The sequence below is a fragment of the Uloborus diversus genome, chromosome 7 (assembly GCF_026930045.1).
Source record: "Uloborus diversus isolate 005 chromosome 7, Udiv.v.3.1, whole genome shotgun sequence".
NCBI classification, from domain to species: domain Eukaryota; kingdom Metazoa; phylum Arthropoda; class Arachnida; order Araneae; family Uloboridae; genus Uloborus; species Uloborus diversus.
Window position 1 is genome coordinate 93,726,849 of NC_072737.1, and position 110,645 is coordinate 93,837,493.

At 33.9% G+C, this 110,645-nt stretch overlaps 2 protein-coding genes across 2 annotated transcripts; one reads left to right on the forward strand and one right to left on the reverse strand.

The window, feature by feature from the left end:
- Positions 1-7,002: 7,002 nt before the first annotated feature.
- Positions 7,003-88,786, forward strand: LOC129226794 (ATPase family AAA domain-containing protein 2-like). Its single transcript, XM_054861423.1, is given in 28 exon segments — positions 7,003-7,137; positions 14,771-14,873; positions 24,379-24,473; positions 24,475-24,531; positions 24,533-24,562; positions 24,564-24,731; positions 26,568-26,757; positions 26,829-26,960; positions 28,883-28,991; positions 30,307-30,408; positions 32,764-32,875; positions 34,615-34,756; positions 45,289-45,437; positions 45,839-46,087; positions 47,899-48,111; positions 49,279-49,456; positions 52,035-52,164; positions 55,113-55,287; positions 56,068-56,253; positions 62,014-62,146; positions 67,386-67,585; positions 69,225-69,384; positions 72,961-73,083; positions 76,460-76,645; positions 79,113-79,501; positions 79,687-79,735; positions 81,279-81,445; positions 88,739-88,786. Coding segments are annotated over 28 exon segments (4,062 nt in total). The 5' UTR covers positions 7,003-7,050.
- Positions 88,787-99,001: 10,215 nt separating this feature from the next.
- Positions 99,002-108,209, reverse strand: LOC129226795 (innexin shaking-B-like). The gene is made up of 2 exons (XM_054861424.1): positions 107,952-108,209; positions 99,002-99,823 (listed from the first exon to the last, which is right to left on the reverse strand). Exons 1-2 carry the CDS (start codon positions 108,207-108,209, stop codon positions 99,002-99,004), a joined length of 1,080 nt encoding a protein of 359 aa, XP_054717399.1.
- Between the last annotated feature and the right edge of the window lie 2,436 nt (positions 108,210-110,645).

The following is a 110,645-nucleotide window of genomic DNA, read 5'->3' on the forward strand; positions in this document are numbered from 1 at the left end:
GAAAAATATTTCTTTCGCATAAGTTTGGTATTACACAGAACCCCGTCTACCAAACATAATTAGAAGATTGAAATTTAGAAAAATGCCTCCTTTAGGCCAGTCTTACAGAATACTTCAAGGGGGGGGGGGGGACTATCATAGAGAATAACAGCAAAATTCATACACAAATGCATAATTAAATTGTTTCCAATTTCTGGGAAAGAGGGACAATCAAAATGCCCCCTGATTGCGTAAATGAAAGACATGACCCCCTTCCATATGTTACCCTGGGATAGCCTTGGTCAAAGGTGTCAATTTTGAGAACTAGGAGGTGTAGAAAAAATATTTCAAAACATAACTCCCTTTATTAGGTTAACCTTAGTCACTTAAAGGAGAATGCATCTCCCCCCCCCCCCGGATTCGCAACTGACGTGAAATGAAATTGAATCAAAACTAGAGGATTGGAAACTAGAAATATGAATTTTATTTTCGCAGCCAGATTATTATTTTTCAAACAATTTTAAAACTGCAGAAAGCTATACTGAAAAACAGGAGGAGGGGGGGGGGAGCTCGATCCTAATTATTCAATAAGTATAAATTATGCATTTACTTTGTTAGATTTTATCATGGTTTTTATGTGTGATATTAATATCACAGCCTTTATTTCATTAAAATGAAACAAAAAAAAAAAAAAGACTGAACGGAAAATAAATAGAGTTAAAATATAAATTAATAGATTAAAATCTCGGCGACGTGTCATTCATAAATGAAAGGGGGGTAAAACATATCAGCGAGTTTTGCTTAGTTTTGCGAGGAATCAACTGTCCACTTTAATCGCTGCTCATTGCTTATTTTTCTCGGTTTTCCTCTTAAAATTCATAACAGCCCCAGAAGACGATTATGTTTTAATTCCTGCAAATAAATAAGCAGTAGTTTTTTTTTTTTTTCTAGTGTCTCAACAAAAAAAAAAGAAATCACGCGAAAGGTTCTTTTAAAGGTGCTCTGACGAAGCCGTACGATATGCAAAAGCGTAGCAGACGACACAGGTCCGTTGATGCATTAAAGAAACATTTCTCTCTAAATATATAAGCTTTTAACGGCTTTCTCAGGCATGATATATTAATCTTCAGTATGCATAGTTATCATATGCCAAAGCTTAATTTTTATTTTCACCGTTTTCAATTTTTCCTGGCGGAAATTAAATTTTCAAATTTACACTAAAATCACCTACGTTCTCTTGGAAATAGTCTAAAATGTGGCAGCAGCGCCCTCTAGAAAAGTGAAATTTTGTTGCCACAATTCGGAAGCGGAGATTTATCTCCTTAGCGTATAGTCTCCATGGCTATGCCACTGTGCTTGTCCCGTCACTTTGGTTGCCAGACACTCCTTAAACCCTAAAACTTGTCAAATTGACAATACTACGATTCCGAGCCGGGCTGCCTCAAGGAACGGGCACCTAATTTCCATCTAGGCTAACATATCCTCTCGTCGGCCTTGTGTGTGTGCGAAGTGTGTGTGTACAGCATAGACGCTACCACCCACTTTTGGTCCCGTTCGCGTCGGAGTTCACAGCGCAAACGTTTGCAAGCATGACGACAAAAATGAGTCCTCTTAACAAGGTGCAAAATAAAAAAAGGAGGCGCACAGATTTGAACATAGATTTAGTATTAGGGTCATTCCATGCGAAATGAGCAAATCAGCTGTGGCTGACATGTCACAGATTTCAATGAAAATTTTTATTTAGGTAAACCATGCATATCTATGAGGAAATGCAAAGTATGGAAGTTTAAAAACTGTTTGTTGCTTTGTTATTCAAATTAGAAGCTGATGCTTACACTAAGCCGAAATTTTCAGAGTTCATTGCTGCCAGTTTGTGACTCAATAACTGCATAAGTTATAAACGTACACTTAAAAAATAAATATTTCCGCTTTCTATAAACAAAGCTCTATTGAGAAAGAGCAAAGTAAAATTTACTCGGATCTTTTTTTGAATCTGAGATATTAACAAAGATTGAAATTTTGCCAATTTACTTCAGATTTCAAATCACTCTTCTAGCACTTTTAATGAAAAAATAACAGTAAAAATGATTCAGATTGAAAAACTATCTAAAGTAACTATCTGCTCTAATTTAGTAACTGTTTATGAATTTCTTGATGACGAAATTGTACTTAAAAAAATCGAAAATTTCCAAAAATTTCATTTTTTCCTCTATTTCAGTTTTTTTTTTTTTTTTGAAGATGAGGGAATGCTCTAAATTTACTCAATTTTTTTACATTATATATTGTAGTGTCTTTTAGATGCCACTAAATTTTAATCATTGGTATCAGCGTATTTTTGTTACTAGAGTAACTTGAACTAATGTAAAATTTCATTAGTTACTTCTTTTTATTTTGTAAGTTTAGCAAAACAAACCATTTCTTTCGTGTTTTCAAAAGCATGTTTATGAAGTACATGCTGAAATGTACATTTTTTTTAATTGAAATAAATGTCAATTTTACTTGCTTTTGTATCATTTAGTCGTTTATCTAGTTCTTTGAATTCTCGTAATTTCACATAAGGGTCAATCCATACAGGTTCCATACAGTATAAACTACTCATTCATGTCCAAATATTTCTAAGTTATCAAATTAAAATAATTATTTTGAAAATTACAATATGTTTTTTCAATATAATGTGTTATATAGGGCACAATATATACGTAATTTAATAAAGTGTCATGAAGTTTTCACACTTTTTATTTCTGTTTTAGTGTGTGAATTGACTAGCAAAATTGCTTAATTTCAAAGACCTGTATCCTTTTTACAAACCAAATACAAAAAACAATATGTATAACGTGTATAGTACTTAAATGGAATATTCAATTGGCCAGGAAATTTTATTTTTAATTCAATCCCCTTTTGGTTTACAGGGGGTCTAAAAATGTCATTTTTGTTATTTTTCCGATTTTTGAGGGGCTGTAATCTATAAAGGGTACACAAACACACAGCAACAGTTACATATTCTTTTTTAGCATGGTTCCAGTGATTAGTTTTTGCCGTTTTCATTTTGCTGTATTTCATTCCCCTACATGAGTTATCCTCCTTTGAAATGAGTAAAATTTTTTACATTTGGCCTTGAACTTTAACCTGTTGCCATTATTTTAATTATTAAGTACAGCTACGTAACTCAGCATGTAATAAGTTTAAAACTAATTTTGATGACAAAGGAGTTAAAATACAACTTCAAAAGTAAGGTATTTCTTTTATGATACTTAGCACATTATTGGGTATTAATTTCATCAAAGCTAATGCATTGCTTAAAGATTGAGAATAAAAAATAAAATGCTTAATTATGAGAAAATTAAAATATTTTCAGTTTTTGAAACTCGGTTAAAAGTTAACTATATTAAATTTGAAAATTTCACTGATATCAGATTGATCACCCTACTCCATAGATTGCAAAAACATATAACTTGTTTGTTTTCATTAAATAGTTAATAAGATACCAGCCTTCAAAGTGCAGCATTTAGCATTTATGAGAATGCTGTTCAATTTGACCAATTTTTCAATCGCATGTAGCTATTTAAATAAAAAAAAATTAAGCAAAAATATTTTAGATATTTTTATATAGGCATAAAAGGAACCTGTATACCAAATTTCATAGAAACCTGTTACCATGCGGCCACCACTTTTTTGCGAATTTTGCTCATTTCGCAAGGAATGACCAATTATCTAAATAAACAAAGAGATACCGATTATTTGGACAACGAGCTCTCTCTCTCTCTCTTTTTTTTTGAATATTCTAGCTGGGCAAATGTCCGAATGGCGCATGCGCGCGACTTATTGCAAACACGCAAATTACTTTTGCCGTAGCCTGGATGGGATGCAAACATCGTTGCATCCACGTAGGTTACGTTTTTGCCCATCTATTTACAATTTTGCTCGTTTAAACTTGGGAGGAGGGAGGAATTTGCGCCATCACCCTTGGGAAACATCCATAGATTAACTGTCTGCATATTATAGTTTCTGTAATGTAGAAAAGCAGTCGTCCATCTCGATAAGTGAATGTCTCAGCAATTTAATTCTAACTAGAGGACCCAACAGACGTTGTTCTGTTGAAACTTTGTAAATTAAAAAGCTAAAAAATGTTAATAAACTATCAAGTGTTTGAACCGTTTTGTTGAAAAAAATAAGTAAAAAGAAAATGTTTTAAGCTGCTTGGTGTCAGAATGCGTATATTTATGAAAACTTAATTTATCTAATGCCCACTGAGCAGTTATTTTATTAACTATTTTTTCTCCTGTACTTAATATGGTTTGTTCCTTCAGCCATACTCAAAGGATAAAAAGCGTAGTCAGATATTAGGTGTAAAAAACTACCCATCTCTAGAACAAACGGGAAATCCCGCTGCAACATCCCCTTATGTAAAAAAAAATAATAAAACAATCGAAAGGATATGGTTTTAAAAAATAATAAATGTAAAAACAGTTCTCTGAATAAGCGAAAATCACTTATCCCTCCCCCCTCCTGATGCAAAATAAACATTCTTCAACTAAATTGACACAAAGAATATAATAAATTGCATTAACAGCAGCTTTGAAATGTAAACAAATGATCACGCAACTCTATTTATAGCCAAAGTCGCCAACTTCTTCAACTAAAATGACTAAAAATGCTTATAAACGAAAAACATTTTTTTTTGCAATTTGAAATATTTCGCCAAATAAACAAAAATACAATAAATTACATTAACAGTAGCTTTAAAATGTAAACAAATGATCACGCAACTCTATTGTTTACAGCCAAAGTCGCCAAGCCACCACGTTACTGTAATACAGCCGATCAGTGAACGAAGCCATATCCGACCGATTAGCGGTTCGATCTTTTGAACGAAAACTTTTAAAACTTCATATATTGCCTAATTTGTTCTTTCCACCAAAGATAAAGATCTTCCACTGCACTTATCTTTTGTGTACAGAACTACCCTGTTGTAATTTATCTGGACAAAAATAAAATTTGTTTCGTCTTTAAGTTCCACCATCTTTTCCTTTAATAATGTACTTATTAGTTTGATAATTCTTAAAATATTCTTGACATTGGTGTCAAAATTCAGATGGATTTGAGCCGAGGGGGATATTTCGATAATTGGGCGATCTTTCTTTATTGTCGTCAATTTTTGGCTTCAGCGCCTGCGCGAGAGGTATTTTTCGTTGCAAATATGAACAAAGAGAACAGAAACATCTATTCACATAGGGTTACTATAATTCAGCAGGGTTACCAAAATAAAATTATTTACGCCAAAAATGCGGTGAACGCGCCAGATTCCCAATTATCGAAATATCCCCGAGTCGAGAAAAATGTTTCTAGGTACGGTACTTTTTGATCTGAATGAAGGCTCCACTCTCTTTCTCTCTACGATTTATCTATTCTCAACTGACATATCACAGTAGGAAATTTCATTACAAAAAACAGAGCTGGCTGTCATTTGGCAACGGGTTAAATATTTATTTCAGTTCTCGCTCAACAATAGGTTAAAATAAATATTAATCATTTGGGAGATATATAACCATCCAATGTTTAAATTAATTAATTAATTAAGAAAAACGTTTCCGATTCGATCCATCGCGTTTCGAAACCATGCTTGCCACAACTTCATTACACACAAAAAATTTGATCAAAATCGGTCCAGCCGTTTGAAAGCCTTATGGTGACAAAGGTCCGCACAAAAGATTTTTATATATTAAGATTATTATTACTAAAGCGGAAAGGTCGGGGGGTCTATTTATGCCATTCAAATTTTTAAACTGTGCTTTAAAAGATAAAAGTTTCATTTTAGGTGGGATAGCATTTCTGGGGGCTGGGGGTACTTCTTAAAATTTGGGAATAGGAATGCGTTGCGCTTGAGGGGAGGGGGAGCAGCCATAGCTAAACCATCTGCGTAAGCATCTGCAATTTTCAAAATCTATCGGCCATCTTTGAAAGTAAATATTCCAGCAGTTAATTTTTATAACTACAGCTAAAGATAAAGCAGGGATGTTGAGCGTCGGTGAGGGGTGGGGGGCGTGGTCAGGGTGCAGACTAAACTACCAATTTTTTATTAGAGGTGTTTAAAAATTATTTCAGTCTCATTTCGAAATTTTTTGGGTGCGGTGGGGCTTCGTAAAAATGGGGAGGGGGGGAGTGGTCTGCTTTCACTCTTGGTAGGACGGGGTAAGCCGCTCATAACTAAATCTGCATTTTAAGATCTGCAATAAAAAAAGCTATCGATCATCTCGAAAAATATTCGAGCGATTTAGTCTAAGCTGCGCAAGGGCGCCTAGGAGGGGGGGGGGGGGGTTATGGCGTAGACTACACCATTGATATTTTTTAGAGGGAATCAAAAAGTTTCATTTCTTAAGTTTTTCCTCATATTCGGGAATTTTGAAAAGCAAAACGTAATCTTTGCCTGTTCCGTAACCCCTTTTGCACATTGGTTTTTAATAAAATGTAGTTTTTTTCTCTTTTAATGTTCGACTTTGTCTTCAAGAATCGTGGCGAGGGGGCGGGGAGGGGAATCGGCGGTCGGCGTACTACTCTTTCTAAGCACAATATGTATGTCCATGTTTTCAAATGAGGTAATAAAAGGCGCTTAAGCTTTCAGTCTGCAGACATTTGTGAAGCTGGTTAGCTTTAGAGTCCCTGTATGAAAACAGGGACTCTAGTTAACTTCCAGCTCAGTGTATAGTATGCTGTAGGATTTATACTTTTATAGCTCCGAGTTCAACTTCTTTCGCTTCTTTCTTATTTATTCTTATTTATTTTTTACATTGACTCAAAATAATTTTCATACGATTTAAATAAAAAAAATTCCTGCTGCAATTTTCCTCCCAATAAAATCTTTAAACGAAATGTTGCCAAACTAGACGATTTTGCATGCACAAAGGCAACCCGTTTGTTTTCCTCTTGAGAGTAATCAGAGTAGAGCAAACCTATGTGGAAGCAGTAAGCAGTTGTGTCCTGTGTGTCTCACGCCAGTGTTCTGGTGCGATATGTTTATATTTGTTGGTTTTGATGTGAAATGGAGGACAATATCGATATTAATTCGGCAGATTAATGTCAAAATATGAACCTTTTCCGCTCTTGATCTCTTTCAAAATGAAGACTAGATCGAGGTGTGCAAATCTCATGGATGATGACAGGGTGAGTCAGGTTTGGTGTACCTAAACAATGATGACCCCTGCAATGATTGTCTTTTTTTCTTTATTCCGATCCACTTTCGCAATTACAAGAAGTCTGTCATTCCGATTTCTTCAGCTGTGATGATTTCCGATTGTAAATGACGCTCAGGGTTCAAATATGAAGTTAGTTTTAATCTTAATTCGTTTGTAAGGCTTAGTCTTTGTTATGATTTTTTTAAAAAAAATCTGCATTTATCTTTTACATTCGATTCATGTTTAAAATGCTGTTGTAGCATTGAATTCTGCAAAGAAATGTTTGTTATGGAAGATTTTTCGATAATATTTCTGTTATAAGTGCAAGGAATTAGATACACAACCGTAAAAAATAACCAAATTTATTTTTTTTTTCTGTGTTATCAAATCGTTTTATTCCGAATTTCTTGATATTGTTTTAATTTTTCGAAGTTTTTATCTTAAGTGAAAGTAGACTAACATGTTTTTGTTCATCTCTATGTTCTATTAACGCTTCTGTCAACCATTCAATCTAGATTGTTTACATTATGGAATTGAGAAATGAGTGAAGATAACCCAAAGGAGGGAATGACTGAGCTGGTGGTGTATTTTATGTACAACTGTAATAGTTTTCTTTTAAAAGAAGTTAGTTGCATCTGGAGAATTTGTTACTAAGCAAATTGTAGAATATCTAAGCATCTTTTATTTTTGGTTATTGTTAAAAAGTGATATCTCCCGATGACTCTCTATTTAGATACACCTATTCACTTTTCAAACCAAAATCCATTGATTTGATTAGTTAGAGAGACATTAGATTGAGAACATGAAAATGGGAATGCTTTTCGATATGTGCTATTAGGAATATTACTATGACTTTTTTTTAATTTCAAATTTTATATTAAATCTTATCTGCATGGTATTCTTTTTACAAATTTCTTCTGTAGTTTTTTCCCCCCTCAAAAAGATGTCATTATTTTCGACTCTAATGTTGAAAGTACTATTTTAATTATCCTTCTTATGAAAGGCGCTAAGACATTTAATTACGGAATATTCCCGATGTAGTGTTTTGCTGTTTCTGTCTGTCAGACAATTTTATCAAAATACCATGAGAAAATGGTTAAAGTGGCTAGTTTAGAGTAGAATTCAGTCAAATGTTGGTGGCCAAACAACTGGCTTTGCTTAGAATAATTGTACAGATAAATGACTGAAGAACTTGGTTGGATCTGGAATCAGAGATATTTTTAACACCTATATCCAAGCATTTTTCATGTGTTACAAGTTAGAAATGTACCTAAAAAATTCTAATATGAAAAATTGTCTGCAGGCAATTTAGAATTTTTACCTAATACAGTCAACAGCTTATAACGAGCCCTGAGTTAACAAGAACCTGAATTTAGCGAGAACATCAGAAGGGTTTGGTTGGTACAATGTTAAGTCTTTGGGAGCATAACTCGCTTTTAATGAACAAACCCCGCTTAAAGCGAGTAATATTTTGAGATTCAAAATTTTCCCTCGACTTTCAGCTGAGCTTAAACTTGTATTTTCTTGGAAAAATTCCTGTAACATTCTGAAGTAAACCAAAAGTTAGTGATGAGTTATAGCTCCTTAGAACAAGTGATGGCTGCCCGTTGTTTTTATTTAAGGAGTAGAGAAACATTTGAAAATTATCTGTATGTTGACTTTGATGTTATCAGTTCCAAGATATACTATTGGGGATATTGTAGCTCAATTTCAAGTTAATGAAGTGCCAAATAATAATCAAAGCGACAACAATAACGACATATATGAAAAATTTGAAGTGGGACAACCCTCAACAAACTGAATGGCTTTTGATATGGTGAAAAACTTTTTCCAAGCCGGAGGTGCAAATGAGAATGTTTTTTGAGCCTTGAGTATTTCTCGAATAAAGTAACACAAGAAGCAGGGTTGGCAAAAACCCGGGTTTTTTAAAAAAAGCCCATGGACCCAGGGTTTTTTGGGTTTTTTAAATAAAACCCAAAAAAAAAAAAAAAACCAACTAAAGCTGGGTTTTTTAAAAGAATTGAGGTTTTTTTTGTCTTTTTAGGGAAAATGTGGAGTACTTGTAACATATTGTAGCATAAGTATATGGGTAAAGTGCAAAAATTGTCTTGGGGTAAAAAAGCTGGAAATCTAGTTAAAATTCAGAGTTTTTTGAAGAAAAGTAAAAGACTACAAAACCCAAAAATGGTGAAGTTTCAGATTTTTTAGTTTCCATGATTACCAACAGTTAAGTCAAAGTTACTTCTCGCGTGATAAAATCTATTGTTCGTTTTTAATTACTATGATTTTTTTTCTTGCATTTTACTTTATTTTTTTTCATTTTGTTATGCAAAACTACTGTAGAACCTCAAGTAGTTTAAAAATCCCTTTTTAGTGAATTCCAGCTTAATCAAGACATTTTTTTGAACTTTATGTTGCCTATTTTCCTATTCCTGTGTACAGAGTAAGAAATATTAAACTTTTTCGTAAGATAATGAAAATACTGTACATCCTATTCTGTTTTCTGTCTGACCATTTGAGAAACCTGTTGATTTCTAAAAAATATACCTTGTTTATTCGAGATTTGTGACGTGTTGGTTTGCAGAAAATAATTCACATGAAAGAAATTTTAGCTAGAGTAGTTTCCTCTGTACAATCTACAAATATTGAGAAAATCAGACAGGACAGGACTAAGTCAAGATAATTTGAGTTATTTATTGACCAGTTAAAGAAAAAAGTTTAATATATTTATTTAAAATCTTTGAAGTATTTTTTTAATGCCGTCAAGAGTTATAAGAAATACTATTAAAGTTCAAAATTCATTTTTTATGTACATTGCCTGTGGTAAAGAATAACTAAAAAATAAGTTTAAATTGTGAAAGTATTTAAATTAATCAATTTTTTAAAAAATTTTTCAGAAAATTTAAAAAACCCAAAAGTGGGTAAAATAATGGGTTTTTTTAAATGGGTTTTTTCAAAAAAACCCATTGGGTCCGATCCGGCCAACCCTGACAAGAGGGGATGACAACGAAGCAAAACAACCAACTTCTTTGCTGCTGTTCAAAAATACAGTCGACTCCCGCTACAACGCGATCCGACTTATGCGAAATGGCTATAACGTGAGTTTTTCAGGATCAACGAATTTTAGAGCTAAAGCAAATTTCTCGCTCTCAACACGAAAATATTTGTAAAGGAATCGTGAGCTAAGTTTCGGCTTTGTTATTTATATTACTAAGTTATTATTACTATACTAAGCATTAATTCGTGAATGTACTTTCATCCTTTCAGCTTCTCTGACTGCGCAAATTCCCATATACCGAACTATAAACATAGCTGACATAGCATTGTTAGTGTGTATGTATCACCACTCCTCATTTTTTATTTATTTATTCTAAATATGAAAGGTGATGAAATATTGCGGCACCCAGGCACGCTTTTTCATCTAAAGTTTGAAGATGTAAACAAAAAGCGAAAGTTTGCGACAATTTAAGAAAAGGTAATGATTCTTGATAAGCTTGAACAACTAGAAAGTGGGACAAAGGTAGCACGACAATTAGGTGTGAGTGAATCTTTCATACGAGTAGTTAAAAGTCAAGAAAAGGCAATCCGTATAAGTCCAGGGGGTCCCAGAACCATAAATGTAAATGTTATAAAAGTAAATGTGAAGCTACTGTATTTAAAAATATATTAGAATGAGGATCATTTTGCGCAGGATAAATCATCATCTTCAATTTTTAAGTTATAATTGTAACTTTTTATAGCTACTGTATAGTACTCTTACAGTGCAGTGCTTTATTATCATAACACACTGTACGTACCATACTGTTTTATTTTTATGTCTCTTCTTCCCATTGATCATTGATTTTGTGCATTGTAACAGTATTTAATATTGAATAATACAACTTTTTTAAAAATATGGTAAAAATTCAGCTGTTTATGTAGGAAACGGTAATATATAGTTAACAAATGGTCAAAAACAGTATAAAAGGTCTTGAATGTCTAAAATGATTGGGTATGTTAATAAAAAAAAGTCATATACGCGACACTTTTCCACAACGCAAAATTTCGACTTACGCGAGGAGTCTTGGAACACATCCCTCGCGTAAGTCGGGATCCGCGACTGTAATAAATTTTTAAAAAGCAAACCAAATATGCATGCGTTTCTATGATTTTTTGGCACAAATTTGTTTTTTACAAGCATTGGGTCATAACGAGCAAGTAGCCTGGTCCCAATAAGCACAAGGTTGAAACACTGAAAGCTTTTACTGCTATAAGCTCTTAGAAATGTATTTGATAGATGGTAAGACAACTAAATGCTATATCTAGAAACAATGACTACAACTTGTTAGCTATCGGAAACTGAGTGAGGCAACAATTAGGGGGAGGGAATAGGAGGAAAAAAGCCTTTACAAGTTAAGCTCATTCCCCCTTTTATTTTTATTCATTTATTGTTTTGTTTTTGAGGATCTGATATTTTTTACTGTTAATTAAAATCCAAATCGTTTTCAAGCCTAAAAAAAGAATACTGCACATAAAGTGAAAAATAAAATTGTTGACTAATGCTTGGATTAATTAATTTCTATAGCGGCTTGTAGAATTTGCATCAAAGATAAACTTTTCAATGTTTAATTATTTTATTCTTAAAATTTACTTTTTTATTCTTGTAATAATTTGTTCACAACTAGGGTCTCCAACCTTTTTTCCCCTAAGAGCTCATTCAAGAATTTACGAGATGACAGCGGGCTCCGTTACTTTTTAAAGGTGAATTAATAATTGGACCAATAAAAATTATTGCTTAATATTCTTACTCGAATTTAGTAATTCCTCAACAATATATACAAAATAAAAAATTTGTAATGAAAATATCAATCTTGAAATCAATACAATTTTCGTCATACCTTTTTTTGACTATTAATTCGCAATTGGGAGGATGTCTGCACTTGAGGGTGTCCATCCAAGAAAGGTTCCTAATGTTCCTTACTGTCTTGGAACTAAAAACTCCTCATAAAAGAGGCATCTGTTATGGCAATTTTATTGTATTTTGTTGATGGTATAATATCGAAAATTGATCACTATGTATAACATATTAGTGTATAATTCTGAATAATAATAGTTGATTATTAAAGTTTCATAAATATTTACGTAACATATCAAGAATTTATAGAAATGACTGTCCTATATCTATGCAAACTGAAGCACTATCTGGCAAACTGCAACTCTTTAGATTGATCTTTATAATTTGCACTTCTTTCATATTTTCTGATCTATTTTCTCATCTCTTAAGCAGTCATTTTCTTCAAATCACGAATGCTCTTGTTTCACTTTCTTTTCCCTTGTTGTTATTTGTGACATCTCTTTGCACCTTTCATTTTCCAGCAATCTTCTTTTTCTGTTCATTGAACTGTTGTGTTTAAATGAACAAGCAAGCATCTGCTTCTGTCACTTGGTGCTGATCTTCTGGCTGTTCACATTGCAATGTGTATGAGCCTTCTTGAACCAGCATAAATCGCTTTTCTCAAATGCTTTTTTTTTCTAGCTTGGGAAGATCTTCATTGTGCTTTGCTTCTTTATTACAGGCATACCCCATAGAATTGTAACTTCTCGAGAGCATGCGGAATCGTAGAGTGAGTTTACCTGCTGTTTCATATGCATGTTTGGTGCATTGGAAAGCTGTTTTAGCTGCTTCCATTTTGCATTATATATTCATTTATTCTGAACTATATTGATATATTTTGTGAAGAAGAATTGTAAGGAAAATCGTTTTATACCCACATTAAATTTACTTTGAAGCATGCATTTGTGTTAAAACTGGTCTACTTAAACTATTATTAAAAAATAGCTACTACCATGAAATTAAAATACTAAAAAATTGCTTTTTTTCATCTATAATATGAAATATATTATGTTAATAAATGTAAAGAAACTAATAGTGACAAATTTCAGAAGATTTTTAAAAAATTTAAATAATCTGATTTAAATTTAAAAAATCCGACTTTTTGTTTTTTTTTCAGAAAATAAAAAAAATTACGAACCCTGGTAAAAACACTACAAAACTCATGAAATTTGAAAAAAAAAAGGCACTATGCACCACACAAAGTTTAAAACCCTTTTTAGCTACTGTGTTTTCTGCTAGAAGGTGTTATTGAATGAAAGTGTCAAGTAATGTAAGTCACAAAACATTGTGTTTCATATCTCGGTGAATATTTGTCGTACAAACTTTTTGTGTTAGAATTATTTTTCAATGGAGATAATTTCCATGACTATGAGTAACGGAACCTTGCGTTCATTTAAAGTTATATTTCGTATTTTATCACTAATTTTCAGTTTTGCTTCAAACTTTGTCTATCTTGACTCTGCATCTTATTTTGATCATTTTTGCAGTTAAAAGTATGCATTTATTACTAACGTTTATGAAAATAAGCACTTGTTAGCCTTGCAGGTTAACAGTGACATGTATATGCAGTGGAACATCTGATTTTAGGTTTCTAATCGAACCTGTAATAAAAACATACCAAGAGAGAAAGCGTAAAATCAGGGCTGGAGTTAAAATCTAAGCACATTGATTAAAAATTGACTAATGAGTTATCAGGGAAAATATGTTATTGTTACTTTTTTTTTGTTTTTAAGTAGAATTTTATTTATTGCACATTCTATTCAACGATGTTTTGCAAATTTGTTTCTTAATTTAAATGCAAATTTGCTTCTGGGCAAATTTGCCCTTTCACAAATAAAAATTATTTTATGGTTTTAATGCTTTGAATCACTTGATGAGTGAGCTTAGGAACATCCTTCATTATTTCTTCCTTGGCTTCATCACTACCATCAGAAATGGGTATGAAATCTGGTATTGAAGGAATTCATGATGTGATTAAACAATACAACCATCAGCGACGTCTTCAAGATTACCAAGAAGAGTCAACAACTGTGGTCCTCAGTTGTGAAAAAAGAATAGACGATCAGAGGAAACTTCTTGTAACAATAATGCCAGAATGGCGTCAAACAGCTGTTAAACAATTTTATCTGGGGGGGGGGGAATAAAAGAAAAAAAAAAGTTTGCTTGAATCTTGTAGATGAAAAACTATTTTGATTTGTTTGCTAAAAAAATGTTAAGCATATTTTCTGAAAATGGGTTAGTTAACATCAGGAATGATTATCTATCATTATCAGTCTAGCCCCTGAAAAAGGAATGAGCAGAAAATAATGTTAGAAGTGGGATAACGTATGAAACGCACAACATAAAATCGGTGTTCCACTGTATTATATATTCATGCATAGAGGAGAGCCAGTAGAAACATGACAGCTGTATTTATATTAAAATGAAAATATTCTAGCTTGTCCAGTAGATGTAGCTGCATGAATCTAAAACTACTACATCAAGCTAGAAAATTTTGGCATTTATTTTATTTGGGCACATAAATGCCACAGTTTAATCCTTCATGGTTAATTTTAAATCCTATTGTTTAAAAATACTTTCTATTTGTACAATTTTAAACATTTCGCTGTATTTAATTAGATTAAACAGATTGGTAACTGCTTGAATACTTATCTCTATGTTGCTAATGCTTTTTGTTTTCAGTACAGTTCAGATTGGTGAAACCATTTTGTCTCATGCATCTATTTTTTCCCTTCTTTCTTTACTGCAGGAGACTGAAACTGACGAAAGCTCCCTGACTATTTCATCCTCCAAGAGAAGAAAGTGCATCTCCAATAAGATGGTTGATCATATACAAAAGTATACCAGAAATGGTGAGTGGGGGTTTCCTCACAATTTGATGAGTACATAGAAATTCCTAAAAGAGAAAAATTGCTAAGTTTTTTTTTTTTTTTTTAACTTGACTTTTTAAACTTGACCTTTGTTACTAAATTATTGGTTGTTGCTGAGGTATAATTAAACTTGTTTTATATATATGGATTTTTGTTTTTCTGAATTTTAGTTACAGTGAATTTCTGATTATCCGCGAGCAGATTATCACTGACTCACACTTGAAATTTTTTTATTGCACACATTTTAACTTAACAAGTGCAAAATCTATTTTTAGACATTCCTATTTCTTTCTTCCCCTTCCCTTGCAATGTCATCAAACCTTTCGAGGTCACCAAAACCTGACTAGTTGAAACCTGATTTTTAGATTTACACTACTCAATCAGGGTTTCCACTACGGTGGCATTTTTCGCAAAATGCGAAAACCCTATCTCAATTGCAAAAATAAAGCAAGACATTTTCGCTTTTTTGCTCAAATAAAAAACAAATTAGTTTTAAAAAAAAAGAAACAGTAACATCCAAGAGAGCAATCAAACATGGTGATAGTTAACTTAATCTTTATTAAATCCTAACTAAGATGTTTAAATTACTGGTAAGGTTCGCAGCACTTAGCCAATCCGACATTATGTCTCCCTAATAACTGCATCATTAGCAGGAGAGATCGAACTACAACGTTCTAAAAACCAAACAGTTGTTTTCTTAACGGTGAGCATAATCCAAGATGTTTAGTTTTACTTATGAAAAACATAACTGCTGTACTTTTGAAGATATCATAGATGAAATTTGAATTCAATTATCAACTTGAGATAAAATACACTGAGGCATTTAGAAAGACATGAGAATGTGATATCTTGGCATTTTGCTAAAATTTTTGCCTCAATTTTGGCTATTGTGCCAAAGAGCTTTTGAACCCAGCATAAACCCTGTTCTCACTGCTTTAGATCTACAGTACTTATTGATTTTTAAATCTGCTCTAATTACTGATTTTAGATCAACACTAAACAGCATGTCTTGAAAAATGCTTCTGCCCTACGCATTTTTGGTGTAACCTAGCTTTATCTGCTGCAGTTAATCTGCTTGCAAAATTTGCTTGCATATACATTTTTGGTGTAACCTAGCTTTATCTGCTACAGTTAATCTGCTTGCACGATTTGCTTGCCTTTGTGTAATCCATTTGCAATAATGAATGATCTTTTTTTTAGCTTTTACATGCTTTTTTTACATACCCTGTTACCATTTTAGCTATAGTTGACATGTATGCGAGTGTAATTGCATACACTAGCATCACTTTTACCTAGTTTGCAAATTATCCGCGAATTTGCTTTTTCACGATTAGGGTGCCACCCTATTCTGCTGATAATCAGTAGTCTACTTTACTCGCATCCCTGCAGCTCCTATAAAACTTTCGCAGTGAAATCATGCCCCTTTGAAAAAAATTTCTGCCCATGCTTATTCATATTCAGTTGATTAATTCTGCTATCAACGTTGAAATCAGAGATTCCAATAACTATACCACTTGTTAAACTTTTTTAACTCTTTCTATATCAGATACAAGTACCAAAACGGAGTCCAAACCATGAGTGCAAGACCTTTTATCTCTGGACGTATTTCCGTCTTGGACAAAATTTCCAAGACGGAGGTCGGGATGGAAAGAAATTCGATGACTTTCCTTCAGTTTTTACTTTTAAAAAAAAGAAAAATTGAGTGTTTGAAAAATCTGCTTTAATTATACTGGACCGTTCCATAACCTCGAATTTACATCGATTTTCCGCCATGGGCTTGTTTTTGCAATGTGCTTTTGGAAGAGTGGCTTTTAGACTCGCGCCAATTGACTTTTTTTTAGGTTGCTCTGTTATTTCCAACTCACTGCATTGCATGCCGCGAAGTTGCTCACTATTCTCCCTGATTTATTGAATTAATCGTCCCTATTTGAAAATTTAACCTTTTCTCTTTCTATTTTCAATCACTTTTTTTTTCCATTTGCGTATAGTGATTGCTGACAGAATGAAAGGTTTACACCAGCAAAGGGCGTCCACATACCAGACAAAATGGGAACTATCAGGGACTTTGAAGATTTTAATGAAAATGGGAATTTTAGAAAGAATCGGGGGGGGGGGGGGGATTTCAATCTGGTTTGAAACACACATGGGCAACTATTCCTGCATTTTTTACATGTTTCTGGTAAAATATTCTAAGACTCGAGGAATCACTAAATTCCAGTGTTTTTTCAATCTAACATTCGCTAGAATGGAAATATGGAGTGGGGGGGAGAGAGAGGGAAAAAGAAATGAGAAAAATAATGGCAGCACGAATTTGCGAAAAAACGCTGCTCTTGCAAAGAGGGTAAATCTGCAAATTAACTCACGGTACTGAGGTCTTAAAACGTTTGTATATTGGACAATCTAAGAGGGGGGGGGGAGCTACTCAAGGGCTGTAGAATAAAATATCGAAAAACTGAATTGAAAGTCATTTTTGAAGCTAGGAGTGGTTCTAGATTTTTTCCCTCAACAAACTTTTAAAAGTTAAAAGTCAAAAATGTTTAGGCTGTCTTTAATGATGTAAAAGTGGGGAGAGAGAGGTTTTAAAAAAAATTGCGGAAACTGGAGTCTTAAAAACACTAATGCTAATTTAGGCAATCTTTGGTAAATTGATGAGAGATGATTTTGGTGCTCTAACCTGAAAATGTTTTGTATCGAATGTATTAAAAACTATTTGAGGTACTTAAATATCTTAAGAGAAAGGGAATTTGGGACCCTCTCCCGAAAAGTGTTTATAATTGATGTCTTAAAACTTTTAGGCTGTCTTTGGCAATGTCAGTTGGCGGGAAGGTGGGGGGGGGGGCTCTCTCCCCTTTCACTATGCTGAAGTATTAAAATGGTATTTTGGCTATTTTTGAGTGAGTTAAGAGTTAGTGAATTCATGGGTCTTTCTCAGAACATTTTCGAAATTGAAGTCTTAAAACTTTGGGGTTTGTCTTTGGCGATGTGGGGAGGAGAGTTGCTCTTACAATAGAAAAATAAATCTTGGAACACACACTTACACTGCTTTTAATAAACACAAAGAGGGGGGGGGGGTATTCCGCAGCCCAGCCCGAAATATTTCTGTTTCTGAAATTTTAAGAGCTCTGTTTTGGGCTATCTTTGGACAGTGGCGGATGGGGCAACATGAACCGGCCCTGGCATTTACAGGCCAGCCGGCCCCCTTAAGATTTGCTCCTTGAAGAGGAGACGCTCCCACTTTCCTTTACGTTTTTTTTTTTCAGATATAAAAGATAAAGCGGATACATCTTCTAGTTTTAGTAGGGAGTCACCATTAGAATTTGAGTATTCAAATTAGGAGAACTGCGTTTACGAATGTGGAAAAAAAGAATCAAAAATACGAACACCTGCATAGTAAAAATTGATATTCTTGCTGATGATGGGGAGGGGGGGGGGGGTTCGGGGGCACTCCCCTGGAAAATTTTCAAAATTATAGCTTCAAAAACGCATTGTTAGATTTTTTAAATGATCTTGTGCGACGTTTGCGGGGGGGTATTTGGAGAATTCCCCCAAAACTTTTTCAAAATCAGAGCTCTAAAACGTATGCGTAAGCATTGCTTTGAAACACTAGGGGGAAGAAGGGCGTTGAGAAATTCTTTCTGGGCAAAATTTCTCAATTGAAGTTCCCAAAGCGCCAATTTAGGTGACAATTGACGATCTTTGGGGGGAGGGCTGTGTTTTTTGGAATTGCCACCTCTGCAACCATCTACAAATTGCTTTAAAAGAAATAGGGACTTAGAAAATATACACACTTAGAAAATAGGTAGCAAGAGAGTAACATACTGCCCATTTGAACAATTCATAATTTATACTCTTAGTAAGAAATAAAATTGAAGCATACTTTGACGAACATACATTGAAGCACACACTGAATTTAACATATTTTGGCACTCCTCCCCCTTATCAACTCCAATTTGTTAGAAATTTTAAAATTCAAGGCTTGTAGCCACATTTTTGCAAAATTTCAAGCATTTGAAAATAAAATTGATTTTTTTCAAGTATTTCCATTTTTTTTAGGAACGACAACTCACACAACTTTTCGTTATAAGCAATAGCTTTCAACTAAAATGTAAATCCGGCCCTAGAGATAATAGTATAAATAACAAAAATCTCCAAAATATTTTTACGAATTAAAAGCGGTAATGGATAACTAAAGTAAAAGTTTTAGAAATAAGTAAATTTTTTTACGAACCAAACTTGCTCTTCAAAATCCTTTGTTTGAATCATCAAAATGAATTTCAATTCCATTATAACTTTGAAAGGATTTTTAATTACAGCTAAAACGTGTTACAAATGACTCCATCATTTGACTCCAGTCCTGTTGCCTCGAAACTGGAGAAAAAATAAATAGATTGCCAGTGCCTACAAGTTTCAACGAGCGAATCCCTTTTATTCACAAAGCTATAAAAAAGGAAGTGGTAGGTGTGGTTTAATCCCCAGTTACCCTAAAGCAAAAATTACTGAAAAGAGTTCCAGGAAACAATCCCGACCCTTCAGCCTTCAACTTCACTCTCGGAAAAATGCCTCTCTCTTTGCATCTTCGAATGAAAAACAGCTGTTTCCGTTCCGCAAACTGCTTTTGCCGTCCCGTCCCAAGTAGTGTTCCTGTGCTGGTCCCTGTCTCTGTACCCTTTACACAGATGACCGTGAAATGGTTATCGGCTATCATCAATGAAAGGGCTAATGAGGTGGGGTGCTAATCGATTGCTTAATCTGGCGCCGAGTGCATGGTGGGCCGGTCCACAAGGGATGAAAAAGAAGGCTTTCGTCATGTACGAGTCGTTTTTTTTTTTAAAGAAGGCAAGGGTCTTCCTAAGATTTTTACAAAGATTTGAAATCCGTTTACAAAAATGAGTGAACCAATTTTAGATTTTCCAATGTCGCAAAGTGGTTTGATTTCGCATCTTCTAGACGACAGATTTTTTTCACTGGCTTTTTAAGGAAGAAAAAATGAAAAAAAAAAGTTTTTTTTTGTACTATTCAATTGAAAGATTTATTGCGGCCCAAACCGAGGCGGCCCACCGGGCATTTGCCCGGCTGCCCGCCGGCCCCATCCGCCACTGTCTTTGGATGACTTAGGGGGGAAGGGAGTAGAAAGCTTCTTTCAAAAAGTTTCCGGAATTAGTATTTAAACTTTTAGCTTATCAAAAGTCATGTATATGGGTAAGGGGGGTACTATTCCTAGAACAAAAATTTAGAAACTGAAGCCTTAAAACTGAAATTTAGGATATTTGTGGTCAGGGCCCAATATAGGCTGATTTTGCTACCGTTTTTCGGTACCTTCTCAAAAATCTTGTTTTGAAATAGGTATTTTCTCAAAAATCAAGTAATAAAATCAGGTAGCTTCACAAAAAACATCGAAAATTTCAAAAAAATTTGCATTTTAAAATATCAAATTTTGTTTCTCCCATTTAAAACAAAATTTACTCATAAAATAACATTCTAAACAGGTTTTATATGAATAATCGCTTAAATAGCAACCTTTTTGTGGTATTTTAACTCATTTTTAGCTGTTTCTTGCCAAAGTGTGTTTATGCAATATTATCGCAATCTTTTAACATGTTTTTGGGGAACCGTTTTTCTCATAATTTATAACATTGTACACAGTACATAGCCCTATTAAGCTGAAATTACGATGGTATTTTTGGTACTTCTAAGGTTTTTTAGCTCCCCCCCCCCCTCTCCAAAAAACAAAACCTGTTAAAAATAATACTAGATGACATTTACACTTTTCAAATTAAAATTTCAGTTGTTCTACTTCTCTTTTACAAAAGTGAGGATGCCTCTAAAAGTTCACAAAACACAATGCTGATAAAAAAAAAACTTTCACAAAAATAGAATGATGCAATACTTTCACAAAAATAGGTAGCCGAGAAAAATATCCTGGATTGGCCCCTGGTGGTGAATGCACAAGAAGGAGTTCGGGAGTTCCCCTTAGGGGAGTTAGGTTGAGGGGTTCCAAAAATATTTCAATGCTAAAATATTTAAAACGCCACTTTAGGCTATATTTTAGTGCTTTAAGAGGGATGTGATTCGGGGGCCCTCCCTAGGGAAGGATTCAGTTCCCCTATTACTTTTTTTTAATTAATGAATATTGGAAAGCGTATCTCTTTTTAAAAAAACGTATCTACTTCACTGAAGTGGTTTTTTTTATGGCTGATTTCACCACCTGCTATCTTATAAAAGAAATCTTTTTCAAATTAAGACTGCGGGGGGAATGGTGCCAGTTTATTATCATTAGTCGCCCAATACCCTTCCCCCCACCTTTCCTTCTTTTCTGGTTTGTTGGCACTACCTTGAGTAGACTTTCCAATCAGAACTGATTTATGTTGCAAAAGTGAAAATCTTATGTCCCAAGCAATTTTATTACTGCAATAAAAATGTTTACGATCGGCAAAAAAACTAATTGCGGAGAGCCGCGAGTGCTTTTACCCCTAACATTATCCAACATCGTCTAAAATTGTGTTTTTGGAACTTCAATTTCGAAATATTGCCGAGGGAGAGTTCCTGAAATCCATCCCTTCGATAATGTATTAAAAAAGCGTATAAATGTTATGAAAGATGGAGTACAATTTCGTTTTTAAAGCTTCAATTTCAGGAAGAGTCCAGAGCGGCCCCCCCCCCCTTCTCTAATACTTTTGAAGGTTGCCCAATATTGTGATTTTGGGACTTATCAGTTTGAAAAAATTGATTTTATAGGGTCCCTGAACCCCTCCTTTCTCTGAATTTTACCAAAATGGCTAACCATTGCATTTTTTGAACTCTATTTTAAAGAAAATTTCTGGGGGAAAAACCCCCCAGACCCCCGTTATTGGCGGTTTTTAAGTTTTTGGAAGTAAGCTATCAAAACACTTAAATATTACAAGTTCATATAGTTAGAAAAAGTCAAAAGTTTAAATTTCAAATCAAACAGATTGCAAAACTGGCATAGTTAAAATCTACAACATTTACAGATTATTATTTTTCCTTAAGCATGTATGCTTAATGCAGGGGCTGAAAATATTTTCCATCTTGAACACATCACCAAACTTGCACCCATGGTCCAAAACTGAATGTTTACAAAGCGATGTCAAACACATGCTTCGAGTTACTCGAATTATCTTATTGACGCAATGAAGTACTTTCTTTGCCCTTTTTTAACTTATCATCCTATATTGTTCACAGTCTTATCTTGTCAAATATATATTCATATTTTTAATTGTTGACCTTTGTTATTAATCTATGTTGACTCGAAATAATTAAATATGTTACATCAGCAGTTGTTTGTCCCTGTGCCCCTCTTTGGGAGCACTCATGCCCCCCCCCCCCAATACCACCTCCATCCATGGTCAATACATCACAAGTAGTAAAATCAGAATTCGAAGCTGAGAACTGGTTAGGATAACTGAAGCAAATAATTAAAGGAAAACATAGATAAGTTTGTATATTTTTTAAATGTAACTATTTTGAACATATTATTATTAGAACACTTAAAATCAAAGAATCTTAAGCACTGAATATAGATTAATATGAACTGAATAGAAGTAATTTAGGATCTAGGTGAAATTGACTGGTAACAGGGCCGGAATTGGAAGTGTGGAGGCCCTGGGGCAACGAAAGAGTGGAGGCCCCTAATCAGGGTTCGAAAAAGATCATCATAATTTCGAAAATATTGGGTACTTTGATCCGAATATTTTGATGTATATGTATATATCTGATATTTTCGATCAGCACTTAAGTAGTAAATACATCACTTGACCCGTGAAAGTTAGGATATTTTGTAAAAACTTTATTGTGAGGACCCCCATTGTTGTGGATGCCCCAAGGCAGTAGCCTCGCCTGCCCTCCCCTAAATCCGGCCCTGGCTGGTAATACCAATTGCTGTCGCAAACTAAATGGGAGGGCTGTTATTGTTTGTCCTTTATAATTTATAGTAGATTGTAACTCTGACAAAGCACTCCTTAGTTTTCTTTTAGTGCTTGCTGTATATTTTGACTTTATGTATGCTCATGCAAAAAATTCATATTCACCGAGATTTGTAGATGAAAACTGAACTAAAAACCTCAAAAAAAAAAAAAAAAACCTGGCTGTTTCAAAATTTTCACATATGACCTCAAAATTGGGCAAATTATGCTTACCGTAAAATCCTAAAAGTAACCCCCCTATCGATTATAGCCCCCCCCCTCTTTGAAAAGTGAAATCATTTTAAAATCCTGAATATACACCCCCCCCCCCCTTCTTTCCACCTGAAATACTTTCCGATCATCTTCATTTGCCACTCCCCCCTCCTCCCCAAAAAGGTAATATTTTCTGCTTTACTTGGAAAGCATTTACAGAGGTTTAGTTTCCCCCCTCCACGTGCAGATTTACTTTTCTAAAAAAAAAAAAAAAGAAAGAAAAGAAAACACAAAGATTTGAACAAAAAAGAAAAAAAAAAGGTCTCCCCTGTTTATTCCTTCCAAAATGTTTAGACTCCTTTTGATGCAAGGGCGCCTTTTTTTTTTTTGTTCATATGTATTGCAAAATAAAAGGAGCATTTTTGTTCGGACTTGTGAAAATGAACAATCTTCAACAAGGCGCCAATTTGAAAATGTGACCCCATTTTGGAAATGCTTTGCTTAAAAAGTAGCGCAAAACTTAAAAATAACCTTTTTTAAAGGAGAAATAAAATAATTGAACGAGTTTACGATCATCAGAAATGTATAATTATACTAAATCAAATAAGAGATATGTCTGTGTTTATGTTTGCGAACTTTGTAAAGCTCAGTTTTCGAAATTACGATTTTCGTAATGAATTTGCGATTTTTGCTTCTATTCTGAAACAAGAACATTAAGATTTTGCTTCTTTTACTGCAACCTTATTACATTCAGTACGTGATGAATTTTCAAGTGATAAATTATAGGGGTTTTGCCAACTTAAGGTGCAAAATCCTTTCTTTTCGAAAAAAATGGCGCCCACATGCAATTTATTACTACTAGAAAATTATGACAGGTTTTTATTAATTAGTTTCTCACTCTTCATTAATATTAACTCTTGTTTACTTTTCTATGCTTTAAAATTAATACTACCAAAAACAATTATTTTGGCTAATTTTTCGGAAAAAACTCGATTATACCCCCCCCCCCTCTTCCCCCCATCTGAAATTAACAAGTTTTTGTTTTGAAAATAGGGTAGGGGCGTTACTTTCGGGATGGGATTTTATGGTAGTTTTCCTTTTTCGTTTTACTGTTTTAAACATTCATGCTTCTCTTAAAATTCTTCTACCCCCCCTCCTACCTGGGGAGTTGTCCCTTTGGTTGAGAATTTCTGATGCTTGAAAATTTATAAATTTTCCTATATTGTTTTTATTCTAAGTGTATTTAATATAATTTTACCATGTAAATTTCAAAAGAAAATATAAATGCATAGGACACACACAACTATTTTATTTGATGCATTCAAATATTTTTGAAATTGTTTTCCTTTTTTTAGGTTTGCCCAAGATTGCAGACTTGCCGCATTCCATAAAGCGAGAATTAGAGACAAGCAGAGACACAGATCAAAAGTCTGGCATTTCTCCGCACTCTCAATTCGAATGACACGTTTGCCAATGAAGACGAGAAACAAAATGTTCGCCGTAGTACCCCGCCAGCGCAAGTTCATGTATGACAACCTCTAACCAGACATGGCTCTTGGCACCTAGTATCCCTGAGTTCTCCTCCAAGTTTGAGTCCCTCTTTGCAAGGGACCCACAGAATTCTTCGAGAGAGGACGGGCCTGTTCGCAGATCAGTTAGAAATCGTAGTTATGAGCTCAGAAGGCTCGGCCTCACTGCAGAGGGTTTAGTAAGTGTTCATCCTTTTTTTTAAATGAGAGATTTTTTTCCAAATGCAGTAGAACGTCAAAAAATCTAAACTGAATGGAACTAGAAGAACCATAAGTAATTTCGGATTTTTGAAAATTACCCAAGAAAATACCAATTAGGAAAATACTATGCCATTTAATCAGATGAAGTAGTTGTGCAATATGTATATATAAAACTTTTAATACAGTACATAATGCTAGAATATTTTATTACATTTATTAACAAAAATAAACTCATCGTTTTCTGAACATAAAGGAAAGCATGTTAAAACTTCATATGAAAGCATTCAGATTTTCGACGTTCCACTGTATTTAAAATGTGAAAATGAGTTAGATATTCGCTCTTTCGTGCTTGACTTTCCCTCATTCTTAATGTTTCACAAAAATAATCTGTTTCAAATCCACAATTCTCCTCTTTTATTTTAATAATTAAGAAAAAAGAAAAAAAAAGTGGTTCTGCTTTGAAGTATACTAATGCATGTAGAAAAAAGGAAAAAACAAATTTATAGACTAAGCTAGTTTTTGGTATAAAGTATGTTGGAAAAAGAAAGTTAATAAGAATAATAGTTGTTCTATTGTGTGGGCATTGCCTGTTTCCTAGAGCGCTTCATAAACTAGGATGTATATATCAGCCGGATATGAGTGCTTGCCAAATCCCATTTGGTGAACTAATCAAGAAATAACGAATTCCAAAGAAAAATAATTTTAAAAAAAATCATTTTTGTAAAATCGGGCTAATTTTACCAGACCAGAGAAAATGTTTAAGGGCACCCCAAATTAAAATTTTTGGGAGGGAGGAAGGTCTTAGTTTGAGGAATGAAATTTTACTTGTAACCAAATGATAAAATACAAACATGCACACATATACATAATGCATAGCTGCCAACTTGTACGATTTAGCCGTACATTATAAGGTTTTTGGAAGTTTTGTACGGTCTTATGGCAGATTTGTATGATTTTTAGGTTTTTGGTTTTAATTTTACAATAAATTGCGAACGGTTGAAGTTTTCTTTTACTGCCAACACTTTTGAGAGCAGAAAAAACTATTGTTTTGGACAAGTTTTTGATAGATAATTTTTGAAAGCTGCGAAGTCAGCAACTTTTCAAAGTTCAAAGAAATAAAATTTTGTTTATTTACTTATGTTTATTTTTTATTTTTTATTTATTTATTTATTTATTTTTTTGCTTATAAAAGCACAGATCAAGTCAAGGTGATGATTTGAAAATATTATCATACTTTAAATTTTAATACTTTGCTTTATGATGGTCAAAAAAGGGTAGGAATATAGCCACCTCGTACATTGTAAGATTTTTTAAGCTGGCATGTTGGCAGCTATGATAATGTCTAATGAGAAGGAACATTAGGATCCATAAAAAAATATTTTTAAAAATTCAAAAAGGGAAGAAATATCAATGCTGCGATATTGTATAATAATTTGCTGAATAAGAAAATGTTTGCAAGGTTACATCAAGTGTTGTATCATAGCACTCAACTTGGATGTTTTTCTGCATTGCATAAAAATTTAATATGTTTATCGGGCCCATGTTATCATGGCGTTAATCTTATGTAGCATATGCATTAAATTAAAGAACCATCCTTATAGTAATTTTAAACATAGAAAGTGCATGATGCTTAGCCATCTAAACTTGTTTTTAGCTTACTTAATCATTATTGATATCTGAAGCCAGCGCTTTTAAAGTTTATTTGGTGGTGGTTACATTTGATTTCAACTCTTATAATGAATAGCACTTAATTAAAATCTCAAAAAGTTGTTTTTCTGTACTCCTCCTGTAATAAATCCATTTGTTTTCTTAAGGAATTTGAAGACATGTACAGTAGAGTAAAGCGCAAGAGAAGAAAAACTGTTCACAGTTTTTACACCAGGCGCATCTCACAGGATGCCGGGAGCATGGCTGACACAGAAGATACTGATCGAAGAGGGCTGTCAGATTCAGATACCATCGATGACCAAAGTGACCTTGAAGGAGGTAATTTATCATTTTTTAGTTTTATTTTTCATGTCTATTGTTGCTACGACGGATTTTTATGATCCTGTTTCTTCCAGCTGTTGCTACAGAATTTCCTGCTGGGATAGCTGTGGGAGAATCCCAAGAAGATACAGTTGTCCATGGACCTAGTGCTGTGAACGGCCCTAAATACTCTTTGAGACCTAAGAAACCTATTACAAAAAGATTCCAATTTCCTATACGTAGGTTTTATTTCTTCAGTCAATGATATAAATTTTTATTATTTTTTCTTCCTTCTTCCAAGAATTTGCTGCTAGTAATATATTCAAATCAATAATGTTACTTTTGATAAGTTTTTCTCCACAAATTGTCACCTCAGTGCAACAGTAAGACATCTAAAGAAGCAAAAATAGGTTTTCTGTCTTGCTACCGATGTCAAATGTGCCTTTGTTTAGTTGATCACTGCGACAGTTTACGTGTTCACATCTTTTGCATACAAAACATAACTTAGCGTTGCCGAAGTTCAGAAATTTATCTTGGTTTAATGATCCTAGTCTCTTTTTGCTCATATCCCACTGTTTCCCTGTAGCAGCGACATTTTATTCTGTGTTTGAATTTCTTTCTGCTTAAGTTATCTAAATTAAATTCTTTAATTAATGAGTTTTTCAATTTACCATTGGATCATGAAAAATAGTTTTTTATTTCACCTTTGAAATACTATAAATACATTCAAACCTTAGTTATCAGAATTGGTTAGGACAGACTCCTCTTGCGTTTATCAAAATCTTTAGATAAAAGAAGGGATTCAACAAAAGACCATCAGGAGATCCCACTAACATTAACTCTGCATTTTGACATGCACATTGCATATTTGTGCGAAAGAATTATTAAATGTTAATTAAGTTAAATGTGGTATTTTTATTAGATATCACTTTAAGTTTAAACAATAAACATCCTCAATAAATGTTACACAAATCAGAAAATGCAATATATAAATTTAATAACACACACATATTATACATACTTCATGTACTTAAAACTCCATTCAAATTAGAAGAGATATTTAGTTGTAATCCATATAGCAATAATCCATTTGGTAAAAACGTATTTAATTTTGTTGTTAATTTTGAAAGTGTTTTAGTAGTTAGAAATTAACTTAATGAAACAAAACTTTGTTTTCTGATTCAGTCCCTTTTGTATTGAATAGCATTTCAAAAGCATTTATTAACATTTTTCCAAAAATGTACTGGTGAATGCAAGGGAGAATAAGAATGGATGAAATATATAAAGATAACTCGGATTCTGCAGCAGAACTTACTGCTCCTGGTAACGTTAAAAGTTTATCTTTTATTTCCTGAAAAAAAAAAATCAATGAAACGAACTTTGGATAAAGGAGGTTCAACTGTAGTAGCAAATAATATGTACATTTTTAGTGATTATTTTGTTAAATTTTTTTTATTTTTACATGAAATATTTGTGCTGTCTGGAGTTTGTTTGAACTGTGATAAATTCAAACTTATCTTTAGCTCAATGACAGTTAAATTTCAAAAGAGTACCTGCAGCTGACTAAATTAAATTACTTTCTGACATTGAGAACTTAATTTTGAATTGATCTTGAATTGGACTTGCATGCCGATGTTTGAGTTTATGTTAGGAACAAAAATTTCAATTTGTTTTAGTTTATCCAGTTGAGTCAGTGAAAGTGATTGCTGTTAACGTTTTGGATTTTTGTAAAAATTCGTATGTAATTTTTCTTCCATGCTGCTTAGTTGGTCATGGCATGAGATAATATTGTATCCAATTGTAATTAAGTTTATCTTTCATGCAAGGCCCAATTTATTTTTTGTGTTCCTGCATAGATTGGTCATCTGAAAATGAGTTTGGGAAAAGAATAGACTTTTCAAAGGAAAATATTAAAGAATTGAAATCATTAAAACTATTATATCTTTCAACACCAACACTTCCATTGAATGAAGTTTTAACAGCTGGTGATAGTGATACAAATCACAATAAAAAAAAAAATGATAAAAGGCTCCGAGAATCGTGCCTATCAAGGAATTTGTAAATATGTTCCAGCTAGGCATCTTGTTTGTATGATTGATGGTAAAAACATTTTTCAAAATTGTTTTGTTTTAATGCTGTCTGATAGTTGCTTTGCTTTCAGAGCCAGTTAGGCCGAGAAGATCTGCGGGTGCGAGTATCTTCGAAGCAACCCACTCCAGACCCAGGGAAAGTTTCAAAAGTACGGCACATCGAACTCACATATTCAGGAGGTATGTATCATATTTGATTAATGGGGGAGGAAGGAGAGATTTCTCCCACCATAACCAACATATGTCAATTGTGTAATGAAGCAAAATGAAACAGGAAAGCTCTGAAATTTGGTGTTAATCCAGCCATCTCTTCATAACTAGTGACAACAGCATATTTAAAAAGTAGTCGAAAACTCTGTACTGCATAGTGAATAAAATATGACAACGTATATAAAGTACAAATTGAGTACTCAATTTGTACTTTATATACGTTGTCATATTTTATTCAACAGCATATTTATTGCATTTGCTGTCAGGTAAAGCCTGCATTATAGTAGCAAACGCCCTCCTAGACTGATTGTGTGTCAAGAAAAAAGTTTCAAAGCCTCTTATTTACTACTACTAATAATAATAATAATAAAAAACTCTGGTATTCTCGGACTCTAAGATGATAAATGAAATTTTTATGATTGAATCTCTTCAGAAGAAAAATTCGCATAGTTTGAAATTTTTATCAACAATACCGTTTTAATGCCTTTTTTAGAAACTAATCAGTGGATTATAGACGAGAAATTACCATGGTCTGAAATCCATTCAAGCAGCAAGTATCAGGCAGAGGCATTTTTTTTTCTGTAAATCATAGTTTATTTTTTTAGATTATGAGTGAAAATTTCTATAAAGAGAGATCTTTGGATTTGACTTTTTTTTTTTTTTTTTTGCAAGTAATCCAGCTGTATATGATTTGAAACATTTATCACTTTGTATAGCAAAGAAAAAATAATAAATGTACTTGCATTAACCCTTTCTTAGTGTTAAGATGTTACTGAAGGTTGTTGTTATTGTTTTTTTTTTTTTTTTTTTTGCTTAGTTTTTAAGTATAAAATTTAGTTAAACTTGAAGTATTACTATGAAACAAAATAAAGAGATCAATGTTCCATGATTGATACTCAATCTGAAGAACATATTGTGCTATACTTTCGCTATCTCAAAGTGGCTGTAGCACAAAACCTGGCAACCACTCACTGCATATGAGTGACCTGGCAGCAAAAAGGCTAATGTAATAGCCCTTTAGAAAATTGTCTTTCTTTGTAATTTCTAAATTATACTTGAGAATAATCCGGGCTGCAGATTTAATTATTTTATGTTTGACAATGGTGTCATTTTGACTTATACTGTTTCTTCTGCTACAAGTTTCTAACAAATCAGCAAAGTTTGAAATAATCACTTTTGTAGGAAGTTGTTGTATTATCACTAAAGAATTTTTAATTCTGCTCTTTAGTACTTTTTTTTTTAATTTTATTTATTATTTTTTTATGTTACTTATTTAAATTTTCAGAAAAAGACATGCTATCCATAACAGTTCTTCCAGCAGTTCCAGTGATGATGAGAGGCGCTTTGAGAAAAGGAAAGCATTTAGCATGGCCAGAGCCAGAAACAGGTAATGGCTCAATAACGACTTTCTGAGCAACATTTAAAGTATTTTTAAATCAGAAATCTGGCATTTTCGTATTAAGTAGATCAGTACTATGAGTAGACATCTAAAATATTACTATTCATTGTAAAAGTTCATTGTGGTAGTGAAATTTTACATTCTGTTATACTGTAATCCATTCTGATTTAATTACAAATCTCTCAGACTTTTGTCATGTCTTTTAGTTACAACTGTGTTGTAATTTTTCTTTAATTTAATATTTGTAATTGTTCAGAATTTTCAAAATGCCCGAATATTCTGCAGTGGGCAGAATATTCGGGCAGTACAGTTGAAATCCGACTTACCCGAGGGATGCTTTCCAAGACCCCTTGCATAAGTTGAGAAAAAACGTTTTATTCCACAGAAAATACTACTTTGATGCGCAATATCATGAGAAAGAAAGACATAAAATAAACCGTACGTACAGTATGTAGTAAGAAAAGCAAATGCACTTTAGTTGTAATGTACCGTAGATCCAGTAATGGTATTGTTAACTTTAAAAAGTGAAGATGATGATTTATACTGCATGATCAAACCGTTATTCTTATATAATCGTTAAACACACAATACGGTTACTTCACTAGTTCTTTTATAATGTTTCCAGCTATGGCAGCACTCCTCTTCCTGGTTTCTTAAATTCACAATACAAGAGCAACATCCATTTCATAATTTATGCATTTTACTTAGATACTACTCGGGGAACTTTTTACGGATTTCCTTTTTTTTTTTACTTTTAATTTTACATATGGAAGATTAACTCATATCTAATTGTCGTGCTATCTTCAATGCATTTTATAGTTGTTCAAGCTCATAATCTTTAGCTTTTCTTTAATTATCGGATTTTTTTCTCTTTTTCTTTCTACCTTCACAAGATGAAAGAGTGCTCCTAGGTGTCATTATATTTCATAAACTTTCATATTTAGAATGAAAAAAAAATAAGCAGAAAATGAGCAGTAGTTATTTATATAAGCAATGTTCAGCCTATAATGGTTTGGGAACTTTTGCTCGCAGTGATGTTAAAGAGATGAAGGTTCATGCACGGAAAAAAAAAGTAGCTAATAACAAAGCCGATATTTATGCACCAGGATTCCCGTTTGAAAATTTTTGTGTTGTGGGCGAGGAATTTGCGTTAGGTCTAAAATTCTTTACTGCTGAAAAAAACCACGTTATAGCCATTTTGCGTAAGTCGGATCTCGTAGCGGGAGTCGACTGGTATCTGCAAAATGAGTTTTTGAGATTTTTTTTTTTGAAACTAACCCATATTGTGGATTTTCCCCCTATAACAATGAAATTTTGCATTCATTGAACTGTAATTTAAAAATTTTAAAATAATGGGGCAGTTCTTGAGGTGTTCAACACCTATATCAATTGTGTGACACATTTGATATTTGACACCCTCAGCGACCCTCGGACCTACCAATTGCTTGGTTTATCAGTTTAAAATGCTCAGATAAATCTGAGCAAGTGGATCCCTGAGTGACACAGAGGACAATCAGATGAATCCTTCACTCTAATTGAATATAAGTTTTTGTAAGTAGTCATGTCCAATAAGTAAATGAAAGGGGCTTAAGGGATCTAGGGATTTTAGAAGACATATTGTCGCTCAGCATGAAGTTGATATTAAATTATGTAAACAAAATCAGACATTTATTGGCACTCAGATTGTACGGAAAGGCAAACATCCGGTTTACAGGCAGAAATGGGCGCATCTCTTAGTTTTTAGGGATAGCTTTTGCAGATGTATATTAGTTTCTAAATTAAGCAGAGTCTCATTTAAATGAGTGGAACATGCATATAAAATTTTTAATTTTCCCTCTCATTCAGATAGACTTGTCTTAACTGGATATTTGATAATTCCATATGATCCATGGTACGACAGTATTATTGAAGCTTAAAAGCTTATCTAAGCTTAAAAAATATATATATAAAATTAATTTTGAGTATTTTGTTTTTAAGCTGTTGTTTAATGGTTTATTTACAGCTATTTTGAATCTAGATTTTAATGTTTTTACTTTTTTCAGTTCCGGTATTAGATGGAGTTTTATTTTATTTCGTTCTTTTAGGTGTCAGTGGTAATTTCTTTTATTTGCAGTCAGATAATCTCATCTTTGTTGTGTAGCAAAACAAATAATATTTATTCTGTAAACAAAATGAGGAAAATAAAAAGTAAAAAGACTAAATAAATATAAAAATCAGTAATTTTAAATAAATATAAAAAGATTGAATGAAAGTTGAAGAATTGTGTAACAATATTAAGTTTTAATTTTCTAATACAGATTAAAAAGCTAAATGAATTACTAATTGCCTTTAATTCTTTTCCAGGTGCCTTCCACTAAACTTCGTTGAAGAAGACCTCACAAAGGGAGCATTGCGTGACCGCATAAAAATTGGGAGTAGTTTGGCAGACATAGACCCAATGGCCATTGATAAGACAGTGAGTAATTTCTAAATTAATTCTGTACTTTAAAAAAAAAATGTTTTCAGAATGTTTTACAAATTTTAAACTTTTTTTGATAGTTCACATTTATGGATACTTATAATTAAAATATGTGATCCATTGTGTTGTGTGTACACGTATTTATGCTTATACTGTAAGTAAGTAAAAATGTTAGTTTAAGATACACTACAGAAGCTTCCATATTCACTTAAATAAAGCTTTTTATTTCCTAATGCAACAATTTGGTCTAGTTCTTTTCCTCCTATTACCATCTTACAAATTTTACTTGTTATGACTAATTATTAATTTTAAATGGTCTCAAGAAGTGTACACATTCCAGTGATGAATAATTCAAAGTGATATTTCTTTTTCTTTTTTTTTTTCTTATATTGTGTTAAGACCAAAGTTTAAATTATCCCCATGCTTCAGTCTCATTTTCTTTCTTTTTTTAATGGTGTGAAATTTTTCAAATTTTTGAGGCCTGATATTTCATGAAGTCATTTGAAAAAAAAAAAAAAATTGATAACAAATAATAATACTTTTTGTTATTACAAAAGTTATCACAAAAATTTTTTAAGTTATTACAAAAGGACATTAGGGTCGATTCAATGCCATGAAGCAGTGGTTCCCAACCCATGAGCCTTGACCCTCAAGTGGGTCGTGTACACTGGTCGAGAATCTGAACCAAGATATATTTTGGGGTCTTAATTTTTTACAAAAATACTCTTCTTAGTTTTACTGTCACTCAAAAGCTCACCTTGGCCCATAGCCAGTAAGGCACTTTAAGATTAAGATTTTTCATATTTCTTTCCCCTCTCATTGAAAATGAAAATTAATGAATCAGTAACTCTTTTAAAGAAAATTGTGAAAGGAACTAGTAACTGCTTCAAGTTAAAAATACTCATCCTTTTTTGCTGAACTGGGATGACTATAACCAGTGAATTGAGACACTTGAGGGACTTTTCGGCAAACTACCTATTTAAATGAGACTTTTCATTGCAGTTTTTTTTAAAAAAGATAATACAGAAATGCAATGAATGTTGTGTGCAAGTTATTTCAGAATAATACAACTATCCAGTTTCAATCCAGATGTAAACTCCCTCATAGAGTAAAAATAGCATTAAAAATCCATGGAGTTTCTTTGATGACTTGTTTTTGAGTTTTTTTTACATCTCTACCAGCTAAGTAAATGCAATAAAATTATTTTCTTTCTAAAAATTATTTTGAAAATTTTTCTGGTACAGTATATTTATATCAGTGCTGCAGCATGACGGGAGAAGGGAATAATCTCCAGAACTCTTATTTTTACCACACTTTCAATCCTAGTACAGTATATTTTCACTTAAGGACAGTTATGAGCAGATTATGCCCAGAAAGTAAATTTAGGCTGTGCAAGTAATGTATAGTAGTTAGTGAGCCTCAATGGCATTTTCTCCAAAACTGGTGGGCCACACAGCTAAGAAGGTTGGGAACCGCTGCCCTAAAGTGTTGGTCCCACAATAGGAAACTGACAAAAGCTTTCAATGGCGTCACAGCATTTATTCATTTTTGCACAACACTATTTAACTTCATGGCGCATCAATGTTCTATGAAATACTATCAAGAGCAGTGAACAAATGCCTTTGTGCAAAAAGTAACAGTTAAAGAAATGTTTTAAATGTATAGAATATCACTGTTATCAAGGACCTTTCCAATTTTTGTGTTGTTGTACTTCATGCTCTTTAAACACTTTTCAGGTGACTTTTGAACACATTGGAGGCCTAGACAAGCACATCCAGTCCCTAAAAGAAATGGTGTTGTTTCCTTTAATGTATCCTGAAGTGTTTCAGAGGTTCAACATTACTCCGCCACGAGGGGTATTATTTTATGGACCTCCAGGTTAGTAATTTTACTATTACAGTAAAACCTGTCTACAACGAAACTGTTGGGACCTAAAAAAAATGTTGTAATAGACAGGTTATCGTTATAGACAGTTTGAGTATTCATGCTGACATTTTGCTGGGGCCAAAAAAAAATATATATATATTGTTATAGATAGGTTATTGTTATAGACAGTATCGTTATACACAGGTTTCACTGTATTAATAGCAGTACCTGCACAGTGATGCCCGTGCTAAAAATTTAATGGAAGTCTGTTGAAGAAAAAAAAATGACGTCCCCTCCCCTCTCTCTGATGTGAAATAATAATTTTTCTTTGTTCATACACACCTTTTCAAGGAAAAAAAACCTATTAAAGTCTTTGGAATTTAAAACTTTTCGTCAAATTATTCAATTAGATTTACAATTGCTTTAAAACTTAATTAGCGAGTGAAGCGGTTTTTACTGCAATTGAAAATATTTCGCCAAATAAACAAAAAAGAGACATCGAATAACATCTTCCAAATGTAAGAATAGTTTCCCAACTCTATTTTTTATCGCCAAACTCGCCCAGCAACATCATGATCCATATGTCTAACGAAAGAAAAAAAAACATCCAGGGGAACATTCAAAAATCATCTCCAGAAAAAAAGAAAATGTTGTACATTTCACTAGGATAAAAACATATTAAAAGTTCCTTTTCTTTCAAAACAAATTGCCAAAACAATGAATTACATTTACGGTTGCTTTAAAACAATATTCCTAGACTGAACTGCTTAGCGCCTCAAAGTCCCAACCTCCACCCCTCTTGCTTTCTCCCCCACTCCCCTCCGAAACATTGCAAGAGCAGTATTATGATTATACGTTTTTGGTGTCGCAACTAATTAGGGGAAAGCTCAATTTTGGCAGGATGTTTGTACATAAGGTACACACTAAAAAGCCACAAAGTCCCGACCCCCACTCTTGCTTTCTCCCCCACCCCCCTCCGAAACATTGCAAGAGCAGTACTATGATTATACTTTTTCGTGTCGCAACTAATTAGGGGAAAGCTGATTTTTGGCAGGATGTTAGTATATAAAGTATACACTAAAAAGCCACAAAGTCCCGACCCCCACCCGTCTTGCTTTCCCCCACCTCCTCCAAAACATTGCAATAGCAGTACTATGATTATACGCTTTTTGTGTCGCAACTAATTAGAGGAAAGCTGAATTTTGTCAGGATGTTAGTAAATAAAGAAAACACTAAAATAAAAACAAAGTCCCGACCCCTACCCTTCGTGCTTCCCCCCCCCCACACTCTTTGAAACACTTAGACCATCAAGAGCAGTACTATGATTATTTGCTTTTCTTTTCGCAGCCAATTAAGAGAAAGCTGAATTTTTGCACGATGTTAGTACATAAAGTGTACACTAAAACCTAGACAGTCCCGACCCCAACCCCTCTTGCTGCTCCCGCCCCCCTCCTTTCAAAACATTGCACAGAGATCAGTTCAGTACTATGATTATACGCGTACAGCTTGCGAACTTATGATGTTACTGGGGTGTTAATTTTTTTTATTTCACTCCTAACAATATTATAAACCAGTGGTGCCCAACCTAAGGCCCAGGTGCCGTAGCCGGCCCGCGAATCTGCTCCGTGTTGCCCGTTGTTTTGTGAAATGTTACAACTCGAAGAGCACGATTAATGACAATGTTACAAATTGTTAACCAAACGTTTAGAAATTGGTTTCTGAAAACATTGTTGGGGACCACTGTTGTACACAAATTATGAAACATACACTGTTTATTTAGATAGATCAATTTCACCATTTTACCAACTTAATCATATGCAGAAATCTCACAACAAAAACCAAAAAGTAACTTCAACTAATTAATAGCCTTTTATCATTACTCTTGGAAAGAAATGTTTGAACAAAATTTATAGATAATAATATGATAATAGTCATTTTCTTGAAATGGATCAACAATGTAATAAGGGGCCATCTTCTAATATTTCGTTGGTTTGGTCCGAAATATTGTTACTGTGCATTCCACTACAGTGTCCACACGTAGATGTGCAATCGAACCTAGCTTTACGACAGATGCAGATTGAAACACATAATCTTTTCAATTGCAAGATACTAATTGGAGAAGATCACTTGAAGCAGAGGTAATCTTCATGAACTTAGGAATCAGTCTGTTTCATGAAGTATAATGCCAACCCCACTCTTCTGGCGGAAGTTTAAAACCTAATCCAGATTGAATCTGGTGTTGACCCTAAAACTCTGGTGGAAACCTTAAAAAGATGTTGATGAGTGACGTCTGAAGTTGGTGGAAGTTTTGATAAATCAAAAGTGTACTTTAGGGACATTTTTGTGATTACTTGCTTTTCACAAACTTTTATTCAAACTTGGTTAGGTTTTAAACTTCCAGCAGAAGAATGGGTTTGGAAATATATTTTAAGCAACAGACTGATTCCTAAGATCATGACAATTACCTCTCTGCTCCAAGTGAAATTCTCCTACTAATATCTTGCAACTGTAAAACATTGTGTTACAAACTGTAGCTGTCGTAAAATTGGTTCGATTGTACGTCTATGTGTGGACACTGTAGTAGAATACATTGTAACAATATTTCAGACCAAGCCAACAAACTGTTAAATGACACCTTATAAAAGAAAAATTGTAGTTATAATAACTTGATGCATTTTTTTTTAATGCAACCTGTTTTTCAGAAACCAGTTGCTACATAGTCCTCGAGTTGTAACATTTCGCAAAACAACGGTTCACACTGATCAGTTTCATGGACCGGATGTGACCCCTGGGACGTAGGTTGGACACCACTGGTTTATAAGGTGTTTCAGACGGTGTGGGGGGGGGGGGGGGAGCAATAAGGGTAAGGACTTTGTATTTTTTTAGTGTATACTTAGTATACCAACATCTTGAAAAAAAATCAGCTTTCCCTTGTTTAGTTGGGACATGAAAAGCGTATAATCATAATACTGCTCTTGCAATGTTTCGGAGGGGGGGGGAGAAAGAGGGGTGCAGGTCGGGACTTTGTACTTTTTTAAAGAATACATTGCATACTAACATCCTGCCAAAATTCAGCTTTCTCTTAATTAGTTGCGACTCGAAAAGTGAACAATCATAATACTGTTCTTGCAATGTTTCGGAGGGGTGGGGGGAAAGCAAGAGGGGTGGGGGTCGGGACTTTGTGGCTTTTTAGTGTATACTTTATGTACTAACATCCTGCCAAAATTCAGCTTTCCCCTAATTAGTTGCGACACAAAAAAGTAATATCATAGTACTGCTCTTGCAATGTTTCGGAGGGGGGTGGGAGAGAAAGCAAGAAGAGTGGGGGTCGGGACTTTGTACTTTTTAAAAAAAGATATTATGTACTAACATCGTGCCGAAATTCAGCTTTCCCCTAATTAGTTGCGACACAAAAAGCATATAATCATAGTACCGCTATTGAAATGTTTCGGAAGGGGTGGGGGGGGGGAAAGCAAGAAGGGTGGGGTCGGGACTTTGTGGCTTTTTAGTGTGTACTTTGTGTACTAACATCCTGCCAAAATTCAGCTTTTCATTAATTAGTTGCGACACGAAAAGCGTATAATCATAGTACTGCTCTTTAAATGTTTCGGAGGGAGTGGGAGAGAAAGCAAGAGGGGTGGGGGTCGAGACTTTGTATTTTTTTAGTGTATTCTTTATGTATTAACAACCTGCAAAAATTTAGCTTTCCCTAAATTAGTTGCGACACGAAACCTTTATTGACTGGGCTACAAGCTTCCGTAACCCAGCCCTTTTGCGAGTGAAGCAGATGTTTTTTCTTTGGCAATAATAAATGTTTTGCCAAACAAAGAAAAAAGTTTAAAATCACATTTATAGTAGCTTTCAAATCTTTATATATTAGGAGCCGCGTTGCCCGCCTTTGCCCGGTCTACCTTGAGAATAAAAATTGTGTCAACTGACATATATTCAACAATCAGACTTAATTAAAAGAAGAAAAAAAACACCATGCCAAATTACCCTTCCAAACAATGACCATAGATTTTAAAATGCTTCGAAGAAATTTAAATGTGAAAGATGGATTTTAAAAGTGTAACTATGGAAACACAAAATGAAATAGTTTAAGAAATTAAATCAAAATAACGAAATAAACAATGGATTCAGAAAACATAACCATGGAAACTTAAAAATAAAATGGTTCACAACCCGAATCAAAATGGCATTTTTCGAATTTTATTTAAAAACGCTTGTAACTTTTTTCCTTTGAAGCTAAGTTTTTCGACCATTGGTCGAGAGAAATCTGGATTAAAAAATGTCGCTTTTTCTATTGGCGTCAAAAAGAAAACTCTGGGACAATTCCTTCACTTTTTACTGACAGATTCAATGAAGAAAGTAGTGCCTAAATTTCAGCTAAGCCTAAAAAAGTTCGAGTTAAAAACGCAAATTACTCTCGCCGTAATTAAGTTAGAGCGTCGAAACAAATTGTTTAGAAAGCGGGAAATTCTGCTTTTTTCAACGATATATGATATTATTATGTGCAAGTAATTTTTCACTCCCATATTTGGATATTTATGTGAAACTTGGGCCGTAATTGGAACAAAAAAAGAACTAATTATCGGATTTCGAATAATAGCCTATGTCACTCAGTAAGAAAGCACCTTTCACATAGTGAAAGAATTCTTCATATAGGTGCAGTGGTTCCAGAGATTACTTTGAACATATAAACACACAAAAATCCGCCCTCTTCTCTTTATAAAGTAGTATAGATTTTTAGCAGAATTTGGTATCGTTTCTGAGAAATTCATTTGTAACAATCCTCCACTTAAAAAAACAGGTTGCGTCTGTTAAGGTTGAAAGATTAGCTGTATGTTTTTGCACTTTCCTTAAATAAGAATCCAATTGACTCCTGCTGGACATAATATTTGAAATCATATGATATGCTTCAAGCAAGGTTCTGCTGCTGTTCGAGTCTCTTGGAAAATTTCTTTGCATTTGATTGTGACTTGACTTATTGTATTTATATACTACTAGTGATACCCGCACGGCTTTGCCCGTAATAGAAAAATCAAAAGGTCTTTTGGTTTGCCTGTATATTTACAAATAATGTATGGTGAATTTTCTCGCCAGTTGGCTTGTACCCATCTTACGGTTCCACGTTATGATAATTTCGTATCTCGCCAATTGGCTTGTGCCCATGTTACGGTTCCACGTTATGATAATTTCGTAATTTACTCGTCAATCTTATGATATTTTTTTTCTTAAAATTGGAATAGAAAAAGAACCACATCGAATTTTTGAAAAATCGCTTCGAGGTACACACTCCCATGCTACAAACTAACTTTGTGCCAAATTTCATGAAAATCGGCTGAACGGTCTAGGCGCTATACGCATCACAGACATCCAGACATCCTCCAGACAGAGAGACTTTCAGCTTTATTATTAGTAAAGATAATCCTCCTTTAATAGTTCAAAAAATCTAAAATTGTTGGTATAACGTATCACTGCAGTTAATACCTTAGTGATAACTATTTAAACATTTTCAGTTGGAATGATAACTCAACTACTGCTATTCAAGGTTTTAGAAAAGTAAACTACAATTCCATTATTTGATTCCATTTGATCGTTCCTAAAATTTTCTAGAGCAAAATGTTTTAATTGAACATTCATAATCATACAATTTTAATCTTTATGTATGGAAACATTCTCAGCTTTTTCTCTCTTGCACATGGAAAATAGGAATAATTTTAGCTCATTACTTTTCAAATGCAGTAACTTTTTATTATTTTCTTTTAGCTTATTGTTTTCAAACATTGGAGAAAACAAAGTTTCTTAATTATGAACTAATCGACCCGTGCGGAACTCCGCACTGTGCTTCAAATCGTTTCATAAGGTATTTCGCTCTTTAAGAATTTCAAAGGAAGAACATTATGAAGAAGAACCGAAAAAAAAGGAAGCGCAGAAGAGAAGGCATGTAATTTAAAGACATCAGTAACAAAACCTCGTTAAATACAACGTTGTGATAATTTGATCATCGCTCACCTTTTGGTCATACGTATTTTCAATTCAAACATAAATATCATTAAAAGTGTGGCTGAGTAGTGACTCGTGAAAAAGCAATAATTGTGCATGTAAAAAAACAGGTTGTGGCAAATACAGTCCTGCCTATGTGAGCATCTGACGGGAAAAAAAGAAATATTAAAGAGATATCTATTGGCACGGATTCGAATTGGCGCCATTCTGATTAACAGCCCGACACCCCAACAAACCTAGCAATTGCGCCTTCCTTTTCGAAAGCTATTCATTGAAGGAATGCGTAATAAAACACAGTAAAAAAGTTTTTCGCCGAAAAAAATATAATAAGATCATGCGTCTATGTTTTGTCATTAGCCAGCATGATACGATTTAAAATTATTCGAAAAGCATTTAATTTGATTAAAGAATGACGAATATCTCACGTAGCGATTGAAACGAACATTCTAGAGAAGTAATAAATTAGATTGAAAATAAGTGTTTTTATCTTTGAATATTGAACTATTTCACACAGAAGATTGCTTTATGAATTACGGCTTAAATGCCCGCACATGTTTCTCTTTTAATCTAACACTTAAAATTCAAAACCAAAACCAGTTGAACTGAGTCCGTTTTTTAAGTATAATTTTTCGATCGTAGACAAAATATATTTTTTTTCCAGCAGAAAGCAGAGGAGTAGAAAATGATTTCTTGCTAATGGAGTTGATAATAATTTTAATGCTTTATATCGTATTTGTGCGAATAAAAAATGAAAGGTTTACTGGGTGAAACTCGTAGTTTTAATTTGTCATAGTATTTTTTCATTTGTATAAAAGGTCGAACACTGCTATTAGAAACATCTACATTTCAGCATACAATGAAAATGTTTTTCTGCACAAAAAGGATTTCCTTTAGGTAAATCTAATATTTTTTTATGCTTACATTATGCTGAGTGTTCTGGATGTAGTCAAAGCTTAAAAAAAAGAAAGAACACTCTTCGATTAACAGTCAACTTATCCGAATGATAACTGTAGCCTGCATAAAGGAGTCGGAACACCAAGTAGCATTCCCACTGCATTTATTTTATTACGTTTGTATGTTATGAGTACATGTAATGCGAAATACTAATATAAATTTGATATTCTTTCGGACAGCCCAAACTTGCCCGAAGTTCAGATAGTTTATAGCCGAACGCTCTACCGAAAAAACTTATCAATTTAACCAAACAACTAAGTCCAGTGCTTTTAAGCTTTATTAAAACATGAACACACACAGGCTTTTTTTTTTTTTTTTTTGCCGAAAGCGACGTAAAAAATGGAAAACTGCATTAGAACTTTGCTTTTAAAATATGCATAAGAACTACAGGCAGCATCAAGGTTTTGAAACAACAAGGGGCACTTTCGAAAACTTTTTTTCGACCGTAAGTCTATTTTTCTTCATTAGCCAGCCTGATAAGTTTTAAAATGAGAAGGAAATAATATATAAGATAAGATATTGAAGAAACATTTTTTTATTCTTGAAAATTTTACAATTTGTTACCGCAGGCTGCTTGAACCGTTATGACTTAGGTGGCAGCACGTGTTCATCATTTAACAGCAGGGTTGAAATACAAAATAAATTGAACTGTGCTCTTTTTTAAACGTAGCTTTTCGAATGTAGTAAAAATGTGATAAGCAATTTGTTTTTTTGCAAAAAGAAGAAAAAATATATATTTTACTCTTCAAATTGAGGTAGTAATTTTTTTATTTGTACAAAGAGTCAAAAACTCATTAGAAGAATATATATTTCAATATACGATTTATTATTTTTTTCTGAACAAAAAACAATTCTATTGTAGTCTGAAATCTTAAACCTGTTACTTATATTTTCGCTTACATTATGTTTTAATTTTCTTACCAGAGCCAAAGCTTAAAAAGAAAAAAAAAACGTACAATTCCGAAGTAATTTAGCACAAAGTCACTTCAAGTTTTCATATCAGCAAGGAGCGTTTCCTTCTCATTTATTCTATTCCTTCATAGTTGTTATTCACTTAATTAAGTGATCACGTAATGCGCGATATTTCTTTAATTTTTTGTTGCAGATTGTCCGGACGTGGGCCCGAACACGCATTCTCCTGGTTACGAAGAGAACGCTCTGCCGATCAAGCTATTCAGCTCTGTCGGTCATAGCGCAAATTAAAGTTATAAGTTTAACCAAAAACCTCATTCTGGTTCGTTTAAAACAGGTTTTTTCGGCTGAAAAAACTTTTTTTAGACCGTGGGTCTGTTTTTCGTCAGTAGCCAGCACCATAAACTTTAAAATAAGGCGTAAATCAAAGAAATCGATCAAGAATTGAGGAAAATCTGGCGTAGAAACCAAAAACAGGCTACAGCAATAATATATAAAGATGACATTTTTTCTCCTAAAAAAGCATTGGCTTTAATTATTGACTTATTGCCCTACTTAAAATAAAATTTGTAAAGTGTAATAGTTTGTTTTGATAATAATAGCCTTGTTTCTTTTAGATTTTTATTTATTTAAAAAATATTTAAAAGTTTATTAATTACTTATATTTAAATTGATAATGATAGTTGAGAGTAATATCTCTGTATTTCTGGAGAGTCATCATTCTTTGGCTTTTCTAGCTGAATATATAACAACTTTTCATTGTTCGGTAATGTAGTTCAGGGTTCGTACGGGTCATGGAAATCCTGGAAAGTCATGGAAAGAAAATAAGCAAATTTCAGACCTGAAAAAGTCATGGAAAATTGAAATTTTCAGTCTAAGTCATGAAAATTTATTTTCAGTCATGGAAAAATGTTCTGGGGAAAAGTAACAGTAGCTAAAAAGAGTGTTAGAAATCTTGAATGATTTAGTATTGCACCATGAAAGCTATTTAAACTGGAAAATTGAACGATCTCAAAAAACATTGCATCCAAGTTCGTTTCCGTCACTCCTAAACCTTTATTTTAAAATTTATCGGAGTTTATCTCAATTTGTTGAAGGTTTTGGACAATCTTTAGTCATGCGATAGAATACAGAAATAGGGGAATTCTAATGCTCAAAAACAGTAGTGCTCAATATACGGCCCGCAAAACTAATCCATGTGACACACTGGTACGCTCAGTGTCATTATTTAAACATGTTCTGGAATTTCTGAACCTATTAATTTATATGCATTTGAAAATGTACAAATAAGTAAACAAGTACATTCAAATCAAACAATTTATTTACAATGAAATATTTTTATTTTTATTTTTTTAAATAAATATCTGGTTTAGAAACATGAATGTGGCTTTATTTTAAAGAACCAAAAAATTGTCAAGTTGACACTAAAAGGCAACTTTTGAAGCAAATTTATTGAAACTTAGTAATGATTCATTCAACCTTTCCCCCAATCATTATCATTCTGCCTGTTTATATATAAAAAAAAAAAGTCGACATTTAATCATCATTTACTGTAGTTTTACTTAACTTAAACTTATATGATGAAAACAGGTAAGAATTATTCAGTTTTTTAGGTGTACACTGACATTTTTTCAATCAGGTAGTGGCATTCACATAAAAGTTTTCCTAATGCTTATTTCCAAAAAAAAGGCAAGTTTTATATTAATTAGTACTATTATCTTCGTGTAACAAGGTCATGAAAATTTTCATGAAGTCATGAAAAAGTCCTGGAAAAGTCATGGAATTTTTTCATCCAAATAGAGTATGAACCCTGGTAGTTAGACCATGGAACATCATGAAATACCTTGCAAGATTCTATTGCATCTGCAAATGCCCTCCGCTTTTGGAATTAAATGTTAGCATGCAAATTGTTGCTACTATATATAGAGAGCATTATGCTGAGCACAACTTGGTATATTTAGTTGTGATTCAAAGATCTTCGGAATATTTCTTAGGTTGTATTGCTGTTGTAGAGTTTAGTAAGTGTTAGATTTGTTGTACTTTTATTAATGTTGAAGCTCTACTTAGTTTAATGTTTTTTAATGTTTCAAGGGATTAAAAATATGCATTAGATATTTACTATTTTTATCTGTGTTTGTCTTCATAGCATCTGCTTTTATACAAGCGTGAACTTTAGTTAATCACTATATTTTGTATGTAGTATCAAAGGGTAATCTAAAGAAAAGGGTCTGTAATATCAAACGTAAATTTACAAATGGTATTTTATCTATAGATTATGCAGGTAGTTTAATTTTGAAAAGGCCATCAGAGTTGAATGTAAACAGTGCGGGAACATGTTCTTTTATCCTTCCCCTGATTGTTCTAAAATGGGGAACTCAGCTCTCCTTCCAGTGGCTGGTTTTTATATCTGAGCGTATGATTCTTACAGATTATTTATCAGAAAATTGTTTTGTTTTTGCCATACTTTGCATGTATGGAAGAAAAAATCCTAATTGCTGCAATATTTTCTTTTATTTACCATCCTGAAGCGGAAATTTCATCAAAAATGTTTATCATGCAATAAAATGGATTTTTCATTTTCCAGCAGCTATGATGATATTTTTAATGATTAATATTTTTGCTGAATTTGATTACTCTCGCCAAGACTTACTTGATTGACAACTTTTCAATAGGTACTGGCAAAACCCTGGTGGCTCGAGCTCTGGCCAATGAGTGCTGCAGTGGTGATAAACGTGTTGCCTTCTTCATGCGTAAGGGAGCTGATTGCCTCAGCAAATGGGTTGGTGAGTCCGAGAGACAACTGAGACTCCTTTTTGATCAAGTAAGTGTATGTGCCCCTTGTAGCGTGGTATGTCATCAATGTAAGCAAGTCTGTCTAGGTTAAGAACATAGACATTCTAAACTTTACTGAATCAGAAAAGGACAATAAAATCCTTCTTGCATCATCAGCTCTAGGACCAGACAGTGGAATTTTTTATTGCCTGTTTTCTTTTTGTCTTAGTTTAGAAAGCTCACTGTTATAAGTAAGAGGGTCCTTTTCTCAGCATTTTTTTTTCCTGTGATGAGATAGATCCCTTGAAGGGCTTTTCGTTTTTTATTTTACTTTGTATTATTTTACTGGGCAGTGATGCTGATGATTTATAGGTTTGGAATTGTGCATAGAGTGTCTTGTGTCAGAGGCACTGTTTAATATGTTTCAATACATTGTTTGCATATTTATAGGCATACACCATGCGACCTGCTATCATCTTCTTTGATGAGATCGATGGTCTGGCTCCTGTGCGTTCAACTCGTCAAGACCAGATTCACAGTTCCATTGTCTCTACACTATTGGCTTTGATGGATGGCCTGGACAATCGAGGAGAGATAGTCATCATTGGTGCCACCAACCGACCTGATGCCATTGACCCTGCTCTCAGGAGGCCTGGTCGCTTTGACAGGGAGCTGTCTTTTTCCTTGCCCTCATATCAAGTAAGTTGCTTGTTGATGCCACTGCTTGAAGCATTTAAGGATTGTCTTAAAATTAAATCTGTGCTGTTCTAGAAATTAAAGTGCACCTTAATGATGAGGTTATATCAGTACGAAGAATATTTTTTCATGTAAACAATGCAAGTTTTTTTTTTTTTTTTTTGCTTTTAATTTCTATTTATTCAAATAAATGCTTTGAATTTTTATGAATTTAACATAATTTAACTTTTTTTCTTAAAATAACTAATTATGTGTTCTCAAAATAGTATGCTAATGTCGCAGCTTATTACTGTTTCTAAAAAAGTAAGACAGACAGAGAAAGAAAAAACTAGCTGGCATTGATATTGATAGTAAAATAAGTGTGTATCGAAAGTGGTTGTCCCTGTCTTGATCGATTCCATTAATCTTTCAATGTACTAGAAAATAAAAATTATATCACTCTTATTTAATTAGCAACATTCTAATAAATATTTTCCTATTTTGTCCTTTGATTTCTTTAGTATATAAATGGCCATGGAAATTTAATGAAAGTTCAAGCTGAAACTTCTATCAAGAGAAGAAAAACTTTATACAGTCGAACCTTGTTAAACCGCCACCCTCTTAGTTTGCCAAGAATGTGGTGGAGAAAATGTTCAGTATAGGAATGCAATACAAATTCCCTCCTTAAACGGCCACCCCACCGTCCGCCAACGGCCAATGATTTTCAAAAGAAAAAGCATACTTGGTATGATAATATTGCTTTTTAAACCGCCATCTTGAAAGACCATGTCAAGTAATTCGAACTTGGCATTAAGCCATTTAGGAGAGTGAATGTCCATGAGGAGCCGCAGGGGGAAATCATTGAATGTCACACATACCTGCCCACTAATGCCCCATACAAATGCTCCTATACATTAGCCACTACATCCAGCTTTCTTATCTCTTTTTCTGTTTAATCCTGCTACACTCAGTCGCAAGGAGCTTGATACCAACATCTCCACAAATTTTAACCGGATCTCTTATCTGCTCCACCACTTTTTCAACCTTTTCATTTTGACATTTCACTACTCGGCTACAAAAGCATTCATTCCTTACCCCTTTTCTATTCCGGTCAGCAGGGGAGGGTGCTGAGACTTAACCTGTTATTGACACTGCACAGACTTCAGCAAGCAAGTTTATATCAACATTCTATAATTTCGTGTTTTTTTGCTTCCTTCTCCTAAGAGACCAAAAACAATCTTTAACATACACGAAAAAATTCTAATTTGTGAGTTTAAAAATAAATACTGATTCACAAGCCATCAATTTATTGTCAGGGCCTGATTAATGCACGGTCCTGTGGGTCTATGAACCTGGGCACTATAATTTTAAGGACACCAAAAGAGGGTAAATTTATTTATTTCTACCAGTTTTTTTGAAACTTGTACTTCAATAACATGCAGATTTATTGTGATTGAGGCACCAAATTAAACTAGGACTTGGGCACCATTTTGGCTTATAGATAAACACTGTTCAAGTTCTGGAAAAAAGGAAAAAAAAAGGAGACAAAGAATCGTCCCTGAGCCGTGACACACTGCTGGAAATTCAATGGCTGTTATGTTTCAAACTTCATTTGAAAAGGAAAATGCATTCCTTCAAATGTATTTTCATGAAAACCTGCATTTATGCATGTTTGGGGAAAACTCGTTAAAACCGCCACCCTCAACTTTCGCCAACTTTCGGCCTGTCTCTAAGATTGGCAGCTTTACGAGGTTCGACTGTACTATGTAAACTAACATTATTCCTCTCAGTGAACTAAACAGCGATCCTAAGCTCAATTTTTCTTGCCCTTGCAGTCTCGAGAAAAAATCCTGAACATCCTGACGGGAGCTTGGGTTCCCTCTCTGCCACGGCAACTGATCTCGGAGTTGGCAGCACGAACGGCCGGCTATTGTGGGGCTGACCTGAAGGCACTCTGTTCAGAGGCAGGCCTAGTGGCCTTACGCAGGCGATACCCACAGATCTACCACTCAAAGCAAAAATTGATGTTAGATGTAGAAACAATTCAGGTATGTTCAATTTGTGCTTTGCTAATTTTCAAATGTTTCCATCTTGAGGAATATTTTCCTATTGATGTGTCACCTTTTTTGAGTTTGTGTAAGAGCTGATGTTTTTTTTTTTTTTTTTTAATTATTATTGTTTACTAGAAAGTCACCCTCAAGGTATGATGGGTGAAAATTGCTTCTACTCTTTTACATTTGAACAAAGCAATTGTTTGTTTAGTGATAGTTTGTAATTTTAATTGTAACACCAGTGGATTAACCATAAACTCCAGTAGATAGCGTTAATTGCTTTTGTTTCTTCATTCCCCTGAAATGAGTTTTACCAGTAAAACTCATACCAGTAAGTTACCGGATCAAGTTCATCCTTGTCACAATAAAGCCTTTCCCTGCATGTTAAACATTCCCAAAACATAATATCAAATTATCATGCCGTGGCATGAGTTTCAGTGTTGAAACACTCGGGTTACTCAATCATCCGTTATTATTTAGTTTATATGAGTATTTTACATGTTAGCTTTTTTTTAAGATACAAGCCGGATCAGATCATCCTTTTTTTCTTAGAGGTTAGTTATGCTTCAGATAATGAATTTGACGAATTAAAACTTGGATACTTCTTTCTTACTAAAGAGTGACTTTGTCTTGTAAAAATTCCAAGTGTTATTGATGTGTGTCTGTTTTAATATTTTATCTTTGTAAAATAAAATATTTGTAGTACTTATTAAGATTTTAAAAAGTGCTTTTCGGTTTTTAAGAAACTGAGCAATCATTTAAAGCATGAAAATATTTTGCTATAGTAAACAATTAATATAAGGTAAAAAAATCTTTTAATTATGTGTATGTAGGTAATATCTGTTTTAATAAGGCAATGCATGATTTTTATCTGCTATTCTATTATACAATCAATATGCTCAATAAATGGCTTGATAATGCTTAATACAAATATTTAATTTAGTAGTGCCAGTTTTTTTTTTACTGTTTGAAAAGTTTGTTATTTGATTTTGCCATTTTAATTGACCTTCAGTAATGTTTTTGTCGGGATTTCTTAATTTCTCTTCAATATTTCTGAATATTTTTCCTCTATAGTGCTTGAATATACTTATTTTTGTGTGAGCATATTAGCTATAGTTATATCCAATGAAAACTTGCAATAAATTTTACTGTTTGTCTGCTCAGGTACAACCAGTGGATTTCTTAAGTGCTCTCAAGAAGATGAAACCTTCCATGCATCGGACTTCAGTAGTCTCTGCTAGGCCCCTGCCCATCCTCTTGAAGCCCTTGCTTGAAGCCATGCTACAAAATGTCCTCTTCAAGATTTCTAAAATATTTCCTGTTTTTTCCCTGGTTGAAAATGGTGAGCTTATTTCCTTCATTTTTTGTGACTGTGCTACATCCGGTCAGATCAGGGTTAGCATAGGGTGTTGACTAGGTGCCAGCTAAGATAATTCTATCTATATAAGTCTAGGAGGGGAGAAGGAAAAATAGGGAGATAATTTTAAGTGTATGTTTTTTCAAGCTTTGAATTTGGCAACCCTGCAAAGCAGGGCTGCTGATTTGGAAGAAAAATTATTGACTCCGACTCTTGGATTTTGAAACGTCCAACTCCGACTCCGGCTTTTTTATTTGATTTCTGCAGTGAGAATATTAAAAATCCCATTAAAAAAAAAATTGAATAGGATTGATTTGCTTTCCTTTAATGTTTAACAAATAGATGTTGATCAAAGCCTCTATTTTCAATTTTTGAAAGCTGTAACTTGAGAGGTTTTTTTTTTTTTTTTTTTTGCTGTGTGAGTCAAAAAAATTTTTGAGAGAAGGCGGTCCTTCCCCCCCCCCCTCCCAAGTGACACCCATCTGGTGGGTAACACCTCAACTTAATTTCAGAGTTTATAAAAATTGAAATACTTAAATTTTGAAAAATTTCCCCAATTATAAATATTAAATTTCATCTTGAAATTTTCAACAAAAATATTGCACTATATTGTGGGGAGAGGTCGGTTACATGTACGTCTGGAGCAAATTAAACCCAAAATGCTGTGGTATACAGCTTTGTATGAATAGCTTTTACTATACCTACATTCCTTGGCTCAATTTTTAATTGTATTAACAGCTCCAGAATTAACCTTAATAAGAATATTTTAGGATTAACTACAATTACTCGAGTGTTGTAACCAATAAATTATGTACTGATTTTATTTTGAACTTTTTAGTGATAACTAAGTTTTCTTAGACCTTAGATTAAAAAAATATATTTTTTTATCGGATCTTTTGGATTTGCGCACAACACTTACTTGAATTTACCAAGCACCCTCAGAAGTTTCCCAACTTGCTCTAGCAATTCATTTATTCCTTTTACTATTTTATAACTGGGATCAAGGTAAGAAATATATTATTTTTATTTGAAAGTGATTACTTTGAAAATGTTAGGTAACAAAACTGTTTGCTGACAGTTGCTATCAGTTAAATAAAGTTAAAAAATAAGCAAACTATGAGTCGGTGTAGGTAGCTGCTGCAGAAAGCTCGATAAACAATCAAGCCAGCTGGTTGCCACAACGACAATTATTTTTTTATTAGTAGGCCTTTATACATGTAACCTAATTGGTTGTCAGTTTTTGAAAAAAAATGCAAGCAGAATCAGTGCATATTAAAGAAAAAAAGAAACCCGGAATCGGCATGTTTTCGAACAACTCCGACTCTTAACCCCCAAAATCTGTCCAACTCCCACTCCGACTCCACAGTCGTGCTGCAAAGTAATATAACTGTTGGTTACCGCTTATAAAATGAATATTCGGCTTTTTAGCTGATCGATAGTCGAGCAGTGCAATGACAGTGTTTGCCTTTGAGTTTAAATTTCCTAATTCTTAAACTTCATACCAGTAGGAGATCTGGGTAGAAGGGTAAGATGCTTAGATTTGGTTTTGTTGCATGCCTTGAGTCATCTATTCAAAAGCAAAAATATATATATTTTACAGGAAAATGATGAAAATGTAGTTAGTTCTCAAAGAATATTTTTTCTACTTAACAGAAAGATGTTTTCAAAGCCATTTTCATGCCCGTTAGAAAATTTGTGATATTCAAAAAAATTCCTGACATTTTGATGGTTATTTATAAATGTAAGCAGCTACTTTCATAAGCATTAATCGATAATTTTTTCTTTAAAAAGTTTTCAGTTTACACATTGTTAAAACAATATGGTTCAATAGACTTTTTTTGTTTGCTAGTTATGGCAAAAAAATCTACATGTGTGATGTATATCACAATCTTGGTTAGTTGGTTCTTTTGGTTGGTGCAAGAGCCTTAATAGACTACTGTGCCAAATGATAGTTTCAAATTGGTATAAGAATGATAAGGTGCCAAAAATTTAAAATTACTTAAAGTATAAAAAACGTAAAACTTCTAGAATTTTGAGAAATTTTACCGAAGCACCCATACGAAGTTTTAAATTTCAGAAAGTAATCCAAAGAAAAATCTCATTTTTGATACATATCCATTATGTATCATAAATGGGCGATCTTTTGATACTTTATATAGATCTATATTTTCCAATACTGTTTTTATCATCTATGCATAGGAGCCTCATATGATAAAAACTGAAATATTAATATTTGTCTACGAGTTTTTGCTTTACTATTGAATTGGAGGCGTCCTGAACTAAAGTTTTTGGACGTTGACAAATTCTGAATGAAATTCTTTATTTTATCCAATGATAAAAGTACGAGAATGCCCAATAAACCATGTCTTATCAGAAATACGTCAATTTTGAAAATCAATCGAAGTTCTGCTTTTATGTTGAAATTTGCCAAATCGTCGGGGAAAATTTACTGAATAAGGTAATTTTTTTGGGAGGTCACTGTGACCTCCCATCGAGGCACCCCGGTATTGAATAAAATTCATGTTTAAAAGAATGAAAGCACAAAGTTTGACTTTAATTGCAGGAAATTCTTGGCCTGCATCTGTCATAGACACCAACATTGAAGACAATTGCGTCTACCATGAAGCACTTCCAAGGCTGAACCATGTTTCAAAAACCAAGTTGCCATCAGAAGCTGCATCACGTCTTTCAGGGCAAGTATTTTTATTTTTCTTTCTTTGTTGTAAAACATTTTAAGCTGTTGTCAGGTGTTAATTTTCTCCCAATTATAACAAATATCTCCTCAGATTTATATATGCACATAGGGCTACAGTAAAGGCTTGGAAAATAATTTATCGTACTAATTTAACTGCGATCAATAGACATATGCTTGTTTTAATGTATTGTAAAGTCATTCATCTTTTAAATAAAACTAATGTTGTGAATAAATTTAATGTGAACTTGAGTGCTTCTAAACTGTCAAGCCTTTATTCCTGCTCTTGACACGTAGATGCCTTACTTCTAAATTGATCAACTCCATAAAACAAAAGTCGAGAAAAGTTATGAAGAAGATAGTGTTATCCATAGGAATGAATAGGCCCTCGTGTTCAGTGGCGCACACAAGGGAGGGGTTCAAGGGGTCCGGACCCCTCCCATAGCTCTTGCCTTTTTTTTTTCTCAATTGATTATGATTCTATGTATTTTATACGAAAAATAATTCAAAACAAGGATAACAATAATTTCAGTTTTTATAAGTGAAAAGTAAAATCTCTTGTTAAAAGAATTTTTTAAAAATGCAGTTCTCCTATAACGAATTGCACAAGCAAGAGATCTATCTCGACTTTGAGAAAGCTAAAAACATACTTAAGGATAACTAAGTATACTCAGTAACGGATTTAAGGGGGGCAGGGGCACATGCCCCCCCCCCCAAGGATGAATTTATTTAACTATTTTATTCACTATTTTTTTAATTGACTTCTCCATAGCATTTTAAAAAATGTAAAATGAAAGAAATCACATCGTAGTTTCTTGGGAAAACCATAATATTAATGGAGACGGCATGTAATCTCACTATGTTATCTCAACTGTATCATGGCTTCAAAAAGAAATCAGCAACTGCTTTGAAATTCACACAGAAATTGTCCTGAATTTTTCAATAAAACTTATATGTTTAACAGCCATGATTTATTTAATTGAATAATATTTTGTAGTTAAAATATTATAAAATAATTTATAAAAACTCAAATGAGGTATGGGTACATAAGTTTATTGAATAACCTTGCCTTCGTGTTATAAGCATTATGACATTGTTCCTAATTAAAACCACTCATACTATAGCATTTTGACGACATATTTGGTTTAGTATTTGATTGCTCTGAAACATTAAAGATGTTTTACTTTCACATTCAAAGTATATTAGTGCATAATATTTATCTAATTAGAAGTAGTTCATTAGGCTGAAGGGATCCTAAAAAATATATAATTTTTTTAAAAAAATAAACTAATGAAAACTTTGTTATGATACATCATATGTGGAGGGGGGAGGTGCTATTCAGTTTCCCGTGCCCCCTCCAAAATATTTTTCTGTATCAGCCCTTGAGTATAATGAAGGTTTAATAGGGGTTCTTGCACTACTGAATTCAAGCAATGTCACCGTCACACACTCAGGAAGTTATAAATAAAATCGAAAAACGAACTAGAAAGCTAGAATTTATTCTACGATATTTTGTAAGCCTATAGAGACAGACTGATGTCTGTAAATGTAATAATTAGGTTTTTAGTTTTGTAATTACAGATTAAAATGAGATTTTTCTTGGTCTTCAGACTCGGTGCTTCTAATAATTGATTTGATTCGCTATTTTCATTTTTGAATAATGAGAAAAGTAAATGCATAAATTCTTGTGCTTTCTGGTGACTTAATTTAGTGTCTGTTATTAATATATTTTTATTAATTAGAGTGCTAATTATTTATTCAATAGTTTATTTTTCAGTTTTTTGTTGTCGAGAATCAATAAAATCAAGTGAATATGATTGATGCATATTGGGGGGGGGGGGGGGTAAAAATGGGACTTTAAACTCTGGACCCTCCCCTTACAAAATTCCTGTGTGCGCCACTGCTCGTGTTACATTTTCTACTATCACAGGGTCAGAAATGTACTGAACCAAAGTTTTAATATAAAGTCACATTCTAAGCATTGATAAAGCACTATTAAAACAGAAATGGGGATTTTTTTTCAAAGTGGAAGCATTCAATTTGGCAATTGAGGCATCCACATATTACTCAACATTTGGAATGTCACACTGTATGCAGCAAGTGATTCTTACTTTGATATTTCAAATCTTCAACTAATGTTTTAGCTACTGTGTTGTTTCTCTACACTTAATAGAAAAACTTAGAGTTGTAAAAACAAGGGAACAACGTTCAAAATGTTAAATAATATATGTCATAAATTGCCATGTATTATTTAACACAAACTATTGAATATATATTTTTTAATGCCCTGACTGAAAAAAGTGCCACAAATACCTCCATTTTCTATGCAGGATGCTTTGTATTTTCAAATTCTTTAGGAAATAATAAGTGTTATAGAAAACCAATAGCAGATGTTTTCAGATTTCTTTTCTATTTCAGAAATGCTGTAAAATAATCCAAGTTTAGTTTTCCATGTGTAAACAAATCAATGCATATGTTGTTTTCAGTGCACAACCTTTTTGTCTGTTCCTGCACAAAAATCAGATTTGTTTTCCCTTTCAATTTTTTTTTTATAAAGTTTTAAGACGAAGTAAATAAAGTAAATTTCAGTTTATTTTCACAAAATTTTGGTTAGAAATTTTTTTTTGCTCAATATGTCCCATAAAAGGCTAGTTAATATGTTTGATTCTATCCACTCTTGAACCAAGCAAAGCAGTTCGTAATAAGTTATCTGATGATAAAAACTGATATTGTTTTAATGTTTATTATCTTACGAGTAGAAGCATTAAAAAAGTAAAAGCATTTTCTGCTAATTAGCAGAATTCTGAGATTTTCATTCAGATTAGCAGGCTTCGGCCAAAAAAAAAATCTTTTTTTGTTTGTGAGCTATGGTATGCCTGAAATCTTGTGTTCTTGATCTTTTCTTCACCCTGTATTTTGAAATTAATCTGCTTATATGTATCCTTTCAGGTTTTCCCCATTGGTTCATAGGCCATACTTTCTGTTGTCTGGAAGGGAGGGTCAAGGACAGGGGGTCCTAGCTCCAGCTGTCCTTTACCTCTTAGAAAATGTCTCCATTCATCGACTAGACATTCCAACCCTGTATGCAGTCACTTGTAGGTCAGCTGAGGAGTCCTGTGCTCAGGTGAGATGTAAAACCATTATTCTTACCTCTGGAAAATTTCATTGCAGAGTCGGCAATCATGTGAAACATGAACTGAAATTCTACTTGAATAATCACAAAAACTTCTCAACTTTGGTAAAAATGTATTCAACTAAAATCATAACACACTATTGCAACTCAGAAAAACTTAAAAACATGCTATCCTGGCATTTCCATACAAATTGCACTTACATTCACCTCTGGGCCTTATAACCAGAAAATAATTTTGGGGAGGGTTTAAAAACTTTAATGGTTTTAGGAACAATATTTTTTGGAAATTTTTAAATATGAACGAACATTTAAATGTAAAAACAAACTTTTCGGGGGGGGGGGGGGGAGTGAACCTTAAGACCCCCCCCCCCTTGTATACGGACCTGATGCACCTACCCGCGAGTACCATGAAAAGAAAAGATTGAAGGGAAGAATGATCATCTCATCAAAGTTTTAGGCCTTGAACTGCTTCTGCGGTTGTTCAGTTGCATGCAAATCAAAAAGTTTTTCTATTTTTTGATTTAGAAGTGAACAAAACAGTTTTAGCATATTAATGTAGATGCCAGACCAAATTCAGTTCAGAAAAATATTTACATGGAGGATAGGATTCACATAACCAGGAATGCTTCCTTATTTCAACACTTACTGTGCCACTTTTATAGTGCTGCTTAAAATTACTTTTTGGGGGGGGGGGGGGATTTGAAAAGTTTAACGTTCTCAAAAATCTTTTGCTTTACATTGATTGCTCACTTATGCAATTCTCCTTTTCAGATATTCCATGAGGCTCAGCGAGATCTGCCGAGCGTGATCTTCTTGCCTCATATTGGGTACTGGTGGGAGACTTTGTCAGAGACTGTGAAGGCCACTTTCCTGTCCCTGCTTCAGGATCTCGATCCATCGACTCCCCTCTTGCTCTTTGCCACCAGCGATGTATCATTTGGGGAACTTCCGCCGAGGGTGAGTCTTTCTCTTTCTTAATACAAAGCTTAAAAATTGTGCTTCAAAAATCAAAACTCAAAAAAGCTTTGATATGCAATAATCCCTAAATAATATATGGATTTAAAAGTACTGTACTTACTAGAATATTTGTTTTGCTTAGAAGTTTCTTGAACTTGTGATCATGCACTTGTTTCCACTTGCTTTATGCCACATGTTCAGTCAACAAGTAGTAAAATTTTTATGTTTTTATTTTTTAATTAGAAATGTTAGCTATATGAGAGAACCCAATCCTTGAAAAAAGAAAAAAAAACCTGTTATAAAGTAAAGTTGTCATGCAGTATGAATAAATTGTTAATCATGAGAACCCTAACCAGTTCTCCAGAAGTTATAAGCAATATTGAAAGTACAAAAAATACAATACTTCAATCATTTTATTTAAAAAAACTAATTTTTTTTTGTTGTAGCCAAGTATTTTAGACTTTTATGAATTCTTTATGCTTTCATTCTTTGACCTTAATTTGTATGTTTATGGCAATCCAAAAGTTATTAGCTTTTTTAACATTAAGAAATTAATGACTTTATTTGTTATTTTTATTTTTTTTTAATTTAATTTTTTTAATTTTTTGAAGATAGGCTAAAATAACAAAATTTCTGAAGGCTAAAATAACAAAATTTCTGAATGTTTTCAGTTTGAAGTGAAAATTAAAGCTAGATTAATTTAAATTTCTGCCTAATTCTGAAGCGGAAGTTATTTAAAATCAGACCTTACAATTTTTATATGACTATTTTGCAACCTCAGCTCAGAGACAAAACGTATCCTCTTTAACTTATAAGGTACATTCAAATAAAACCAGGTCAGTGCGCCTAACTTCACATTAGATGTTAGACGATGCCACGTAACTGCATGTATGGAGACACCATATATTGGTAGAGATACTGATGCATGCACAACGTTTCATGTTGCACAGTGACAGTGTGGTTTAACACAGAAGAAAAGGTGGTCACACAAGTTATCGTCCACTACGATACAGGTCCTTTTCTGACCACAAAGACCCACTCCCTGGGCCCACTGCTTATTGCGTTCCTGAAATGGGGAACCACCATCAATGCCCAGCTTTATCAAGCCACTTTACAGAGCCTTAGATGAACCATTAAGTCGAAACAGCCAGGCATGTTGTCCAAAGGCGTCCGCATACGGCCAATGCGGTGAAGACAACATTGCAGTAATTTCAATGGGAAAAGCTAAAGCTGGAGCATCCACTGTGCACACTTTCACCGTGCAGACCTTCCACTGTGTGACTTTCATGTTTTTGGGCCTCTAGAACAATCAATTCGCAGATGATACTCTGGGTATCGCGGATATCACAATGGACGACGAAGTGTGTGACTGGGTTCATACACAGTAGGGTGGAACGAAAAAAAAAGTTTTTGATTTTCAATTTGCCGTAGTGCGGAAAAGTTGCCTTTTCATGCAAACAAGATGTAAAAAAAATATGAAAAATATTGAAGCACGTCTTGAGGTGCCACAAAGAGCATAAAGTTTTGCAAAATTGCAATTTTTGCTATATTTTATTTATTTATTTTTTTTTAAATTTCAAATTTATCTTTATGCTTCAAATGCTGTCAAAAAGCAATTTTTATGCTCAACAGGTCGCAAAATAACTTTTTTTTGTTGTTCGGATTATGTCTTGAGGTGCCGCAAGAGCGAAGTAAGTTTCGCAAAAACGCACTTTTTGCGGAATGCACTGGCATATGGGAGCTTGAGTCATTGCAGCAGCGGATGTGTAAATAGGGTGGACTGGTCAGCAGTGATTTGTGTGAGTGGGGCCAAGCTCAGATCAGGTGTCAAGTTCTTTGTCCAGTTGAGTTAGTGAGTAACATAAAATTTCGTTAGTTGGTAAGATACTTCATTGTCGTGAGTTGCAATGGCTCAGTCTAAACAAGCGCAGACGAGACAAATGTCAGAATGTCCTATTTTTGGAATCTTTAGCGATTTCAATGAAATTTTCCCACCTACTTACGAAGATGTAATGAAATGCTACTGTTTTATTAGACACGGCCTAAAAAGTGCGGCTGGAAAAGATCTTTCTGTAAGTGAAATATATATGACTTTTTAGTTTCCAGAATAGATTACATTTGGTCAAGAGCTTCTTTGAGACAACAGAAGTATAAGCTTAATGGATCCTTAGATGGTAAAACAAAAGAATCGAACGAATTTAAAGAAAAAATAGGTCAACAGCTAGAAACTTGTTTTAATCTTCCTGTGGTTACTTCCTTAACTATTGAAAATAACGTTTTTTTTTTGAGAACATACAGGACTTAAGTACCGATCACAACTATGTATTGGATATGTGTGTCACTATATCAAAAGGGACTTGCTTACTAGATTTATCTTCAAGGAACCTGGGAAAACTTCCCCACTCCAGATGACTTACATTTGCAAACCGTATATTTCGATTGTACGTGGCAACTAAAAATCCGACTGAAAATCTCAAGACTCTGACTCAGTACATTGTTAAAGTGTAGTAAAGTATAGTTTCCTTTGGGCATGGCATTTCGCTAAAATTGTTTGAAACGAATAATAACACTGAAATATATTAATAGTAATCATTATTCATTCATACATTTTCAAGAAAGGATCCATTTCTTGTACAGATCAAGTGGGCAAAGCTTATGCTCCTGTGTGGTTTAAGATCAAGTTAAAACCTTCTCGTACTTACTTCTCTAAACATTTATTTGAACGTATCTTACATTTACGATATCTCTCTCATGATTTTAAGAACATTATAGACCGGGTTATATAAAGAAATGGGTATTTTGATGCAACAGAAAATCTCCATTTGGCTATGTTATGCAAAGAGCGCAGAAATGTAGGAGAACTTGGATTACGACGTGTGTTGAATGCAAGAACACAAAGTAGAAGCGGGGTTAAGAAGTTTAAAGTTCAACAAATAATTTTTGCTGCCAAAGATTACATCGATTTGATCTCGTGGGGTGAAAATGAAATAACCGAACCCCCCTTGGTAAAACATTTGTCTAGTGAATCTTTCAAAGTGAAACTTGTAACCAATAAGCAGCTCTTAAAAAGTATGTTTCAGTCGCAGGAGACGAAAAATTGACTCAAGAGTTATTTGGAAAAAAGAGTTATTTGGTACAAAAAAAAATTTATTTGAATTTTTGGCATCTTGAATTCAAATTATGTTTTTCGCAATCACGAGCGTGTGTGTTTGTGTAGGCGCATGTGTGTGGGTGCGTGGGTGCCTAAGTGTATGTATGCATGTGTGTGAGTGAGTGTTGTGTACGTGCGTGTGCGTGTAGGTGTTCGTGTGTGTGTGTAGGCGTTTGTGTGTGTGTGTGTGTTTAGGCGTTTGTGTGTGTGTGCAGGCCTTCGTGTGTGTGTGTGTGCAGGCCTTCGTGTGTGTGTGTGTGTGTGCAGGCCTTCGTGTGTGTGTATGTAGGCATGTGTTTGTGTCTGTGTGCAGGCATGTGTGTGTAGGACATGGAGGCCACCGTCCAGCAAAAGTGGATTCCGGGGGACAGTGCTCAGGTCCCAAGCTGAAAAAGGAACCGGAACATCAAGGACGGTCAAGTGAGAACAATAAGCAATCGTGATTGCTCAAAAAAAAAAAAAACACTTTAATGTGTTAAAGAAGTAGACACAAACATCATACAGGTTTAACCATTTATTTACAATCATTAAGAATACTTTAAATGGTAGAAATGGAATTGTTAATGTCTTTTATAGTATACTAGTGATACCCGCACGGCTTCGCCCGTTGTAGAAAAATTAAAAGATCATTTGGTTTGCTTGTATATTTACAAATAATGTAAGAAAAATTTCTCGCCAATTGGCTTACCCATGTTACGGTTCCACGTTATGACAACTTGGTAATTTACTCGCCCATCTTATAATTTTGCTCGGGTAAATGTGATTAAAATTGGAATAGAAAAAGAACAAAATCGAATTTTTGAAAAATCGCTTCGAGGTGCACACCAACATGCTACGAACTAACTTTGTGCCAAATTTCATGAAAATCAGCCGAAAAGTCTAGGCGCTATGCGCGTCACATAGATCCAGACAGAGATCTAGATCTCCAGACAGACTTTCAGCTTTATTATTAGTAAAGACTGATTTTTTTTAACTGTATTTTGTAATTAGTATTTTGTTTAATAATATAATGCTTAAAAAATGTATTTACTGCCATATTTTGTGCCGTTATATACAGTAGGAAAGCATAAAAAGGAATTTCATTGTTAAATGGAAATTTCGGTTATTATCAAACTTTAAGGTCGTTGCGGCACCTAAAGATGTTGTAGTAAAGCAACGAAATTTTTTTCTGCTTTTTTTTGAACTTAAATAACAACTTTTCCCCCCTACGGCACACCAAAAAAATTGAAAAAAAAAATTAAGGTCATTTTCGTTCCACCCTAATACACAGTCCTGGATCCGATAGCAACCTACTAGCTTCTTCAAAGATGGAATTGACTGCCTAGTGTTGCTCTGGGATAAATGTGCCAACAGTTTTGGCAACTTTTTGAGTTAATAAAATCGTAACCGTTACTTTAGTCTAGTGACCACGTTTCATTTGAATTCCCCTTTATACTATTAATGACATAGACAACACAAGAATTACTTTATGAAAAGTGATTGTGGTGTAATCCACATTAGAATCCTTTCTTTTTATACTTTTTCTAAATTTGCGCTTTGGTTTTGTCTTTTTTCCTTAGGAGCGATTTATTACCACCGCATCGGTCTGAGACAATATAAAAGTGATGACATCAGAACATCACATCACACCCGAGGGTCCCCTGTTCCTATCACAGTAGTGACTTGCCCAGATTAGGGATGACGTCAGAACAGATGGTTATGACGTATGTGGGGGCCATGTTTTTTTTTCTCTTGTATCATAGGCTGCCGAATATGGTGTTATCTTGTCTAAGAGCTCTGATTTGTGCATTTCAGTTGACGGTATTGTTATCAAGAATAATGAACTTTTTGTATGCCACATATTCTGCTCCACTTTTGAGAGGATTCGATAATTTTTCCTCGTGCTAAAAAGATATGAGCTGAGCTTGCAAATATTTCTTTAGCGGAGGTTCTTTTCCCGCTACCGGCATGCAAAGTCTGGCCGAGCATCCCGAATTCGACGGGGGATCCTCAATGCCACTGTTATGCCTACGAAAAAGTGAAATTGCTTGATGGCTGCGTGTTCTGTTTTTGTTATTCGATGGCATATTTTTAGAAAGTGGAATTGTGTATTTATACTGTACCAGCGATGTTTCGCCACTGTGAATGCCCACCGGGCCATGCATTGCAAATGAGCCAAAATTGTGACATTTGTGAACTTGGCGGGAATAAACTTTTTTTTCCTCATCTAAACTCTTGTGCAGTTTCTTATGCGAGTTTTTCCTTGCCTGAGCCACACGAAATCAAGAATGGGTGAGATTGTTCTTTTGGTTTCAATTTCATGAATTATTTAATTCGTGCCAACTTATTTTAGTTATTTTTAAAGTAAATAGTTTGTCAATTGTTTTTCTTTAGGTCTGATTTTCCCAGCCACTTCACTTTTGCACCTAGAGTTTTTTTTCAATCATTAAATAAGAGATCTTGTGATTGTCGTGGTCACAAGACTCTCACTTGGGTTTTCTCACAACGATGAACCCACTATACATACGGTTGCCCATCCACTAATTTCTCTCCCACTTCTGGGGAGTCTACACAACAGTGATGATGTATTTTTAATGTTAAAAGATTCACAGAATGCCTCATGTTTTCAGATCCAAGAGATATTTGGAGCCTCGGCAGACCAGGTGTTTTGTATGCGTAACCCAACACATGATGAGAGACGGAGCTTCTTCTCCAACTTAGTTCATGAGATCTACAAACTGCCTCAGAAAGCTCCTGTGGAGAGTGAGTGATCTTTTGTTACAAAGTCATTATTCCTGTAGCTTCCAATTTGTGGGGTGCACCGCCCTAGGGGGCATAGAATTATTGTAAATGGGGGAGCATACAACTGTTACCAAAATTTTTGAAAAGCAAGACAGGGGAAAAGAAATAAGTTGGTGTAGGAAAATAAGAATTGGGAAAGTATCATCACTATGGCATTTAGGTTTGAAAACCTGCTGAGTGATATAAGAATTAGTGATGTTCCGGATATCCGTATCCGTATCCGCAGATATCCGAGGGAAAATAAAGATCTGTATCCGTATCCGTTACTTTTTTGACGGATCTTAAACGGATCATTTCTATTCTAAAAAATTTTTAATATTTGAATAAAAGACTCTGAAATACCGTTTAAGAGCTGAAAAAAAAAAATGCATATCCTGATGTTTTTGGAGAGGTGAAAGTTTTTGTTTGTTTTGTTATTTCCACCAGGGCTTGTTTGAAAAGTTTCCTACAACTAATTCTTCTCACCTTTGTTGTTGTTAAGCCAGATTGGCTTGATACACTACTAATTTAACATTGGTGTGAAAAAGTTAGAGATTAAAACGGCAAGGATAGTGGACCCAGGGTGGCGACAGATCAGGGAGATCAGGGAAAAGTCAGGGAACTTTATTAATCAGGGAAATATCAGGGAATTTTGAAAAAATAACAAAAAAATCAGGGAAAATTGATTTTTTGAAGAAAAAAATTTTTTTTTTTCGCTTTACAAAATTAAGTTCTCTAATTCACTACACATTTTCCACCAATTATTTGTTCAAAAAAAAGTAAAATTAATGAGGTACGATTATACACTGCCGCATATTTGTTCATCTTTTTTCCTCAACGTCAAAGTATTGAATTTTACTTATTAACCACAGGATGAACTTCCTAAGATTGCTTCTGTGTCTGTTAGGTTGTTTATTTTACCTATCTTGAAATTTCCTTTTACACTTTCAATGCTACGTAAAATAAACAACCATACAGGCAAAGAGGAAGCCTTCATTAATGCCTTAGTTCCGTTGCCTTTATTCCATTGTCTCGAAGTAAATAGTGTACTTACTGTAATCACGATTTCAAGAAGAAATCTTTGGTTTTTGAATTAATACTATAAAAGCTTAAAAGTTATTACTTCTTCGCGTTTTTAATTTAATTGCTAAAATTGAGCTTTCAATAAAAAAAACTTTGTTTTTTGCCGTTATACTATTTGTTGTCACCACCGATTATAAAGGTTTTCTTTTCTTCAGACTTAAGTGATTCTTTAATTTTATAACCAAGTTGTATTCTTCTTTTATACATTTTGAAATCAAGTAATTGCTTTTTTTTTCTTTTCTTTTTTTCTTTCTTGCTTTTGAAACTTGTTTGTTACAAAAACAATCTAAGATTTTTTTTTGTTACATACTGAAATCATTTGAAATAGAGTTAACTTGTGTACTTAAGTAAACATCTTTTTTTTTAATTGATACAGGGTTCGTACAGGTCATGGAAATCCTGGAAAGTCATGGGCAAAAAATAACAGAATTTCAGACCTGGAAAAGTCATGGAAAATTGAAATTTTCATTGAAAGTCATGGAAATTTATTCCAAGTCATGAAAAAATGTCCTGGACAAAGAGAATAAGGAACAGTAGCTAAAGGAGCATTAGAAATCTTGAGTGATTCAACAGTATAGCACATAAAAGCTATTAAAAGTGGAAAATTGAACGATCCAAAAATCAAATCTGAATTTTGAAATCTCATTGCATCCACTTCTGTCGCAGCCGCTTGCCATTTTTTGCGATGTGATTTTACTGCCTGGACATCACTTATTTTGAATTTTCTGTTATTTTCAATTTTTCTTATGTTTCATATTCTGTAGTAGCGAAATTTCACGTTCTTAGTTTTGCCACGCCCACTCAAAAAAAAAAAGAAACAATTCAATTGCATGTGAGTTCGATTCCATCACTCGTAAGGACTTTATTATTAAATTTATCAGTTTATCTTAATTTGCTGAATGTTTTAGGAAATAAAGATCTTAAGTCAGGCAATAGAATACAGAAAAAGAGGAATTCTAATGCTCTAAAACAGTAGTGCCCAACATACGGCACGCAAAACTAATCCATGCGACCCACTGCTACGTTCAATGTCGGGAATTAAACGTGTTCTGGAATTTCTGAACCTATTAATTTATATGCATTTGAAAATATGCAAATTTGTAAACAAAACAAATATACTTTTGAATCAGAAGATTGATTCATTACTGAATGGTTTTTTCAAAAAAGATCTGGTTTAGAAACATAAAGAACTAAACTATGTAACTTTACTTTAAAGAACCAAAATACTGTCAAGTTACGTGGATGATTAAAGGCACTGTTGGGACACTAAAAGGTAACTTTTGAAGCAAATTTATTGAAACTTAGTGATAACTCATTTAACCTTTGTCCCATTCAATATCATTCTGCCTGTTTTTAAAAAAAATATCAGACATTTAAGCATCATCATATTTGCTTCACTGCATTTTTGCTTTACTTAAATTTATATGATGAAGACAAATAAGAATTGTGTTTAGTTTTTTAAGTGTGCACTTACATTTTTTCAATTACGAGTAAGTGCTTCAATGAGGCTGTGGCATTCATATAGACGTTTTGCTAATGCTCTTTTCCAAATACTACCAAGTTGAGATTAAACAGTGCTATTCTCTTCGTGTAACGTGGTCATGAAATATTTCATTGAAGTCATGAAAAAGTCTTGGAAAAGTCATGGAATTTTTTCATCCAAATAGAGTATGAACCCTGTTGATAAAATGCTGTATTCATTCATTAAAACCTATGTTCTTGATTAGAGAAAAGCTCCCTATGAATGAATGTCAAATGGTTTCATCTGCTTTGCATAAATATGTCAATTACTTATATAACAATAACTACATTACTTCTATTCTTTCACTATTACCGGTTATTCTTGCAACGATTATTATACTGTTTGAAAACTTAGTTCAAAATAATTTCAAATACCTTTTTAGTTCTATCAAAAATACACATATGTTTTTAAGAGTAATTTTAATAGTTTCTTAAAATTCCTATGCTAAGTGATTTCTGGAAGTAAAATATTTTTTTTAATTTTCTATAATTTTTCCAAGTAGAAAAATTTAATATACTGTTTTGTAGCCCCCCCCCCCCCCAAAAAAAAATGACTTGATATGTTTTTTTTTTAAACCATTTTATTAAAAAAGTAGCATCTTTTTAAAATATATCTTTAGTTCAACAACTTTACACAACTTAAAAAGTTTAAAGTACTGCATTTTATACAAACATACAATGGATTTCAAGTAGATCAAAGAAAGAAAACCATTATCATTGGTAACGTAAATCAGGGAAATTTGGTGAACTTAATCAGGGAAAAGTCAGGGAACTTCTTTTCACAGTTCCTGTTGCCACCCTGTGGACCGGTGTCTGTACATAGGTGCTTAAATTTGTAGTCAGTGCAGTAATGACAAATCAGTTTAGAGAAAGTTCTAAATTGGCTTTTTGATATTGGGTGAGATCGTTTTTTTTTTTTTTATGTATCTCCAGCCCTACTTAAATATTATCGTGTGAGAGTATCTCGAGTACTCTTGCTACAACTCGTTTGCTTTTTTTGCATAATATGCCTACTCTTTTCGTCATTATTATATTATATTATTCCTGTCTTATATACTTAATTTCCAAAATGAAAGCCGATTTTTTGGCCCTTCTTCTCATCCTCTTCTCTAAACATTGGTGGAAGAAACAGATACGCATATGAAGATTCAGTAAGCCATTTCTTCCTCTTTTTTGAAAAATATTGTTATTGGGGATGTTTACAGTGGGCCATTACCAGGCATTTCAACTTGGATGTATGCAACCTTTTAACCAAGAGTCTTTTCACTATAAATATTTTTGTATATTTACTTTTCTGTTAATATTTTTATTTTAAACAAGGATATATATGTAACAGCATTCTCACTCATTGATTCCTAATAACTCAGCCCGAATGTAGCACTTCGAGCCTACTAACTTTTTCAAGCCTTTTCCCCCTTATATATATATATATATATATATATAAAGGGTGTCCCAAAAATTAACGCCAAGATTTGAATTTGCCACCATTTTTTCCATAAATTGTTGGCAGCCATGAAAAAAGAACAATTTGACAGTTGAGAGTTTAGGGTTAGTAAAAATGGGGTGTTATTGTACCATACAGCTAGAGAGAGTGAAACATTTCAATTACTGCATGAGACATTTCCTGGTCGCGTACTCTCTCATTTCGGTGATCAGAATTGGCACCCCTAGAAGGTGTGATTTAACATTTTTAAATTTCTTCTTATGGGGTTATTTGAATTCAAAAGTCTATGTCAACAAGCCCACAACCACCCGTGCATTACCGTGTTGCGATAACGAGCGCCAATAACAGTAACTGCTTGACCAGCCTCAACTTTGATTATTTTTGAAACAATTGTTCAATAATGAAAGTGCGTTATTGTATCGTATAACGCTCCATTTTTGATTACCCTAAACTCTCAGCTGTCAAATTGTTCTTTTTTTCAGGGTTGCCAACCATTTATTGCAAAAATGGCGGCAAATTCAAATCTTGCGTTAGTTTTGGGACACCCTTTATTATATGTGTGTGTGTGTGTATCTTTATCTATGTGTATGTGTATATACATATGTGAGTCTATACATAGGTATGTGCGTATGTACGATATGTATATGTATTTCAAGAGTTTTCCCTCCAGTTTCTTTCCCTCCCCCTCAACCACCATGGTACCCTTCACCGGTTAAGCTGGAAATGGCAGGTACAAAGGTGTCATTGGTTAAAATAAATAAATAAAATAATAGGTATTATTTGAATTTAAATTGACTACATGTTAGTTTTTGTTTTCTGTATCAGTGGCTATGTGATATAACTAGATGTATAACATTGCGTGTTGAAAGTTGAAAAAAAAAAGTAATTTGTAAACAAACTTGAAATTTTTAAAATGTGCCAAAATTAAAATTTGTATGTGTATTTTTTATAATTGTTTTATTTTTAAAATTAAGGTTTGTAGATATGCTTGAACTCTATTGTAGGTCATCTTAACAGCTACAAATATGTTTTATGAAACTATTATATCTTTCCCATTTCTCTTGCATGATCTATTCAAAATAAGTTTTTTATATCTACAAGCATTTTTAAACTTGATTAATCATTAGTCTTTTCATTCAGTCTTGAATAGCAATTCTTTTTCTGTACTTCCAGAACCTGCTGAAGAAGAAATTCTACCTGTCGCTCCTCCTCTTCCTGTTTCACGCAAGTTGACTGCCGAAGAGTTAGAGCGTCTTCGACAAAGAGAAGAAGCCACTCTGAGGGAACTGCGTGTGTTCCTAAGGGACATTCTCACCAAACTAGCTAGGGATCGCAGGTTCTCAGTGTTCTCGAGGCCTGTGGATCCTGAAGAAGTAAGTTTTTTTTCTTGTATTTTCTCAATAGCTGTTGTAATAGGGTTGTGGATTTGGAGTCTTTGAAACTCCAGGAATCGCAGTCAGTCATTTTCCTACCGGCATTTAATTCCAGATATGCCAATTTTCTGGCTAATCAAATAATTCAAATTCAAGATCATTTTTAATGTGAAATTCTTGCAAAAAATTATAAACAAAATTTTTATGTCATTTTTCCAGAACAAAATCAAGAAATAACAAATATTGTCTACGCAAAAATAGACCAATCTCATATAAAGTTGCTTAGAAAATTTTTATTACTTGAATCAATTTTTAATTTTATTTGCTTCTTTAGGAATGAACCTAAATATAAGTGTAAGATCAACTGCAACTTTTGAGTGGTTTAATCAAGAAATCATATACTTGTTTTATTTCATACTTTTTAGAGGAAAACAAGCTTGTACAAATAGTCTTTAGATTAAAAAAATATTTTTTATATTATATTTTCTTTTCTTTAACCCGTTTGGGACGAATGACGGTTCTTTGCGTCAGCTCTAGGTGGTTCTTCAGAGACGAAAAACGCATCCGTGTCTTACGGTAAGTAGTACGTAGTCGGCCTAACGACACTATATTGCGTTTTGGATTTCGAGCAAAATGTTTGCTATTAGATGGCGTTACTTATCCATCTTATCCATGTTTCGTTCAGATGACTGCTCTCCTGCATTAGTATTTGTCTGACGTCAGAATGGGGTCTGTCAAGTGTCTGTGATGTATTGGATTTCGTGGAAGAAAATATAAACATGTGCTCGCAAGTGAGAAGGGAAATGTATACTCATTTTGAAGTGGCTCTTTCTAGTTTTGGTTCCATTTATAATGGGATTGGAGGGGAGATATTCTAGCAAGGGGTTTTACTTTTATGTTCATTTGGTAGCCATAGAGAACACGTTATCTTTCCGAGGAAGAAATATCTCAATTTATGACTGATCCATCTATGGATCTTTTGGGTCACATTGAAACAACTATAAAATTTTTTTGTTGGAATTCTTCATACAGTAGTTACTTTCGAAAATCATACGCAGAAAAAGAAGGCAAAGAACTTAGACGGAGATGTGTAATTTGCTCAAAGCAGAATAAAAGACGTAACACTACGTATGAGTGTAAAATGCTCAATGCGCATTTTTCTGTGCTTTAAAATTTGTCTTGCGGCTTTAACATATTAATTGTTACTATATTCTTCAAGTATTTCATAATATTAAGCGCAAATATTTTTCTTGTTTTTTTGAAAATGTGTTGTTTAATTTTGGCACTTTTAGTTTTTGTAAAAAACAATATATTTTACACTTTTATTGTTAAATGTCAATTATTTTCATCCAATTTTTCGTTATGATTGAAATTTTGATGTATTTTATCATATATTAAAAAATGGTTTCATTTCTGCTTAAAGTATACATTTTATCCATTATTATTATGTATGCGTACTTTCCGAAATTGCGTATTAGGATTAGCGGGAGAAATTGTTATCTTCTGCGAACTGCCGTCCCGAACGGGTTAACCAATGGTTTGGTATCTATCCCTTTACGGTATTTGTTTGTATACCTATTTACTTTTTATTCCAAAATCGTGCCTTATTTAACATGTTTTCCATTTATTTCAAAATCAGGTTCCAGACTATCAAGAAGTAATCAAGAACCCAATGGACTTGGAGACTATGATGACAAAGATTGACCGTCATCGCTATGAAACAGTTGCACAATTTTTGAGTGACATAGACTTGGTTTGTCAGAATGCTCTCGAGTACAACCCGGATAGAGATCCTTCAGGTAAATAAATGCTACTGTTTCACAGGTTATATATATACTAGCTGCGTGCCCGGTGTTGCACGGGCTGCTTAAAAAAAAGAAGGAGATGTCCAATTGATGTTTTTGTATTACTCTGACATCAGTTTCTAAAGCGCAAAGGAATAAATAAATATGCGTAATGCAAGGTTTGCAAAACACCAGTAGAACATATTTTTGGCAAAAATCTCTTTAACGTTAATCATAGTTATCAATAGTACAAGTTATGAGTATTTTCAATTAGCAGAAAAGCTGAAAATGTATGCATTATTAACTATAATCTCTGCTCATGTTAAAATGAATTACATCTGATAGACTGTGTCTGAAATATTTATGTACAATTACAATCAGCTTTTTACATAAAATGACACACACTTTTTGGTTGATTATGTGAAACTAAAGCACCAGAACTAAATAAGTACCAATAAGCATGAATTGAATACCTAGTCATCGGATTCCAATTTAGCTTTAGTTAAAATCCTTAAAAACAATCTTTTTTGTTCAACTCTGTTTCACTTAAAGAAATCCAAACAATCTTAATTTAACATGTTCTTTTAACGATACAAACTGTATTTCAAAAATAGAAACAGGAAGGAAAAAGAGAGTTATTACATCTCGAAAACTCACCCATGTGACGGGAAAAAGTCCAGCAAAATAAACATAATTAATCGCACATCCTTGATGTACCAAAATATATGGCCGGTGAATGATAAACTTACACTACAATCAATAAACATAGCTAAAGAAACAACTTTCATATGTTCAGTAAGTTACCGCCCTATAGCCAGGGCTAAGGCAGAAATACGTGAAATACACCGCCAGCTGAGTCATTTCCAGCCGAGGACTGCAAATGACTGAGCTGGCGGTGTATTTCACGAACTTTCATATGCTTAAAGGAGTTAAGAAGGTTGAATGTGAAAAATGAAAAAAGGACAGACGATAAAATAAAGGCTATGTCCGAATAAAGCAACCACTTTTAAACTAAAATTTGAAATGAAATTCTAGATGGAAACGTTGTTTTAAGATTTGGTCAGCAGCCAAAAAAATCTCTTTTAAAACAATTGTTAGAATTATACTTACTCACGCATATGCAAAATGGCAACCGGAAAGAAATAAAAATTCCTGAATAATGTTATGTTAATTAATGTTTTAATTAATATCTCCGCTAATTAAAGTCGCATAATTACGAGATTGGTCCTATTGTTTTCTTTGGAAAATTTCGCATTGATCGGTATCTCGTTTGACTCTCGATTCACAGCGGTTCTCGAGAATATCCATCTTCAGACAGACGGACGCGAACAGATTTTAATATTATAGTGGATATATATATGTATAAAACATGTGAGTGTATATATATATATATATATATATATATATATATATATATATATTGCTTAGGAAGATTTTTTTTTTTTTTGTGAGTTCAAACTTTCTTTTATAAAAGTAATAAAAGTTTCAACTGCTTCTTCAATTAAACCTTTCACATTACTTATCTTCAGTAAATTTTTTAACTTGCATGGGTTTAAAATTTACAGTAGTAGCAAAAAAAATGTTAATTTAGCTGTTTATAAATTTATTTGAAGTACTCAGAAAAATGGAAATGACATGAAGCTTACAAAAACAAAATTGAAGAGAAAGAAATTTAACTAGCAATGGATGTTATGGTTTTTTTTAATAAAATTTAAGTCCTTTTTCAATTTTACATTTTTGTCGTTTATTTTTGATAAATCATCTATTTCAAAATAATTATTTTTAATGGATTTTAAGAGTTGGTTATAAAAAAAATGAAACCTTCAGTTTAACACTAGAACCGTGGAAATTTCCATATACCTAAAACCGCGTGCAGGGGTCCATTTGATCCAAAGCTTAAAATGGGTTATTTGATGTTTAGAAATAGGTAAAAAAAAATATTTTTGATGAACAAGAGTAATACTAAGATTATACAATATAATAGTATGGTATAAAATTCTCTCCTATTAACTTTAATCATTTATTCATTTCACTTTGTAGTGTAAATTTCCTCCCAGAAGTCGTTTTTCTACTATTACATTGTCCAAAAAAATTAGATACAGTATCTTCATTCGAGGAAATATTTTCTTCATCTGGGGGCACATATTCATCATCACTGAAAACAACTTCTTCATCATTATCGTTTTCGGATTCATTTTCCGATAATTGTTGCATATATTCAAGGGCCTCGCCATTTGTAACAAAAGATCCAGATTTTATTTCATCTGGATTTGAATTTGACAACTTTTTTCGTTTATATACATATTGTCTTTTCCTCTCAGAAGTAGTTTTTCTGCTAGTACATTGTCCAGAAAAATTAGATATGGTATCTTCATCCGAGGAAATATTTTCCTCATCTGGGGCACATATTCATCATCGCTGAAAACAATTTCTTCATCATTATCGTTTTCGAATTCATTTTCAGATAATTGTCGCATATATTCGAGGGCCTCGCTAACTGTTAATTTACGCCTATTTCTTCCATCCATTTTGACATCAGATCAATTTTATCTCCGTGTAAACAAGGATCCAAAAAATCGAAGAGACTGGTACAATCAAACTATCCAAGGCAATACCAACAACCAGTTGTGAATCATAAAGAACCAGATGTGCGCCAGTTCACCACTTTCCCTTCTAGGCCAAAACAAAAAACATCAGAAAGAAAACATTCCTTGAATACACTAACCAGGCGCATTTTTCCCACAAGGAACGATAATGTTAGGGGAGGGGGGGGGGGGCATCTGCTACACTTGTTACAACTACTGCACCCCCTTCCCCACCTGCACTTCTGCTATCAGTAACAATTTACTGACCTTGAAGTATTGTTCTGCCTTCATCTGGGAAATGGAGAGAGGACAGAAAAAGCTTTTCCTTTTCTAGGAAATGTTGAACAGCAACTTTAGTGCTTGTGATTATAATGGGGTCAAAATGACCCATTCCGTGGTTTTAGGTATAAGTAATAAAAACAAAATAGTGATAAGTATTTAACGTATCATAATTTCACAAATTATTATTGGTATAAAAATAGGAAAAGTCATGAATTTTTTTTCAATTTCGTTCGTAACTTTTTGAGGAAATGGAAACAAAATTGCTTTTGGGTCAAAATGACACCATCCGCGGTTCTAGTGTTAAATATAACAGTCAATCTACTTTAATGACAGGTTAAGAAAATATTTTTGCATTTTACCTGGACATTTCTTTTTGAAAATTATTTATTTCTGCTATGTGAAACTTTTTTAAGCCTAATCTTTTTCGTGATTCATTTAAATTCACTTATTTACTGCAACCCTGCAGCACGCTTATATATTGTAACACAACTTAGCTTCAACTCATTAATCTTGTTTTAACTTTCGATTTCATGTGATGCTGTTATGAGTTGGTGAAAACAAATGTCTCTGGAGTTTATTTCAGCATTTTTTATCAACTGTTTCGAAACACTACTTCTTAAAAAAAAAATTCTTAGTTTCTTCTATGTGCTTCGTAATTATATTTATCATTCGTACAAATTTCATTATCATTTTATTACATTTTTTTCCCATGTTTTCCTTGCAGATAAGCTAATCCGTCACCGAGCTTGTGCTTTGAAGGATGCAGCTCATGCAATTGTGCTGACAGAATTGGATGATGAGTTTGAGAAGATTTGCCAGGGTATCCAGGCTGCTCGTAAAGAAAGAGGTGAGGGAGCCTATGCTTAGGATTTTGTTAAGAGAAGCGTTTAGGCAACATGTCATTCTTCTGAAAGGGTGATGTGTTCCAGTAAAATCTTCTGCACTGTCCTTACTAGTTTTAAATTCTAATATCTTTTTGAATTTTGGTGGTAAATGTTCCAAATTTTTTGTGTTAGTATTATTTTTCAGTGTAGTTTATTTCTTTAACTGCAGTATAAGAAATTTGAGGACCATATAAAACTTTATATTTCTTTTTTTTCCCCCTATTTTTTCCACTTTAAACTTCTAATATCTTAATTGTGCTTCTTATTTTGAAAATTTTGCTGTTGGAAGTATGCATCTAAGACTTAACAGTTGCCAAAATAGATGCAAGTCAAACTGGGACATGCTGTATGAAGATTGTTCTGCTATGATCAAACCCCCTTCCCAGAAGGTTAATTCCGACTGCACTGATGGCTGCAACGTACAGCTACTTCTTTGAATTATATCTTAATTATCTGATCAATATGTGATACCTTGCAAAAAGCACTAAAATTTGCTCATAAATGTTTCCATAATATATCTGTTTTTACGATATTAAATAATACTTAATAAACTTAACAAGGAGGAGTTAAGTAAAGATGCCAATTGTATTACCAAGTGCAAGTACTATATGCATGTATCGTCATAGCAGCAATTCTTCTGATTTATGAAATGCATTATATATTCATCATATTCCAAACAAGTAATTTGTATCAAACTATTCAATGCTCATTCAGTCGCTGATTTTCTAAAACTTGAATTCAGTCAGTGAAGAAGGGACAGTCGTAAATTGTAGCAACACTTCGAAGAAGAATTTTTTTAAAGAAGTACTGTACACTTTTTTATTTTTTCCCCTCAATAGGAGGGGGTTTACCTCTAAAACCCTCCCCTTGGGCACAGCCTTGTGTGAGACAGTTCTAGCAAGTTCATTCAAATCATATTCATGTTGAACTTGAAATTAAAGCTACTATACTTAAATAACAGTCAAATGAATAATGTCAAGACTATGTCTTCTCATTGTTGTGGAATATGTACTGAAGGATATCCCTGTTTATATGCAATTTTAATCATGAATAAAAAGCTGCATAATATTTTTGCATGCTTTTAATTATCAGGGTTCGTACAAGTCATTGAAATCCTGGAAAGTCATGGGGAAAAATAAGCGAATTTCAGACCTGGAAAAGTCATGGAAAATTGAAATTTTCATTGAAAGTCATGGAAATTTATTTAAAGTTATGGAAAAATGTCCTGGACAAAGAGAAAGTAACGGTAACTGAAAGAGCATTAGAAATCTTGAATGATTTAACACTATAGCGCATAAAAGCTATTAAAAGTGGAAGAAATGAACAATCCCAAAATCATATTTGAATTTTGAAATCTCATTGCATCCACTTCTGTCGCAGCTGCTTGCCTTTTTTTTGCGATGTGATTTTTCTGTTTGGACATCACTGATTTTGAATAAAGTGTTATTTTCAACACTTCTTATGTTTCATATTCTGTAGTAGCGAACTTGCTCGTTCTTGGTTTTGCCACGCCCACTCAAAAAAGGCAATTCAATTGCATCCAAGTTCAATCCCATCACTCGTAAGACTTTATTATTAAATTTATCAGAGTTTATCTTAATTTATTGAAGATTTTAGAAAATAAAGATCTTTAGTCAGGCGATAGAATACAGAAAAAGAGGAATTCTAATACTCTAAAAGAGTAGTGCCCAACATACGGCCCGCAAAACTAATCCATGCGACCCACTGCTACGCTCAACGTCAGGAATCTAACATGTTCTAGAATTTCTGAACCTATTAATTTATATGCACTTGAAAATGTGCAAATAAGTAAACAAAACAAGTATACTTTTAAATCAGAAGATTGAAAAAAACCATTCAGTAATGAATCAAAAAAGATCTGGTTTAGAAACTTAAAGAACTAAACTATGCGGCTTTACTTTAAAGAACCAAAATACTGTCAAGTTACATGGATGATTAAATGCTCTGTTGACACTAAAAGGCAACTTTTGAAGCAAATTTATTGAAACTTAGTGATGACTCACTCATTCAACCTTTATCCCATTCAATATCATTTTGCCTATTTATATGAAAAAAAAGTTACATATTTAAGTATCATCATATTCGTTTCACTGCATTTTCACGTTACTTAAAGTTATATAATGAAGACAAATAAGAATGGTTTAGTTTTTTAAGTGTACACTTGTATTTTTTCCATTACGAGTAAGTGCTTCAATGAGGCTGTGGCATTCATGTAGACGTTTTGTTAATGCTCATTTCCAAAAACTAGTAAGTTTGAGATTAAACAGTGCTATTCTCTTCATGTAACAAGGTCATGAAATTTTTCATTGAAGTCATGAACAAGTCTTGGAAAAGTCATGGAATTTTTTCATCCAAATAGAGTATGAACCCTGAATTATGTTTTTAGAACTAAAGCACCTGGAAGGAATGAGGTATAAGTGCCAAAATTAAAAATTTTGCTACAACTAGTACAAATGGTAGACGAACTCGATAGAGCAAAAAATGGTACTAGTAGTTCTTCTAAGTACTGCAATACAGCATGAATTAGGAAAAACTTTTCAATGGAAGCCTTCCTAGGTTTTGAACTTTGCTAGGGCATTATTTATGTTTTGCTTTATCATATTGTAAGATTTTTCATGCATTTTAAGCTTTTATGGCATTGTTATTAAGGCTTTCATTTTGGCTCTTTCTGAAAAATTACTGACACAATTTCTGTTAAGATATTTTAATCTATTTTGAAATCCATGTCAAACTAATCTTGTTTTTTTTAAGATTCAGTTAGGTATACTACTAACATGAATACAAGCATGTTTGTAGATCAACGTAAACTTCATGACGCAATATGAAGTGCAATTTTGTTGCTCATGGCTTAATTTCCAAAGTATTTTTTTCTATAGTGCGCTTGTGGGCCGTTACACGCTCTTGTTTCGCTTTTATTTTACATTAGCTGCAGGACTGCTCTGACATAATAATTTAGCTAACATATACAGTGAAATCCCTTTACAAGAAACTTCAGGGGACCTCAAATTTTGTTCGTTGTAACGGAATTCAAGGAATTTATTGAAAATTAAATTGGGACTGAACATTTATTTTGCTGAAATTTAAATTTTGTTGTTTTGGTATTCGTTGTAACAGAATTTCACTGTACTTGTTTTCTTAGAGAATCCTACAACAAGCATTGAAGTGAGAGGTAGAAACCTTAGAATGTGGTCAATATTTCCAGAGTTAAAATATGTTTTTTTTTTCAAATCTAGTCAGTTTTCATTCTGTAATTTTATAAGGATCATATTTTCAAATTGATATACTGTTGTGATCTTTTCATGGTATCTTTTCTTCTAGGGGAAGTTTCGTCAATTGCTCTGCCGGAGCGTGCTGTGCCAGTAGAACGTACGTGTGCTGTCCCAGAGGAGAAACGAAATGAAGGGAAGGAAAATGGACTCCCTTCCCCCACCCGCTTTAGCAAACGCATCAGGAGTATGGGTGGCTTAGATGGACAGTCACCTGCCAAAAGCTTCACGTCACCCAGTGAGTATACAATCTCTCAAAAAAGTTGTACAATGTTTCACTGACATATGAAACAGAAATGAGAACCTCTGTTTTTTTTCTGTTAATTTTTTCTGGGATTCCCTTACTCAAATTTTACTTTTAAGTATATTTTATATATATATATATATATATATATATATATATATATATATATATATATATTTATTATTATTATTATTATTTACCTATTTTTTAATCATAAAACTGGCCACCAGAGTCGTTAGATTAGCTGCCATCAGCAATGTAGTAGGCGGCTTTTCATGTAGTACATTCTTATGCACTCATAATTTTGTGTTTAAAAGAAAATAGATGTGTCATGGGAAAAAAAACCTCATTTTTTTCAAATTGTCAGGGCACCAAGATTAGATTTTTTAATTAAAATTTACGATCAAAGCTTACACTAGCAACCAAAAAATAGGACAAAAATGTTAGGTTCAAAGCCTTTTTTTTAATGTAGCAATTTTTTAAGCATAATTTTTTACTATTTCTGCTCATTTCTTACTGCATAGATAATTTATTTTTTGATTGCTTCATGTATCATGGTAAATATTAGGATTCATTAATGTTCTTTGAGCTTGATAATTAGGATGAATAAAAAATCTGAAATTTTGAAACTCATAGCCTAAAAATTCCAAAAGAAAAATAAGTAATATTTTCTTTAAAGTTTAGAAAAATGTTTCAAAACCTCTCTGCCGTCCTTAATTGGAAAAATGTTTTAATTTCACAAACTAAGTGATTTCGGTTATAAGTTGCTGTGGATGGGCTCATGTAAAAGCTTTACTTCAACTGATGAGCCTTTTGCCATTATCTGCATTGCATATTATTATTATTATTATTACTAAGAAGTCCCCCGTCGTGGTTTGACGGGTGAAAATTTGCTTCTATGTACATTTGAACGCAGCGATTACCTATTTTGGTAGTTTAAGTTAAATTAGGTAGTTTAACCCTAACTCCTGTGGATTAAACATTAACTCCAGTAAATAGTGGTAATTGTTGACCATTTATTTCCTAAAATGAGTCTTACCAGTAAAACCAGGGTTGGCCGGATTGGACCCAATTGGGGTGGACCCAATGGGTTTTTTTGAAAAAACCCATTTAAAAAAACCCATTATTAGCCCGCTTTTGGGTTTTTTAAAATTTTCTGAGAACTTTTTAAAAAAAAATAATTAATTTAAATACTTTTACAATTTAAACTTCTTTTTTATTTCTTCTTCACAATAGGCAATGGACATAAAAAATGAATTTTGAACTTTAATAGTATTTCTTAACTTAAGGGCATTAAAAAATGCTTCAAAGATTTTAAATAAATATATTTTACTTTTTTCCTTCAACTGGTCAATAAGGAACTCAAATTATCTTGACTAAGTCCTGTCACGTCAGATTTTCTCAATATTTGCAGATTGTACAAAGGATACTACTTTAGCTAAAAGGCTCTCGTGTGAATTATTTTCTGCAAACCAACACGTCACAAAACTCATATAAACTAGGTATATTTTTTAGAAATTAACAGGTTTTACAAATGGTCGGACAGAAAACGGAATAGGATGTACAGTATTTTCATTATCTTACGAAAAAGTTTAATATTTCTTACTCTGTACACAGAAATAGAAAAACAGGCAACATAAAATTCAAAGAAATGTCTTGATTAAGCTGGAATTCAATAAAAAGGGATTTAAACTACTTGAGGTTTTACAGTAGTTTTGCTTATCAAAATGAAATACAATAAAGTAAAATACAAAAAAAAAAAAATGTCGAAATTAAAAACAAATAAACAATAGATTTTATCACTCAAGAAGTAACTTTGCCTTAACTGTTGGTAATCATGGAAACAAAAAAAATCTGAAACTTCACCATTCTTGGGTTTCGTCGTCTTTTATACCTTTCTTCAGAAAACGCTGAATTTTCCAGCTTTTTTTATCAAGACAATTTTTGTGCTTTGTCCATATACTTATGCTACAATATGCTACGAGTACCCCACCTTTCCCCTAAAAAAAGACAAAAAAACCCACATTTCTTTTTAAAAACCCAGCTTTAGTTGGGTTTTTTTGGGTTTTATTTAAAAAAACCCAAAAAACCCTGGGTCCATGGACTTTTTAAAAAAAAAAAACGGGTTTTTGCCAACCCTGAGTAAAACAGTTAAGTCACTGGATCGAGTTCAGCCTTGTCACAATAAAGCATTTCCCTGCATGTTAAATATTACCAAAACATATCAAATTATCATACCGTGGCACAAGTTTCATTGTTGAAACACGTGGGTTACTTCCTCATCTGCTATTATTTATATGAAGATTACTGTTCTTCAATACATTTTGTCTAAAACTTTCTTAGATACTTTAAGAAACATATTTTGAATACGTGTTTTTCACGTTGTATATGTAACAAAATCAAGGAGGAAATCTTTAGGAAATTTCAAAATTGACAAATAATTCTATTCCGTTCTTCTCAGAGAGGACCTCAAGATACATGATCTGGCGTCGGAGGAAGTCTCCCTGGTTCGGAAGTTGTAGACGAAAACTGATCCGGCGCAAAATCAAGTGTGCAGGGTGTCCCAAGAAAATGAAACTCCAGTCTGGAGGAGCCAAGTTTGTAAAAACGTCAGATCCAGTGCAGCAGGAGAGCAAGGTACCAGAGCCCTCAGGTGTAGAGGATCGAAAGGATGCCTCTGGAACAGATTCCTCTGCTACTACAGTGGTCTCTCCGGCTCTCCATTCTCCAGAGCCCCATCGTGGCCCAGGGGAACACCCCACTTCCCCCAAAAAGTGTCAATCTTCCTGTGATATATCCAAAGAGTCGAATTGCTCGAGGAACTGGAATGGTGGTTTCTCGACCAGACAGGTAGGTTCAATCCAGTCTAGACCATGGCACAGAAATCAAAACTGAGCTTTCATATTTGTATTATTATTATTCAATATTTTTATTTGTATGATGATTTTTAATTGTATATATCTTTCCCACGTGTCAGTGTGTATGATTTTTGTTAAAAATATTGTTTTCATTTGTATTTTTTTTCTCCTTTATAGATGGATTCTGCCTCAGCAGACGATCAATCATGTGCCGACCTCACCTCAGGTACTTTCCCCCCTTGAAATTCCCTTTGTTAACCCTAGCATCAGTGACCAAGTACCCGGGTGCTTTTTTGCAACTGTTATAAAAAATTTTATCATTTCACCACTGATATAAATATATAAAATGATTACAAATTCATTATGAACTTCCAAAGTGTACAATCAAATGTAATGCAAAAAAATGGAGGAAAAAAACATTCATTTCTTACAACAATTATTTTAACATGAAACGTTTATTAGAATAACAACAAGACATTTCCTTTTTCGATAAGCACAGGATATACACATTTCCCAAGACGAGAGCGTAAAAAACAGTTTCATTTAAGTAGAACTAGTGGCAGGAAAAAAAGAGCTGTTTCCTGTTCTATGCTTTAAAAATTTGAAATGGCTACATAGTTATTGTACGGGCAGTGTTTGGCCATTGATGCTAGGGTGTGTGGTACCTTAAACCAGGGTTTGGAAAAGTTTTAGCTAGTATTCTTTCCAAAATGTAAGTGGTTCAAATCACTTAGAGAAAATTTTTTAGCAGAAAAAAAAATTAAGCGAGAAATATTTTCACACAGACTCAAATACAAGTTGCACTTTATATGTTATTTTGCAAAAATTTCCTTTTTTAGTTGTCTTATGTGTTGCTTAAGGAATTTGCTGTTCAAGCCGTTTTTTTTTCCTCATCAACAAACAAGAAGTTTTGTATGTAGTTTGAGACATATTATTAAAATACAATGTGTATGCAAATGTATTGTATGTGTGTGTGTATCTACAGTTAAATTAAACGGTAATAATTTATTTAAATAGCTATGAAAAAGAATTAGAAGTACGAAAAAGAATAAAATATTTAAGTAAGGTTGGACTCATCAGCAGTGGAAATTTCCTCTAAACAGTGCAAATAACTGCAAAACAAATCTCCTTGCTACTTTTCAAGTGACATATTAATAAGGCAATTCACTGAATTCAGCAAAAGCAAGAAGACAATCATAAATATAAAAAAACGTATGATAAATAAAAATGTATTGCAATAAAAAAAATTAAGCAAATGGAAGTTATCTCAAATTCTCTGATGCTTTTTCCCCCCACTGCCTCACAAAATCTATTTAAATTTTGATATCAAAAGTTTTCCAGATTAAAATCTTGTCATTGCTTTCCTGTGAGTCAGAGTAAATTTCGAAATGTTGATTAACTTTTAAATTTTGTTAGACAGTCGAAGATTGTCATAGAATTTCCCATAATCTGTTACTTTGATATCCTCCCTCACAGTTTCCCCATAATCAAGTTAGAATTTCCATGTGCAATCATGATGACAAAAAAATAAATTGCTGATAATTGCATGCTAGAAATTTGTTAGGCTTACAACTGATTATCTGGTAGCATTGTATTTATAATCTACATTTAGGCAAATGTTTCCCATGATTACTGCTTTTACGTGAAATTAATATTCGCATTTTTAAAAAAATTCAGAAGGTTCTCATCTGTATTTGCTTAGCATTAAAATTTTCAACTTGTTATGGTTAAATCCTGGTGAATAAATAATTGAATCTCTTTTATTCTAGATGTTTGTAGTATCAACATTGACCCTATGTCTCTAGACTGTTTGGTGTCGCAAATTGTGCGTTTCACCGAGAACTATCCAGTGGAAAAGCTACAACAGCTCTATTCTATGCTCCAGCAATGTGTCTACAGGCACCGACGGCGCCATGACAAGAAAGATCTCTTAAAGGTAAATGCTGAATTTTGCGCGCCACCCAGTATATATTTATGCAATAAATATGTATTGTTTCTTTTTAAATATTGTTATTGATTTTGCATGTTTTCAGCTAAAACTTTTGCCTTACAGTTCTAAAACCCTACGTAAGGTGAACAAATAGGCAGAGTAAAAAATGAATGCGATATGCATGCTTCCCATTTGCACCTGAAATTCAAGCCCTATAAATCGTCCCCTCAGAGCAACTGTGGTCGAATATTTTACTCTTATTTCTGGGATTAGATGTCTTACCATTGCTCTGAGGGGATGATATATTTATGTGTGTATATTTATATATGGCTCTGGTAAAGTAAACAGCAGTTTTTTTTTTTTTTTTGTACTTTTCGTCATCTGTTGAATTGAAAACATGTTTCTTCAAATACTAGTTTTTGTAGATACTGTGTTTACCTGCTCAGAGTAGTATGGATCTATATATTGTTTGAAACTCATGTAATTCACATACAGTAACCCCCTCATTGCGTAAACTCCTTGTTGTGTCACACTTGCTTTGCTCCTAGGGCAACAAAAGGGGAAAAAATAGCTAAAAATTCTCATGTTTTTAATTCTTCTGACTTCATGGCAAAGTAAAGTCTCCCAAAATTCCAAGCAAGTGAAACAGTTTTAATAGTTGGACTTCAAGTAGGGGACAAGTTCAAACCTGTACCTCGTGATTGTTTGTTACTCTATGCTAATTATTTACTTGAACTCCTTTGAACCTTCGATTCATTATATTCGGGGATGAAAATCTTCCGGGGATCCGCAATTTTCCGCTTTTTGCACTTTTTTTCATTTCCCGGCCGCCGAGCATTTTCAAGCGATCGATCGCGACCCCCCCCCCCCCAATCAGGATTTTTGCTGACTCGCGTGTTCTTTCTAATTTAGAAAGAAGAAAGGAACTTAATTTCGTGGTTGGAGATGGGAAAAGGTTCGAGAATGACGTAGAAAGCGCCAGCATAACACTCGCGCATTTTTGTCTACTATGCCATCCTATCACTTAAAACTTGATAACTTTTTGTAGACTGTTATTTTCAACCCTTCTTGTATGTATTTTATTTTTTGCTGAAGACTTGTACGCTCATTGTTTTGCCACGCCTATTTCACAGCCACTTTCTAGCGATGGCGCAAATACCCCTCTCCTCCTTTCTGCCCCTTGGTGCAATCGTTAGATGTAGCTTTTGAAATTTGATTGTATCCGCTTCTGTAACACTCTCTCATTTTTATCTGCTATGCCATTCTACTGCTTAGACATTAATACCTTTTTGTAGACTAATATTTTCAACCCTTTTTATACTTTATTTACTTATTGTTTTTATGAAGCCCATTCAAAAATGTTTATCCTATTCCATCCGAGTTAATTTAAGCCAACATCATTCTTCAAATCTAGTTTTAATGCTTATCAGGCTTACCAAAGATATAGCTCTTGAAGATCTTAATAAATTCAAATTTATTTTAACTATACTGTGCTGTTTTTTATGACAGACATGTAAATGTAGGAAATTAAAGATGCATATATTCTCAAATCATGACATAGTGTTTAAACTTGATCAATTTAAAAACAATCATTTTAATTCTAGTGGTTAAAATGCCCATCAAAACTCAAAAAGTTTTAGACTGCGTTTAGTTTTTTAATGATTTTTATAGATTATACCCAGCTAGCTGCTCCACAAAATTTCAAGATGCTCCTCAAATTGTTTATCCAAGGTTAGCCACACTGATAATGTCATTTTGTAATTATGGTGTCCAATGATTCAGCTTGTATTAAATGTTTAATTATATGGAAGTTTTATAGCATTAGATGTCATATTATAAAATTTTAATTTCACCTGATTTGTGGGGTATGGGGCATTGAAAGTGGTAAATGGAATTGATATATCTGTTAAAATCTTAAATAAATGCAAGCTTATTTTATTTATTCATTTGTTAGCATTTCTATTAGTAAAAAAAAAAAAAAACATTTATCTATTAACATTTAAAAGACAGTATAGCATCAATATAATTTCGCATAATGTAAAAAATATATGTATATTCAAATTTTAAGTCTCACAATTTTTCCTCTGTTTTAACTTCGGGCTGTTTTCATCTCTGTATACTGCTTGCTGACAGAAGTCTTATAAGAAGAATAAAACCTACAGCTTTTAAAAGCATAAGTGTATTATCTACATTGTGTGAGATATTTTTATTAGAAAGTAATTCTTTGCTAACCTTTTGGAAACAAACAGAGTTAACTTGTTCTTTTTTTTTTTTTTGTCTTGTATGGTTTAGGGACGTGAGTTCAGAGGTATGGTGCGTTTTTCTTGTCTTTCAACAGATGAGATATAATGAAGAGCAGTCTTGCATAATATAGACCAGCGTTTCTTAAATTGTGTTCCCCGGAACCCCAGGGTTCCACGAAGTTCTCTCAGGCGTTCCATGAGACTTATATGTTTTCATTCCACATCTTTCAAATTTGTCTCTTAAAAAATCAATAAAAATGCTTTCCCAAAATTAAAAGCAAATTTACTTTTACTTTCCTATACTAATCTGTGCTTTTTTACCCATCAGGGTTAGCCACTATAGGAATAATTTATTTGTCGCCTGAAATAGTGCCTTTAAGATTCAACTTCGAAATTTTTCCAAGATCAGTCATTAAAGCACCTCTTTCTGACTTTTAAACAGTGATGTTCCCATCAATTTTTCTGAGGGTATACTCCCAGTAATCAGTTATGCATAATATGTGCATGCGATCAAATACTACATAATATGTCATTGTATGAAAAATTTTGAGGCTTGAGACATTTTTTATACACTATGTGTCTAAAAAATGTTTGAGAGTATACGGCGTGTATGGAGTATACCCAATGGGAATGACACTGCTTTTAAACACTTCAATTTGGAAAAAATTCTGGAAGAAGCAACTGACCCCTATCGCCAAAGATAGTTTAAAAGTGACTTTAGTGTTGAAAAACTTATGGAAGGACACCCCAAATTCCCTTTCCTGCATCATTACCAAATATTGCCTAAAATTACGATTTTTGAAGTAAATTTCAAATATTCTACTATTAATACTAGCCACTCTCCCAGTATCTATGGCAGTTGAAAGCACATTTTTAATATTAACAAGGACCAATTTAAGTCAACATAACATACAGTGACATCAAAGTCTCTGATTTAAAAATAACTTTAAAAATTGTTGTAAAAATAAAAGACATTTTAGTTTTTAAGTTTTAAAAACTTTTTCTTTGTAAATTTTAGTGAATCATTAACACTATTGTAGGTAAAACACATCAATATTTCTTTTCCTAACTAAGAAAATATTTGAATTGTAAAACTCTTGCATAAATTCTAAGGTTATTTATCTCTTTTAAAAATACTCAGAATTTACAAATAGGCTTAGGCAGCTTGTACGAGGAGACAAGGGATTGCCCTCTCACTTTGAACAGTAAAGAGACTTTGCCCCTCTACTTTTCTAAGTTCAAAACTATGGGTCAAATGGAAAATGATAGTGATGATCTATTCATGTGTTTAAAGAAAGAACCGACTTAATAAGTGCTTGTGTTAAGCTTTTTTCATATTATTATTTCGTATATAAATGAAAATGGAACTTTGATTTTGGGGGTAGGAGAGAATCTTCTGTGGCCATCTGGTTCCACATTTTGAATCTGTTTCTTGAATTTTCGGAAGAAGGTCAATTCATTAATAATTATGTAAAAATTCAATTGCGAAATATTTGAAGAAAAAATTTAGCTTTAAGAGTGTTGCTCATTAAACTTGCCCCCCTCCCCGCACCTCCTTTGACCCCCCACTTTTTTGATGCACCAGCCGCCAATGAAAATAAGAGTGTTTTTGTGTTTTATAATAATAAATGAAAATTAGCAGCTAACAATAATTACCATGGTCCATAATGAAGTCTATTTAATTATCAATTTAATGACAAATAGTTAACATTACAGTCTCTTTTAGATAAGAACCTGGGCTCTGTCTCAAACAGAACCTTGGCTACGCTACTGCAAACTATTAAAAAAAACTAAGGGTTCCGTGAAAAAATTAGCATTTAAAAGGTTCCATTGATCAAAGAAATTAAGAAACGCTGATATAGACGAACGCGAGAAGGGCATTTGCAGAAATGTTTTTTATAACTACTAACATTAATTTTTTTTTTAAAAAAGGGAAAAAAACCCAGAAGAATTTTTTTTTTTAATTCCACATTTTTTTTTATGTTTCTTCCGAGTCTTATGCAAAATTAATCTAAAGAATAATGATTTCTTCTTCAAATCGTGATCATAATACAGTAGAACCTCGATAAACGACCCCACGATACAACGACCCCTTCGTTAAGACGCCCATTTTAAAAAGTCCCAATTATTTTACCATAGGAATAATGTTAATTTTGAATCATTACAATGACCCCCAAGCATATCATTTTTCGTTAGAGCGACCTCCAAAAAGTCCGCAGAATTCATGAGCAAGTGGGCTATTGCTGTTGTACATTGTTACTGTGGTGCAACTTCAAGAAACCTGAACTTCTCTCTTTGTGTTTGCTTAAAGGAAGGAAGGGGGAATGACGAAAAGGGGAGAACTAAAGGCCAGAGGGAAGGGAGGAGGAGCAGTCGCAGGTATTTCCGAGAAACGAGTTGTAAGAACGGACATTCTTCTCGTTCCCAATCGGTCGGAGACTGCATGCCCGGGAACATGACGTGTGGCGGGGTTGCAGAGGGGACGTACGTCACTCTTCTCTCTTTTCCAAGTTTGAGAAATTCCTACTGCACAATTCACTCGTTAAAATGGCTAAGCGAAATCAAATTTCTATAGATGTTAAGTGCAAGATTTTGGCCGCGGTCGATGTGAATAAATGTCCAAAAGCTGAAATTGCGAGACAGTTTGGTATCCAAAAAAGCACGTTTTTGACGATCCTCAAAAACAGATAAAATTTTAGCAGCGAATGATGCAGGTGTCTCAAAATCCAGAATGCGTGCATGAGAGGGAAAATTCCCGCTTTTAGAGAAAGCTTTAGTGGAATGGCTCAAAATGATGTGGTCATGCAATACTCCAATAAATGGAAATGTCTTAAAAGAAAAAGCTAGGGTTTTTTCCTGAAAAAATGGATGTTGAAATAGATTTCAAAGCTTCAAATGGATGGTTTGAAAAGTTCAAGGAAGGGCACGGACTCTCTTTTAAAAAGCTATGCGATGAGAGTGCGGAAATCGATACTGCAACAGTCAACGGATGGAGGAAAGAACAATTGAAAACTTTACTAGAAAAATATGAGCCGGACGACGTATTTAATGCAGATAAAATGGCTCTCTACTACAAGCTGTTGCCTGATAAAAGTCTGGTACTAAAAAGTAAAGAAAATGCGCACGGAGGAAAACGTTCAAAGCAGCGTTTAACAATTCTTCTTGCGGCAAACATGACGCGAACCGAGAAGTTGCCTCTTTTATTAATCGGAAAGTCGGCAAAGCCAAGGTGCTTTAAGGGTGTGAAAACTTTACCTATTGAGTACAAAAACAACAAAAAAGCGTGGATGACTAGTGCTTTATTCGAAGAATGAATTCAAAAACTTGACCGGAAGATGGCTGCAAGTAAAAAAAAGATTTTGCTGACTGTTGACAACTGCACTGCTCATCCCGCAATCGGCAATTTAAAAGCCATAAAATTGGAATTTCTCCCTTCTAATGTCACCGCAATACTTCAACTCTTAGATCAGGGAGTTATACATTGCTTCAAATCCAACTCTCGAAAAATGTTAGTCAGAAGAATAATTGCTGCTATGGATAACAAGAAGACGTACAACATTCATATCCTAGGTGCTATTCATCTGGCTAAATCAGCATGGAATGATGTTCCACAAAACACAATAGCACATTGCTTTCGTCATGCCGGCTTTAAGACGAAAGAAGAATTTCAGAAAGAGGTGGAAAATCAGTTAGCTGAATTCCGACCGTTGCCGGAACCCTTATCGCCCGGTGCTCTTGTAAATGAAACTCCAGACACTAATGAAATGACCCAGCTCCTCAGTGTCAAATTTCCGGATCATCAATTATCTTTTGATGAGTATGTTGTGGTAGACGAAAATTTACAGTGCTACGAGGAAAATTTGAATGAGGACGATTTTATTGCCCGTATTACCGGAAACGAAGAAATCTGCGATTCCGATGACGGAGAAGAAATCATCAAAGTTTTTGAAGAAGTGAATGAAAAAGAAGCCTTCAATGCAATCAATGCCTTGCATCAATATTTTGAAAGACAATTTAATTCTGAAGATTTCCTTCGAAATCTAACGGATATGGACTCAGTCATAATGAAAAATTCCCAAATGAACTTGAAACAAGCGTCAATCAAAGACTTTTTTTTCAAAAATACCATAATGGAACAAATAAATACTAGAAAAGTTCTCTAGGTATACACTGTCAGATCATTTCTTTGTTCATTTTTTAAATTATTTTTTCAATTCGTTATAACGACCTTATGATGTTGGTCCCGTGGGGGGTTGTTATACCGAGGTTCTTCTGTATGCTAATTACTCAAAGACAAAGGAGTAAATGTTGGTCGCAAAAGGGAACTTCTTCTACTATGACTGTATGGTTTTTTATTTTACACAGCCTGAATCGCGTTAGAGGAAAATTCAAGCTACGTAAAATAAACAACTTTACAGACTACAGAACGGTCTCTATTGGTGAATCCTGCTGTAAATTGAGTTTCAGTGCGTTGACCTTGAGAGAGAGAGAGAAAAAAAAACACTGATCAGTCCGCCACAGCGTATAATCCACACCTCATTAAACTTTTTTAACAGATAATATGCAGGAAAATACAGTATTTATTTTTTGCAGAAATACTTAATTTAAAACAAATAGTAGTTTTTGTTAATTTGTTTCCAAAATCAAATATCTTCATAAAATTTTTAAGTAAAAACCAGGTAGCTCATTTTTTAACAGCTCTACGTGAACTTTTTCACTATAAAATGAAAATAATAATAATGATCATGTGGTTGATTTTGTGCAAAAAATAATGGTTAAGGCGGTTTTCTTCAGTTGATGAAAAGTAAGCGTGAACTATGTTACTGCAAAAAAATATTTTTTTTTTCGCCTTTTTTATAGTTTAATATAAATTAAGGTTGACTTAGGCAAAATTATTATTTGCAGAAAATTTTCCAGTTAGGATTTGTGTTCGCTGAAAGCCTTTCATTTTATCTAAGTCTGATTAAGAGTTACTACAATGAAATACAAAATGTACATGCATAAACTTTCTTTTTTAATACAACAGAGCTGTTCTGATTTGATTTTTGCTTTGCAGGAGATGGAACAGAGCTTAGACAGCTTCCTTCACTACAAACCATCCTAGTCTGACATATACACTGCCACGCGTCCACTGCCATGTACCTCTGCCTTCTATGATTCGAGTTGCTCAATTCATGTGTTATTTATTTATTTTAAATCAGATTTTGTGTTTTGTCTTGTTTTCTGTGATGGAAGGGACTGCCAGAGGATACCAACTGAGTTTGGTGTCACATCTTGAAAGCCAGCTCTTCGTCAATCTATTTGCATGAACATGTGCTTGTACATAGAAAAATTTTACATTGTTTTTGCTCTGCGAACAGGACTTTATGTAGCATTCTAAAACATGAAACACCTCTTAATCTATTCATATAATTTTGTGATTTTTAACTTTACAAGTTTATGTGTTCTATATACACCAAAATGGGAATCTGTTTTGATTTTACATTAAAAAAATTAATTATTTAATTTATTTATTTTTGTACTTGATTTTGCACTTGGCTAAAAACAGAGAGATGTCATCTGATGTGATATACTGTACTGATGCTTTCAAAAATGCATAAGTATGCATTATGCCAAGCAGATCATTAAAGAAACTACACAATATATACAATCCTAGTTGGGCTGGGCTGCTCCTATTTAAATATTAATACCGGACACATATTTGTTGACCAGTTTTGATAGCTGAGTTGGAATATTTAGCGTGTGTGTATTACATCCGTTCAAGCCAAATTATTGTGTACAAAAAGAGAAAAAAAAACCTAAGCTTTGCTGGAACAGTTTGAATTTATGAAGCCTTATTTTATGGGATTGCCCTCTCAGTTCAAAGTAAACTGATGTAGTGTAGAAAATAGTATACTTCTTGATCTTATATATTAAAAAACGAGTGTATGAATCATTGTATGTTTCTATCTATGTCACTCTAACTTCTTCCAAACACCAGAATCGACGATCAAGCCAGGTATTGATAGATTTGCAATTTTTTCAGACATCATGTTTAGGCAGTTTTCGTACCGATTAAAAACAATGAATGATTTTTAGTAACTGTCTTATGTTGCTTTATATCAGAAAATGGTACTTTAAACTGATTCAATTAATTTCAGTAAGTTACTGAAATTACCATGCCTTGCCTTCAATCTTCGAGTTGAACCGAACCATGCTTCGGTCACTCGTCTGTTCAGTGCTAATTTTATATTAGCTACCAGTTTGTTTGGCACTCTTGGCTTCTTTTAGAGGTTTTCCACCGCCAGCTCATTCACTTCCTATGCCGGGCTGATGAGTGCTAATAAGCTCGAAACTGCAGTCCTCGGCTGAAATTGACTGAGCTGGCAGTGTATTTCATGAGTCAATTAGTTGCTTAGAATTTAATTGTCAAACCTTGTTGAATCATCACATTATAGTGCAATCAGCGAGAAGTGATAGTGGAAGTAAACAAAGCAACGTGACACTTGTCGTGGGAGGATTGAAAACAGTGGCAATCAGATAAGCAAAATGTTTATAAGCAGAACTGCCAATCCAACAAGTAATTCATGAAAGTGGCAAATTTTGGCGCCAAACAGCAACTCTCTTAGTTTACTTCTGCAACCACTTCTCATTAAAAGTGCTACAGATGCATCTCTGTGTTTTTTTGTGTATATCAGCACTGTCAATGTTTTTGTTACTTTTTGTCAGAAAAGGATTTATGTACATATTAACTCTTAGTTTATATTTATAATTCATGCATGTGATATATCCCGCAAGTGTTCCATGTTTACTTTTCTTGATAAATGCTATTTCTTTTTATTTGAAGTATGCTTGTAATTTTATTTATTCTTTTTTTTAAGCTATGATATCATTTTAAAAAGCTTTTGTGTGAATAAAATAGGGAATTCTAAATAAAGTCTATTATAATAATAAAAAAACATTCCTAACAAAAATGAGAAGTCTAAAACTAATGCAAGATTCCATTGGGGGAGAAAAAAGCTGAACTGCTTGCCTTTTTCCCAAGGCATAAAAAACTTAGATGACATATGTTTTCAAATGGAGAAATGAAAGACAGTGTTATTGTAAAAAATGTAACTTGATTAAAAAATTGTATTTTCAACACGAAGATGAAATTGCTTCTATTTTTACAGCCAAGTAAATATCTATTGGTAGACGTTGGTTGAAATCAATACTGTAGTTGCTGGCAATTATTGAAGGCACAAGTGTGTATATGTTTTAGTGTAGTAAATCCCCCCCCCCCCCAGTGAGTTGATAAAAATTGTGCTCTACCCCTATTAGACGTCTTTTGAATTGATCTCAAGTGTATTGCTTTTTCATATTCAGTATTTATGTTTTTGTTGGAATATTTATTTGTGGTATTCAAAACAGTGTCAGTCTTTTGTGAGCTATAGGAAAAAAAGTGATCAAAATTTTTTGAGACAAAGTTCTACGTTGATAAAGGTACATTGAGCTGCCACTTCTTTCAGTTTCAACATGACTTTCTTTCTATGTGATTGCAGTACATTTTCATGCAAATGAGCAATAATTTACATCAAATTTTCCTGTGGCCTTTTGGGATTGACTATTTATTGAACCCGTCAAAATTGTTTAACTAGCATCGTAAAATTGTATTCCAGAAGAAAGGGAAATTAATATACATTTTTATGGGAGAAGGGGAGAAAAACTGAAATGAATAGTTCTCTTATTTCAGCACTTTAACCAATAGTTTAATAAGGATTGTAAAATTGCATTCCAGAAGAAAGGGAAATTAGTATACGTTTTTATGGGAGAAGGGGGAGAAAAACTAAAATGAATAGTTCTCTTATTTCAGCACTTTAACTAACATCTAAAAAAGTAATCTTTCAGGGAAGAATAAAAGTAACAACTAAAGAAAAAAGATAACATCAGCAGAAAGATTTAAGATAAGTATTTATAGTTTGTTGTGCTTTCTATTAAGTTTTTTTTTTTTTTAATTACCTTATTACTTGACAGGGTTTGCCGACATTTATCTTGATATATATATCGGATATTTATTTTGAAAATATCATGATATTTTTTATATTTATCTTTTCAACTAGGGCATTTTCAATATAAAAATTATATTAATCATAGTAATAATGTTTATTTGTTATTAAAAATAACCAAAAAGTTATGTACTATATTTTTATGATGTACTAATACATCATTAATGTAACAAAGCAATATAATATTCCTTTTTTACTTGTATTTTATATTTATAAAATTATTATTAATGTAATAATTTTAATTCATATTAAAAGTGTCTAATTATATGTATTAAACGTTGGTCAGAAAAAAAGAAAATGTATTATGAATGTGCACCGAAAAATGCATATTTTTTATTTCTGAATCATGTAACTGTGTAAAAGTAGCTAACAGGAGAAAAACAGCGAATGCAAATTCAACTCCATTAAATGTGATAAAAAGGTAAAAGGAAATATTATATGTATGTAAAATATGAAACAAACATTAATTTTAAGTCTACATATTGTAAAAATAATATAAGAAATTAAAGAGGGGGGGGGGATTTTGTGGATACATTTACTATTGTTTAGACTTTAGTTTGTACTGATTGAAAATATCGAATATATATCAAAATATCGGATATTTTCAAAAATATCATTATATTTTCAAACTCTTGCTACTTGATGATAAAAGAAAATATTAAACAGCAAATTATTCAAGTTTCTTTGTTGTGGGAGATTGTTGATGCTCTGATAGGTCTTAAGTTCTATCCTGAAATGCGTGATTTTCTCCACTGACGCATATGAATATCTATTCAGTTTTGTTTATGTCTATTATAAATGTGACCATAAATACTTTTAAGATAAGGCCTTATTTTATATTGTGTCATAATACCACTGATTTTTTACATTAAAGGTTCGATGAATTCTTGCTCATTTTCGTCAACATGCTTTTACATAAAACAGCAACTTCATATTATCATAATGTGTTAAAACTTGTGCTCCTTTTAACCTTCATCTGGATTCAATGCAAGTTTTAAAATTTCATTATGCAGGTGACTAAGCAAAATTTTACAATCTTAGGGATCAAGTAGAACTGAAGTGATTCATGCGGTTCCACACACTGCCATATTTATTTGCAGATATTCACTGCCAGTTTATGAGACATTTTGCCTTTTGCGATGACTGTGCGTGCCATCCTGTGCGCCATATACCGAACGGCTATAAAATAAGTATTTGTATTTTGATCTCTCTGCAGCTTGGAGAAATAATCTGAATGAAACAAAAATTGGTACACTTGCTAATCAAGAAAGAGTGAGAAGAATGGAATAATAAAAAACAAATAGTTCCCACAATTGTCAACAGGTAGCTCTACATTCTCCATAAGATGGTGCTACCAGTTCAAACACCTTTAATCTTGAGCATAATCAAGGAGCAATCATCTCTGTTAGGTCCTTATTCTTTAGAGGAGTTGCGGATAACAAGGATTTGTAACATGTTCAGTAACTGCACTACAATACTTGCAAATGTTGCAAACATTTGTAGTTCCTCAACTGCAGCAATGACTGCCTTTCTGAGACTTTTTATGCAAGGTGGAGCCCCCCCCCCCCCCTCAAACTAGGAGAGTAGTGCAAGAGTTGTTATAGGAAGAATTTAATAATGATAGGGTAATAAACCATTATTTTCATCTGACGTTACTGTCTTGATCCCCTTATCTAATGCTAAGTGTTTTTTGGCTTTGGGGATACTTAGATCTAATGTGTCCCATTGAGGTGTCGGAAACCTCAATCACTTAAAACAGTGATACCCTACCTTTTTCTCTCCGAGGGTCACACCTCATATTAAAATCACTCTTGTGGGCCAGAACATGTATACATTTTCAAAATATTTCATTCTTTTCTTAAATATCATGGTAAATTATGGAAAAGGAAAGAAAATCACTAACCAATAATTGCTTTTATCATTACTTGGTGTTATTTTATTAAATGCAGTTTTTTAGAGACACAATTTCTCCCATTCAAGCTCCAGATTTATGACATTGTCACTAATCGTGCTTTTCGCTTTGTAATTCAACAAAACAATGGGACTCATGGATCAACTTTGTGAACCGGATCAGACCCACGGGCTGTAGATTGGGCACCACTGACCTAAAAGATAACATATCATATGCAAAACATCGCTCCTGATGCTTTATATTCCAAAGTTGAGCAAGACCTGATTATCGCGCAGGCCGACTAGGCCTGAGCCTGGGACCCTATCTTCTTAAGGAGCCTCAAATTACTTAAAAGAATTTTGCATAGCATTAAAACTACGAAAAATACATGCATTTTTAAAATAATAATAAATAATGACTTGTCAATTGGAAAAAAGCTTCCTTAAGAGAGAATTTTTATTCATATTGCCAGTAGCAACTTTACCATGTCACAATTATGAGTGGCCTCAAGGGGGGACTCATAATGGAGTACATGATAAGTGATTTACATAGTTCTAGAATTGACACAAATGACACCAAAAAATGCATTCCGACCAGCCATAGCATGTAAATCAACCACTGTGTTCCGCTATAGAGTTTTTCAGGGGGCCTCCAAATTCTTGTGAGCCTAAAGCAGGGCCGTGCTAAGCATTGGTGTTCGGGGGGAAATGTGGTTAACACCTGGAGTGAGGTTTTGTAGACAAATATAATGCGGGCAAAATACCTTAGGCATTTAATTTACTTTAAAAAACCTGTGTGAACATTTTGTGCTTTGTTAATATCTACACTTAAATACATTGATTGAAACATAAGTTTTTTTATTTTTTAATTAGCATTGAAAGCAAATTTATACTTATGTGCAACTTTTACATGCTGAAGACATTCTATACTACATAAACTGGTTGACATTATCGGCTAAGGGTTACAAATCAGTGACGAAACCAGAATTTAGTTTAGGAAAGGGGGGGAGGACACTTAATGGTGTTTTGTTTTCTTTATAAACTAAGCTTCAATTCTTCATCAGCCCTAAACAAGCAATTTAATAGGATCAATGGAGATGCAGGGGGGGGGGAGAAAAAGTTCCTGGAATAACTACAATATTTTCCGAAATTGATGCTTTAAAAATGTGATTATTGACCATTAGAGAAAGTAATAGGACTTATGGAGTTTCTGTTCGATTAAGCGTCCCTCCCAATGTTTCAAAATTTAAGTCCTCAAAACGAAAGTTTTAGACTTTCATAAAAATTTTTGCAACCCTGAACATTAAAAAAAAAAAAGAATGGCACAACAGCCCATGCAGACCAAGGCCTACTTGTGCCCATTTCAGTTTTCCTGACCAAGTGCTCTGGGGCGCAAGCCAGATGTTCCAGTTTGGTGGTCAGCCGAAGGCAGAACCCCCAGGATTTAATTCTCAAGCATGACAGATTGCTTGTTTCAATGAGCAGTAGAATTTCACCTCTACCATTCAAAAACTAAAAGTTTAATTTTATTTTTTCGGTTGAAGATTTATTCCCCTATTTGAAACATTTTTGATCGTTAGAGCTCGGCGCCTATTTGACTCTGGCGGCGACAGGCCCTGCACGACCTTGCACATAGAGATGGCGCAGCCCTGACCTAGGACCTCCCTTTGAGTCAGCCGGGCCCTGGAGTTGAGCACATCCCGCACTGCCTCGATCGTGTCCTACTGGACACGAGGAACCTGAACTTGATTGATATCGTCAAGTGGGAGTGTAGTTTATCTAGCATTTTTTAACAAATTAGGTATGACATAGGGTTTAACGTTTTAATTCTTTCTCATATTATTATTGATACGTTCAAAAGCTCCACCTGTCGGTGAGTGTGGTAACTTTTTTTTAACTTTGCCAGTCTCCTTCCCCTTCCTGGTTAGTAAGTGTACCAATTTTTGTTTAATTTGGATTATTCTTTAAGCTACAGACAGCTCCAAACAGAGAAACTTATTTTTTAACCACTTGTAATACCTGTATATACAAAAGTAACAGTATATGATATGCTTGGAGTTGTGGGTGAAAAATGTCATAGAATTTTAGAGAAATGAGTTTGCCAAATGTATATTTGCCACATTTTTCTTCTACAAAAAATGACGAATAATGTTTTTACTAAAAGCTGTGCAAAAAGTGCTTTATTAATTTCATTCCTATTGTTGCAAAGGAAAGACCAATGATTCTGCCAGTTTGAAGAAGAGTAGAAGGTCATTAAAATACTTATCAATGTTGTTTACATTATTCATTCATATTATGTGCTATTTCATTAACATAAGTTTTTAAATAATAATTAAAATTCTGGTGATTGATTCACACCATTTCACTTATTTCATTTAATATCATTTTAGAAGTTCCCTAACGTGGGTGCATTCATCAATTCATACTTATATTAGCCACAACATTGATGATATGTCGTATAATGATATAAAATTAACTAATTGAAGCATTTTGTTTAAATGGAAGCTTTTTTAAAAAAAACCTAAAATGAAACTGAATTTTCTTATAATATTGCTACTGTTTGATTGAATTGAATTCAACTCTAAGAGCAAAGTGTGAGGTTTACGTTCTGAAAAAGTAAAGGAAAATTGCCTTGAAATTTCCATTCAGTTTTAATTTATAAAACGTTTCTTTAAATCTGCTACAAAACAACTTACTGGAAGAATTATAGGATTTGTATGTGTATTTGCATTCAGTTAATTTAATGGCTGTTTGTGTTGTAAGAATATCCTATATCAAAATGTATGAAACTGCATTTAATCAAAGATTTGATTGGGGAAAAAAAGGCTGGGATTGCTGCTACGGGTAATGTGTGTGGTTCTTTTCCTCAGCTTTTCAGGTGTTCTCACAGTTGTGTAACATTCAAGAATTTTCTCAAACGTTGTGATGCCCAGGTGTGAGCTATGCACCTTTAGAATAAATCAATCTATTCCCTCGAAAGTGAGGATCATACTTAGGTGCAAAACAGTTTTATTGATGACTATTCATACAAGCAACACCAAGCTTGTGTGTATAAATAAAGTTGTTTATTTTTTCCTAATATGTTTCTCTCTTCATTTGCATTGTCCAGGGATGCAGCAAAATTCAGGAAATGGCCTTAATAGAAATTTGTTTATCTTTATGTCATCAGGAAAATGTTGCAGTTGTTGCAATGTTGTCAGTCCTTTCGTTGCTTGTCGAAATTTAAAAATAATTTTACTGTACTGTTCAAACACACTGTGAGATAAGAGTGGCAGATCAAGGAATACTTAGAACTTTTTTATTCCTTTTGATCATACAAAAAAAAAAAAAAAAAAAAAAACAAGAATTGACTCTCTTTTTAAAGCTTTTAGCCCTCATTATCCTTAAAACTGTATAAATCTCCTTTTTATTATTTATTCGTAGCTTTTAGAACATGTCCTAACATATTTTTGTGCTCAGCAGCTCAAATGTATTTTTTATTGAAAAAGCCAAAAGAGCAGCTGTTTACCCACCGATATGATTGCACCAAACTTGTAAAAATTCTTTTGCATTGTATCCTGTTTTTACATTCTATTGAAAAAATTCATTAATTCTAAATTTCAGTGTCAGCAGGACCAAAATACATTAGCGTCAAAAAAATTAGTGACCGTAACAAAAATTGCCAAAAGTAAGTTATCGAATGATTCTGCAGAGTTTTGATAGTCATCAAGTCTCCATGCCTATACCCACTATGGGTCATTAAGACCACCAATGATCTGATGTCTATGTATACTACTTTTGCAGAAAAGGGAAACGAGACTTTTTTCTTTTGCATTAGCAGACTATAACAACATGACATGTGTTTTTTCGCACACTACTTCTCTAATAACATTCCAAATGTTTGAATATGGGTTTCGTATGAAATAGCAAACGACGCATTAGTCACTGCCAAATTGCATATGGACATTTTCAAATGAAGAGAAACAAACTGTTAAAAATGTGTAAATGAAGTATATTTTTGTAGGCTCTACTTTTTATAGCACCCAGAGCCAGAGGCTCGTAGAGCTTCCTTAAGCTCTAAGTTGCTGTCTTTGATAGCAAATGTATGTTTGTATCGTGTTAATAAAACAAATTTCTTACCCTAATAGTGGAGTTTTTTTCCCTTCTGCTACTGATGTGTTGCATGCTTTATTTTGTATATTTTTCATTTTAATTCTTACTCTCTTGGAGTGTTTCCCGATTGTCAAAAAGCTATTGAATGTTTGTTTTTGTAGATAAATATTTTATAACATTTACATTTGTTAAGAGCAAATTGTTTAAACTTGAACTCGCAATGGCTCATGTATGTTTTTTAGATTTTCTTGGGTGTATCTTTGATACAATGAAAAATACGTATTTCATTGCATTTGAGTTTTGGAATTTAAAATTTTCAGTCTCATACTTTCCTTTACTTTGAATGAAATTAAACGTACGTTCATCTCTGGGGTTTGTTGTGCAAGTTGTTATTTTTTTGGGGGGGGGGGGGGAGGGGGGAGATCTAAATTTGCAAAATCATAATTTCAAGAATTGGTAAAATGGAAAAGGGGGGGGGGGGGTGGGAAATGTTGATTTGCTGAGCTACAGTAAGAATGGTCTTTTTTCCAAAAGGGTTTGTGCAAAAGAGTTAACTACTTGTCAGGAGTTGGAAATTCTAACTGCTTTTAGTGACATAATTTGAAATACCAGTACAGATTTAAAACAAGTCGACTTCCTGAAAAATACACTCACTGACCAATTAGAAACCTGAGATTTGCAGTTGAATGTGTGTACTGTGCAAGGTTCTGGAGGGAGTATCATGATATGGAGCATGTTCTGGCATGGAGGTTGTGCCCTGGTGTTTCTTGAGGGTAAAAAAATAGCCATGCGATACCTAGATATACTGACAGATCAAGCACAACCTGCTGTTTTATCCTGATGGCAACGGCAATTTCATGGACCGTAATGCAACCTCACATTGTGCCAGAAGTGTTGAAAGTTGGTTCACTGAGCATCAGTCTGACTTCCAACACCTTCCCTGGCCACTGCATAGCCCGGATCTTAGCCCCATAAAAAATGTGTGGGATATGGTGGAAAGAAGCATCTGATAGCACTCTCCTCTTTCTTCTAATTTACATTAAAGCTGCATAGCTAATGCATGGTATTTTCTGGACGTAAATGCTCTCCAGAAGCTTGTTGAATCGATGCCCAAATGAATCAGAGTTGTCCGTGCAAAAGGTGGTCCAATACAATATTGATCTTTGGTTTCTAATTTGTTCACTAGTGAGTGTAAATATAATGAAACAAGTAAAAAACTTCAAGAAGTTTTTAAAGGTTTAAAATGTCACCGAGTTATTTAAACTTTTACTACACAAAACAAATTTAATGTCTTGTGAAAATGATTGGGAAGTTTATTCTTCTTTTCTTAAGTCCATCTTCTGTTCCAAATGTTCCATCAAATCATAAAATATCATTTCTTCCATAGATGACTTGACAGCTGACAAAACAAACCAATCGCCAAAATTTCCTTTCGTCATCAGCGAAATAAAATTGTCATGACCGGGAATAACTTTTGAATGGTAGAATAGTCTCTGAAACAGAGTCCTGTATGTTGGAATTGTCATTTTCATCAAAAAATTGAATTGATTTACTGCTGACAAAGCTAACAGAATAACAAACCATAGCCATAAAAACAGATAAATTTTTACATTTAAAGCATTATATGGTAAAACGCACAAAGCATCAACAACATCTATGTGTCCAGAAGCCCCATATCTCTTAAAATGGCAACTTGTTATTAGAGGAAACAGATCAATTGGTTGTTCTGTGTGTTCTGCTTGGTAATATCTCGCGTAAATCAAACCCAAATCTAAAAACTTCCCAGTGAAGTATTTATTGAGAAGGAGTGCTTGAATGAAGATGTTTATAATGGCTGCAACTTCACACAGGAAATACAGCAGTGCAAATGCTCTGTGCGTGCCCCATTTGGCTCGGATAAAAGAAGCTGCTGTACTCAAAGATTCGGACTTTCCCTCTGGTGAACATTCTGTAATGAGATCATTGATGATTTGCATGTGCTGGCTGTCAATGGGCTTCCACACCATGTGAGGTATGTAGAACAAGAGAGCCTGTATGAAGAGGACTAAATGGATGTACTGGTAGAAATTTCTGTATGTGTATTCCGATGGGTCTTCAGAAGAGCCAATACCAGGATGCGGGACTTCCTTTCCCCTCTGAAAGCATTTGATTTATCAAATAATGTAAAAAAGTGTGCGCAACCAAATGAAGATATCAATACACATTGGGACCTCTCCAAAGCGAACCCATTTTTTGACTGAACACAGTTTTTAAGTAAGGTGGTTCTGTTTTGCGCCCCAGTGATTATAATCGTTAAATTATGTATGAAAAGCCGTAAGCAGGACTTTTAAATACAGTTGGCTCTCTGTTTAACGACGCTCTATTTAACGACTTTCTCTATTTAACGATGGTTTTTTCACGTTCCCAAATGGTCCACTGTAGTGCTAAAAGCATTCTTTTTTTGGACGCTTTCTACTTAAGGACGATTTTTTGTGGTCCTTTGAAAGTCGTTAAACAGAGAGCCACGTAAAAAAAATTAATGAAATTCACTAACGATGTCATGCTTTCTCTATATTTTTGAATCACCTTATATTTCAACATATTAAAGTGAAAAGCCAATAAACCACTGCTTGAACAATAAAGGCAGAATTTTCTTGTTTATTAAAAAACTATCAGTAAGCAAGGTGGTAACTTACTACAAAATGTGTTTCTGGTTGATCGATTTCTATTAAGAGTTACGATGGTAGCAGGGGTGGTCTGGCCCACCGGGACGTGTCCCGGTGCGCCCTTCAACAAAGCGCCCCCACCAGAAAAGGAGGAGGAAAACATTTTTTTTCAGTAATTTACAAAAAAAAAGCCCCCCCCCCCTCAGAGAGCCACAAAACCTCTACAGGGGCGCCGGCAAAATTTTGTAATAACGTCTCAAATAATTGGGTATCTAAATAATGAATTCTTTCAATGTTTCACGGCGCCCCTAGATGGGAAAATCTTCATTATTGAATCGGCTGTATGCAGGGCCCGATTAAGATATCAGGGGGCCTAGGCTTTGTGCTTTTTCGGGGCCCCTTTATAGTCAACCCTTACAATTTTAGCTATTGGTTTTAAAAAATGGTCATTGCCTAGTTGGCCTATTCAGTAATCAGGCCCTGGCTATATATCACTGTATTTAAAAGAATGTTCCCAGTCAAAACTACTACTGTGAGCACTTTTGGACGTAGTAATGTATTAGGGGCGTATTTTAGTAAGGCTCCAGCAATGATTCTAAAAATGTGCACCTCCTCGGGGAGCCATGAAGCCTCTAAAGGCGCCCCGCGAAATTTTGCAATAACGTCGCTAATAATTAGGGACTTATTAATAATGAAACTTTTCAATATTTCGCGGCACCCATAGATGGCGAAATCTTGCTTTAGATAATCGGCTCTATATCACTGCATAAAAAGAATGTTCCGAGGCAAAACAATAGCTGTGAGCGCTTTTGGGATTATTTTGCATTAGGGACGTATTTTAGTTTGACTCCAAGAAATGATTCCCAAAATGTGCACCTCATAAGAAGAGCCATGAAACCTCTGCAGGGGCGCCGCGAAATTCTGCAATAACATCGCTAATAATTAGGGATTTAATAATAATGAAATGTTTCAATATTTCACGGCTCCCCAGATGGTGAAATCGTGCTTTAGATAATCGGCTGTCTATCACTGTATTCAAAAGAATGTTGAAAAACTTCCCTGGCAAAACCTTAGCCCACATCTGTGAGCGTTTTGGGATATATCATGCATTAGAGGCGTGATTCAGTAGAGGTCCGGTCCGGACAGAAGGTTCAAAATTCTAAAAGGTCAGCGGATAGAATATCCATGTACGTCCAAGAGGTCCGACGGACAAAAAGGTCCAGCGGACATAAGTTCCACGGATATAAGATTTCGATCATTGACCTAGAAGGTCCCGATTTTGGACAGCTAGGACATTACTACATTAGGTTATGTTTTTGAGCAGGTTGGGCATAAGGTCCGGATTTTGAAGTTTAACATTTGTCTCAAACTAAGTTTATTTAATTTTAAATTGAATTAAAATTGCTAATTGCTTTAGTGATACCCGACAGGCAATCTTCCCCAAAATGTGTGCCTGCCCGGAAAATCATAATTCATCTACATGGGCGCCGTGGGATATTGCTATAGCGTAGCAAGTAATTATTATTAACGACGTTTTAAATAATTATACATTTTTGGCGGTCCAGTTTTTGACCTTCTGCTATCCGGACTTGGATTGCGTACAGTGCCCCCCCCCCCCAACCCAGGACTGAATATAATATTTTTTCAAAAACTTTCCATATTATTAAAGAGAAGAAACAAGCGCTCCTTGGGAAAACGAAGTAATTTTAAAAGGTTTGTTTGAGTTTTTTTGGCGCAAGACCCTTAATAGGCTATACTGCGCAATTTTAAAAGGAAAAAATATAAAATGTTGTAAAAAATCCTAATTTCTTTTAAAAAGAACCTTAAAATTAAATTTTTCGATAATTATAGATTATTGCTCAGTTAATCATGTCCCACATCTCCTTTTTTTCATCCCCTTGTCCTTTTTTTCCCTATACGGTCCAAAAATAAGAAAATCCTCAAAATGCTACGCTTCGGAAACTCCCTCCCTCAGCCAAAATCATTAAAGAGCGTCTCAAATCTTGTTTCCGGGAGTTCAACTTTGCAATATTTCCAGGGGAAGAACTACCAAGCACCTCGCTTTCTAACAACATCGAAAATCGTTTAAAAGGATTTTTTTGGAGCTGCAGTTTTGAAAAATTGGAGAGCCCCTTACGTAACCTAATATGGTGTACAGTAGCGTTTTAAGACTTCCATTTCGGAAAACTTCGAACCCCCCTCCTAATACCTTCGCTAAAGAACGAATGGGCGTATCTCAAAAAAACCGAAAAATGAGTTATGACCACCACAGAAATGTCCAAAGTCGATTTTATAATATGACCAAAGGATGTAGATACATCCATAGTACAATAAATAGTAAAAAAGTTACAGTCCCTCACTCTGGTGGCGGTTCTCAAGCGATACGGTAAACTGGAGATCTTTAAATCGGTTTTCTGCAAAATGCTTAAAAGTTAGATACACCCATTCGTCTTTTTAGGCACGACATCATTCAAATCGTCAAAAATTACATTTTTAAAAACGACAATTTTTTGATGTGCTTATCAAGCTCTTTAAATAGAGTGAGCCGATGTTCCCGTGTGAAATCTAAAAATGAAAAAACTATTAATTTAAAAAAAAATAAGGTGGAGACCTTTAAACCTTCACACTAATATTACTACTGAATATCGCTTAAAAACTTCGTTTTTTAGGGCTTCATTTTCGAAATGTGTTTTGGGGAGAGCCCCAGAGCCCCCTTTCCCGTAATCACCAAAGTTTGTTGGTAACTGCGTTTTGAAACTTCAATGTCAGAAAATTGAGGTGAGAGTGACCGATTTCACTCTATTAAGAAAAAAAAAATCGGTCTAAGGGAGCGCCTAAGTCCCATCTCTTACTCTAACGTCAAGCGTCAACACATATCGCTTTTTACGACTTCAATTACTTAAAATTTTCTCAGAAGGCCTGCTGGAACTTTTCGACGTCGGAGACCGTCTAAAACTGCGTTCTTAGGACTACAATTTCAAAAATTTCTCTTGGGAAGGACCCCCAGACTCCCCTAGCAGGTAGGGGAAATTTTAGGCTGCACCCCCCCCCCCCCCCATAAAAAACTAATTGTGACACTGTCGGAATTTGCAGGAAGCTGTGGCCGTACTTCGGACCCATGAATTGACGAATTGGTGAAGACAACAACGAAATAACTGCTTTCAATTATCGCCTTCGCCCCACCTCTAGAGCTCCATCCAGGAGATAGCAGTGAAAGAGGGTTAATAAAAGTTAAAAATTTCTGCTAGGCATGGGAATTGCTTCGTTTTTTCCTTTTTTTTTTCTTTTCATTTTTTGATGAATGAACAAAATGCAATTTTTTTCAAATGCTCCGACTCCAGTTGATGCAAATGTTGAATAAACAGTTCGTTACCTAATATTATTTTTCTGCTTCTTTCTTTTCCTATCTGACATCGATTTTGCATCGCGTTTTCGGATTACATCGCGCTTTTTTGCACTGAGCTGCATGCTTTAAATACATCTTAAAAACATGTTCAGGATTCAAGTAGAAGTTAACAGGATAAATTATAATAGATGACTTTTTTTCTCCACTCCAGAAAACATTTTAAAATGAGATTTTGGTATAACCATTTCAAACAATGCTAGCATCAAGTTACTGCGTTTGTTCTGCTGCGGCGGATAGGGACTACAGAGTTCTCCATGTGAAGCATTAACACCTTATGCTCCAGGCGGAAACCATCCCAAGAATGCATATTAAAAAGCTTTTTTTTTTAAATATAAAGCTTTATTTTTTTTTAAATATTATATATATATATATATTTTTTTTTTATACTTTTTTTTTCCTTTTAGAAACTGTGTGCGCACTTGTGTTGCTTGTCTACCGCCCTCTTAGGGGTCCCAGTCCGTCCAGGGATGGTAGCTTAAAAAGGCGATTTTTTTTTTTTTTCTGTTTTGACCCAAAGAAAATGTAATCACACTCTTAAAAGGAGAGAACTACTCATATTAAAAATATGGGGAAATAGGATTTAGTACGCTAAAATATTTTTTTTTTTTTTTTGAGAGAGAGAGAAAATTTTTTTGCATGTTTATTTATATTGGGAAAACTTTATAATTTGAAACACTACGAGTAACAAGTATATACAGGGTGTTTCGTTTTAACCTACAAGACCTTTATTTTCGAAACCGTTAGTCCTAGATATATACTTCCAGTTGCAAAACTGTTCAAAATCAGATGCAGAGTTAAGATATTGAAAGTTTGAAGTAAAAATAAAAATGAGTTAAAAAATACAAAATTAAACTTTTTATACGGGCTCCAAGTCCCCTAACTTACGCTGGTGTGCAAAAATTAAGGACGAAGTCGAAAAATTAGCATATCAGCTGAACGAAGAGAGCGGACAGAAAGACCAATCAGGAGATTAAGTAAGGTGATGTACGGTAGCACATGCGCAGATATGCAGGCAGACGTAATGGGGGAGTGTCTGAGTAGTATAAAGCATGTTGTCGGTGTAAGATCAGTATTTCTGGCAAAGAGATTGCACGCCGTATAGCAGTTAAAATCACACCGAGTTGCTGCCGCAGCGAGAAATGGCGAATAATCAATCTGTTAGACGACATCTGGATGCTTTTACCCGAGGTCGAATCATTGGGAAGTTGGAGGAAGGCCGCAGTGTGACAAGTGTGACTGCAGAGTTCGGAATTGCTCACAGCATCGTTTCACGACTTTGGAGACAATTTCAAACTACAGGAACAGCTATCCGAGGATTCAGTAGTGGTCGTCCACGAGGAACCACACCCGCAGATGACCTGTATATTGTCTTACAGGCCAGAAGAAACAGGCGGCAGACAGCGGGAGAAATCGCTAGACACACGACACAGGCGACAGGACGACCGATATCGCGTTTTACCGTGGCCAGAAGACTGCACGGTGGTGGTCTGTTTGCGCAACGCCCTATACGGTATGAACCTCTAACGCCTGCCCATCGGAGAAGGCGTTCTCTGTGGTGCCGGGAACACCAGAATTGGAGAGACAATGAATGGGGACGAGTACTCTTTACAGATGAGAGCAGATTCAGTCCGAGTATCTATTCTCATCGCATACTTATCTGGAGAGAGCGGGGAAGCCGCAATCATCCCTCGAACATCATTGAAAGGGACAGGTATGGAGATCGCTGTGTTCTCGTTTGGGGAGGCATCATGCTTGGTAGTCGTACAGACCTTCACATCTTCGACGCAGGTTCAGTCAACGGGACCCGTTATTGTAACGAGATTCTTCTTCCATATGTTCGTCTTTTTAGAGGCGCTATGGGTCCGCAGTTCCTTTTCATGGACGACAATGCACCATGTCATCGCACAGTAGCTGCCGAACAGCTCTTAGAGAGTGAGGATATTGAACGTATGGATTGGCCGGCACGATCTCCGGATCTCAATCCCATCGAGCATGTATGGGATTTTCTAGGCAGACGCTTAGCAGCTCGTACCTTACCATCAGTAACGATTCGGGAGTTTCGATTGGTGCTGCAAGACGAATGGGCAGCAATGCCTCAACAACTCATTGACACCTTTATTCTCAGCATGGGCAGACGCTGTGAAACCTGCCTAGCAGTCGGGGGAGATCATATCCCCTACTAAAGACTGGATGTTTCTTGCTGGACACCCATCACAGGGATGTTTTGGCCTTCAGTCGCATTGCGCTCCACGCTACTTTTTCAATAAAACTTCTTTTTATCCCTCTGATTTCTCTTTTAGTAAGTGTTCCTTACATAACACATGTCCTTACGTTTTGGGGATCTTACGGTATTAAATGTGTTGATTTGGAAAGCTTTTGTACAAAGTTATATTGAAAAAACCGTCTCTTCCTTAATTTTTGCACACCAGTGTATATTTAGGGAAATAATCTCCATTGAAAAATAATTCCAACACAAACTGTTTGAAATTAGTACGGCGAATATTCACCGTGATATAAAACGCAGCATTTTGTAACTTACACCACATTTCACTCGCCGTCAATAACAACTTTGGGGGGGGGGGGGGAATATAGCAGTTAACAAGTTTTTAAAATTATACGTACACATAGAGTGTGGTTTTTCAAACTGTTCGAAGTTTGTAGTGTGTTTTTGTGCATCACGGCATAACATTTGCATTTATTTTTGAATAGCAATGAAAAATATAAATTCCTTGTTTTTCTTACTTTGACAACCTGTCATTCTTCTGTAAGAGCGATAAGTTCCAATCTCATCTTCTATATGATCCCTTAAAACTTTGAATTGGAATATCTCCTTGATTTTTGGTCGCACAAATGTCAATTTTTTGTGCCAGTAATAGTTTTCAATGTAGATTATTTCCCTAAACATAAGTTAGGGGCCCTTGGGCACGTATAAAAAGTTAAATTTTGTATTTTTAGACTCATTTTTATTTTTGCTTCAAACTTTCAGTATCTTAACTCTGCATCTGATTTTGAACATTTTTGAAAATTCGAAGTATACTTCTAGGACTAACGGTTTCGAAAATAAAGGTCTTGCAGGTTGAAACGGAACACCCTGTATAATCAAAAGCATTGTAAAATTTGCAGTCTCCGCATGCTGTAACTTTACGGGAATAGCAGGCAAATAAGTTATTCGGCATTTGCTTGTAATTCTGCCAAAGTTACGGCTATAGGCTTCTAAATGCTTTAAGGACGCTTCTGGTGAATCAGAAAGGTACCAGACTATTCCTTTATGCACTATGTGCATATGAATTTTTTTCTGGAAGGCTCCTGATTTATTCCAGAAACGTTGCTGAATTTTTATTGAAGGTTTCCGAATTCTTCAGAAAGATTCCATATTAAAGTGAGGGAGGTTAGATAATTTTAGCGAGAAACTTCCTGTGTTTTGCCAGATAATTTACTGGTAGGATTTAGCCACACTAGCTGCCCGTTACTTGACAGAAATATATCTGTTTTTTAGTGACCGACCCATTTAAGGAGTAGTGTAACGGCACCTATAACAGACATACTTTAGACATCGCTCTCCGGTCAGCTCTATTTTATTTTAATGTATTTAAACTTTTAAAACTATTTTTCTCTCATGCAACATGCAACTACATCTCATCTGACGTTTGGCTGCTTCTGGATCCTCTGAGTTAGTTAATTCTATTGTTATTTGCAAAATTTCGAAAATAGGTCCGACCCCCCAGTAACAGACACCGACAATTCTATTGATAATCAGTAAGAGATTGGATGAGGAAAAGATGAGCAATGGACAGAATTTCCCTTTTTTCTTCAAAATGTTCATAAGTTCTTTATTTTCAGATCTAAAACCTTATGACATTCACATGAACATGAAACACCGACAGACCTTGTGATGGCTGTTCATAACCTTCCACCACTGCCTTATAAACACCAACTGGCTCATAAAATTCACTCTGATGACACTAGATGGTCGCACCGTTTTCATGGGTCGCAGCAACATCAGTTTTACCCGCCTAAAATTCTTATTAATTAAATCCTAACTTACGACTGTCTGTTACTGGACCATTGACAGTTACTAGTGCCGTTACCCTACGTATTTCTCCAATGAGTAACTTTAGATTTCACTTTAGATAAGCAGATTATTTAACAGGCGAGCAAGAAAGCCCTGCCAGCATCCACGTCATTTCTTTAAAAGCAGAAACCAGCACGTACCTTCCCAATGTAGGCCGATTTGACAGAATAGGTCGACGAAGCCCAGCAGTAACTTTCCAACATGGCTTCGCTGATGTCATTGTTAGGATTGGACGAACAGGCAATCCTGGTGTCGGAGAATGCCGTACTGCTGACAAGAATGCAGCAGAACATGATCAGCAGGAAGGTCACGCGATAGTGCAGATAGAACATAACCGATTCCGTGTTGCGGCGTTTTGACGTCACCATATTCCTCAAGTTGGACACGTTGTCAATCATCTTTGCTGTTGGCCTGCGAGAGCAGAAACATTTTTTAGCAGTTATCTCAAAATTTAAGGTACTGAATTATTAGTTGGTTTTTGCATATCGTGTGTCAAGGAACGCCTGCTGAGGTATGTAAGTGATTCGAGCTCCAATGTGTCACACAGCAGGTATGAACAATGCTATCTGCATCGTTTATGAAAAGGGAGTAATTAGTAGCAAAACATGTTTCCCATTTGGAATTCCGTTTGAACATTGACTGTTTGTGTGAAGCCGTTTTATACTTCTGTATTGAGAAGAAAAAAAAAAAAAACATCTCGCACCATTCTGTTGGAACCATAAATCGAAATCCCTCCAAACTCGTTGAGTCTTAGCTGTAGTATGTGCAACGAGTAGAAGTCATTGGTAGATGTGAGAATTATTTCTGCCTCACCCTGTGCAAATGATATACCAACAATGTTCCTCCTGACAAGGAAGTCAGAAATGGTGATAAGGCTGTACATAAAAGAGTATTCTGCCATTTTATCTACACTAAAAGTTGAATATTCGGCGAAGTTATTGGGTCAAATACTGAAAACTTGGCGGCCAAACGTAAAAATGCCTCCAAATTTAATAACCAATTTTTTAAGTTTAAAACGAATCCAGTTGTCGGAACATCAATATCATATATAGTTTGTTGTTTTACACCTATTTAAATTGATTTCTATACAACTATTAAAAAACTTCTAAAATTAATATATTTTCTGTAATGTGTTGGATGCAATAAAATTGGCGTTATCACCTGTAAGTAGAACGCAAGTGATTTTTTTTTCTTAATATAAGCACTTACCTACTTAAAAAATGAACAGTAGTCTAGATATTCAGCTTGACATAGTTGAGTGTACTTTTATCTGGTTTAAAATAACTTTATCAAGCTAAATTTTTGCACCGTCGCCCAATTTGCCCCTATTTTTTCTGATTTTATATTTTAATGGGACTTATATAATGGTAGTTAATGATTTCATGTGAATACCTCGCTGGCAGTTTAACATTGTGGGCTTTTTTTTTTTTTGGCGGATTATTTGAATTATAATTAATCAAGTTATTTAATGGCATTTTCATGACATGGTAATAAACGACGTGTAAAAGGAAAAATAACATATTATATCTTGTCAAACTGTACATGTTCTTTAGCAATAAACAGTTCAATTAGAGTTCATATGCGACATTATCTGACAATATGCATATCTGTACGAATATAATTACTCGAACGACTCGAATTGATTAGGTTAATAAAAATAAAAAATAAAAAAAACTCAAGTTTAATGTTTTAAGTCAATCAAACTTCACTTACCGATTTCCTCAGATTGGTAGTTTATTCAATGAGCAGTCTGATAGCACAGGAAAATTCAAGTAACAGTCTCATTAATTGTTTTGAAACGAATCGTTAGCGATATGCATGAGCAATTTCACATGTTTTTCAATCCCAAAACTAAAATTGCCAAGGAAAAATACATGGGATTTTGATTTATTTTTACCGATAGCATTTTTATTCATCATCTTTTTTATTACGCAAAAAAATCCACTTTATGTGAATATATTTTCAGCTCTATCCTATAATTGTCAAACATAACTCATTACTCAAAAAACTATTTTTAAACAATCCAACGTTTCTCCTCTCCGCTGAACTGTTCCATGAATATTTTACTTGTCATAAAAAGTTTGAAACTCAGTAAAAGGAAATAAAGCCCTAAGATTAAAATACTCGCATTATGCATTTAAATATTGTAGCTTTTCATTACATTTTGTTTTATTTTTAAGGGCAAAATTATTTCGCAACCCTCATGCTGACTCATGTGTTTTTGAACTTCCGACTTGTGATTTATTTTCAAAAATGATCTCGCTCAAAAAAACACTAGGAAATTCTAAATTGAGGATCTAATGGATATTTTGTAACGCTGTATTCGACCTGAATTTCTGAGTACTGAGGAACATTGAAACGTCAGGTTAACATTAATAGAAATTTAAAAGCCATAATAATTCTGTATCCAGTGGCGTACCTAACATGGGTAACACCCGGGGCTGTAAATTGTGGTGTCATCCCCCCCCCCCTCTACAAACGCAAAACAAAAAAAAAAAAAAGGTTTTTTATTTTCTATGTAAAAATGAAATTCATACAACTTTCAGAAACAATGGTATTTGCGTTATTCCGAAATTGAAAGTTGGCTAATGTACAAAAGACAAATAAAAACTATGAACAGTGGCGGCGCGAGAGCAAAAGTAGACGTCGGCGATGCAGTTTTGCGAGGCCCTTTTAATCATAAAATATTTTCAGACAAATCATTGAATTCACGGAATTAATCTTTGTACTAACTATTGGCACTTATAGTTTCCAATTCACTTAATTGCTAGGACAAAAACATTTCGTGACTAGTAGCGCAATCAAAAAGTTTTTTTTGGTGGTGGGGGGAGGGA

Coding starts and splice junctions, on each gene's coding strand:
- LOC129226795 (XM_054861424.1), bottom strand. CDS start 108,209: ATGATTGACAACGTGTCCAACTTGAGGAATATGGTGACGTCAAAACGC. Junction 99,824..107,951: donor AATCGGCCTACATTGGGAAG/GTACGTGCTGGT, acceptor AAATGCTTTCAG/AGGGGAAAGGAAGTCCCGCA.